This window comes from Malaya genurostris, chromosome 2, assembly GCF_030247185.1.
Source record: "Malaya genurostris strain Urasoe2022 chromosome 2, Malgen_1.1, whole genome shotgun sequence".
In the NCBI taxonomy this organism is placed as follows: domain Eukaryota; kingdom Metazoa; phylum Arthropoda; class Insecta; order Diptera; family Culicidae; genus Malaya; species Malaya genurostris.
Genome location: NC_080571.1, coordinates 338,565,473 through 338,709,651, shown reverse-complemented (window position 1 = coordinate 338,709,651; position 144,179 = coordinate 338,565,473). Strand labels below are relative to the sequence as shown.

The 144,179-nt window shown below is 37.9% G+C and overlaps 2 protein-coding genes across 8 annotated transcripts in view; one reads left to right on the top strand and one right to left on the bottom strand.

Annotated features, from left to right (window-relative positions):
* Nucleotides 1-16,657, bottom strand: part of LOC131431744 (klarsicht protein) — a 627,074-nt gene extending 610,417 nt beyond the window's left edge. For 4 of the 6 annotated variants that reach the window (XM_058597617.1, XM_058597616.1, XM_058597621.1 and 1 more), the window contains exon 1: nt 15,286-16,657. The gene's annotated coding sequence lies outside the window, so the exon portion shown is untranslated. The remainder of the gene's footprint in view (nt 1-15,285) is intronic. The other 2 variants (XM_058597618.1, XM_058597619.1) reach the window with 2 other exon arrangements.
* Nucleotides 16,658-28,046: 11,389 nt separating this feature from the next.
* Nucleotides 28,047-138,244, top strand: LOC131431743 (nuclear hormone receptor FTZ-F1 beta). 2 transcript variants are annotated; one of them, XM_058597615.1, is made up of 9 exons: nt 28,047-29,275; nt 121,183-121,241; nt 132,734-133,894; nt 133,955-134,166; nt 134,315-134,610; nt 134,685-134,921; nt 134,985-135,134; nt 135,220-135,477; nt 135,572-138,244. In XM_058597615.1, exons 3-9 carry the CDS (start codon nt 132,801-132,803, stop codon nt 135,659-135,661), a joined length of 2,337 nt encoding a protein of 778 aa, XP_058453598.1. In that variant the 5' UTR covers nt 28,047-29,275; nt 121,183-121,241; nt 132,734-132,800; the 3' UTR covers nt 135,662-138,244. The 2 variants fall into 2 exon arrangements, with proteins under 2 accessions (XP_058453598.1, XP_058453597.1); XM_058597614.1 differs by having other exon boundaries at nt 135,560-138,244.
* Nucleotides 138,245-144,179: the final 5,935 nt, after the last annotated feature.

Here is a 144,179-nt window from a genome sequence, read left to right as displayed (position 1 = left end):
TATCTGTCTCGTGACATTAGTGACGTTAAATAAAGTGGAATTAAATGCATATTTTTTTTCTTGATCCTATATTCTCCTACTATCTCCTGATTATGTGATAACAGAATTATATTTCATTTGGACTCTTTGTATGTGATCCTTGAAGTATTCACGTCAAAATTTTTTTGCTCAACACAGTTTTAAGGTAAATAATACAATGAGTAGTTTCAAAACTGAATGTGTGATATTAGTAACAAAAATTCTAAATCGCACTATCTGACAAATCGATAAACCACGCGGATTGTGTTATTTTTCAAATTGAAATCGTTTCCTCTGTAATATGAATATTGTAAAATGTTATGAAATTGAATTTACAATTTCTTCTAGCGGAGGTTCTTTTTTAAAAAAAAAGCTAAACCGATCACTTCGTGAGTCAATTGTAGAACATTTTATTTTCAATACATTTTTGACAGCAATATCAGATTGTAATCTTAATTTGATTTCAGCTCATCAATTTCTCAACTGATATCACATTACGTTATTATTTTGCTGTTTGCTTTTGGAAGAAAAACTTACGAGGCAATAGTTTTGTGAAACTCCAAAAATGATAATATTAAATGCAAAAATTTAATGAATGCATTAAAATAGGACTAAGTTAATAAGGCGATACAAAAATGCAAAAGTAAATTTCAATGGAACATCTATTCCTCCAATTTTATGTTGCGTTTTACAAAATGCTTCGACATCCTGTGGCAGTTGGCCGGAACCACAACCGTGATTCTCAATTTAAAAGTCTTAATTTCCTGATCGTAGTACAGTTATTCTAATCGATAATTTGCGTAGATGTATGGTAAAAGATGCTGAATGAGTATTTAGTTAGTAATGACTATTTCTTTGTTAGCCATTCTTCTTAATTGCTTTGATTTTTGCAGAGCAAGCAGTTACATGGCGTCTCAGTAGGTTCAAACGTTGTGGAAAACCCTGCACTCCTATTACTTCTATAAATCAAATCTATGCGAAGAAGCGTTAAATTGTGTTTAATATAATAAAAACATGAGAAAATAAATCATCCCTGGAATTAAAAGATTAGACTTGCCTCTATAATCAATATTCAGAATATATTTTTGTCACTCTATTTGCATTGCATATTGATATTGCGTATTGGACTTGATCATTCATAATCATATGTGATTTTAAAAAATATCACTGTAGATATTTCAGTCCATTTTCAAAATCATAAATAAAATAAATATCAAACCAACCCGAAAGAGAATCAAAAGTGTTGCTACAGTTATATGTGGAAAATAATTCCTTTTATTTTATTTCTTATATAGGCCATATAAACTGCAAAATTTTCACTTTACAAAAGTGATTGCCCTCAGGTGATTCAACTCCAGCTTTTTTAAAATCTATCTGCCATTACTTGCCGCAAAATTTCAACAGCACGGAGTACGAACGTGAGAATAGTATTCGGTGAAATCATTAGTTTTATTGCAGTAGGAAGTACATTATATGTACATTAGTATACGATTTTAAACGACGTTTTGAAGTGGACTATCAGTTTTATTTATCAGTTTAATTTTTATCCAACCCAATCGTTTCGCCATCTTCCAATAATAAGTAATGATATTACGTTTAAAGTTTTCCACGCTAATTTGTGATGTTCAACGCACACTTTTCATCAGGGCAATATCTACGAGACAATTAAACTAAGCAAAATAAAAAATTGCTTCCATCGCATCGCTAATTTTTGTCTTCAATTTTTTTCGCACACTTGCATTCATGATTGCTGGCATTTTGACTCGCAGTGAGTCAAAAATTGACTCAATGTAAGCGCTACTCGTGCCTGATGATACCTGCTCTTGAAATGGTAGAGAATGGCTCACGGCGGAATAGCAACAAGCATGAAAAAGCAAGATCTCTTCTCTCTTGCGAGTCGCTCAGGCAGTCACATATTGAGCATAGCTTTTGCCTCGTCCGGCATTACATGCTTTGCTGTCTCCGTTCTTGAATCGTTCGCAGGCGATGAACGTTAATGAGTTGCGTGAGGCGAATTTCAGCAACCCTGCTAAGATTTATTGTTTTTTCTGTTACTTTTGACTCTGTACGAACTTGTGTGCACACCTTCAGTGACTTAGGCTTATGGCAGTAGAAAATAAATTGCTGTCTGAGTTGCAACGTCGCAGCGGTTTTATTGATTGATTGATGAAGATTTGTTCGATGTGCAGAGAACCGAATTCTCCTTATGTATCGATGTTACGAATCAAGCTCCCATCCAAAAGTATATAGTTATTTTATTGTCTTAAAAAATACAAGCGAATATCCTTTTCGCAATCTTTCGTTTTCCATTACAACGAAATGTTATATCTGATATTATACCACAAAATCGGTGCACAACCCGTGAATTTTGTCACTAGACGCCACTGCATATGACATTTTTTACGATCAATTTTCTTTAAAATAATAAGTAACTAGATTTTCAGTGCAGTTCTGACCCTTGGGCCTCGGGCAAAAACGTGGTTTTCATAGCGAGTACATAACCTCTCTGTAGGAGAAAGGCAAAGAACTAAAAATGAATCAGCAACAAATTCAAAATTACCGTAACTAATTAGCAACAAATTATTCACCTGTTTGCGTTATCATCGGCGATAGATGCTCCGCTAAGTTCATTTTCATGTTTCCATCAGGAACTTATTTAAGCAACAAAGATTAGAATGCAAAACAAAAGGTTTGTTCGAAAGTTTTCTTCCTGTAAAATTCGTCAATTCTGGCACTGCAAATCAGTTAACATCATAGCTGATCATTTCTGAACACTTCGCTGTTGAAAATATATATTTTCAATATTTAAATTTGTGTCTTACAAAAGAATATTTACTGATTTATATTCTGTACTCGTAACTTTTCGTTGAATGGGTAAAAATTGCTATATAGTCGAGTAAAACTAGTTTAAAGTGTACTGTTTACATGTGAAAGATTCCGGCACAATCTGTTTAGTGCACCGGCGTCTCGTGACAAAATTTATGGCTTGGGTACTGGTTATGTGGTATGATATCAGATGTAACAATTAGTTGAAAGTGAAAACTAAACATTGAAGAATGGATATTTGCTTGTGCTTTTCAATACACTAGGAAAACGATATACTTAGGATGGGAATTTGTTATTAAACTTATTTCGTATCATCGATACAGTAGATGAGTTCTGAGCTCTGCAGTTGCTTTAACGTTGCAACTAAGACAGCAATTTATTTTCAACTTCCATAAGCATAAGCCACTGAAGCTTCTACTGAAGGTGTGCATACAAGTTCTTTCGGAGCCAAACGTGATAGAGAGATCAACAAATCTCGGAGCTGAGCTGAGGAATTTATTCTCTTCTTGAATCTGTGCAGCTCCTCATGTACACGGAAAGGACACTAACACAGCGACATATTCGAAATTTTTAGGTGGTTGTATATGAAATGTGTGTAAATACACGCAATTTCGGTGCACAAGACAGTACTCGTGTTCAGTGCGCTACGTACTGTCTACGACAATGCGATATGCAAAGATCGTTTGACTGTCATTGACCAGTAATAGCAAGCAGCTTAGGGTGAATTTGTGCATTATGTGCTGTGGATTTAATCGGTCATTGTTTTATTTTCTGTACCATCCGACCTACTTTCATCTAATAAATAGAGAATCTAAAAAATAATTGATTGCGGATAGGGATGTAGTTAGTCCCTTCAATTTGACCGGTTGTGCAGTGCACATGAGGACGAGGTGGCTTCCGAATATTCTACAAGTTTCACATGAATCATCTGTAGAAGTCCCGAAAGAAGAAGGTCAACAAAAATAGAAATACTTGATGTGGCAGGCAATCTGTAAGTGCGCCAATTCAGCAAGCCGTGTGTGTCTGCTGCCCTACTTCCGGTCCCACGGACGTGATACTCTGATTCGGCGGGATCTGGTATCGTGCCACTACGCCGTGGTGAAGTGGTATGAACCCTACGATGTTGTTTTTGTTGCGAAAGAGATTAATCCGTCAAAGTCATCAAAGATCCAAAGGGTAAGCCTCGGAAAACAGGAAAATTTTTGAAAACAAGGATTTGAAACAGTAGATAGAAATGGGTAAGAAAAAATGGCGCAAGTCTGGCACAATATTTGATGGGTAGCGTTAAGTCTAAGGTGTGGGCAAATGGAGGCTGAAAATGAGGCTGAACAAAACAAATTTTGTCAAAAAACGCAGGCTAATATGAGTTCATTTATTCTCTGATCGTTTGAAAAATATCCGACTGAAAATGGAATTTGATAATCATTTTTGTCTGTTGCATTTTATTCGAGTACAGTCTTTACGTTGAACTGCTAGGTGACATTGGCAATTTCGTACAAACTGCTACGTCTATGACGAAACTTCAAAAATTGAAAGTAAGAAAATACAGTTTCCATTGATTTCAATTACTAATAGTCTTTATCACACGCTCCAACTCAGCTCATACAAAGCAAGACGGGCTTAGCGGCACTGAAAAGGTGACACAAAGGGAAGGACTTTAACCGCAACTAATCGTACCCGTTAATTTGGAAAATCAGGTCAAATCGGTTTTCACCGCATAGAAAATCACGGCCTGTCTTGTGCCGGCCGTCGTACTAAACAGTATACAATCTGCGCGATCATTCATCCATTGGCCACATCCGAATCTGCGATATCATCAGTGTTGTCTCAGTGAATATGTTTGTAATTTTCTGCGCTTATTTGTTTTGATAACAGAGCCCGGCCGCAGCGGGACGTCCGCTCGGGCGGTCATTACATGGTTGTTTGCTTTCCGGTACTTTTCTCGTTACGCCGGGAAATGTTGTTTGATCGGTTAATCGGAAATTTTGTTTCTCGATGGAAATCGATTCATTAAAGAGGCAGTTTGAAAGCTGATTTTCGTATGTCAATATGGTAGTTTGACCAATTAACTCGAGCGCGATGAACGATGGTGTCAGGATCACATTTCGAATCCCCGTAGCTTCGGAATGGCACTTAATTTCAGAGTTCCCATCAGTTCCGTTAGGTAGATTAATGGTCAGCGAAAATTTCGTCCGATCGCGAAACTCAACAAATCAACTTCCCTTCCCTCATCGGCAGACCAATCAATAACAAAACGGGGAGAGCTGATTTGCATCATCATTCATCATCAAGCGCCGTAGCAGAGAAGCAACAGAAGCAACAAAAAAAATGTAAAGACTATACCAACCAGCTTAATTAGACATTTTTCCTACCGATAATACGCACACCGTCGTTGTGAGTGTGTTGAATTTTCCACCTGAAGTGTGGTATAATTATCGGATTGAACGCCTCGGCCGTTGTTGGCCATTGTGTGGAAAGTAACTGGATTGAGTGAGGCTTGTAAAAATGTGCTATCCTTCTGCTATCATCGCCGCTCGATCGCATGTTGGCTTCGACGGTCGAATTCGCGCTGGCGCGCATCTGCTGCTGCCGCACCGCCGTCGCGTCCAATCAGTTTGTGTTTTGTTACCATTAATTAATGGCGCCTCGGCTCTCTGGAGTCCCGCGCGCTTCGTTGGGCATTAAACGTTTCGAATGAATCACCCACCCGATTTTTTCTTATTTTCAAAGCTGGTTGGTCCGGGGTCGAATGAGATCTGATTGCCGAAGGAATTCCGCGGAAGTCATCTGTGGTGTTGTGGCCTAGTTCAAAATCGTAAGGATTTTCGAGGTCATAGACTTACTCAACTCGGCGGCAACGAGTGACACACTCCATTACCTACGGCCGTTGTGGGTTGGCTGTTGTTTGGACGCATTTTATGCATTTTGATCGAGACGAGGGAAGTTGGCGCGGGACGTCTGTTTTGTTCGAAATCAGATTCACTGCTTTATGGTAATGAGTTGTTTTAACCGTGTCTTGCTAATTAATGACTTATGGTGCTATTGTTGTTGAGTTAATGTTGATAATTGTAGAACACTTTAATGGTTGAGTTGTCATTTCAACTTTTCCAAGCGCAAATGGGTTGTCGGATGTTTGTTAGAAACTTTTTCTTATCCGTTCGTTGGATTTCGTGTTCGATCCTTTAAGTTCAAGACAGTTCTGTTGAGAACAACCCGAAACACTCACCAAAATCTCTAAATGGTAGATAAACTACTTTTCTTTCCGTTTCGTCTTCGAATCGTCACAGCAAAGCAGTTCAAATTGAATTACTTGTGCACCATACCAATTCAACTTCTAATGCTAGGCACATCGGTCAACAAGTCTCCAGGCTGACCAACAGATGGCGTCACTAGATAAAAATCCCTGTTCGTTCAATAGCGACATTCCTCAGATGTCATCTGTCAAAATTTCATGACATTTGGTTCATAAATGAGTCAGTTTTTTTTCCTTCCCGTTATGCTACTTTTGGAAAATTAGAAACAATGATATCCACCATATACACCAGTTTTAGCCCCCAGCGACTATTTTCTGTTCTAAGATTTAAGAGGGGAGTAAGGGATAATTTGAATCAAAAAACAATTTTTTTTGGAATTTTTTACGGAGAAACAGCTTGAGTAAATTTATTCAAACTTTTTTTACATTATAGAGCATCATTTAAAGAGTATTTAGTTGAATTTCAGTATATTAATATTGAAAAATAAGGCGATAACAGAACATTCTCCAATACCTCTTTTTTGGTTCACGTTTCGCGGTGAACACGATAATTCGGCGAAGAATTATCTGATATTAAAAGAGCTGTTGAATTTACTTAAAGTACGAATTATCCCCACCCCCCCCACCTCCATCATTTTCAAGTTATTTTAATTTTTAACAGTTCGTGGCATATTTAAACAAAAACACCAGAGCAATTCCAGGAATGAGTAGACGAAAAAGTAACAAAATCAGAATCTCCGATTTGGATGAAACGTTGCACATGGCTTCAGTATGGCAAACCATTAGTTTTGAACCGATTGAGAGGTTAATCCGATGATTTTGCATTTCACCACAATTATCTTATTTAAATCGTTGTAACTCGGAAACCGTTAATTGTACAAAAATGGCGTTCAGGAAGAAGTTGTAGGGAATCAATAAGGCACTCTAAAAAAAAAACACTTGACTTCTCCATCGGTTCAAAACATATGGTTTGCCATATTGAAGCCATGCGCAAAGTTTCATCCAAATCGAAGAAGGTCGAGTCTGATGATCTGCTAAGCATTTCTGGAATTGCTCACCTCTTACAAATAAGCTTGAAAACATATCGAAACCCAGTGGATATTTTGTTGCTAATTAGTTGCTAATTTGCTACGGTAATTTTGAATTTGTTACACATTATTTTTTAGTATTTCACTAAGTTAATTTATTATTAAATCTACTAAGGAATATTATTTGAACCAAACGATTAACTGCTAAAAATTATCAAATAAGCTGTTAATGTAATGTATAATGTATTGTTGATAATCTCTGAGAGAAGTGAGTAATTTGAAATTGGAAACGTCTATAATTGCGGAACCGGAAATCGGATCTAGATTAAATTAAGAAGATTTCTAAAAATCGGTCATGCCGTCTCTGAGAAAAGTTAGTATGCATATTTTCATTTTTTTCTCATTCTACTCCAGAACTCCGGAACCGGAAGTCAGAAACAATATTCAAGAAGTCTAAACAATATTCAGAAATTTTGTATGGGACCATAAGAGCTTTCATTTGAGCGTTTATATAAGAACGACAAATAATGAATCAAAGGCCCCATGTATTCGCGAAGCATTTCACGTGGATTTTTCAATAAATATAAATCATGAAACCAACTTCAATAACATAGAAGCCAAACGTTTGGTGTTTCTCCTCTTGAAGCAACAATACACACTTAAAGACTGTCCCAGAAAGTATGGACGCAACCAAAAACCGCTGCCATTTCGCAATGGTTCAGAATCTGTCAATTTTTATAGGTGCGTTCTGTTGTTTACACTCTTCTCTAACCACTTGTGCAGTGGTTTATTCGTTTTCATTAGTTTGTTTCGAAATGCGTGGACTGTACAGAACGCGAACTGTCACTGAGAAAGATAGCAAATATGGAAGGAGTAAGTGAAAAAGCCGCGCGAAATACAATCTTGAGGATAAACCGAAAACGGGTCGAAAGAAAAGGTCCTGCTAACCCTCAGTTGGATAAACGTATACTGAAGGCGTTCGAGCAAAAGAAGGAGGTTTCAGTTCGGGATGTGGCCAAAAAAGTGGACACTTCGAAGTCAAATGTTCTTCGTGCTAAAGAACGTTTGAATCTTCGAACCTATAAGAAGCAGAAACAAACAAAACATAGTCCGAAACAAGAAGCATCGATCAGGCCGAGGGTTCGAAAGCTGTACAATACGATTCTTGCTGTAAATTTGAACTGCATAATCATGGACGACGAAACCTACGTGAAACTCGATTACAAATCCTTGCCGGGAGCACAATATTATACGGTGCGAGAAGGGCAAGTGTTAAACCAGTCCGAGACATCGATTGAAGTCGAAAATTTTGGTAAGAAAGCTATGGTCTGGCAAGCAATTTGTAGCTGCGGTAAGATTTCGAAACCCTTCATCACCACTGCTTCAATGAACAGCGAAATATACAACAGGGAATGTTTACAAAAACGACTTCTACCCATAATTCGAAGCCACAAGGATCCTGTTGTCTTCTGGCAAGATCTTGCTTCTTGCCACTACTCGAAATCAACGGTAGAATGGTATACTACCAAAAATGTCACTTTCGTCCCAAATGATATGAATTCACCAAATTGCCCACAACTTCGACCAATTGAGGAATTTTGGGCATTAACGAAGCCAAACATGTCTCGGCAGCCGAAAGTGTCAAAATTTGTCGCCAAGAAGTCTGTACGGATTTTAATGAGGAACGTTCGCAAGAAGGTGCGCCAGCTAGTCTACAATGGCTAAGTAGCAAATGTTGAGAATAATATTCTGTTGTTGTAGTCTAATATTATCAGCATAACGAATAAAATTTGAATATCTAACACTTGTGAATTATTTACAGCGAAATCAAAGTGCGTCCATACTTTCTGGGACAGTCTTTAAGTCCCATAAAACTAACTGATGAATTCTTCTAGTTTGCAGAATTCGTGGACATATAAACTGGTCCCCCATTTCCTGTTCCAGAAACACTGAAAGTAGTGAAAACCAACTCCAAAAGTAGAACTCATTTAGATTTCTCAGCGATACTTGAACCGATTTTCACAAATCTTGATTTAAATTAAAGCTAATGTTGTCTCAAAAGCTACTGTAAAATTTCATTTGAACCCGATTTCCGGTTCCGAAAGTTACAGGGTGATGAGTTTCCAAGAAAACAACACGCCTTTACAAATTACTGATATTTTTGAAATACTCTAAAATTAAACTCAGATAGTTCGATTGATGATAATCAAGCGATATCTTGCCAGTATAACGGCTGTCCATTGAAAAACAAAAAAAGTACGGGTGTGTAATGTCAGAGACATAACTGGATGTTGTGAACACGAATAAAACTGACACGATTTCTTTATACTTTCGAATTCGAATTGATAGTTGATCGATTGTTGGAATTGTGAAACTTTACCCCTATTCACTACTAGAATTTTAAACGATGCACCTAGACTATAGAAACAAATTGGTTATATTAAACATTCTGAGACACAATTAAATATTTTGAAGTAACTGAAAATGCCAAACTGAATCAATTTTTCTTAAGAGGCTTCTTTTTACGTTATTTCGTTTGTATCATTTTTACAAATGGGCGGTTCCAACGGCCACACATATAGGAACTTATAGAATTTTGACGTTGATTATCTCATTTCGGATTTGCACATTTCATTGAAAGAAACTATTAAGATACTGTACAGGATTCATTTCTGGCTTTTAGAAGGACCAAATTGTGTAACTCTCTACGATAAAGCTTGCTTCAGATAGAATTGGAACAAAGACAATTGCCTGTATTTCAGTTATTTATTATTGAATTCAAGATATTTTTTTATACAAATGTAGCGTTTTCTTCATACTTTTAAGAAAAAGTACGGATAAAATTATTCGTCACGGTTTCGAAGGATTTCTCGCAGTGGCGTCTCGTCCTCATGTGCACCTCATGCCCTGCACAATTGGCCGAATAGCGTCTGTGAGAACTTTTATGCACACATTCAGGAGAGGCTTCAGAGGTCTATGCTTATGGCAGTTGAAAACAAATTGCTGTCTCAGTTGCAACGTCGAAATGGTTCATATAAGCAGTGCACCACCCGTGAATTTTGTCACGAGACGCCACTGATTTCTCGAATTTTTCCTGTAACACGGCTCATTAGGCGGCGCACAACTTCTTCGTCCATCGTTTTAGCTATCTTATTCCACCAGGTCGTCATTTGATTGATATCTTTGACAACCTTTCCCTTTGTCTTGAGTCTCCTCTTCATGATTGCCCAGTATTTCTCAATAGAGCGGAAGAACTGGGGGCAGTTGGGTGGGTTAAGGTTTTTCGGAACAAACTGGACCACTTTCTCTGCATTCTTGAATGACTTTGCTGTAATGACAGCTTGCCAAATCTGGCCAAAACATTACGGGATGGTCGTGGGATCGAATGAACGGCAAAATTCGTTCTTGGAGACACTCTTTTTGGTATAGTTCCGATGTCATTGTCTTATTTGTAATGAAAACTTTCGTTTTTTTGCCACAGCTGCAAATGCCCTGCCAAATCATAAATTTTCTTGCAACTTTGTCGGCAAAAACAAATTTAAATTTGGCTGGAACATCCCCCCGAGCCGTTGCCAAGTAAAATTTTTGACCTGGAATTTGCCCGAAGTCATAGGTTTCATCGTCCATCAGAAGACACCCGTCGAACTTGGTCAGCACCTGGTCATATAGTTTCCGAGCACGAATTTTGACCACACTATTCTGTTTTATGGTCTGATTTGCCTGTTTGCTAGCACGATACGACTTGATTCCTTCCCGGAGTCGAGTTCTCCTCACGGTACTATGGGCAGCACCGAATTTTCTGGCCAAATCACGGCCCGACAGATTAGGATTCCTCTTAATCGTCTTCAAAATTTTACGTTATTTCTGGGCAATTTCAGCTGTTTAGCTAGCCTAGATGCAGACCACAATGGATTTTCCGAATTACTGTGCACAATTTTATCGTGAATACGACATACTTTACTATGGGGTGCCTTTTCAAAATCAGCCATATGGAAGAATGGGCAGAACTTAATCGTGAATATCTCGAGTTGTATTAAAGGCAGCAACATAATTCTTTCACCATTACATCAAAAATATGATCAGGAATTTAGGATAATATTTTGAACAGTGTGAGATACCCACAAAAAATCAAAAATTAAGTTTTCTCAAAATTTGAGAACAATGCGGAAAACTCTTTACTTTCGCTTGGGTTTTTCGCACAAGGACGATTTTGATTTAGTCAGACACATATCTTCAACTGAATGCGTATAAAAGGGGAACCGTGGTCGAAAATCGATCATTAGTATAAATCAAACTGTCTATCAGTTAAACTGTTAAAAAAAAAATTGAATCAAAATTATTAACTAGTAAATTACCGTAAATCAAAAGATGAAAAGTAACATTACTACATCACTTGACATGTAATATCATACAGAAATGTAACCAAAGAGAAACAATAAATATTTAATGTAAAAAAAAAAAAAAAAAAAAATGAAAATCGATCATTTCTTTTCGTGCGTTCGATGGAAGCAGACATTGTTAAAACCTGAAACGCTCAGGTCGCAATTCTCATTTGCTTTGCGGTAGTCGTAACGAGAAGTTCAAGTTTCAGATTTTAGTTCCGCAATATAGGTTTAGAATTCAGAGATTGCGTGCTGAAACTGGATTCTGGAACTGTATTCCGAAACTGATTTGAGTTTCGAAATTGCAGTTCTAGAATTGAAACTGGATTCTGAGTATGTTATTGGTTCCAAATTTAGTTCTTGAACTCAGGGTCCAGTTCTTTATTCCAGACTTCTTCTATTCGGTTCTTTTTAAAACCATAATAATACTCCTAAAGAATTATGCGGAATTTTACTTTACTGTACTCTATACAACCCATTCTGGTAGTCATGGCGAAAAATCGTCTTCAAGTTTCAGAGCTTAGTTCCGGAATATGGGTTTAGAATTCAGAGTCTGCGTGCTGAACTAACTCAACTCGTCACTCTCCATCACGAACGCTTTCATAAAAAGTTCTTTTCAGAGCCACCATTATTTTATTATAAAGATCTATACTGCTTATTTCATAATATTTAATTGCGTTTCAGAATGTTTAATGTAACTAATCTGTAATTTAGTCTAAGCGCATCGTTTAAATTTATAGTAATGCAAGAGGGGAAAGTTGCACAATTCAAACAATCGATCAACTACCAATTCGAATTCGGAAGCATAAATAAAGCGTGTCATATTCGTATTCACGACATCCAGTTATGGCTCTGACATTACACACCCGTACTTTTTTTCCCTTCTTTCGGCTTCCATGTTGATTGTTTACAAAGTACAGTCGATTTGCGAAATGTCAAAAATCATACGTGAAGCTGAAGAAATTTCCGACACGTGGGTGCCAAGAACTTCGAAATCCGTCCACCAGGAGCGCCACAATATAAGCAAAAATTTGTTCCAATTCTGAATGAATCAAGCTTTATTTAGCACAGTTCGAAACATTTTTCTCGAACGATTTTCGCACAGCAATAAGTGCACGGAGCAAATCAAATTATTTTTGGATTTTCACTAAACTGATGATTTTTACCTTCGATTTGCAAAGAAGTAATCTAAATAGTTCTTTAGATAACAATTAGAGCCATTAGAAGGGCTGATTTCGTTTTTCGTTTTCTTTCTCTCCAATGCAAACGATCAGCAGCTCTGCTGCCTGCCGCAATTGCTCTTGCTTGAATTGTAACTAGCTTTGCGAACAAACCGCAACACATCTACTCGCAGTGCCAAATTATGCTAAACTGGTTTAATGCGTCTTCTCGCGTTGACGACCGGAAGGCAAATGAGAACTACGACCTGAGCGTTTGAGGTTTTTAACCACGCAGAAGGTGCGTTCTCCGAAGCCGCTGTTTGAATGCGTCTTCTGGCCCTGACATCTGCTTCCATCCAACGCACAAGAAGAAATGGTCGATTTTCGACCACGGTTCCCTTTTTATAACGTTCAGTTGTAGATATGTACTTGACTATCTCAAAATCGTCGTCCTTGCGCGAAAAACCCAAGCGAAAGTAAAGAGTTTTCCGCGTGGTTTCCAAATTTTGAGAAAACTTAATTTTTGAGTTGTTTCTGGTTATCTCACACTGTTCAAAATATTATCCTAAATTACTGATCATATGTTTTGATGAAATAGTGAATGAATTATGTTACTGCCATTAATACAAGTCGAGATATTCACGATTAAGTTCTGCCCATATTCTTCCATAACATGTTCCTCGTAACACCATTAAAACCTGTTATCTCCGATTTTTTTCCCGCTAGTTTTATTTAGATAATTAGACGATATCAATAGTTGTTAGCTAGCTTTGTAGTTTAAATAAGGGTAATTTAAGATTTCGTTTTGTATCAGTTGGATAAATGTTATCTGTTGATACAAAGATGAGAAGGTTTTATGCCTGCTGGAGAAGGAGAACAAAAATCTCAGCTCCAGCGGGCTTTTCCCTTGCTCCTAAAAAATAAAATAAAATAAAATAAAATATGGCTAATTTTGAAAAGGCGCCTCATAGTAAAGTAAGTCGCATTCACGACAGAACAAGCGTCTCAAGTGAGTTCTGATCAAGAAAACTGTTTCTTAGTGTGTTTCTTTTTCTCAGTTTTCCATATCATAGTTTCATTCGTCAGTCTGTTTGGCATTAAAAATGCCTTACTCTTCACTATACGGGTGTCAATTAGAAGTCTCGAAAATAGCCGCGTAACCTTTTGCTGTATTAATTTTGATACAATAACTCAGTCATTTATTGATGGATTTATATAATTTAACTACCAGTCGATTCGGGAACATTTAACATGTATGTGGCAACGTCGTTTCAGTATTTCAATAGGATATCATTGAAAAATTGGTTAGAATCGAACTATGTTTTCACGAACCAATCACAGCGGACCAAATTGATGTCATTCTCTTGATTTTTCGTGCACAGCCGATAGTTCCGATCGTTTCATTCAGTAGCAGATCCGCTTCGTTCGGCATAGGGAGGCTTCTTTGCTCAGTAGATGCTTGCCTAAGAACAAAGCAAGTCGTCCAGTGAGGTGATGACTGGATTGTAAAGAAAATGCGTTCGCTCGCTGGATTATCGCTTTTGCATTGTGTGTCGGTGCAATTTTCTGCTATCTGCTGCACACCGTGTTCACTTGAGTATATTTAATATCATCTAGCTATTGAAAAATCAACGTCAACATAATCTTCATCAAGAGTAACGCGTTCATTGCAGCACCGCTCTAACATTTCAATACCACAATACTTTGCCCGGAAATAGGCCTTAGTTTCAGCGATAACCTCTTCATCCGTGCGAAATTTCTCACCGGCGAGCTTTTTTTCAGGTTTGGGAACAACCAGTGAGTGATTTGATTTGTGATTTTCTTTGCAATTTCAGCCTTCAAACGCTCCAATAACGCCAGCCGATTGTTGTGCTTTCGGGCGCTTTGGACGAGGTTCACCAGTTGCTGTCCACTCAGATGACGATCGTTTTGATTCCGGAGTGAAGTGATTAATCCATGTTTCATCCATTGTCACATATCGATGCAAAAATTCCGGTTTGCTACGTTTAAACATGACCAAACACTGCTCAGAATCATCAACATGTTTTCGTTTTTAATCAAAAGTGAGCAAACAAGGCACCCACTTTTAACAGAGCTAGTAAAAGTAAAACTACTAATTTGCTCTAGCAGATAAATACAAACTGATAAGTTCCGAAGAATCGAAGACAAAGCGTGAAATAGACAGAATATTTGATTTCAAATGGCGTTGTATTGATCATATGGAATTTCCCGCATTATACACTCTGAAAAAATGTACTCCTATATCATCAAATTTTTCGCACCGAAATTGACAAATTTTCAAGAATCCAGGAATCCAATAAGAATTAAGAAACAATTTTCTAGTTCGAAATGGACACTGCAAATCAGCTAGCCCTCATGCAGACCGCACACAAGAAACAAGTTTTGCAAGCGCACCTGCACTGACACTCATTTCAGCTCGCTGCGTTCGGTCAGGTCAATATCTGTTAAGTTGAGTGATACGAGCGAAAGAAAAAAAAATATGTCCATCAAGCAGTTATTTGCGTATGCAATCAACTCGCGCGTTGGTACGCCAGCGGGTTGCGCACATGCAGTCAAAAGTGATTGCATACGCACGAAAAAAAAATAAATAAACCTACAGCGACGACGTTGGCGATAATAATATCGATGATCGACGATGATGATGGTCGTCTATTCATTGCCAATTTTAGGGCGCAACATGGGGTCGCAAAACGGTTCGGAATATTGTTCAACGTTTACAATTCCTGTCAATGTTGGTTGCTTTGATCCATGCCAAACATTGCCATACTGTACATGTGTATTATGCAATTTTGGCAGTGCCTGCTGCTGCTGCTGCTGCGGCAACCGATCCACTTACGATCGTCCAGTCCGGTCCAGTCCAGTGGATGGCTGTACTATGTCAGTGTGCGCCGACAGACCCACTGTGCCACTACTCGAGATTGAATTGTTTCGAGGGAGGAACTTGATGGGAGCCAACTTTGACCTCCCGATCTTTCCGACTTGTACACCGTGTGTTCGGGGTACGGAACAACCACTATAGGCACTTGCACACACTCACAATGTAGCACTTCTTTTTCTTCCTCTCGCCGAAGACTGCTTCTGACTAAAAGCCACAGTAGGCTTATTTATTTCTCACTCAGCCAGCAATTCTTTGCCTTCTTCTTCGCGTAGCGTGGAACAAAACAGAAATGCACCAATACGAACACTATTCTTCGCATGAATTATTTAATCCATGGAAACTTTGGACACACCAGTGGGGACAACCGACTACGAAAATAGTATGATGCCTAATTGTTGTAGAACGAGCAAACCCCTGGTCAGGGAACCCGTGCGGTTATCAACTTTTACCGGTCAAGGCCAACCAGACACTTTACGCTCTTATCGGGAAAAGTATGAACTCATTTCATGAAGGATCTTTTATTCAGAATGGCGTGACACTTTTCAGGAGCAAAACTATAACCATCAACTATTGAAAACAATTCTATTACATTTTACGGCTGCTTCCTCGCTAATCGATGATGTCTCCAATCGCCGTAATCCGGATATCTGCACGAAAAAGTCGGCTGTCACTCCACACGGGAGGTAGACCTTTGCGATTCGCAGAATTCTTTCGCGACTTGCAGCCAACAATAATAATAACAGGCCGAGAATATTTCGCGCACACACATCCACATACAAAGAGGTGCTCGTGCGAACGGAAACTCTTTTTCAACACGTCAGGAACTTCGGAAGGCTTCCAACACGATATCCATCTCGTGAGACACAGCAGAATTCATCTATCTTCTTCGGATTAGGTGCATTGAATCGTTGCACTACCAGTAGTTGAAATACGTTAAACTTGATAAAAAAACCTTTACAATACCAAAAAAAAACACACCGTCAAGTGTTCCTCACAGTCCAGCGCGACACGACGAAGAAGCAATAAAAAAAACCGTAACCGCGAGTCCGTTCCAAAAATCCGATTGTTCTTCGACCTGCTGCTTCACCACTCATAACTCAACTAAGCAGACCGTCGTATGTGTACGGATGAGATGAGAAGAGTTCGCTTCGTTGACATGCACACTACGATTTTGCTTTGCACTGGCTGGCTGCCAACAGCGATTGAATGTGTGGGTGTTGTCAAATTCGTTGCACTTAACGAAGGATCGCACGACAGGTAGCACGGTTTAACGCGTATGGGTGGGAACATTCTGCCTGTTTGTACGTGCAGTTGTTGAGTTCTTTTGGCAATTCAAAATAGATCGAAAGTTTCATTTAATACTATATAACCAAAGATGCACGAAATAAAGAGTGATTATTGAGATCTATTCCGACCGATTGTTCGCCAACGCTTATAAGCAACTAAAGTTCATTATTGCTGATTGTACTGACTCTCGCTTATAGATACTAAGTCTTAGTTTATCTTTGATGTTGATATTTTTGGTGTCTAAACAATATTAAGGATTATTTGTGACCATTAATCAAGCCTTACATCCACTTATTTATTGAAATATATTAACATGAATATAAGCGATAATGCTCACTACATAAATTTGGCTCAACATGTATTCCTTCAAATGATTTTTAAACATAACAAATTGGCTCCAATGGTTTTTAAACATAACAGAATGATTCTGAAACTAGTAATCAAAAAATATTAGGATTTGTTAGAACGAAAATTAAAACAAAACAAATACTTTATATTTGATACTTATTGATTTCTTCGTTACTTAACGATATTATACGTTTAGTAATGCATTCAGTATTATTTTCAGTTAAGATTTATATGATGTGAACCCGGCGGACTTACCGAAGCACTTTTATATGGAAAACGTTGTGCCCACCTTTACTAGCAAATTGCGATGATGCGGTATCTTCATGAGTAGCCGAAAGAGGCGCTGTATTTGTTTCGTTAAAAACTACACGCTTATTGAACATTAGTCATGGTTCGAGTTGCTACTACTCACATTGAGAAATAAACTGGAATGGCACACGCAGGATGAGATGAAAATCAAAGGAGCTGCACATGCGAATTGGCACATTGTCGCAAAACTGATTTACCGGTAGCGACACCTGCCAATGAAAAATGGAAACAAGAAAAGGAGGAAATTTTCATATCGGTAGTAGTGATTTGTAACATTTTTATCGTTTATTCAAGAGTACAAATAGATATCAGCAAGAAAAGTACACTCGGAGTAGAAGAAAATCGATTTCAAAGTGATTACTACTACTTTTTTTTGTGTAAACTACGATTAAACATGGAAAATCTTCAGCAATGTGTGAAATTGGGTAAGCTTAGGTTTATTCGGATCAACATTTTTGTCGTGAATACGACTTACTTTACTATGGGGTGCCTTTTCAAAATTTACCCTCTGAGAGAGTGATAAGTTTTTGATCGTGAATATCTCTTGTTGTATCTAACGAATCAACATAATTTTTGCTACACCGCATCGGAAACATGATCACAATTTTATGATAAAATTTTCAGTTGTGTAACATAATCTCAAATAATTCAAAATTAAACTTTTCTGAAATGTTTGGTATAAACGAGTATCAAAGAGGATAATTCATAAGGCGCGTATTTTTAAAGCTCATAGATCAGTGATCTGTGAAAGGATTTATATAATCTAACTACCAATAGAATCGAAATTTTTCAACTTAAACGTGTATAGCAAAAGCATTGAAGTATTTCAATAGTACACTATTGAAAAACCTGTCTCATTTGACCCATGTTAACACCAGCCAATCAGAACGCGTTCTGGTTCTGAGGAAGAGAACAAAATATCTGCTGCTGTAAAACAAATCGTTCGAGAAAAATGTTCCGAAAAGTGTTGAATATCGTAGTGGGTTCCTCAATTTGGTCCTTCTGAATGCTAGAAACGAATCCCCACAGCATATTGATAGTTTCTTTCAATAAATTATGCAAATCCGAAATGAAATAATCGACATTAAAATTCTGTATGCGGCTATTTTTATAGCCGTTAGGACCGCCCATTAGTGAAAAAGCTACAAACGAAATCAGGTAAAAACAAGCCTCTCAACAAAAATTGGATTAGTTTGGATTAGAGCGATTACGTCACAGCTGCCAGTCATTTATATTGGTAAAAAAGCAACGGCGGAGAGCATTACACAAAATCAGCCGTTCTAGTGGCTCTAAAAGTTTTCTAAAGAACTATTAAGATTTGTTGTTCGCAAATCGAAAGGAAATATCCTCAGTTTAGTGCAAATCTAGAACAGTTTGGTTAGATTTTTGCACTTTTCGCTGTGTGAAATTCAAAGTAATCGAGATCAAGTGAAGCCTTCTTTGTTTTTGCGTAAAATGTGGAAAAGGGGAATGCTTGCATAATTCATACAATTGATCAACTAATTGATACTCGGAAGTGTTAAGCAACATGTCGGTTGTTTTCGTATTCACGACATCCAGTTATGTCTCTGACATTACCCACCCGCCTTTTTTTAAACAGAAACCAGTGAAATGTTGATTTCTCGAGTACTAGAATGTATAGCGATCGAGTACTATTTATTTTGGATACTTTGTTTGTTATTTCCAGGCATTCCAAAAATGCTATCAAACCAAGTTTAATGCTCTATTCTGAATAACTGGTAGATTTCGCACAATGATTTAAGATCAACATTACCACCTCAGAGTGAAAACTTTTTCTTCACTTCTACTATGATTTTTCAAATGAATTTGCAGATTTCCCCGCAGATGGCTGGCTATGCCTACCAGCCAATTTTGCCGGAATTCAGCCAGAATTCCCGCAAAAGTCTGGCAACAATTCAACAACCGTTTCCGGCAGAGCATTTCGCCTAGCGGTTTTTAACGGTTCTTTTCTGTCGAATTCTCGCCATACAAGATTGGCAGAACCGTTTTGAATCGGTTCTACATTTTAAGCGTCTTGGTTTCATTTTTTCAATAAAAATGTATGAAAGGCAACAAGTTATTGCTCTTCATATATACTAATCATGGAAACTGTTATTGCCAATAACATTGCATTCTCACTACCAAACACACCCATATTTCAATCTCGTTTACCTCGTCTAAAGATTCGTTTCTTGTATGTACATGCGGGATTGACAAACATCAAATGAAGTCGAAATAAAAAAAAGAAGAAGGAGGGAAATAACCAAGACACGTACGGCGAGATAATGACGCAATTTCGACTGGACAATTTTAACAGCAGCCGAAATGCAGCCAGCCTTCTGACGGTTGCCAGAATTCTTCACAAGCGGGTATTTGCGAGTTCGTATCAGCTGTTTTCCAAAGAAGGGCGAATCTTACAGAAGTAAACAAATCAATTTTTTCTCCCCTATCAATAAATGCTTCAAAATGCTACAATTTTGCCTAAAAATTAGGATTTTACAAAAATCTCAATCTTAGTAATACAAACAACTATAAAAGACGAAACTGTCATTCCATTTGTTTACGTAAGTGTCGTCTTCCATGTTCATGCCAACAAACAGGGTGTTACTTCAATTGCTAGCAAGGAAGGGCGAAACTATTTATTTTCTTTATTGTAGATGGTTTCCGAACCTTTTACTACTGGAAATATTAAATGCGACGATAAAATTACCCGCAGATTTATCCTAGTCGCGAAAACCAGCCAATTTCACGAAAAATGCGCAAGGACGTAACTTCATAGCCCAAGTAACATTTTTAATATTAATAAATACTTGTAGCTGTCTTCAATACTACACAATAAATCTTGCATTAGAACTTTAAACTCCACAAAAACCTACTGAAAACCTCTATAAGAGCATGTTCCTGCCAAGTGGACCATTCTTCATAAGGTTTATAAAGCAAAGTAAAGAATCAGCATAAACCTGCGTTAAAACACCAAATTCAACAAAAATTTTGAAACCAGCTTTACGATCAACATTAAATTTATTCGGATGGAATGAATTCCACTATCAAGAAACTGTCGTTTTGATTTCATGTCTGCTTTGAATGCAATCAGTAAGAATATATTAGATTTTATTTACAAGCTTGAGGCTTTTCCCGAACGTAAAAACTTCATACACTTTTATTTTTATCGTGAATGTGTGGATAAAAATAAGAATTATAACTAATCGCCTTGAAATAAATGCGGTTCATGCTAAAATCTCCATGATTTTTGAAAATTATTTTTTGTTATTCATCATCATTTTAGTATGGAACTATTTCGTGGCGTTCCAAACTGTGCATACGTTCTGAAAATGAATCATGAAAGTCCATCATATCTCCTCGTTTTTGCATTTCAAAGTTTATTTGAAATCAATAAAGGCTACGGCAAAGAACATCATAATGGCGGCCATGAAATTTTCTTTAATACAAATTACACTTAACCTAAGAAGCAATAAATCAAAAAGCCCACAACAAGAGTGTCATAAATGTACGTTAGAAACCTCAAATTTTCTCTAAGTGAAACTGTCGTTCAATGAACACTCAGACACACAAAACTAGATTTATGAAAGAATTTTACTGACAATAATGTTTTAAAGAAAATGTTTGAAAGTAATATTAGGAGCGTTTGCATGGTTTTATTGTAGTACAATTTGTTTTATTTTTAGTCCAGTTGTTAGTCTAGGTAAAGAGTTTTATAGAAGCTTCAAATACTATGATATTACTTGTCAAAAGAGACACTTAATATAGTTGTCATAAAACAGGTAGTGATTGAAAAATCAATTACAAAACTAGAAATTATAATAAAAAACATACGGCATTCGAATTGTTTCTTAGGAGTTCACACGGGAAGCATAAAAGTAAACAAATCGAAAAAGAACGAAACTCTTTTTATGTTGATTTACTCTATAGATAAAGAAGAAAAGTGTTAAAATTTACATGCCTTTTAAAGGTAAACCCACAGTTCATCGACTAATCAAAAATTGATCAGAGAATATACGATTTCTAAATAGGATTTGAAAGCAAAGTCGAATCATTCAACGACGTTTTCCTCCATTTACTGTCATTGTTAGATTCGGCTGATATGTTTTTCAATTGTCTGGTAAAATTAACGCATTGACGCAGGAAATTTAAATTTAAACGTTTTGAATTCAAAGACATTTTATTTTGAATCAGCGTATATTTTTATTTCCCTTTGAATCAAGTACATTTGATAATTAGTTCAAAGCAAATATTTATTGTTTCTACACACACACACAGATATAAATAAATTTTTTTTTTGGATTATAGAGGTTTTAACATTGTTGTCATTCACCTCTTCGGGCCAGAAAAGTTTTCTGACCCTATGTGCGGGGTTGGGAATCGAACCCAGGTGGGCAGCTTGAAAGGCATCGACTCACCCATCACGCTATACCCGTTCCCCCTTATAAATAAATTCATATTCGAATATATTTTATTACAATATGGATATAATTTCGTTTTACTTGGAATCAAATACAAATGTTATCTGATTCAAAGCAAACAAGTTTTGTTTCTACAATCGGGCTTTCGTGCGATTGCGTGTAAATTTAATGACAGATTACTTTAAATTGATTATTGTTATTTAAAGCGAATTTTTAACTGATTAATGTGAATATGTGAAAAAGATCTCATCATCTATCGTATTTAAGAGCAGTTTATGTAAGACACATAGGTAAATCATTCTTGTAAAATTCAGTCAACTTACAAATTACGTTATTATGATTTAAGTCATATGCGGATTTACGTCACCGGTAAGTTTCATAATTTTTTGCTGTGTTATTTTTCCCTTTTAAGTAGCCTATGTTCTCAGTTTGATTTGAATCAAACTTTTTGTCAAGTCAAATGAAAAACATATTTGTTCCGGCCGATTTTATTGTTGAAAAAACTAACTATTTATTACATTTCGTATTTTTCCCGTTTCGTCTTTGGGTCATCAGTACAGAGTAGATCAAATTTCAATAATTCAAGCGTATGTATCGATAAATAATCATATTTTTGAAAATGGCAAATTTATTGCAGAGATCTTGGTCGGACTGATGAAGCACCAAATCATTGGATTATTAATCAAATACCGGAGCTTGATTGTTGAATCAAAAATTGCCTTGCAAATTAGTTTGAAAGAAATCATTTTATTCGCAAAATCAAACAAAAATGTATGATTATAACAAACAAAAGCGTTAGTTGAAATAACTAAATTCAAGTTCATTTATTTCAACAAAAATGTTTGTAAATTCAAAGCGCAACTCTTATTAACTTGATTTAGAGTTAGTTAATTTAAAACCATTTAACCAACTTAGATATGATTTCATTGATCCCTATCGATTTTTGAGGATTTCGTTTTCTAGAGCGTGTTTTTATACATTACACTGAAAAATCGAGCCAAATACTTTCAGTTAGTTGTATGACTCTTTAATTGAACAAGGTTGGTTAGTTGATGACCAAATGTATTGATTTTTGATATACCGGACCCGTGGTTCCTAATTCCGGAAGTAACGGAAAAGTGATCGTGTTCTCCAAATCGGAAATCACTCCAAGTTCTCAGAAACGGCTGAACTGATTTTCACAAACTTAGGTTCAAACGAAAAGTATTATGTTATAACCGAAGTAGCAATTAAAACTCCGTTGCCAAATAAAAAGTGTTCTGTAAATAGCAGAAACGTTACGTCTGCTTAGCGATTCAAATTGAACTACCGAGTTTAGTACTCAGCAGTTCAATTTGAACTGCTCTGCACTGATGAGACGTCAAAGACGAGACGCAAAAATAACGGTTATGTGCCCTAGCACAAAATTTGGCTAACCCCTAAATGAATTAAAACTAGTTAAAATTGACATGTTTTACAATTGCTACAGTACGGTTATTTTTGTTGGATATGTTAGACAAGTGATTCCACGTATTTTTGTTACAAATGTGAAAATTATTCATTACTGCTGTGAAACATATCAAACAAGAAACTTGTTGCACATCATACAAGCAAAGTGCGTTTTTCCAATCACACAATCGTTGCGGAAAGAGTTCAAAACTACAATACAAGAACAATGTTTGCTACTTGGGAATAAGTAGGTGTAAATTTATGTCACGATCCTACTTCCGGTTCCGGAAATTGCAACCCGTCATTTCAAGTTATAATGCAAAACAAAGAAAAATTCTTGGGGACGGGTATAGCGTGATGGGTAAGTCGATGACTTTCACGCAGCCCGGCTGGGTTCGATTCCCAACCCCGCACATAGGGTCAGAAAGTTTTTCTGTCCCGAAGAGGTCAATGACATTAATGTTAAAGCCTCTATAATAGAAACAAAAAAAAATTCTTCTAATTTTTGCTTAAAATTGTTTCAATTTGTATCATGCCAAAAAACATTTTGGTGAGCAAAAAAAGGTCTCGCTGCTTCCAACCGTATATTTATTTTCTCTTAGTTTTGCCTAGCAAATTGAGCACTTTTTGGTGCTCATCTGTGATTGATTTCAGAGAAATGTGAAAATATGGGCAGAAAATTGAAAATCTGTGAAACACAGATTAATTTGTGACCCTGGCATCCCTGGGCTCCAGTATGATGTATTTTCCTTTGGCGCGACTCTTTGATATGGGTGACTCTGATGCGGGTGTGCTTTCGTTGGACACGGAAATTCGCTCCGAGATTTTTTTATAAATGTAATTGCGTTCATTAGGTGTTTTACCGTCACTGCTAACCTCAATCGGATGTACACATATTGACAATTCAGTGGTACTGTTTGTAAAAAGATTTTTTTTGTTTGTTTGTCTGTTGACAAACGAATGAGAACGTTTACGGTCCATATCGCCTAAATGGAGTTTTAAAACATCTGTTAACGATTCGATACGGTTCCTTTTCAAAGATTCATTAAATAAAAGTGGCTAGTTGTGAAGTGTAAAGATGATTGTTTGGGACGTGTTCCTCGATTTTGTTTGTAAACAGTACCGCTGAACTGTCAAGGATGAATTCTTGTTCATTTGTGACGTTACGGTAAAAAATCTAATTGTTGGATCCGGAACGTTTAATTTCTTGGAGTCGTAAATCTTTTCTGTTAGAGTATAGATGCATTCGTGATCTTTTTTAAATTATCAGCGCGTTATCAGCTGCAAGTAACGGAGGCAAAATTTGTACTGCAAAAAGGAGTATTTTACAATGACAAATTTCAATATTATCGGCACATATTATTTCTGTTTTAGTGACCTTTTTGGAATCCAACTCAGGTAGACTGTCCTACCAACCAAGCTGTGCTCGAGTGTTTTAAACACAAGAACGGGCTCATATTATTCAATGAACAGATCGACAGTGCGAGAACTGGAAATACCACAATTATCACATACTAAGGCTGTGTACCATTTCCCGGTTAAATTTAAACTTTTGGTTGAAATCTGGCACTCGAACGATTATTTCGAGTTTGTCAAAAATAATCCTGTTCGAGAGCATGGTTATTTTTGACAGATCGAGGGTTATTTTCCGACACGGAAAAAATATCTTGCATGAAAATTCTAAAAACAATTCTTTAGTTGAAATTATTTCCAGTGGAAAATAAACCCAAATAACTTTCCGTCCGTCAAACTTTGAAATAGGCCGCAGGGTTAGTTAAATTTAACTAGGGTAAGGGCTCCCTATTTCATCTCATTTCTAAGGACGTTACCTTAAAAACCTGATTCTGCCACCAAAAACACTACGATTTTTTCATATTTCTGCTTAATTCGCCTTGCTCCACATTGGGAATTGATTCACATTCCTTGGAAATTAAAATAATAATAAAAAAATCAGCTAAAAACACTGTTATGTGATATGTTCACTGCTGTGCTCCTAATTTCATCTCAAAGGTTTTATATTCATCCTATCGTTGGTCCTTTATTCATCCCATAAATTATCAATGGCGACAGCAATCAAAACCAAAATATTGCACTATTACACTCTCAGGTTCAAAATGTCAGAATTTTCGTTAAGAAGGGCCTAATGCCTAATTTTGAAAAACAGTTAGGAATCATTTCGACGTTTAAAATTTTTTGGATCGTTTTTATTACCTTTCGTTTCAAATTAAAAATTTTACTTTGCAGTTAATTTGAAGAACTTAAAAAAAACAAAAAAAGATTGTTACTATTTAGGCATTAGCCCTTCTTAAAACAAAATTCAGAATCAGAGATGCCATTCATACAGATTTATCTGTATTGTATAGATTTTTGAGTTCGCGTTCGCTAAATCAGATTACAGATTTTCTAAATTTAATACAGATTTGTAAAGATTCATATAAAAGTGTGAAGTGAAACGTTAGACTTTACTCTCTGAGTATCTATTAGTTTTTGATTGCACTTCTTCTTTAAAAGTTTATTAATCAACGGACAAATCACATGTTAAAATGGAAATCTTTCGTGCAAATGTTTGATGATGAACACTGATAAACATTTATATTAAAAATTAAAACCAATTTGAATTTGATTTGAACTTGAATTTGATTCATTTTATTAGTGAAAACTGATAGAGTAGATACATAGTTTCTATGAAAATATCTGGCATCTCTGTGCACAGCCGATGAAACACACACATTTAACAGTGTTATGGTGACGTATAGCGGAAAGAAACCAGTGTTACTAGATTTGCCACAATGGTTATTTGATTAATATTTAACACGCTCTATTTGGTAATATTAGAATCCGAATCAGTTTTATTTATATATAAATATCAATAATATAATCAAACTAATGTCACGGATACCAAAAAATACTTGTTGATGATAATTTAAAGAAAAAAAAATATTTATTTTTATTTAACATTATGAGAAAACTTGGCAACCTTGCGATACAAAATGAGATGAGAACAAAGCGCAATCAAGTGAATTAAGTGCAAATTTTCATCTCATATTTTTCATTGCTTTTATTGCTTATCAGGTAAATTCAGAGGTCTTTAATCGTTGAATAAACAAGTGGAAAGTGAACATTACCAACTATAAAGTCATCCAACATTGAATAGTGGTGTAATTATGTGAAATAGTGATCATGTTTCGAGACGAATCGATTAGTAAATATACAGAAAAATGATGAATTGTAAAACTTCAGACGAAAGTGGTTCCTAAATCAAAAAGTGAGTTTTTCACTAATTTTTTCAATTGGAAAGTGTGGCAAAACCTAGAATAAATGTTTTAAAACGTTCCACAGTTTTGTTCAGGTACGTTTAAAGATATGATTAATGTTCAAAGTTATGAGGTGAAGGAATGAGATGGAAATTGGAGCTGAGATGAAATAGGGAGCCCTTACCCTACTCGACACAAAATAACCACTCAAGTGTCAGATATCAACCAAAAGTTAAAATTAACCACGAAATGCTTCACAGCCTAAATCATTCACCAATTTCTTCCTAGCTTAGTTTTATCATGTTAATGGTTTGAAAATTCAATTGATAGGTTAATTAAGTAACTACGTTTCTTATTGCAGAAGAAATAATTTTTCGGTTGCTCAAATAAAAATACTAGTTTCGACAGAATGCGACATCTACAGTCGAACACCAGATGCAATCATGACTCACACCAACACGCTTAAAAATAGTTACTCAAAAATGAGTAAGATGTCACTCATCTACAGAAAAAGTGGAACAACTCTAATTTAGAGTAACTCCGGAGTTACTCAAATTTGAGTTCTTCCACTGGAAACGATATTTGGGTAAAATCTACTCATTTACTGAGTAATGCTTTATTTGTACATGTACCAAAAATAGAATAACTATCACTCAAATTTTGAGTGAAATTTTTTTTCACATATCCAAATTTACAAAAAAAATGCTCCTTTTCTGAGTGTTCCCCTGTATTAAAATATTAAGTAATTGAACTCAATACTATATCAAGTGGTGGTTGCTTGGAGTAGTGTGTTAATCGCAAATTAACATACATGTCAGTTATGCTCAGGCACCAATCATACACTTATTCCTCATAAATGACATTTGAGCATATTCGGTTTCATTCTAAAGCATAACACGGAGTTTATCATTCCGGTTTTTGCAGACACAACACCGTTTGTGTTGAGCGACTCACCCTCGAAATACGCGATCTCACTAACAAAATATACAACCTGTTGCTACAAATGGTTATTACAACTTTCAGACTGATCTTGCGAATAGTAACAAAAAAACGAGTTATTGTGTTAAACTCAAATTTAGAGTAGGAGTTACTCAATATCATTGATGATAACTACTCAATTTTTGACGTTTCCATCTATCATTAGAAAATGAGTAATTAGTACTCAAACTTTGAGTAACTTTTTCTAAGCGTGAAGAGCGCCACTTGACGTTTACATTCTCCGCCAACGAGACGGATTACGTCTCTTTTGCACTTTCTTTTTTATCCCACTCGGTAGCATGATGAGACATACAAAACACACGGTTTATTCTCATCGCTCCGTTTCGCTCGTTTCCAATATACCGCTCTCGCCCTGTCCCGCGGTACAAAAGCAGCATGTTGCCGAGTAGCGACTCGCGACCACGATTCGAGTGGTCCAGTCCAGTGCTCCCGGTGCGATCGAGACGAGTTCAGTTCGAGTCGGCAGCGAGAGTGAACGCGTTTCTAGGTTTTATCTTCCGTTCTTCTGTTCCCCGTTCGCACAGCATTCTGATACTCACCATTTCTCGTGTGCTGGTTGGAGTGGTATGAAGAACTAGGAGAGTAGGACCTGGTTGGAGATAGTTTTTTTTTCTCTTCTTCTGAAGTTGACTTGCGAAGTAGAACAAAAGTAAGAGACGGGGTGGGAGTTGGTTGTATCTGCACCGTTGTTTTGCTTCGATTCGGTTGCTGTTGTTTTTATTGTGCAATTATGTGCTGACGCGATTAAGAACAATATTTAAAGCTTTGTTTCCGTTCGACCTTGGTGATGATTTTGCGATAAGAAAGGACATGTGGAATAAACGTTTGCTGACGGAATCAGAAAACAAGAGGCTGTTGGGTTTGTGAAAAATATAAATCAGTGGAATGACGTTGTTTGATCGATCAAAGAAACACTCGAAAATAAGATCAGTGAGAAAATTCAAACTTAGAAGTTTCAGTTAGTAACCAGTTCCAATCGATGGTAGACAACAATCATTGAATAAAGTCGTTCAAAAGTGCAGATTTTTCGTCATTCACTTCGATACGGTTTCGATTCCTTTGCCCGCTACTAATACATGAGTGATGTCCGTAGGCGAAGCAGCAACAGTAGGAAGACGAGGTGAAACGTGATGACTTTGGAGAATAACAATAACAACAGAAAGGTGTTGTGGATAGAAGAAACCATCGAATGAGATAGAGACCATCCTGTGGAGGTCGCGGATCGGAGAGAAAGGCGAAAAGAGTGAGTGGCCCCCAAAACAGCCTACTTGGATTGACGGCGCAAACGAGTCCCAGTGTTGTGCAAAATTGCATGGATGTGTGGAAGGAAGCGGCTGAAAAGAGAGTGTGCTGAAAAAAGTGAGAAGGAGGGAGGCAGCATAAACGACGGTTTTCTGTTTTTATTTTCTTTGCTCCGTTTGCACTCTCGTTCCTACCTGTGTGTGCAGTAGTAGTAGCAGCAGCAGCAGCAGCAGCAAGTAGGCTGTGCTGGGGTATTTAGTGGTGTTTGCGGTTGCTGCGATTGTGCGGCTGTAGTGGTATGCGGGTAACAGCTACGGTCGGCTAGTGTCAATAAACTCTGGCGTCGGAATGAGAGGTGGAATACGCGAAGCAATGGAACACGGCAAGCTTGGATAAAAGTTGAAACCTTCGGGACCAAAAAGTAAGTTGTACGAGAGTTGATTCTTATTGGCTTGTGTTTTCTTTCTTCTACCTCGTATGCTCTCGTGGGTTGCAGTAGGCTTTGATTTTAGGCTTCGCTGGAAGACTGTGGGCTGGCTGCTACGATTGAAGCAAACTGATTGGACTGTCCTGTCGTCAGTGTTTAATAGAATTTTTCAGTAGGATTTACTGTTTCAAATATGAATGGTTGATTCGAGACGAACAATGGCGATATAGAAGATACCAGGAGCAGTTGAAAGGTGGAGCTGGAATTGAGTTTTACTGAAACATACATGAATCATCTGTGAGAGGTCATATGCCTCGTGTTAAAAATTGAGCGCAAATCAACGAGTACGATCAATGATGACAAATGAAAAGGGCTTGTCATATGTTATGATTACTAATCGAGAGCAAATCCGTTGATACGATTAATAAAATAAATTACCAGGCAGGAGGAATAAATTTTATGTAGTTCGATCAAAGGATCTGAGACAATATACGAAAACTCTGTTAGTAGGGGAATTTAATATCGAACCCACCCATATTTGATATTCGATGACCCTAGCACCTTCTGAGAGAGGACTAATGCTATTATTGAAAGACCATAAATTGCGTCATATGACTAATTTATTCAAATTCGATCGGAAACTAAGAGATATTACAAACTGTTTTTGGACAGTTTCGTTATTTCGGTACATCAGGAAAGACACTGCACTTCGGTGCAAGTAAATATTTTGCAAAGGGCATTAACTTGAGTCGACGAGACGTAAAAAAAATAGAGAGCAGTTTTTCAAAGCAATTCTAAGATCTCAGGGTGTGATTCTACGAAAAGGAATACAGCACAGCAGTTGAGTACAGAAAAAAAGTACGGGTGTGTAATGTCAGAGACATAACTGGATGTCGTGAATACTAATCTGGCACGCTTTATTTATGCTTCCGAATTTGAAATGGTAGTTGATCGATTGTTTGAATTGTGCAAATTTCCCCTCTTTCATTACTAGAAATTTAAACGATGCGCCTAGACTAAATTACAGATTAGTAACATTAAACATTCTGAAACGCAATTTAATAATATGAAATAAGCAGTATAGTTCATTATAATAAAATAATGGTGGCTCTGAAAAGAACTTTTTATGAAAGCTTTCGTGATGGAGAGTGCCGAGATAAGTTAGTTCAGCACGCAGACTTTGAATTCTAAACCCATATTCCGGAACTAAGCTCTGAAACTTGAAGACGATTTTTCGCCATGACTACCAGAATGAGTTGTAAAACTTTATTTTTGAGTTGTTTGTGGTTATCTCACAATCTTCAAAATATTATCCTAAATTCCTGATCATATTTGTGATGAAATGGTGAAAGAATTATGTTGCTACCATTAATACAAGTCGAAATATTCATGATTAAGTTCTGCCCATTCTTCCATATGGCTAATTTTGAAAAGGCACCCCATAGTAAAGTAAGTCGTATTCACGACAAAAAGCTATTCAACCGCTTGGCACCAGACAAAGCTCCTTGATGGGCGCTGATATTAAACCTAATTACTGGGAATCCTACGAGGAAGTTGAACGAATCAGTTCCGACCAAGTAAAGTGGACGTATGGTGAAGGACGATAAGGCGTCCAATTAAAATGTAAAATTTTACACTATTGAGTGTGAGACTGATGTTTTTATGAGAATTTACTAACTGTAGGAGACTCCAAGAAGCTCTGTGGAACAATTTGGCTTTGAAGATAATCTCAGTAGTTGAAGTATTCGGCAAGATATCATGGCAGAATTTAGTTCCAGGATACAGAGTTGAAAGTTGAAGCTAATCCTCTGGAACTGAATCCTAAGTCTAGTTTCTGGAGCTGAATTTTTGTAACTGGATTTCTGAGTTTCGAACCGGACTTTAATAACTGAACCCAGTTTCTGGAACTACATTCGGAACCTGTAGTGTGAATATAAGTTCAGTAATGGAATTCTAGAACTAAACTTCTCGATCTGGATTGCAACTGAACTCGGACATAGTGCCAGGTTCTGTATTTTGTCTGCAAAATTCAGTTTCACTTCCTGAGTGTCCAGGATTCAGGTGCTGATGTAGATAAATAAATGGTGCCGAAAAGTTCTCCACAGTTTTAAACATCGGATACATTTCACAAATTGTTTCTTTTTAGAACTATATTCCCAAAGAACTATGCAAAACTCTCCTCTACTGAGTATGTATATCTTCAAAGAAAATCACCGGTAACATTGTTTGTTGTATTGTTTTCATACTTTAGTATAGATGCAGTGTTACAGTTCCGAAGCGAAACAGTAAAATTTGCAAAATTCAAAATTGTGAAAGAAGTATGTCAGTCTCCGACATGGATCAGGGTCATTTCGCCGAAAGCCGTTTCGCTGAAAGGGTTATTTCGCCGAATGGGTCACTTCGCCGAATGCCATTTTGCCAAAAGGGTCATTTCGCCGAATCCTGAAATCGTGATTAAAATTGATTTAAATTAAAGACAAACGAAAGATGATAGCGTTAACGCCCGTTTTGTTGGCCTACCATTGTACTTCTTGAATAATGATTGTTTGTTGTACTCTTGAATAACGATTGATTCATGAACCTCAGAAAACAGTTCCCAAGAAAACTTGTTCACTATTAGCTAGTAAGCATCAAAGCAATTGCATAGGTGCATCTACCAGGAAAATGTAGGTGGTATTTTCGGTTTATTAAGTGAAAATGAAAAATATCTAATGCGGCTACGCCACATCGTTTTGGTTCATGTGCTGTCCGACCTCGCTTTCGCTCGTTCGGACCTAACTAAAGCAAAGAAACCTAGCTTTGAGTAGACCGGGCAAACGAGGCGGTTACAGGTTTGTATGCAAGAGGCCGCCGCTTCCGACGGCGGGTCGGCGGCCGACTCAGCTGGCGTCGGCCGACTCAGCTGGCGAGCCATCTTGGCTTCTGTTATATGGCTGTGCCACATCAGTTATACAGGACACATAACATGCAGGAGATATGACCCTTTCGGCGAAATAACCCTCTCGGCGAAATAACCCTTTCGGCGAAATGACCTATTCGGCGAAACGACTTTCGGCGAAATGGCATTCGGCGAAACGACTTTCGGCGAAATGGCACAAAATTCTGCAGACATAAAAAACGTAGCATTGTGCATCACTGGCTCCGTATTAAACAATTTATTGGCAATTTCAAAATGGACAAGAAAAACCATAAACTTGATTTTTTCATTGAACGGCCATCCCCCACTTTCATTACTTAGGTGACCACCCTTAAGTACGATTCACACGGTCCGGCTTCTTCCGTCACCGTCACCGGAACGTCAACGTCCGTCACCGTCATTCTGATTCACACGATCCGGTTTCCTATCCGTGTCCGTCATGTCATTTTCTTACACGTTGAATTTGAAGAACTTAGTTTCGCACAATTTTATTCCACTAATACATAATCTGGGAGCTTTTGAAACCAATCGATCTGTTGTTTTCCTACCTTTTAATCAAATAAATAACTTTCAAAATTAACTAGAAAGAGGAAAAAACAATACAATCAGTTCCACTAAACAACGTAACGTACTTTGTAAATCTACTGATAAGTTTAATTACTTTTATGTGCTATATTTTGTTTAAGAGTGGGATCTTGACACCGAATACATACATAACAAACGTCAGCTCAATCCCGTAATCATATGAATCGTGCATGTATGCGATAATCACAGTCCGTCAAATATTCTTTCGGAGAAATGTTGACGGAGCTTGCCGTTGACGGACGTTGACGTTCCGGATCTCTGCTGGATCGTGTGAATGCGCAAAGGGAAAACTCATTTGACTAATTTTGACGGAGGCTGACGTTCCGGTGACGGTGACGGAAGAAGCCGGATCGTCTGAATCGTACATTAGCCTTCAATATTGTTTCCAGATGACGTTTGAAAAAGTTTTGGCAATCTTTTTGAGGTATTATTGGGCACCTAATAGATTTACCGGTAGATATACGGATTATTGTCATTTCTACGTATGAACCTTTTGAAATCTACGTATTATTCATTATTTCTTCTAAAATCTCCAGATTCCGCATTATTTCTCTGTATATCAACGGGAAATAACAAAATATTGTTACATCATCTTTATAATTTTTTTGCGTGTCCTATTAGAAAAGTTATCATAATCCTATTCGCTACCTGTATTTATGGCTCAAAGTTACAAGCCGTAAATTTTATGTAAATATACGAGTATAAGTACACCTGAAACCAGATCTACGGATTTCACTTATGGAAAAATTTGAATCACTGCGGCCCAAGCTGTTCCGAGAGATTAAAAAAAGAAGTTTTCTTGTTGGTAACTGATATCTCGTCCTTTTCACAATCCTGAAGATTTTGACCAGATTCACATTAAAGGAATTGTATAGCTTATCCGAACATTTCGATTCGGTTTGACCGCAAACAGTATTTTTTTTTCGCGGTGTGGGTCGTTCTCCTAAACTATAGATAGAAGTAAATGATTACCAAGCCAGTTTTCAAATGAGTTTTGATTCCTTTAATATATGCTAAACTTTCCGGAACCTAAATAAGAATAATGTGAGAATTTACTATAACTGGACAAATAGGCAAGCCATTCACAAATTCTGTTGATTTTGTTGATTTTACTATACCCTCGCTTCCAAGCAGCATTCAAAAAATATTCAAACACTTATGGGTATTATTTGACCTATTTATTTCATTGACCAACAAAATGAATGTGGCTAGTATTTCACTAAGTTTGACATGTCAAAAAGTACCCTAATCTTGACGGCTCGTATTGCAGTCGAAAATAAGTATTTGTGTTGCTCATAAATTGGTATTTTATTTAAACCGTGTACAACTGTCAAAAAATGCAGTGCAGTGCAGCCAATTTCTTTTACAAGGCTTCAATAATTCATTACATTTCCGGTAAAACTCAACGGGTGAGCACGTTGCATCGTGTTAGTCCGGAGAAAATTCGAGTATTTCGCAAGAAAGAATTTTCATCCGTACTTTGACGACTCGACGCAGCCAACACAGCGAGATTTTCGCTAGTAGTCCAGTGAAAAGAAAGTTCGTTGAACTATAAACGAAAATTAACTGGCAATATAGTCTTAGTTGCTGTGACATCAAATCGGCGTCATTTCAAGTGAGGTGACGCCAACCAGAATAAGAAGAAAGTTAATTCATTATCAAGAAATCTGATAGTTTAAATATAAAAATGTTTGTTAAATAGAAAATGTAATTTTTAGATTTAAAAAAAGTCTGTCGGTAATGTCACAGACACAGTTCGTGCTCGCATCGCATCCGACGCAGTCCAAAATTTCTTACGGTCGCGACGACAGAAACAAAGACAATACAGTGCAGTGAACAATAGAGTGTACGAAATGGGTAAATACGATTTAACAAAGCCTGCAACTTTTCCTACAAGACCAAATTCAATTTGTATTGATTTCAAGCGCTGCAAAGTTAGACCTGCAGCAACCGAAATTGAAATCTTGCTTAAGGAACGAATGCATCTAAACGTTAATGATGTAAGTGAGATTCAATTCAACAAGGCGTCGAACTGTGTGTACATTATGTTTAAACGTGAAAAAGATGCAATTGCATTTGCTTCGGTTAATAACGGGGTGCACAGTATTGATCATGACAATGTTAAATATAAAATCCCTGTGTACATGGTGGATAATGCCATAGAAGTACGCGTGCATGACCTTCCCCCGCAGACCAGCGAGGGGTATGTTCGGGAATGTATGTCGCAGTACGGTGAAGTTCTTTCCATCGAAAAGGAAGTATGGCGGAATTTTTTCCCGGGTATCCGGAATGGCGTGCGAGTGGTACGTATGCAACTACGTAAAGCAATTCCATCTTACATCATTTGTGGTCAAGACGGGATACATCCGTGTAAAACGTTGATTACGTATGAAAATCAATTGGTTACATGTCAGTTTTGTGAACAACCTGCACACTACGGCAAACCTTGCACTGAAACTGCGAAAACAAACAAAAACAAGGACAACCGCTCAACAACGGAAACTAGTGAATGCAGTGCTCCTGTTTCAAAAACACCTTCACCATCTAACCAACTATCAACTGCAATCAATGTACAAAGCGCATCTACGGCAACTGCAAATGAACCCAAGACGGCGATCAACAACGAAAACAAGGAAACGGAAACCGCTCACAACTCCAACGATATAGCAATGGATGATACGAGCAACGGACAAAATGACCTCCAATCTTCGCTAGAAGGAAATGGAAGCTCCTCTCCCCCTAGAAGAAGGGTGACAACGAGATCCAACAATAAAAAAATAATTTTATGTAACAAAAACATGGGTAAATCGGCCACGTAAAGCTATACGCAAATTGGCCTGAATAAAAATTATTAAAAAAAAAAAAAAATGTCACAGACATAACTGCAAATACGAATAAAGCTGACAAATTCATTTCCCATTTCCGAATATCGATAATCGTTCGTATTTTACTTGATTGATTGTGTGGATTTTGCGACGTTTACTGGTTCGCTATACTATATTTATACTAAAATATGACCTGTTTGGCGTCACATATTCTACCTCTCAAATAAACGTTTAACAAATGAGAGTAAAAGATACATCAATCAATGTTACAGTTGTTTTTTGTAGACTTACTTACATACTCGGCGTAGAAAAATATATGAATGGTACTAAAAAGAACCGAATTATGAAAACTATCCGATGTTTACAACTGTTGAGTACTTTTTGTCGTCATTTAATTATTTACACCAGAAGAAAAATAGTGGTGCAGGATTCAGGAACTGGAACTGAATTCAAAAACTAAATTCGGAACCAGAGACTGGCTCAGAATTCAGGCTCAGAAACCAGATCGAGAATCAAGATCAGTTCATGAATTTAGTTGTAGAAATATGAAACTGAACTCTTGTTCCAAAGCCGAGCAATAATAAAATAAAAACTCATTTTCCGAGTTTAACTCCAGTACTGAATTCAGAATTTGCGTTCCAAACTTAGTTCAGTTCCAAAATCTAGTTTCACAGCCCAAATTTCGAATTCAACTCTAACAAACATTTAATTCCTGAATTCGGTTTCAGCATTCATTTCCAAAATTCAGGTTCATAATTCAGAGCCAAATTATGAACCTGAATTTTGGAAATGAATTCCGAATATGAATTCAGGAATTAAATTCTTGTTAGCTATTTCAGATCTAAAATTTTGTGCTTGAATCCAGATCAAAAGTTCATGTTATGAATTTTTAAATTTAGTTTTAAATTCAGATGGATCAGAATCCAGGTTCTAAAATCAGTTTCAAAACTAAGTTTTAGAATTCTGTTCCAGAATTAGTTTAAATGCGGTTTTATACCACACGGAAGGTCTCTTGTTATTGCTGTTGGTGGAAGGTTTTCACCACGATGTCCCGGACTGTCTAGCGCACAAGAAAAATTGATCGATTTTCGACTATGGTTCATGCATTTGAAAAAATTCTGGAACAGAATTCTAAAACTTAGTTTTGGAACTGATTTTAGAATCTGGATTCTGATCCATCTGAATTCAAAACTAAATTTAAAAATTCATAACATGAACCTTTTCTACTCGTCCAGTTGAACATCGAGACTGATGGTTCTCTGACTACCTCAAAACTGTCGTCCGAGTGCTAACAAGGCTTGTTGTTTCCAGTCGTTTGAAAAATACTAAGTTTTGAGTTATTAATGGTTATCTTATACGGTAGAACATTTAATCATAAATTGCTGATCATATTTCTGGTGATATGGAGAAAGAACTATGTTGTTGCGTTTAGTACAACTCGGGATATTTACGGTTAAGTTCTGCATATTCTTCCACAGAGCGAATTTCGAAAAGGCGCTCAAAAGTAAAGTAAGACGGTATTCACATCAGAACGAATGTACACTCTTACCAGTCGCTACCTAATTTTGGGTCAAAACCAATAGATCTAATACTGAATAACGATTCCCTAAATTTAATGCAGATTTATGCAGATTTCACAGGAAGTAATAAAGAAAAATTCAACTGTTTTCGTCTGAGCTATCTTTTAGTATTTGATTGCAGTGACGAGTTATTTGATGATCATCACAAAAGAAACATTTATATTACAATTTGAAGCTTTATTGATAGGCTAAGGCCGTAGACAGAGTGAGCACGAGAAAGCGGAGCCAAGCTTGGTACTGATCAAAGCGAGTAATGCACTTACAGTAAATTAAAAGGACGTTGTCAGAGGGAAAGCTGAGCAGATTTATCGCTTGCATTCTAACAGGGCCCCTTTGGCATGCTGAAAGTATGCTTCCCTCTTTTGGACTGCTAATGTCTTCCACCAGCTTGGTTCAGCTCCTCGTGTTTATTCTGTCTGCGGCCTGAGAGTTGTATGACCTGACTGTCATATTAGGTCAACTTTTAAATCTAAAAAAGTATATGGAATTGAAGTTTAATTGTGGTTGAAAAAACGTTCATATTAAATTTCGTTTTTGCAAATTTTTGTGAACTACGAAGATAAAAAATAAATGCTTATTGAAACTCTCATTCTATAACCATAATATGTTGAGATAGCGTTCAACATCATTTCATTGTAGAAATTTCATTTTATCAGTGAATACAGATAAATACAGATTTTTTTTATAGGGTAATAAAGCTTTTCTTTGAAAATATCTGGCATCTCTGCTCGATACCAATCCCTCCCGCTTAGAAAAAAACGTTCAACGGTGGTCCTTCATTGGTCCAATACGTTGGATCATTGGTCCAATGAAAGTCCAATCAATCGTTCAACGGGAGGCCAACACGGGACCTTCGTTTGCCGATTTTGAAACAGACCGTTGAACCGAATGCCATTTTTTTCGTTCAACAAACCCGGCAAACAGAGGTCCATTGTTGAGCCATTTTTAACATGAGGAGTTGGAGCCCCGTTGGACTAGTTTTACTGCGAAATTTCTGAAGTTTTTTCCACTTATTTTTTTTAACTAACACTACATACCTGCACAATACTTCTACTTCACGTAGAATAACAACAAATTTTCTTTCTATGTAAAGGTAACACTTCATTTTCACACTATTTTTGCAAGAGAAAAAACAACAACAAACCGTTCCAGCAAATTGAACGAATATTTCGTGCAATATACTGTTCAACAAGCGCTCAAAAACCAACAAAATTGAACGGCCTGCTAAGAGGGATGCTAATATTACCCGCTTGTGAGGAATTCTGGCAACCGTCAGAAGGCTGGCTGCATTCCGGCAGCTGTCAAAATTGTCCAGGCGAAATTGTCATTATCTGGCCGTACGTGTCTTGTTTATTTCTCTCCTCCTTCTTTTTTATTTCTTTTTATTCGACTTCATTTGATATTCGTCAATCCCGCATGTGCATACATGAAACGAATCTTGAGACGAGGTAAATAAGATTTAATTATGGATATGTTTGGTAGTGAGAAAGCAATATTATTGACAATAACATTTTCCATAATTAGTATATATGAAGGGCAATAACTTGTTGCCTTTCATATGTACTTTTTATTGAAAAAATAGAACCACGACGCTAAAAATGTAGAACCGATTCAAAACGGTTCTGCCAATCTTGTATGGCAAGAATCCGACAGAAAAAGAACCGTTAATAACCGCTAGGCGAGATTGTTTGCCGGAAACGGTTGTTGCATTGTTGCCAGACTTTTGCCGGAATTCTGGCAGAATTCCGGCAAAAATGGCTGGCAGACATAGCCAGCCGTCTGGGGGGAAATCTGCCTGCCGCGTGCAAGTGGGTACACTCTAAACTAGTTTTACCCACAATTACAACAATTTTTAAATATTCGCCTCTCGGATCAGAAAAACTTGCTGACCGTATGAATGATGTTGGGAATCAGAGATGCCACACGGAGAACCCGCAGATCACAAAATTTCAATATTGCAATTGTTGTTTCACGTCCTGGTTGTTTCAACTAAAATGTTGTTGATTTAACTAACATATCTGTTGATTTTGACATAACCATTCAGGTAACCGAAATTGTTGTATTCAAATGCTGTCACTCGGTGGAGAACGAAGACAGCAAAACGCAGAACAAAAAACCTCTTCATTTCACCAGAAGCGTTTCATATTGAAAATTTTCAATGGTAAATGAACGTCATTTATGTTAGTTTCGAAGAGGTCGTCTTATGTAAGCGAAAATATGCAGAAGAATATAACAGTTAATTGTAAAACAAGTTTTCCATGTGTTAAATAGATATTCCTACAGTATAAAAGTTTTAATTTCATCTGAGAGTAATGTATTCTAGGACAGTTCATGTCAATGTTATTAAAACCGCTTAATGCTTAAAAATTTGCTGCTAAAGTGAAGTGGTACTATTTGTATTTTCTTGGTTTACCAGCGAGCCATTCTGCAAGTGAAGGAAAAATTTCCTAATTTCCTGTGACCATTTTTCTGGTGAGTTTCCTTTTGAGAATTGTAATCTTTTGGTTCATTTCTATATCCTTTGTGAGTTTAGTGATAAAGATATATGCAGTTAATTGGGTAAAATTTCGTTGTTCAAGCAGTGAACGATTAGCTGCTCCCCGAAGAGGCTAACAGTAAAAAATATTTGTTGCAATTGGCGTTCAAATAACTGAATAATTGGTTGAAACAACTGAGACATTTTTTTGCTTTCATGCATATAAGTAACTTTGCTGGGATTGTGTCTTTGCTCAATTGCACGAGTGACATCTCATTGAAACGTTTCATTGTTCGCTCAGGGTGTTTGGCATTGCTCAATTGAAACGTTTCATTACTTGTTTGTGGTACGTGTTTTTGTTGGGTGTCATTGCTAAGCTGCCAGCACGATAAATAAAAAATGACAGATTAGTTAAAACAACAGTCGTTTAGTTGTACCAAATTTTAACCAATCAATATCAGAAAAACAACTAATATTTTAGTTGTTTTGCGATCGCTGGCTTTTCCGTGCAGATATTTTCATTGAAAATCTGTATTTCTCACTATTAAAAATCTGTATTCATCTGTATTCACTAATCATATGCAATTTCTACAATAAAATGATTATGATTTAAATAGTTGCAATAGTTATAGAATGGTAGATTCAATGAGCATTTACTCTTCATATCTTCGTAAGTCATTGTCGCATTCACAGAAATATTCAACGACGAAATGTAATTGTTATTGCAACACAAACAATTGAATTGTAATTCCAGGCACTTATCTAGTTTGAAAATGTTGTGGAGTTCCAATTCCCACACGCTTAAAAACAGTTACTCAAAAATGAGTAAGATCTCAGTCATCTACAGAAAAAGTGGAACAACTCTAATTTAGAGTAACTCCGAAGTTACTCAAATTTGAGTTCTTCCACTGGAAACGATATTTGGGTAAAATCTACTCATTTACTGAGTAATAAGTAAAAATTTGTAAAAAATGCTCCTTTTCTGAGTGTGTTGTATTAAAATATTAAGTAATTGAACTCAATACTATATCAAGTGGTGGTTGCTTGGAGTAGTGTGTCAATCGCAAATTAACGTACATGTCAGTTATGCTCAGGCACCAATCATACACTTATTTCTCATAAATGACATTTGAGCATATTCGGTTCCATATTATTATTCCATATTCTAAAGCACAACACGGAGTTTATCATTCCGGTTTATGCAGACATAACACCGTTTGTGTTGAGCGACTCACCCTCGAAATACGCGATCTCACTAACAAAATATACAACCTGTTGCTACAAATGGTTATTACAACTTTTAGACTGATCTTGCGAATAGTAAAAAAAAACGAGTTATTGCGTTAAACTCAAATGCAGAGAAGGAGTTACTCAATATCATTGATGATAACTACTCAATTTTTGACGTTTCCATGTATCATTTGAAAATGAGTAACTAGTACTCAAACTCTGAGTAACTTTTTCTAAGCGTGCAATATGCAACGTCAATCAAATACTAATAGATAGCTCAGACGGAAAAGTTTGATTTTTTTCTTTCTTACTTTTTGCGAAATCTGTATAAGATCAAGGAAATCTGTATAAGATCAAGGAAATCTGTATAAAATCTGTACTCTATATTAAGGTCTGTATGCGAATGTGAAAATCTGTATAATACAGATAAATCTGTATAAATGGCATCTCTGTAAGGAATCGAATCCAGGTAGGCTGTGTGAATTGCAATTGTCAAACCCGTCACGCTAATCCCAGTAGGTAGTTCTAGAACCAAAAATCGCGTAATAAATATAAAACGTGGTACCTCACTCCCATTCAGAAATGGAAATCACCCGAACTGCTCGAACAACGTCAGAACGATTTATATTCTAGCAGCGAACAGGAAAAAAAACACCATCCTTCTTCTCACATGAAACCAGCGACCTTCAGCAAACGTTCTCAATTCGCATCAAACAATAATCTTGACTGCTCGCAAAACAAAAAAATAAACAACACAAAACACCTTCGACCGGACGCCACCTGATGATTTCTCCATTGTTGTTGCCTATATGTTCCCGTTCATGTATTTGCGGGTTTGCCGCCTCTGGCTGCCCCCCCTCAGTGAGGGGCGGCCGAAGCTCGGAGCCGTACATTTTGAACTCGTCGTTATAAATTTTTTTGTTCTCTTCTTGTAAGAATCATTAGCCAAAGTCCTTCAAGGTCTTTTGCACTGTGAGCTGTTTGCTTCTGCGTGTGTGTGTGCGTTTTCATTCCGTTTTTTTTTCGCTGTGATGTTTACTTGGAGTGATCGCTGGTTGCTTGATTCTTGATGCCCCGTAATCGCTTTTTTTTTTTTTGTTGCTAAATTATTTGTTTCCGACCGAGCCAGTACATCATCGGCCAGGGAAGAAAAATTACGCCTACTTGTCTAACCGAGGTGATTATTATCGGCAATCGTTGTACCACGAGGAGGTGGAGGAGGCGGTTGCCATGATTCACGGTTTTTTTACTGCTGTCTTCGTTTCGGGTGGGTTGTGTTTTTTTTGTGCTTCCTACCCTTGAGACAGACTGACTGACAGCGCGTGGGTGCAGGGGGGAGAAGGATGAAGAGATCACATCCAACTCATCAAAGTTCAAGGTCATCGGAATGTCGTCAAAGTATAATAGGGTCGTCGCCATCAGTCGGGTGTTTTTTTTTCTGTTGTTGCTAGCTATCACCGACAGGCGATCACCTTGCGGTGACGGGGTCCAGAAGGAGAAGGTGGGAAGCGGTGGAAAAGACAGCGAACAAAAGATCGCACGGCCTCGAATACATTCACTCATACAGGTACGGCTGAAGGACGCGGCAGGGAACGGAACGGAACGGAACCGCTATCGGACACCAGAAAGTGCGGACGGTTTTTGGTGTGTGCAACGAAGGAAACGAAAAGATGACCTTCGCGAGCGTGTGCGTGTGCGTTGTGACACTACTTCAAACATCGAAGTAGTCAACCGCATTGTGACTGCGATGACAGGCCTGCTTGGACCATGCGACTGTGACTGTGTCTGTGGCTTATCCCCCCCCCCCCCCCTCCGTCCGTCGGTGTGCGTGACTCGTTGTGTGTGATTTGTGTTGTTTGTGTGAATCTTCTTTTGTCGCTTGGCACCGTGTTTCCGCCCGCTCGCCATGTTTGCCGTCTTCGTTTTCTTGGCGTTCGTGGTGTTCTTGGTGTTTTTTTTTGGAAAGCTCTGCTGCGTCGATTGGGATGTGATCGTCACCACCTTATTTGATTTCATTAGTTTTTTTTTCTTCTCTCTTCTGTCGAGTTGTGCACCGATTGCTACTTTTCACGGTTCGGCGGTTCCTCTGGGTTTTGTCTTCCGAATGGCCCCAGTGGACAGCGGCCATCGACTCGGAGAGAACACTTTCTGGTTTTCTTTTGAGCCGGTCGGTATCGGTCAAGCTGGGCGGGGGTTTGCTGACTGGCAGGAACTGGAATCGGAATAAATTAATTTGCCGTTTGAATGTTTAACCTTACGAAATTTCTAGAAACAACTTTGCTTGTTCGTTTTTTTTTGTTGGCTGCGACCCGATTAATGAAATTCGATGTTTTATATGAATCCCAAAATTCAATGTTTGTATCTAAGCGGTATGGGAGAAATAACAGATCGGCTGAAAAGTTCGTATCGTTTCTATGAGAGGGCGCCACTAGAATTAAATCCATACCATTTTCAGTTAGTACCAACCTTCAAAAGATACGTGTATAAATTTGACAGCTGTCTGATTATTAGTTTGTGAGATATTGCATTTTGAGTGAAGCTACTTTTGTTATTGTAAAAAAAATGGAAAAAAAGGAATTTCGTGTGTTGATGAAACACTACTTTTTGATGAAAAAAAGTGCCGCCGATACCAAAAAATGGCTTGATGAGTGTTATCCAGACTCTGCACCGGGCGAAGCAACAATTCGTAAGTGGTTTGCAAAATTTCGTACTGGTCATATGAGCACCGAAGACGATGAACGCAGTGGACGTCCAAAAGAGGCTGTTACCGATGAAAACGTGAAAAAAATCCACAAAATGATTTTCAATGACCGTAAAGTGAAGTTGATCGAGATAGCTGACACCCTAAAGATATCAAAGGAACGTGTTGGACATATTATTCACGAATATTTGGATATGAGAAAGCTTTGTGCAAAATGGGTGCCGCGTGAGCTCACAATCGATCAAAAACAACAACGAATTGATGATTCTGAGCAGTGTTTGGAGCTGTTATATCGAAATTAAACCGATTTTTTCGTCGATATATAACAATGGACGAAACATGGCTCCATCACTTCACTCCGGAGTCCAATCGACAGTCAGCTGAGTGGACTGCACGCGATGAACCGAACCCAAAGCGTGGAAAGACTCAACAATCGACCGGTAAGGTTATGGCGTCTGTATTTTGGGATTCGCATGGTATAATTTTCATCGACTACCTTGAAAAGGGAAAAACCATCAACAGTGACTATTATATACCGTTATTAGAGCGTTTGAAGGACGAAATTTAAAAAAAAACGGCCTCATTTGAAGAAGAAAAAAGTTTTGTTTCATCAAGACAATGCACCGTGTCACAAGTCGATGAAAACCATGCTAAAATTGAACGAATTGGGCTTCGAATTGCTCCCTCATCCACCGTATTCTCCAGATTTGGCCCCCAGTGACTTTTTCCTGTTCTCAGACCTCAAGAGAATGCTCGCTGGTAAAAAATTTAGAAGCAATGAAGAGGCAATCGCTGAAACTGAGGCCTATTTTGAGGCAAAGGACAAATCGTACTACAAAAATGGTATCGAAAAGTTGGAAGATCGCTATAATCGCTGTATCGCCTCTGATGGCAATTATGTTGAATAATGAAAACGAATTTTGGCAAAAAAATGTGTGTTTCTATTAAACGATACGAACTTTTCAGCCGAACTGTTAAACTCGAAAGCTGTTGAAATGATAAGTTGCATTAACAGCACAATTTGAACAGCTGTGCATTAGAGTCGAAGGCGCAATGCAAAACATAAATCTTAGCATAGGTAATTGTGAACGAAAACCCACCAATGATCTGAATTTGTTGGATTATTGTGGGAATTAACGATTGTTACAAGCTCTGAGTTGGCGGTTCAACGCTTAAGGCACTGATTTTACAACCCAGTTGTCGTATGTTTGAGCTCTGACCAGGAAGGATGCTTAGTACCAGTAGGTTCGTAGCACCAGCCATTCAATGGTTCTGTACGCTATAAATCGACTGCGAAGTCAGAAGGTCAAAATAAACCAAAGGAATGTAATATCAAGGCGTTGCTTTACAAGCTCCGTTCAGGACTGGATTTATGACCATTTTCAAGGTTATGTGATAAGAATTCGATGCAACATGAGGCTTTATCTTGCGGTCACTTACTAATGACTGTCCCAGAAAGTATGGACGCAACCAAGAACCGCTGCCATTTCGCAATAGTTCAGAATCTGTCAATTTTTATGGCTGCGTCCTGTTGTTTACACTCTTCTCTAGCCACTTGTGCAGTTGTTTATTCGTTTTCATTAGTTTGTTTCGAAATGCGTGGACTTTCAGCAGAACAACGTCGAAAAATGGTGTACAAATGGTGCACAGAGCGCGGACTGTCACTGAGAAAGATAGCAAAAATGGAAGGAGTAAGTGAAAAAGCCGTGCGAAATGCAATCAGGAAGTTCGATGAGGATAACACTGTTGAGGATAAACCGTAAACGGGTCGAAAAAAAGGTCCTGCTAACCCTCAGTTGGATAAACGTATACTGAAGGCGTTCGAGCAAAAGAAGGAGGTTTCAGTTCGGGATGTGGCCAAAAATGTGGCACTTCGAATATTCTTCGTACTAAAGAACGTTTGAATCTTCGAGCCTATAAGAAGCAGAAACAACCAAAACGTGGTCCGAAACAAGAAGCATCGATCAGGCCGAGGGTTCGAAAGCTGTACAATACGATTCTGGCTGGAAATTTGGGCTGCATAATCATGGACGACGAAACCTACGTGAAATTCGATTACAAATCCTTGCCGGGACCACAATATTATACGCTGCGAGAAGGGCAAGTGTTAAACCAGCTCGAGACTTCGATTGAAGTCGAAAAATTTGGTCAGAAAGCTGTGGTCTGGCAATCAGTTTGTAGCTGCGGTAAGATTTCGAAACGCTGCTCCAATGAACAGCGAAATATACATCAAAGAATGTTTACAAAAACGACTTCTACCCATTATTCCAAGCCATAAGGATCCTGTTGTCTTCTGGCGAGATCTTGCTTCTTGCCACTACTCGAAATCAACGGTAGAATGGTATACTACCAAAAATGTCACTTTCATCCCAGAAGACATGAATCCACCAAATTGCCCACAACTTCGAGCAATTGAGGAATTGAGGAAACCATTCAACAGTTCGAAAAAGATTGGAAAAAAGTGTCAAAACTTGTCGCCAAGAAGTCTGTATGGAATTTAATGAGGAACGTTCTCAAGAAGGTTCGCCAGCTAGTTTACAATGGCTAAGTAGCAAATGTTGAGAATAATATTCTGTTGTTGTAGTCTAATATTATCAGTATATCGAATAAAATTTGAATATCTAACACTTGTGAATTATTTACAGCGAAATCAAAGTGCGTCCATACTCTCTGGGACAGTCTTTAGGAACTGTATTTGAATAAACTTCGCAATCGATTCCTATCGACTACAATAACGATAACTGGCTTAAAAGACCAGCACTTTATGCTGTGAACCGTTGATTCAGATTCAAAAGTTTCAATAAAATATAATTTTCGAAAATCATGTAACACCGCGATCAACGAGTTACAGATGTTCAACAGTTCGTATCTCGATCTTCGCCACGAAAAAAGAAACAAACCCACGATAGAGTCATCTAACTCCAATCGATACGAATCTAGCCGGCTGTGAGCCAGCTTTCCAATTCCTAAAACCTGTCCGATCGAAGGCCAGATCTTCGGATTGAGCACATGTAGGCAATTAGCACTCCTCAGCATTGTGGTTTGTGGCCGCATTTCAAACTGCATCTCGTTGACCGTCAAATTGCGATTTCATGCACCGCGAGACACACCTTCGTCGACACACCGACAAACGACACCGATCGAACGCATCGAGAACAAGTCCGCACCCACCCGCTAAGCAGGTCGTTCTCGCTAGCGGACCGAGTTCTCTCACCGAACCGAACCGAACCGGACCGGCGGCGGCGGCGACGGTCGATCGTACAACGAGGTCACGAACAAGAATCAATCAATCCGCCAACGGTCGGGTGCTGTCACTGAGGCGTGGGTTCGACCGGAGCCACTCGAACCGTTATCAAACAGCCGGTCGCAGAATGGTGTGCCATCGTTGATCCACAATTTTTAGGTATATTAAATCTACTGCTTAGAGAACCTTTGCAATCAATCAAATGCGAAATCCTTCGGAAATAAGTAATATTTTCTGGTCGGCCTTACTTCGATAAGATTTTATGATCTTTTCGTCTCCAAAAAAATAAGATCGACTCAATATATTTTCTGTAAGAACTCACAGTCGGGAAAATAAGTCAGCACGTCTCGACGAAGTTACCGTTTTAGGCATCATTTAAGAAAAATCGATACTGTTGCTCGAAAAAACTTCCCTAATAAATTGCTTGACTACCCAAGAAAACTTCTCGAAATACTATTCGAAATGCTGTTCATAAAAGAATAAATTTGCTCAATAAATCTACTCGACAGAATTCATTTGGCAAAAACTGGTCGAAAAACTGCTCGAAGGAACTACTAAAAACACCTCTCGAATAAAATTGAGATAAAGCTACTCGAAAAAACAGCTATAAAAACTACTTTCGAAACGTCACGAAAAAACTGCTCGAAAAAGAAGCTCGGTAAAACTTGACAAATTACTATAAGAATTACTCGAATAAACTATTAACAAAATTGCTCGAGAAAACTGTTCGAAAAACTAATCGTAGATTAGGTTAAGCTACTCGAAAAAAAACTGCTATAAAAACCACTCGAAAACCCTACTCGAAAAGCTGCTCGAACAAACTGTTACTAAAAAAAACTGCAAGAGGAAAACCGCTTGAATAAACTGCAAGAAAAAACTTATCAAAAAAAACTTTTAGGAAACGTTCGAAAAGCTCAGAAAAACTGCTCGAAAAACTAATCCAAGTAATTCGAAATTCCGTTACACAAAAAACTGCTATAAAAACTACTCGAAAAACCTCAAAGAGCAGCTCGAACAAACTGTTCTTCGAAATAAACTGCACAAAAATAGATGCTTGAAAACACTGCTAGATAAAACTTATAAAAAAACCTTTTTAAAACGTTCGAAAAGCTCAGAAAAAACTTGGAAAAGTAATCGAAGTAATTCTAAATTCTGCTCGAAAAATTTACTCGACAAAACTGAGCTAAAGATACACAAAAAACTGCTATAAAACTACTCGAAAAGCTACTCGAACAAACTGTTGCTTGAAAAAAAAACTACGAAAAAAGCAGCTCGAATTACCTACTAGAAAAAACTTTTTGGAAAACACTTGAAAAGCACAGAAAAAACTACTCGATAAACTAATCGAAGTAATTTTAAATTCAATTCAAAAAATCGTTGCTCGAATAAACTCGAATAAAATTATCAAAAAACCGCTCGAAAAATCAATTGATTCAAAAAATTAATCTAAACACTTTTGAAAATACCGCTTCAAAACCGAATTGGAAGAACTGAACGAATGATTCAAAAATCGCTGAAACAAAATTCTTGAAAAACTTCTTGAAGAAACTGCTTTATAATAAACTAAAAAATGTTTCATAATACTAATCGAGAAAATAGCTCGAATAAACTCAAAAAGCTGCTTCATAAAACTGCTTGACAAATTGCTTTTAAAATATTCAAATAATTATTTAACATCACTGTTAAATTTTAAAATCATTATAATATTCTTTGCGAATTGCCATCCGATTTGAAATGCTTCAAAAAGTGATGAAGTCGAATTCATTCGGATGATCATTTGAAAAAGTTGATCTTGTAGGTAGATCATTTTATTTTCCGTTATATCGCCTAAATCGACTTCGTTTAAAGAAGCGAATGGCATTGAAGGAATATTGGTAGGTAGACTACCATTAGAACTGCCATTAGAATAAGATGATTTGACCGATCTACCTGTCAATAAATTGTTTTCGTTTCGTTTCGTTAGATGAACTGCAAGCGTTCCTGTGTTTTGATTATTTACATTAGAAGAATTAAGAGTTAGTTGTCTACCTGTTACCAAAGCGTAACTGTCAATAGAAGAAGATGATGACGAGGTCGTTCCACCTGTCAATAAATTGTTTTCGTTAGAAGACGAATTGGAAGGCGTACCTGTTTTTTGTTTTAAATACGAAGAAATAAGTGCCTTAGAAAAATTAGGCGTGGCATTTGTAACGTTTTTTTGATTTTCAGGTATGTTCTGTAAATTTAAGGTCGTTGGTTTGACTTGTTGTCTAAGCGAACGAGGGTTTAAATCTTTTCCCTGACAGGGCATTTCAAATAATTGGTTTTATGATTTCCATCGAAATTTGATCAGTGGTTTCGTTCATTGGACAAACGTCTTTCGAATGCGATTTACCACAATTCAAGCACCGTATGACAATTTTTGGTCCCATGGCCGAAGCCTTGGCAACGACGACATTGCGTTGAGTTTGCAATACGATTATGCCGTTTATAATGTGGGAAATGAAACGTACTTTTTCTAAAGTTTTCAAATTGTTTACATCACTTCGATTGAAGTGTATTAAGTAAAGTTCATGGGAAATTCCAGAGCGTGGTTTAGAAGTACCATTCGCTCTTTTTTCATAAGTATTACTTGGGAAGGGGCAAAACCAAGCAATTCTTTTATTTCATTTTTAATTTCATCAATACTTTGATCATTTGATAAGCCTTCCAAGACAGCCTTGAAGGGTCTGTCTGATTTTATATCATATGAATAAAATTTATGAAGTTTCTCGGACAAATATCGGATAAGACGTTCGTAATATTCCAATCCATCAACGAAGACTCGACATTCTCCTCTTCGTCCGATTTGAAATGAGTCTTTTACTTCCGGGAGAAAAGTAGAAAGCTCAGTACGGAATACTTTGAAGTCGGAAATCATCATCGTCACTGGTGGCACGGATTGATGTTTCTTCCCAGAACGACAAGCGTCCATTTTGGGATTTTTTGAAGAATTTTCTTCTATGTCGCTACAATCGGATTCAGGAAGAATCTCGTAAATATTGTTAGACGGCATAGAATCGACGGAAGGGAAATCCGTCCGTTGTCTTTTATTTTTACATTCAGATTCTATAAAATCGTGAATGTTATTAGAAAAATGTTGAATAACGGATTGTGATTTATTCCATATTGAATTATTTTTAGCCTTAGGCTTGTTGCCTTCCCGGTTGGACGCAGGCATTTTTGAAATTAATGAAATTTGAAATTAAATTAACTAGGCTAAATTAGTCTTCGATTAGACTCCTAGTTTGGAAAAGTCTTGATAAAGACTGATTTTGTGGTAGTCTTAATAAAGACTGATTAGTTCGAAGAATAGTTTTTTGAATAGCTAGCCTTGAAAAAGGCTGATTGATTTCTTAGTCTTGAAAAAGACTGATTATATAAGAATATCACTCTTTGTATAGCCTTGAGAAAGGCTGACTAATTGTTAGTCTTTAAAAAGACTGTTAGTGATTCAGGTAGTCTTGAAAAAGACTGAAGCCTTGAATCAATGAAACTCTAGGTAGCCAGAAAAAATTTCCAGGAGCCAAGAATCTGTGAACGCTAGCAAAGTGATCAGGTCGATTCTGTTTATTTTTTGTTTCAAAGTTAGAAAACTATCAAAACTTTCACCGTTGATGAACGATTTAAAGCTTGCGATAATTGCGTAAGAAATCACTGAAACTGGTCGAGGAGGTCGGTCGTCGAATTGACGGCGTCCCGATTGGATCGAGTTTCTTTTTTTTCCTTCCAGTCTGTCTCTCTCTCTCTCTCTCTCTCTCTTTCACACACACTCACAGAATGCTGCTACCTATCTCCGTTCAATAAAGATCGACCCGCGAGTGCACCACCATAATGTATGCAGGGAATGTGAGCCCGCTGCACACGACGATGCATAATTTATCTTCCGATGGTCTCCGGCTCTGCAGTCGTCCGTCGGCTCTTCTACGCGGAGACCCAAAGGTCTCTGTGCGCTGCGCCGTTGATTGATCGCTGTCAGTGCTCTTCGAGATACGTGTGTGAAATCACGAAGAAGAAATTTTATTCCGACTCCGGGTCCAACCGACGAGGTCGGTTTCTGTATGTTGTAAGAATTAGTCCGACAGTCTCACTCTACAGAGATATTTCGTAAAATCTCAGGTACAAATTCAACGCTGGACGATAAGAATCGTGCCGCAATCGCATAAATATCTCAGCTGCCACCGGGGAGTGCAACCATTCGACCGCGACCACTTCGGCCTCACTGTGTAGGCATTACTAAGCAGGAAAATATTTCCCCTAGCCTTTTCGGGACCGGAAAAGGTTGGACAAGGTGGTACTGGAGGGGGGAAAGGTGACACAGATCTCCTGTCTTGTCTACGGTCTACGGTCGACGGTGGTGTGGTGCAACCCGATACGGTGTACCTTTGCACATGCCACAGCTGCATTCGAATCGATATAGCACGGGTCCCCTCGCGCGAGACCCCAAAAAACATTAGAAACAGCACGACCCCAGCAGTCAAATGGTTATCTCCGGTCCCGCCTGTACGATTCGTCGTGTCCACTTATTAGTGGTGCTTTTTCATACATGCATATGAATTTCAAGACCTCTAAGCCTTTAAGTCAGTCAGTCAGCCTCCGTTTGTTTGCCAGTTGTGAGATATTTGTGCCACCTCGGCACAGGATGAAGACAGAGACAGAGACAGAGATAGCGAGCTGGAGAACCGATAGGGAGTGCCAATTTTCAATGTAACCGACATTTTTCCACCGCACTTTTCTTGATTGCCTTCTGCAGAGCCGCAGTGTGCTAAGTAGAATAACCAGAAATGGTTGGCCGCGTTCGAGTGGTAGAAGAACAAGCTGTCTTTTTTTTGCTTGGGTTTCGTTCGGTCCACGGTAAACCCGGGGTGCGATGATTTATGCTGCAGTCATCCTACGATTATCCAATTCACATTCGATATGGTTGCAAAATGTACTCAAGACAGACTTGGATATCTAAATTTTTATTCACTCACAATTCCATTCAACAGTCGTTCTGTCAGGTTTGTTATTCAACTTCTCGGAGTAAAGCAATTGGCTTCTTATAGTCAGACATTTGTCTATTGAAAATGGTAATAATAAGGAACTGAAGTAAATTATTCTTTCATTTGTTCTATTTTAAGTAAAAAAAACTGTCCCAATTTTATTTCAAAACTATCACAATACTAACACAAAATTATCATATAACATTAACAGAATTGTAACAAAATTATCACGAAATTATCACAAACCCAGTACACAATTGTACAATTTTGTAACAATTTTATAACAATCTTCTAACAATTTTGTAACAATTTTGTAACAATTTTGTAACAATTTTGTAACAATTTTGTAACAATTTTGTAACAATTTTGTAAAAATTTTATAACAATCTTGTAACAATTTTGTAACAATTTTGTAACAATTTTGTAACAATTTTGTAACAATTTTGTAACAATTTTGTAACAATTTTGTAACAATTTTGTAACAATTTTGTAACAATTTTGTAACAATTTTGTAACAATTTTGTAACAATTTTGTAACAATTTTGTAACAATTTTGTAACAATTTTGTAACAATTTTGTAACAATTTTGTAACAATTTTGTAACAATTCTGTAACAATTTTGTAACAATTTTTTAATAATTTTGTAACAATTTTGTAACAATATTGTAACAATTTTCTAACAATTTTCTCACAATTTGCTAACAATTTTCTAACAATTTTGAAACAATTTTGTAACAATTTTGTAACAAATTTGAAACAATTTTCTAACAATTTTCTAACAAATTTCTAACCACTTTCTAACAATTTTCTAACAATTTTCTAATAATTTTCTAACAATTTTGTAACAATTTTGTAACAATTTTGTAACAATTTTGTAACAATTTTGTAGCAATTTTGTAACAATTTTGTAACAATTTCATAACAATTTTGTAACAATTTTGTATCAATTTTGTAACAATTTTGTAACAATTTTGTAACAATTTTGTAACAATTTTATAACAATTTTCTAACAATTTTGTTACAATTTTTTAACAATTTTTTAACAATTTTTTAACAATTTTTTAACAATTTTTTAACAATTTTTTAACAATTTTGTATCAATTTTGTATCAATTTTGTAACAATTTTGTAATAATTTCATAACAATTTTGTAACAAGTTTGTAACAATCTTGTATCAATTTTCTAACAATTTTCTAACTATTTTGCAACAATTTTGAAACAATTTTCTAACAATTTTGTAACAATTTTGTAACAATTTTGTTCCTATTTTGTAACAATTTTTGTAACAATTCTGTAACAATTTTGTAACAATTTTGTAACAATTTTGTGACAATTTTGTGACAATTTTGTAACAATTTTGTATCAATTTTGTTACATTTTTATAACAATTTTGTATCAATTTTGTAACAATTTTGTAACAATTTTGTAACAATTCTGTGACAATTTTGTAACAATTTTGTAACAATTTTGTAATAATTTTGTAACAATTTTGTAACAATTTCATAACAATTTTGTAACAATTTTGTATCAATTTTGTAACAATTTTGTAACAATTTTGTAACAATTTTGTAACAATTTTGTAACAATTTTGTATCAATTTTGTAACAATTTTGTGACAATTTTGTAACAATTTTGTAACAATTTTGTAATAATTTTGTAACAATTTTGTTATAATTTCGTAACAGTTTTGTAACAATTGTATCAATTTTGTAACAATTTTGTATTAATTTTGTAACAATTTTGTATCAAATTTTGTAACAATTTTGTGACAATTTTGTAACAATTTTGTAACAATTTTGTAACAATTTTGTAACAATTTTGTAACAATTTTGTAATAATTTTGTAACAGTTTTGTAACAATTGTATCAATTTTGTATTAATTTTGTAACAATTTTGTAACAATTTTGTAACAATTTTGTAACAATTTTGTAACAATTTCGTAACAATTTTGTAACAATTTTGTAACAATTTTGTAACAATTTTGTAACAATTTTGTAACAATTTTGTATCGATTTTGTAATAATTTTGTTACAATTTTGTAACAATTTTGTATCAATTTTGTAACAATTTTATAACAATTTTGTAACAATTTTGTAGCAATTTTGTAACAATTCTGTAACAATTTTGTAACAATTTTGTAACAATTTGGTGGCAATTTTGTTACAAATTTTTGACGAGTTATTGACAACTTTCGCAACAATTTATGACAATTTTGTATCGATTTTGTATCAATTTTGTAACAATTTTATAACAATTTTGTAACAATTTTGTAACAATTTTGTAGCAATTTTGTAACAATTTTGTAACAACTCTGTAACAATTTTGTAACAATTTTGTAATAATTTTGTGACAATTTTGTAACATATATGTTACAATTTTGTGACAATTTTGTAACAATTTTGTAACAGTTTTGTAACAATTTTGTAACATTTTTGTAACAATTTGGTGGCAATTTTCTTACAAATTTTTGACGAGTTATCGATAAACTTTCGCAACAATTTTTGACAATTTTGTAACGATTTTGTATCAATTTTGTAACAATTTTATAATAATTTTGCAACAATTTTGTATCAATTTTGTAACAATTTTGTAACATTTTTGTAACAATTTTGTAACAATTTTGTAACAATTTTGTAACAATTTTGTAACAATTTTGTAACAATTTTGTATCAATTTTGTAACAATTTTGTAACAATTTTGTGACAATTTTGTAACAATTTTGTATCAATTTTGTTACATTTTTATAACAATTTTGTATCAATTTTGTAACAATTTTGTAACAATTTTGTAACAATTCTGTGACAATTTTGTAACAATTTTGTAACAATTTTGTAATAATTTTGTAACAATTTTGTAACAATTTCATAACAATTTTGTAACAATTTTGTATCAATTTTGTAACAATTTTGTAACAATTTTGTAACAATTTTGTATCAATTTTGTAACAATTTTGTGACAATTTTGTAACAATTTTGTAACAATTTTGTAATAATTTTGTAACAATTTTGTTATAATTTCGTAACAGTTTTGTAACAATTGTATCAATTTTGTAACAATTTTGTATTAATTTTGTAACAATTTTGTATCAAATTTTGTAACAATTTTGTGACAATTTTGTAACAATTTTGTAACAATTTTGTAACAATTTTGTAACAATTTTGTAACAATTTTGTAATAATTTTGTAACAGTTTTGTAACAATTGTATCAATTTTGTATTAATTTTGTAACAATTTTGTAACAATTTTGTAACAATTTTGTAACAATTTTGTAACAATTTTGTAACAATTTTGTAACAATTTTGTAACAATTTTGTAACAATTTTGTAACAATTTTGTAACAATTTTGTATCGATTTTGTAATAATTTTGTTACAATTTTGTAACAATTTTGTATCAATTTTGTAACAATTTTATAACAATTTTGTAGCAATTTTCTAACAATTCTGTAACAATTTTGTAACAATTTTGTAACAATTTTGTAACAATTTGGTGGCAATTTTGTTACAAATTTTTGACGAGTTATTGACAACTTTCGCAACAATTTATGACAATTTTGTATCGATTTTGTATCAATTTTGTAACAATTTTATAACAATTTTGTAACAATTTTGTAACAATTTTGTAGCAATTTTGTAACAATTTTGTAACAATTTTGTAACAACTCTGTAACAATTTTGTAACAATTTTGTAATAATTTTGTGACAATTTTGTAACATATATGTTACAATTTTGTGACAATTTTGTAACAATTTTGTAACAGTTTTGTAACAATTTTGTAACATTTTTGTAACAATTTGGTGGCAATTTTCTTACAAATTTTTGACGAGTTATCTATAAACTTTCGCAACAATTTTTGACAATTTTGTAACGATTTTGTATCAATTTTGTAACAATTTTATAATAATTTTGCAACAATTTTGTATCAATTTTGTAACAATTTTGTAACATTTTTGTAACAATTTTGTAACAATTTTGTAACAATTTTGTAACAATTTTGTAACAATTTTGTAACAATTTTGTAACAATTTTGTAACAATTTTGTAACAATTTTGTAACAATTTTGTAACAATTTTGTAACAATTTTGTAACAATTTTGTAACAATTTTGTAACAGTTTTGTAACAATTTTGTAACAATTTTGTAACAATTTTGTAACAATTTTGTAAAAATTGTGTGACAATTTTGAAACAATTTGGTGGCAATGTTGTTAAAAATTTTTGACGAGTTATCGACAACTTTCGCAGCAATTTATAACAATTTTGTAACAATTTTGTAACAATTTTGTAACAATTTTGTAACAATTTTGTAACAACTCTGTAATAATTTTGTAACAATTTTGTAACAATTTTGTAACAATTTTCTAACAATTTTCTTACAATTTTTTTTAACAATTTTCTAACAATTTTCTAACAATTTTCTAACAATTTTGTAACAATTTTGTATCAATTTTGTAACAATTTTCTTACAATTTTTTTAACAGTTTTTTAACAATTTTGTAACAATTTTCTAACAATTTTGTAACAATTTTGTATCAATTTTGTAACAATTTTCTTACAATTTTTTTAACAGTTTTCTAACAATTTTGTAACAATTTTCTAACAATTTTGTATCAATTTTGTATCAATTTTGTATCAATTTTGTATCAATTTTGTAACAGTTTTCTAATAATTTTGTATCAATTTTGTAACAACTCTGTAACAATTTTGTAACAATTTTGTAAAAATTTTGTGACAATTTTGAAACAATTTGGTGGCAATTTTGTAACAATTTTGTAACAATTTTGTAACAATTTTGTAACAATTTTGTAACAATTTTGTAAAAATTTTGTAACAATTTTGTAACAATTTGGTGGCAATTTTGTAACAATTTTCTAACAATTTTTCAACAATTTTGTAACAATTTTGTGACAATTTATCAATCAAAAAAATATTTATAACAAACGTATCTAAAACTTGTGTTCAAATTCTCGCAAAATTATTACGAAATGGTTTAAAATTATCACAATATGTATTCCAAAACAGTCATAAAACTTACACAAAATGATCATAAAACTGTCACAATATTTCCACAAAACATCACGACATTGTAGCAACCTTGTCTTGAGTTGTTACCAAAATATCTCAAAAGCATTACTGAATTGTCACGAAACTATTTTAAATTATCACAAAAATATGATAAAAGCATCCCACCAAATTACAACAAAATTATCAAAAAATTATCAGAAAATTGTAAAATTTGTCCCGAAAATATCACAAAATTGTTACAAAATTGTCCTAAAACGGCTACAAAATTATAACAAAGTCTTGGCATTACATTCTTTGGTGTAATTTGGCCTATCTGTTTCAACAGACTTCGCAGCCGATTCTTACGTACAGAATCATTGCATGGCTAGTACTATGGATCCTACTGACACTAAGAATCCTTCTAGGTCGGGGCTCGAACATATGACAACTGGCTTGTAAGACCAGCGCCGTTCGCATTGAACCGCCAACCAACGCGGGCTATCCCAAATTTGTCCTAAAATTGATTGTAACATAAAATTGTCACAAAATTCCTATGAAAATGTAACGAATGTATTTTGAAATTGTCACAAAATTATAACAAAATTATCACAAAAGTAACTTAAAATTGTTTTCATATTTTCGCAGAATTATCAAAAAATCGTTAAAAACTATCACAGAATTGTCTCAGATTTATTTGAAAACTATCACAAAACTATCAAAAAACTGTTGTAAAGTTATTACAAAAGTTTCATAAATTTATCACAACATAGCACAAAATTGTCACAACATTGTTGAGAACGTGTCACAAAATATTTGCAAAAGTATTAGAAAACTATTCACGAAATTTCAATGTTACCAATTATCAAAAAAATTTCTTATTATTTTTACGTTTCGTCTTTGACTCATCAGTGCAGAGCAGTTCAAATTGAACTTTGCACAAGAAATACCAACTTACAAATTTGCACAGGAAATACTAACTCTGAAAATATTTGCTTAGGTTTTTATAAAATTATTGAGCAAAGTCGTGTTTTTGATCGTTTTTTCCCCACTGTGCATTGTCTTAAATAATCTTAATCTCCGTTGCTAATTATTGCTTTAGGTAAACATTGTCACAGAAAAGTAATATATTTAACTTTCATTAGTTTCTAATGAGACAGGTTTATAACTGATTTTTCTAACCATCAACTACTGGAACGATTCTACCCAGACAAAACAATGCGTATTTTCAACACATTGATCTCAAAATGGTGCCTCATAATTTGTGACAATTTGTGACAATTTATCAATCAAAAAAATATTTATAACAAACGTATCTAAAACTTGTGTTCAAATTCTCTCAAAATTATTACGAAATGGTTTAAAATTATCACAATATGTATTCCAAAACAGTCATAAAACTTACACAAAATGATCATAAAACTGTCACAATATTTCCACAAAACATCACGACATTGTAGCAACCTTGTCTTGAGTTGTTACCAAAATATCTCAAAAGCATTACTGAATTGTCACGAAACTATTTTAAATTATCACAAAAATATGATAAAAGCATCCCACCAAATTACCACAAAATTATCAAAAAATTATCAGAAAATTGTAAAATTTGTCCCGAAAATATCACAAAATTGTTACAAAATTGTTACAAAATTGTCCTAAAACGGCTACAAAATTATAACAAAGTCTTGGCATTACATTCTTTGGTGTAATTTGGCCTATCTGTTTCAACAGACTTCGCAGCCGATTCTTACGTACAGAATCATAGCATGGCTAGTACTATGGATCCTACTGACACTAAGAATCCTTCTAGGTCGGGGCTCGAACATATGACAACTGGCTTGTAAGACCAGCGCCGTTCGCATTGAACCGCCAACCAACGCGGGCTATCCCAAATTTGTCCTAAAATTGATTGTAACATAAAATTGTCACAAAATTCCTATGAAAATGTAACAAATGTATTTTGAAATTGTCACAAAATTATAACAAAATTATCACAAAAGTAACTTAAAATTGTTTTCATATTTTCGCAGAATTATCAAAAAATCGTTAAAAACTATCACAGAATTGTCTCAGATTTATTTGAAAACTATCACAAAACTATCAAAAAACTGTTGTAAAGTTATTACAAAAGTTTCATAAATTTATCACAACATAGCACAAAATTGTCACAACATTGTTGAGAACGTGTCACAAAATATTTGCAAAAGTATTAGAAAACTATTCACGAAATTTCAATGTTACAAATTATCAAAAAAATTTCTTATTATTTTTACGTTTCGTCTTTGACTCATCAGTGCAGAGCAGTTCAAATTGAACTTTGCACAAGAAATACCAACTTACAAATTTGCACAGGAAATACTAACTATGAAAATATTTGCTTAGGTTTTTATAAAATTATTGAGCAAAGTCGTGTTTTTGATCGTTTTTTCCCCACTGTGCATTGTCTTAAATAATCTTAATCTCCGTTGCTAATTATTGCTTTAGGTAAAAATTGTCACAGAAAAGTAATATATTTAACTTTCATTAGTTTCTAATGAGACAGGTTTATAACTGATTTTTCTAACCATCAACTACTGGAACGATTCTACCCAGACAAAACAATGCGTATTTTCAACACATTGATCTCAAAATGGTGCCTCATATCTATTAATCAAAATCAAATAGAAATGAATTCAAACGATTGCAAATACATAAGAACCAAATTTATTCTATTGGAAACGTCATACCTAGTTGTGAGATTGATGCACACGGCAATTAATTATGATCGCGCGTGTCCCGTTTGCCACGCTCCGAGCAAAATCGTGCCATCGAGGCAGTAAAAGTTAGCATCAATCTCATCATCACCGTCGTCGTCGTCCATCCGGAGAGCAGTCGAAAGAAGCGGACCAAGGTCGCCAAGCGATCTTTCGCATCAATCGCCTTCTCCATTCACTGCAGTTTCCCGCTCCCAAGGTCGCTGCTACTGCGCTTCGGTTTACCGTAAGATGCGGTTTCTTTTATTTCACCGCGGGTTTTTGGTCGTAGTTGTGTTGGTGCGATCATTATTGTTATTGCTACTATTATTACTATGCTACATGAGTGGACCGTAGCGGATGCCGGCTAGCAAGAAGAAAAGAAAACAAGGTGCCGTACTTTACCGTGGCAGGACGCTTCGGAGATGATGATACGGGCAGCTGAACAGCCAACAGCATTAGCGACGTGAATAATGACTCATCACATCGTGCCATCGAGCGTTTTGTGTGTTGCGCGCCAGGAGGAATACGGTTCCGATTGAATCCGATTTCGAAAGGTCGACTGATTTTTTCCGAAGCGGCAGCTGAAACCGGGTAGTTTAAGTCATTCGAACTTACATAACTGGCATCACTAGATCAATATTTGAGAGACTATTTATTTATGGGCAGATCGTGACAACGCTGAAGTGGTTAGTCACCCTACCAACGATGCCACCCGGCATGCTTTGATCATTGTTTTGGGGCGAAAAATTTCGGCCATTTCCGTTGTCCAAGCGACACCAACATGAGTCAGATGACATTTGCCTGCTATAGTGAATCATATGTCGGTCAGCATAGAGGACAGGTTTTTATTTTTCACGTTACCATTCGACTGCCAAAGCTTAAGATTTTAACAACTATAATTTGCCACCTCTGAATTAAAACGCTTTGGCAGATTGGCAGAACGATCTGTCATGGTGCATTTGTTTTGCTATCTACAATTACCAATCGGTGTGGAACAGAGAATGGGATCCCATCCGACATGTCGGTGCGCGCAGCAAATTTAATAAGTAACAAAAAAAAAATCTCGCGAATGTCAGTTTCAATGGTTTCTAATGGGGGAAGGCAGTGTGAAGAGGGGGGAGGGGTGTCTATCAAGCGCGGGAGTTTATAAATTGGCTCACGAATCCATTCGCGGGGTGTCCTTGAAAGGTTTCGCTGCTACAGCAGAAAAAAAAGAGCTGGTCTGTTGGTGGAAGCGAGAACACGGCTGCGAGAAGAAGCAGTAGTAACGGCACTCGTCATCTAATGGCACTTTTGAGTGGCCACCAACAATGTAAGATTGAGACGACTGTCCGTACCGCACCGTCGCGTCGCCGCAGACAGCTGAGAGCTATCCGCGCACGGCCTGCTGGGATTCGAGTTTTTTTTTGCGAAGAATGTCGCGGATGTCGTTCAAGAGAATATGTAAATATTTTGACAGTTCGCTCATGCTAAATTAATTTCATTGCATTAGATATCTTTGTATGAGCTGCAGATACTGTAAGTAAACGGTACGGCGTTGATCATCTGAAAATGTTGATTCAAACTGTTTGTGACCCTCAGTAAATCTGCGGATGTTTGAAATGCAAACACTATCCTATTGATCGTTCTTCTTGGTTACGGTTCTTGACCGGAGATACGGTATTCATAGTGAACTGTAGTGATGTCCGATACCGAGTCGATACTTTGAATTATCGATACTTTCTTTCGAGGATCGAGTATTTTTAGTATCGATATTACATCAGAGCGATACTGTTAGTATCGATACTTTTGGTCTCGATACTCACAGTATCGCAACAGATTGAAGTCAATTCCCATTACTACGGAATATTTTTTTTCGTTTCAATTATAGAGGTTTTAACCTTAAGGTCATTTGCCAATTCGGGTCAGAAAAGGTTTCTAACCCTATGTGCGGGGTTGAGATTAGACCCCAGGTGGGCTGAGTAAAGGGCATCTAACCCATCACGCTATACCCGTCACCGATGGAACATTTTTTGACGTGATTACGTCTTACTTTACTATGGGGCGCCTTTTCAAAATTTATCCTCTGGAAGAGCGGTTTGTATCGTGAATAACTCTTGTTTTATTCAACGTATTATCCTAATTTTTTTACACGTCATCGGAGATATGATCAGCAATTTGTGATAAAATTTTCTGTAATATAACCACGAATAACTCGAAATTAAATTTCATTTTTGGTAAGTGAAGAAGGTAAACATTTGATGCTTCTTTTATTCTAGCCTGCGTAGTTGTTTCATTCAGTTCAGATCGGAATCCAGGTCAAGAATCCAATTCTAGAGTTCAGTTCTGAAATTTGGTTTCAAAATCCAAGACCAGATTTTAATTTTTCATTTTCATAATCCAGATCTAATATTCAGTTCCTCGTCCGGAATCCAGGGCCAGAATTAAAATCCAGAATTCTGGAACTTGGACTAAATTTAAGAATTTTATTCTAAGCCTGGTTTATGGACCCGAAATCTGGAACATATATCAGGATCTTCGTTCTAGACCTAGACTTTGGAGCTAATATTTGGAAAAGAAATTTTTGGACTTGAATATGAATTTTGAAATATAATTCTGGATTTGTAATTGAGGTTCAGACCAGAATACAATAGCAAAACTCCTATCCAGAATTCAGACTTATAATTCAAGTTCAGAATTCGAAAAGTGAGTTCTGAACCTCAAGTTCTGGAACTGCAGTCCGAAAATCTGGATCAAATTCAGATCTAAAACTCAGCTTTATTTCCAGAATTCTTTTCTAAAATGCTTTCCAGAACCATGTTTAAGTTAGAGAATGATGGTCTATAATTAGGTTCCAAAACTCACTTTTACAATTCTAGAAATGTAACTGAATTCAGAGACTTGATTCTGAAGATTTCTGAACTATATTCCGGATCTGGATTTTACAATTCAGTTTCGAAGCTAAATTCTGGATCCGATTTTGAAAATTGAATCCTGGATCGGACTCTCGAAGAATCCTGGTCTCGAATTCAGTTACAGATCTCAGTTTCAGTGATCAGTTCAACAATCTAGATTCAGAATTCAATTCATGGACTTAGTTTCAGAATTCAGTTCCATAGTCTAGCATCAAATTTGAGTTTCAGAATTTAGGTCCAGAATTCATTTTCTTCGTATTCATGCTATCCGGTTATGTTCCTGACACAATCCACCTCTCTTTTTTTTCTTCGACTTCGATGAAGCGCCAGGCGCCGTGCGCTGTGGGACGACGCGAGATTGTCGAGAACGAATTTCAACGGCGGCTAGTCCACGTCATACCAATCCATGCACGAGCCTGGAGCTTCGGTGCAGTCCGTCCTCGGTGCCGTCGTAATGGCAATAGGAATTGGCTTTTAGTGTAGTATTCATGTATCGACATAAAGGTTTTGACATGAAAATTTTTGAGAAAATATGTGAAATGTGAAATCATCATGGCTCCAACACAAAGTGGCGTGCAGATAATCTTTGACATGGACCAAAAGTCGCGAATTCATTCACTTATTTTATTTTGAAATGATTGCTGTGCAAGTATCAATTGATACTTACAGGTATCGATACTTTATTGCCTTTTGATACCTTGTATCGATTCCCAAAATTTCGGTCTCCCGATACCCTAGGTATCGATACTTTGCCTTCCGAGTACCATCCCTAGTGAACTGTTGGCTACAATGTTTTTCAAAGACTCAAAGTGCAGAAAGCTTCTTTTTCTAGTTTTTTTCCTGGTTTGCTAACAAAACAGTTTTGTTTTGCCTAGACCTGTGATTTCCAAAGTGGTCCCTACAGCCCACTGGTGGGCTCTACACGGAAAACCCTCCAATCAAAAAATTACGAACTCGCAATTTTTGATTTTTGCAGTTGTTGTTTTAACTAATAATTAGTTGATTCAACCAATTTGCTATTTGATTTGCACACATTGAAGTAGTTGAAAAATATGTTGTTTTAAATGCTGTCAAAAAACAGCACAACGCAACACAAAAATCGCAATAAAAAATCAACCATTACTTTAGTTGAAATTCAAACGCGTTTCTTAAACATTTTCATGCAAACGAAATTCGCTTATTATACGTTTGTAAAACTCGTGAAGAGTAACTTTTGAATGATAGTAATTGAATGTTTATCATAACACTAGCTGTCAAAATACTAATGTGATGATAAATTATCTACATCTTTACTGCTCCGGTGTTACAAGAAGAAACGATTGCTATAAAACTTGCACAGAACTGATAGCCGTTAGAGATATTGCAATTGACCAAACGTGTTTAACCTAAACTAGAACCCAGTGAATTGTATGCGTTTGAATTTTGGTCCTTAAATCAACTTGATTCTCCATCGTGAAATGCATGTTAATGAATGAGCATCATGTTATCTTCAAGTCATGTACAAAAATTGTATGAACAAAGTGATTAAATTGAAAATGTTTAATAATCATTCATATAATCTGTTGAAACTGTCAGTTGCAATGGCTCAAAAAATAAAAATCAGTGCATTCGGTTCGACTTTTTGTTCGTAGGTAATATAGTGGTCACAATTAGAAAATTCCGTTGACACCAGCACTACTAAAAGACAGTACATTAAAAACAAAACTAAAAATGGTTTCAATGCATAATTCATTTAATATAAAGCAAGGGTTGAGAAAGGTTTAATCATACCGATAGATGGAAGGTAATATCTTAACATACCGAATTTTCATTTAAAAAATCAAAACGTATATCAAAAAGGAATATTTTATTATCATTCAAAATCAATAATTTTGCTTAAGTTGAAATAACTAATCGTAATATCTAAAACAACTAAAACCGATTTGTTTTTCAACTCACATAACTGTTAAATCAAAAACAAGGTCGGTTGTTGTAACTAAAATCTTTATTAAAATTGAAAGGTGTGTGTCTTGACTAACTGACAGCATCTTTTTTTTTTTTTCAACCAAAAATTTTGTTATTTCAACCATCGTTTCTGTTGATCGAAAAACAAAAATGACAGTTTAGAAAAAAAAACAACAATCGATTAGTTGTACCAAATTTTAACCAATCAAATTCAGAAAAACAACTAATATTTTGGTTGTTTCACGATCGCGAGGGGTTCCGTGTAGCTCATTTTTAGTGGGTAGTAAACTCAAAATTGACTAGAGGAGCGCAATGAGTCGCAAATAGTGGGCTTCGCTAGTTAAAAGAAATCTTTACGAATTTCAATATATCATTGCAAAATAGAATCCAGAATCAAGCTAAGAATGATGTGATTAGTAAATCATTAAATGCTTGTGAGATTTCAGAGTAAGAAAATGAAAGTGAGAAGATGAATGGTTAAGTAGTGTTACGGTCAAAAATCAAATAAGAATGTTTCATTAGAAATTCAAACCATATCTTTTTTTTCTAAACTCAATCCATACAAAATACAGAAAGAAAATTCAGGTCCAAGTTGAGAATTCAGAATTTGAATCCAGGTCTACATTCATGATTCAGGGGTATGAGTCGGATCTCTGTTGAATTTTTCAGAATTCGAGTCCAAAATCTTGTTCAAATACAGAACTAAGGTCCGAAGTCCTGCTTCCCGGATCAAAATTTAGGTTCAGATCCAAAATTTCAGGAATTCAGATCCAGAATCTAAAGACTGTCTCAGAAAGTATGGACGCAACCAAAAACCGCCGTCATTTCGCAATGGTTCAGAATCTGTCAATTTTTATGGCTGCGTCCTGTTGTTTACACTCTTCTCTAACCACTTGTGCAGTTGTTTATTCGTTTTCGTTAGTTTGTTTCGAAATACGCGGACTTTCAGCAGAACAACGTCGAAAAATTGCGTACAAATGGTGCACAGAACGCGGACTGTCACTGAGAAAGATAGCAAAAATGGAGACAGTAATTGAAAAAGCCGTGCAAAATGCAATCAGGAAGTTCGGTGAGGATAACACCTTTGAGGATAAATCGAAAACGGGTCGAAAAAGGTCCTGCTAACCCTCAGTTGGATAAACGTTCGAGCAAAATAAGGAGGTTTCAGTTCGGGATGTGGCCAAAAAAGTGGGCCCTTCGAAGTCAAATGTTCTTCGTGCTAAAGAACGTTTGAAACTTCGAGCCTATAAGAAGCAGAAACCACCAAAAACGTAGTCCGAAACATGAAGCATCGATTAGGCCGAGGGTTCGAAAGCTGTACAATACGATTCTTGCTGGGAATTTGAACTGCATAATCATGGACGACGAAACCTACGTGAAACTCGATTACAAATCCTTGCCGGGACCACAATATTATACGGTGCGAGAAGGGCAAGTGTTAAACCAGTCCGAAACATCGATTGAAGTCGAAAAATTTGGTAAGAAAGCAAGCAATTTGTAGCTGCGGTAAGATTTCGGAACCCTTCATCACCACTGCTTCAATGAACAGCGAAATATACATGAAGGAATGTTTACAAAAACGACTTCTACCCATGATTCGAAGCCACAAGGATCCGGTTGTCTTCTGGCCAGATCTTGCTTCTTGCCACTACTCGAAATCAACGGTAGAATGATGGTCCCAAAAGACATGAATCCACCAAATTGCCCACAACTTCGACCAATTGAGGAATTTTGGACATTAACGAAGGCACATCTTAGGAAACATGTCTCGGCAGCCGAAACCATTCAACAGTTCGAAAAAGATTGGAAAAAAGCGTCAATACTTGTCACCAAGAATTCTGTACGGAATTTAATGAGGAAAGTTCACAAGAAGGTGCGCCAGCTAGTCTACAATGGATAAGTAGCAAATGTTGAGAATAATATTCTGTTGTTGTAGTCTAATACTTTCTGGGACAGTCTTTAGAACAATAATTCATGTCCAAAACTGAAGTCCAGGTCCATGTTGAAGTCTAGAACCCAGGTACAAAACTCAGGCCCAGAATTTGGAACCCGATTTCCGCTCAGGAACCCAGGTCCATGTTCTGAAACTCCAGGTCCAGAATTCTGGTGAAGACTCAAGGTTCAGGATCTAGTTTCAGGTTCCAAAACTCTGTCAGAAGTTCCGGTCCTGAATCCAAATCCAGGATCAGGAATCTTACCCCGAACCAAAGTCTAAGTCCAGGTTGAGAATTATTTTCCAGAATCCAGGTTCAGGTGAAAAATCAGTCAAGAATTTTTTACCAGAATCTGGGTCCAAGTTTAGAATTCATATCCATTGGTCAAGCGTTGAGGTCCAGCATCTCGTTCCAGAATCCAGGTCCAGACTAAGAATTCTGGTCCAGAATCGAAGTTCCGAATTCAGATTCAGAATTCAGATCTCAAATTCATATTCAGAGGTTAGGTCAAGTCACTGCAATCAGGCCCAGGTTCAGAATCCAAACAGAGAATATTGGTTCAGGATCAAAAACTTAGATCCAGAATTCAAGTCCTTAATCGGGTTACAAAATATGGACCTAGAATCTAGAGTTCTGTTCCTGGATTTAGGTTCAGGTTCAGAATCCAAAATCAGGATCAAGTTCCAGGTACACGATTCTGGTGCAAGTCCCGGATCTCTGTCAAATTATCAGAGTAAAAAATCTTGTTTAGAATCCGGATTCTAGGTCCAGAATCCTGCTCCAGATTTAGACTCAAAATCTACGTCAGTAGTTCAAGTCAAGAAACTGCGTTCATTGCCGTTTCAACCTTCCGAGCGAACAGACGTGATTTGGATTTACTGCGAAAGCATTGAAAACCAGTTGTGTGTGTGTCATAAAGTGGTCGGACGATATTGCGTGATAGACAATAGTGCTTTTTCCTCTGAGAGGTTTTTTTTTCGCGTTATATAATAGAACAGTGCCTTATTGTGAGCGGTCGATCGAAACGGTACCGTTAGCCGGTTATTGTTCCGCCGATCAAGGCCAAGTGTGCGGATTATGAACAAGCGGCCATTGTTTCCTGTGTCGATTGTGATCGAACATTGAAGTGAAGTGATACCGTTAGTCCATACAAACTATAAACAGTTTATTTGTGCCTTTTTCTCGGTGAGGTTTTTTGCACCTTCGCACCGAACCGTTAGCTGGTGCTTTGTGCTTTTCCTCGTAGAGGTTTTTTGGCATCAATTGAAGTGGCAATCGACCAAGAGCAGGTCTTGGCGATCGTTCCTTGCATTTGTACAACAAGCTAAGTATTGCCTTTTTCTTTATTCTTATTACTTATTACAGTTTATTGTTGCATCCCTCTTATAATTTACCACTTGCCTAAATATAACCTCGTGCTACAGTAAGCACAATGAGTCCTCCCCCTCCAGACGAAGAAATGAAGACAGATCCTAATCCGCCTGTTGTTGACAGTAATAAAACCCCCCGGATTAAGGAATATTCCGATGAACTCTCGCTATCGACCGGTCCATATGTGGTGTACTTCCGGACCAAATCTAAAGATAAAGCATTGAATTTATTGACATTAAATAAGAACCTGACGTCACATTACCCGACTATCACACAAATAGTAAAAATGCGCTCCGACAAACTCAGGGTCTCGTTGACCAGCTTAAAGCAGGCTAATGAGATCGTTCGAAATGAGCTCTTTACGCGGGATTATCGCGTATATGTACCAGCCCGCGAAGTCGAAATAGACGGCGTGGTCACAGATGCAGGTTTGACTTGCGCAGATATTCTTGAGCACGGGGTTGGCGGTTTCAAAAACCCCTTACTCAAGAATCTGAAGATACTGGATTGCAAACGCTTGCATTCAGTATCGATCGCCGAGGATGGGTCAAAATCTTATCCTCAATCGAACTCGTATCGTGTGACCTTCGCTGGTTCGGCTTTGCCAAATTATGTCCTTCTGGACAGGGTTCGTCTACCCGTACGTCTCTTCGTGCCGCGGGTTATGAACTGTACTAATTGCCAGCAATTAGGACACACAGCCTCCCATTGTGCGAATCGGCCCCGTTGTTCGAAGTGTGGAGAGCGTCATTTGTTTATTTGTTTATTTGTTAAAATAATTCATCTGACAAATAATAGTCTAAATGAAAGGAAAAAGGTACAAACGGTCAATTTATAAAAAAGAAACACTTGATAACTTTTGTGCAAACTTATGCGATGGTTCCCCAAATTCGAACAGATGCTCAACTTTGGAAAATGCACGTATACATTCTGTCATTGGTTCATGTAGTCCGAAAGTAGTACGATGAAATCTTGGTTGAAGTAGACTCGTCGAGCGTAGAGATCGCTGAGAAGCACGGAAGTCAAGGAGAGATAATAATTTTGGTGAATCAATATCGCCATTGATCACTTTAGCCACAAGTAACGCTTGCTGTATTTTTCTACGTCGCTCTAGTGTTTCCAGTCCAATCAGGCGACAACGGTCAGGATACGGTGGGAGATCCAGTGGGTTCCGCCAGGGAAGGTCCCGCAAAGCAAATCGAATAAATCTCTTTTGTACACGTTCTATCCGTAAATTCCAAACCAGTTGGTAAGGACTCCAAATTAAACACGCATTTTCAACTAGTGGACGCACCAATGAGCAATACAACGCTTTCAAACAATACGGATCCTTGAAGTCCCGACTAATTTTTGCAATAAATCCGAGTTGCCGTGTTGCTTTGGAAATTAAAGTTGATCGGTGTAGATTAAAGGTGAGTTTAGCATCCAACAAAACTCCGAGATCATTGACAAATTCGACTCTATCAAGCGTTTGTCCATCAATTTGATAGTCAAATACTATTTTGCGATGAAAAGTTATAACTTGACATTTCACGGTACTGATTATTAAAAAGTTTCGTCGACACCAGTCTACGAAAATATCTAGGAGCTCCTGAAGATGGACACAATCTTCAACAGCACGGACTGCCAGGTACAGCTTTAAGTCATCAGCGTAAACCAATCTGCATCCGACGCCAAGTAGTAAAGCAGCATCGTTGAAGAACAGCACAAACAGTAGTGGACCAAGGTTACTGCCCTGAGGAACACCCGATTTATTCGTGAACGGAGAAGAAGTACAAGAGCCAAGCTGCACACGTAGTACTCTGTCGCATAGATAAGAGCTCAACCATTTTACAAACGTTCTCGAAGCGCCTAATCGAGACAATTTTGCTATTAGTATTCCATGATCTATTCGATCAAATGCAGCTTTTAGATCGGTGTAGATGGCATCAACTTGTGACTTTTCTTCGATCCGCGTAATACATGTCGATGTAAAATCCAGTAGGTTCGTATTCACTGATCGTCCAGGCATAAAACCATGCTGGTCGGTGGATATGTATGTCTTCGTTTGAGATAATATTGAAGCGCTAACTACTAGCTCAAATAATTTCGACGCTGCTGGCAAACTAGTTATACCACGATAGCTTCGAACATTCAGGCGATCACCACTTTTAAAAACTGGAAACATGAAAGACTGTTTCCAGATTGTCGGGAATATACCATGCTCAAACGACTTATTAAAAATTGCACATAAAGGATCGGTCAGGACGTGGGCGCAACGGCTATAAACTACTGCTGGAATACCGTCAGGTCCCACAGAGTATGACTTTTTTAGCTTTTTTGCGGCGGTAATGATCATATCAGGAGTAATTGTAAATGTACTAATATCCACTAAACTGTCAGGAACATCCAGCGCGGCGGTCTCTGCCTGGCTGGCAGATGCGGTGCTATCAGCAAAGACAGAAGCGAAAAATCTCGCGAACAATTCACAAGAATCTGATGTACCCGTTGATTCTACCCCATCAAGACGAACGTTTGGAGGGATTGATGAACATTTTCGTTTCGAATTGATGAAGCTCCAAAACTTTTTAGGATTCCGCCGTAGATCAAACTGGATGCGCATTACATAGGTTTTATATAAACCAGCATTCAATAACCTATATTCATCACTGGATTTCTTGAAGTTTTGCTTAGTTACAGAAGAACGCCATCGACGGTGTTTTCGCTGCCAATGATTGCGCTCTCGTTTCAATGCACGGAGACGAGAATTCGCCCACGGAGGAGAAATGGGACGCTTCACGAAAGGCAAATTAGAATTGAACCACTCCAACAATAGGTTTATAAACTGCACAGCCATATCATCCACATGGTCGAGCACCTTTAAAGGTTCCCAATTCGTATTTAGAAGAAATTCTATCAAGGCATCAAAATCTATTTGCCTATAATTCAACTCTCGAGGTTCATTCAAAACAGCAGTTCGGCAAACCTCTTTACCATGATCAATTGTAAATGATATTGTTAAGGGCGGGTGATGAAGGTCAACGGGTAGTAGTGGAGCGGTGCTATTCTTTACACTTAATGGTGGCTCGAGAGGACCAAACACTAAATCTAGAACACGTCCGTTGTGATTTCTTTGTTGGTTTGCTTGAAAAAGGTTTAAATAATCCATACCGTCGATCAAAGCGGTGCTAGCGGCGGTGAGCTGAGAGGAGCTAGAGTAAATATTTCCATCACTTCCCTCCGTCCACACGATGCGAGGCTGATTGAAATCACCACACACCAGAACAATATCATTGGATGATGATTCACATAATACCTCCGATACGGAACAAATATGTGCATCAATAACACCAACATCTTGGCTTTTGTCAGGAGGAATATAAACAGCGCAGATCTGTACTTTTTGACCACGCACGGTGACACTTGCGCACACTTGCTCTAGGCAGCGTCCATTCATTGTTTCGATTATCGAACAAGTGTGTGCTTGCGAGACGGCAATCAAAACACCACCAAAACTTCTTTTTTCACTATTTTGGGAACTCCGATCACAGCGAAAGACGTTGAAGGCGTTTCCAAATAGTTGTAATGAATTTATACGGTCATCGAGTCCAGTCTCCGTTAGTATAATTGCATCGTAACAGCAATCTTGCGTGGCCAAGAAAATGTCATCAATTTTCGTTCTTAAACCTCGAACGTTCTGGTAGTAGATCCAAATTTTGTTGTCGTTATTGCCGTACTGAAACGTGTGATTCTTTAGCGCAGGAATATCAATATTTTCAAAAAAATACTCGCCTCTGGTGGAAACCCTAGGGTTTCCACCGTCCGCTGTACATCGCAGTGGAATATAACTCCCTACAAGTTGCTTGTGCTGGGGGGAATCATTCGTCGGTCGTAGTTTTTTGGCAGGTTTATAAATTCGCGAAACAGTAGTCCAACCGGCCAACGGGATGGATCCAGTGCCTTTGCTTTCATATCGGTGTTAAGTCCAATTTTATATGATACGAAAGACATGTTAGAGACATCCTTGCCTTTTGGAACGAGCCGTACTAAGTGAATTGGTTCATTTAAATCCAAGCAGCGAGAGACAATTTTTTGTACATCACTATCTGAGACTAATGGGTTGAGCCCAGAAAGGTACAACCAAAACTTTTCTGCGTTGGTGCAAACAGATGGAACGGAGAGGTCACTAAAGTCGATCTGACTGGTTCCATGATCTGAAGGAGCTTGAATGTTTGTTGTATCATCCACCCGGCGACGTTTTGAACTCCTAGATAACGTGAGATTCGGCCATTCGGATTGACTTACTGTTCCCGTTATGTTGGCGATTTTATCAGTTAGGACAGTCACTGCATCGGAAAGCTGCTGTACTTGAGCAGTTAAATCAGGTACCACACTATGTGAATTTAGCGACTCACGGGAACAAGCTTGTCCATTATCATCGATGTATTTGCGAATACTTCGACCGTTAAGCTCTTCCCTGCAAGCGGTGCATACTAGAAAAATTTTGCCGAGAGTGAAGGCTTCCTTCAAGCCTCTAGTGTTAATACCGCAGCAGGCTTGATTGATATGCAGAAAAGCATCACAGAAACCACAACGCATAGGCTCGAGATCGTTGATTTCCTTTTGACACTCGCCGCATTGTTTTTTGTCCATTATGTCTCTCTACAAATTCGTAGTACACGGTCGATGAAAACAAAAGCGAGAACTTGACGAAGTCGATGAGGCAACTGTCAGCGATGATGATGGATGCGTGTGTAAAACCGATAATAGGACACTTTTGAAAGAATTTATTCTAAGTTTCCCGGCTCGTAAAAGCTTAATCGATTGGAACTCCACACGAAAAGGCTTCAGAAACGTCCACCGAAAGTGAGTAACAGATTGCAGCTTCTAGACTAAACGTTTTTACTACACAAACTTGAGAAAACTGAGGCACAGTACAAAAGTATACAAAGTCAAACTTAACGAACTTGTTGAATCATGCGGATGGCTCTTGCGGAAGAGATATTGAAAAGTGTCTCCACTGCAGTGAGGGTCCGCATGATCTCTCAGCATGTCCCACCTACAAATTGCGTGGAGATAAGCTAAAGCACTCTTTGAGGGAACGCTCCAAGCGCACATTTGCAGAAATGCTAAAGAGTGCTACACCACCAAGCCCATCTGCAAATCCCTATGCTTGCTTGTCAACAGACGAGTGCGATTCAGACGACCCTCTCGAAGGCACATCTTCGGCCATCCCTCGTAGCAACAGGAAAAGGAGAAATATTTCCTCTCATAAGCTACCTAGTAAGGGTTCGAAGGTGGCCCTTGAGGGGCCTCCAAAAGTAACAGCTAATGGTAGTGTTAGTAAAACACCGAAGCAAAGAATAGCTCCTGATCTAGAAAAACTGAGATCTGATAAGGAGTTTCCAACACTTCCTAAGACAAACAAAAACTCAATTGCCCCTAAAGACCAGTCAAAGAATCAACCAAATGCTGGATTTATTAAATTCTCTGATATAGTGGACTGGATTTTTAAAACTTTCAATATCTCTGACCCCTTGAAAGGTATTTTGATGACCTTTGTACCCGTAGCTGAGACGTTTTTGAAACAGTTGACTGTAAAATGGCCCCTTCTTTCAGCGATTGTATCCTTCGATGGCTAATTTATCCAATGAGGTCAAGGATTTGATCACTGTTTTACAATGGAATTGCAGAAGTATCATCCCAAAAATTGATTCCTTCAAACATCTATTATATACCACGAATTGCGATGCATTTGCATTGTGCGAAACTTGGTTAACTTCTGAAATATCTCTCAACTTCCACAATTTTAATATTATTCGTTTGGATCGAGAAACCCCCTATGGAGGAGTACTTTTGGGAATCAAAAAGTGCTATTCCTTTTATCGAATTAACCTCCTCTCGATACCAGGTATTGAAGTTGTCGCATGTCATGTTACAATCAAAGGTAAGGACCTTTGTATTGCTTCCATCTACATTCCCCCTAGAGCCTCGGTTGGGCATCAGCGGCTCAGTGATATCATAGAACTCCTTCCCGCACCAACGTTGGTTTTAGGAGACTTTAACTCACACGGTACGGGATGGGGTTGTCTTCATGACGATAACAGATCAGCTATGATCCATGATATTTGTGACAACTTCAATATGACAATATTGAATACGGGAGAAATGACACGGATTCCTGCACCACCAGCAAGACCAAGTGCGCTGGATTTATCCCTTTGCTCGACATCGCTACGGTTGGATTGCAAGTGGAAGGTAATCCCCTATCCTCACGGTAGCGATCATCTACCTATCGTAATTTCAATCGCCAACGGATTAAGACCATCGGAGACAATCAATGTTTCGTATGACCTCACACGAAATATTGATTGGAAATATTACGCAAATGCGATGTCTGAGAAACTGGAAACAACACAAGAACTTCCTCCGGAGGAAGAGTACACGCTTTTGGCTGGCTTGATTCTCGACTCCGCGATTCAAGCTCAGACGAAACGTGTACCCGGCGCGAAAACTAACATCCTTCCTCCCAATCCGTGGTGGGACAAAGAGTGCTCATCACTGAACGCGGAAAGATCTTTAGCATTCAAAAAGTTCAGAAAATATGGAACACCTGATAATTATAGAAATTACGCAGCGCTAGATAAGCAAATGAAGAACTTAGTTAAAGCAAAGAAACTAGGTTACTGGCGACGGTTTGTTGACGGATTAACAAAAGAAACATCGATGAGCACTCTTTGGAACACAGCCCGACGAATGCGAAACCAAAACACCACGAACGGAAGCGACGAATATTCCAACCGTTGGATATTCGATTTCGCTAAAAAAGGATGTCCAGACTCTGTTCCGGAACAGAAGATCTCCCGCGCCGCGACATCAAATACAAACGAAACACCGTTTTCGATGGTAGAGTTCTCACTTGCGCTCTTGTCATGTAACAATAAGGCCCCGGGGTTAGACAGAATCAAATTCAACTTGTTGAAGAATCTGCCTGACACCGCCAAAAGACGCTTGCTGAATTTATTCAACAAGTTCCTCGAGGGTAATATTGTCCCACACGACTGGAGACAAGTGAGAGTTATCGCCATTCAAAAACCTGGGAAACCAGCCTCCGATCACAATTCGTATCGGCCGATTGCTATGCTTTCCTGTATCCGGAAGTTGTTCGAAAAAATGATTCTCTTCCGTCTAGACAATTGGGTCGAAACTAATGGCTTTCTTTCAGATACACAATTTGGTTTCCGCAGGGGTAAAGGAACGAACGATTGTCTTGCGTTGCTCTCAACAGAAATTCAAAAGGCATTTGCTCGTAAAGAACAAATGGCATCAGTATTTCTAGACATCAAGGGGGCTTTTGATTCAGTTTCTATAAATATCCTATGTAAGAAGCTGCACCAGCATGGTCTTTCGCCGGTTTTGAACACCTTTTTATATAATCTATTGTCCGAGAAACACATGTATTTCACACATGGTGATTTGTCGACAATAAGATTTAGCTACATGGGTCTTCCTCAGGGCTCATGCTTAAGCCCCCTTTTATACAATTTTTACGTAAAAGATATCGATGAATATATCAACACATCTTGCACGCTAAGACAACTTGCCGACGACAGCGTTGTGTCCATTATAGGATCCAAAACTGCCGATCTGCAAGGACCATTACAAGATACACTCCACAACTTGTCCACGTGGGCTCTTCAACTTGGTATCGACTTCTCTACGGAGAAAACTGAGCTGGTTGTATTTTCAAGGAAGCGAGAACCAGCACAACTACAGCTTCAACTAAGGGGTGAAACCATAGCTCAGGTCTTCACATTCAAATATCTCGGGGTCTGGTTCGACTCCAAAGGCACCTGGGGATGTCATGTTAGGTATCTGAAACAAAAATGCCAACAGAGAATTAACTTTCTTCGTACAATAACCGGATCATGGTGGGGTGCCCACCCAGGAGACCTGATCAAGCTGTACCAAACAACGATATTGTCCGTGATGGAATATGGATGCTTCTGCTTCCGATCCGCCGCGAACACCCATTTCATTAAACTGGAAAGAATTCAGTATCGTTGTTTGCGTATTGCCTTAGGTTGCATGCAGTCGACTCATACGATGAGTCTCGAAGTGCTTGCGGGCGTCTTACCGTTGAAAAATCGATTCTGGGATCTCTCATATCGATTGCTAATCCGATGCGATATCTTAAATCCGATGGTGATTGAAAACTTCGAAAGGCTTGTCGAGCTCAATTCTCAGACCCGTTTTATGTCCTTGTATTTTGATTACATGGCTCAGAATATTAATCCTTCTTCGTTTGTTTCCAACCGTGCTCATTTGTTGGATACTTCTGATTCTACTGTGTTTTTCGACACATCCATGAGAGAAGAGATTCGTGGAATTCCGGATCACGTGCGCCCTCAAGTGGCCCCAAATATTTTTTATAATAAATTTAGAACAGTCAACTGTGAAAAGATGTTTTACACTGACGGATCAAACATCAACGAGTCCACAGGCTTCGGCATCTTCAATCAGAACATCACCGCTTCGTACAAACTCAGTGATCCGGCTTCAGTTTACGTCGCAGAATTAGCTGCTATTCAGTACACCCTCGAGATCATTGAAACGTTGCCCAAAGACCATTACTTCATTGTCACGGACAGTCTAAGCTCAATAGAAGCTCTCCGGGCAATGAAGCCAGGAAAGTATCCCCCATATTTCCTGGGGAAAATACGGGAACACTTGCGAACTTTATCTGAACGGTCTTATTCAATATCGTTAGTCTGGGTCCCTTCACATTGTTCCATTCCGGGCAATGAAAAGGCAGACTCAAGGTGGGCGCATTAGAAGGTGATATTTATGAAAGACCAATCTGCTTCAATGAATTTTTCAGTATTTCTCGTCGAAGAGCACTTGAAAGTTGGCAAACTTCATGGAGTAATGACGAACTGGGACGATGGCTACATTCCATTATCCCTAGGGTATCGACGAAACCTTGGTTCAGGAGGATGAACGTGAGTCGCGATTTCATTCGTGTTATGTCTCGGCTCATGTCTAATCACTACACATTCAACGCACATCTTCGGCGTATTGGGGTCATGGAGAGCGGTCTCTGCACCTGTGGCAACGGTTATCAGGACATCGAGCATGTCGTATGGTCATGTGTAGGGTATTGTGACGCCAGGTCTGTTTTAAAGGACTCCCTCAGGGCCCGAGGTAGACCACCTGATGTTCCGGTTCGAGATGTGTTGGCGAGTCGGGATATATCATATATGTTACTCATATATAAATTCCTTAAACACATTAATATCCAAGTGTAATCTGTTATACCTCGCTCAGAAAGTATAATCTCCACCTACAGGTTCGACACTAACATCCACCCGATTCTCTCGATCACCGTCCCTGTCCACCATCTTCATTGGAACTAACAAGATCTTTCTGCTGTCACTAAATTTTCTGCTTCCCCCTCCCACGTTTTTTCACCATCTCGATGTCAACTAATTAGATCTTTGTCGTTCTTAGTCATTTTGTTCCCATATCCCCTTTTTACTCTGTTCTCCGTAATATTTACTTCTCTGTATATTTTTTTTTCATTTTCCTCCGTAACATCATCATCATTACCCACGGACGGCCGCTGTAGTCTATGAGATGAATATGGGCCACCCGCCTGGTATTCGTAGCCTGGGGGTGTCCCCCGCGAACCCACACGGACAGAAAAAAGCGGCTAATACCAAGATACTTACCAACGTGTTACATTCAGTACGCCGGCCGGTGCCGATTGCCAGCTGAAGGCGGGATCTGCCAAAGTCATTACATTATCTTAATATACTATCCTAGTTTTAAGTTATTTGTTAATTAAAATTAGAAAAAGCCCTTGGCATCTTAGAGCTTAAGCAGTGTGCCTTAATAAATTATATGATTGAAAAAAAAAAAGAAACTGCGTTCAGGTCTAGACTCCGAATCCATGCTCAGAATCCAAGTGCTGATTTCTGCTTCTGGTTCAGAGTTTTTCTGTCAGAATTCTGGCCTCAAAATCCATGTCCAGATTCAGTGTTAAGATCCAGAAAACTTGTCGGGACCTGGGGTTCAGAATCCTGGTTTAGGTTCAGAATCTCTGTCAATAAGTCAGGTTCAAGTTTAGAATAGATAACTCTGGACCAGAATTCAGTCCAAATTCACAGTCCAAGGTCAAAATACCGGTCAAGAATCCAGGCACAGAACTCACGTCCACGGTCTAGGTTCAAAGTTTAGTTTCAAAAACTCTGTCAAAAGTTCGGAAAACAGAATTCTGGTCCAGAATCCAAATTCATGCTCATATTTCGAAGTCTCTGTCAGGAAATCAGGTTCACTATCTCTTTCCAGGTCTAGAATCCATATCCATAGAATTCAAGTTCATCCATATCCGGATAAAGAACCTCAGTCCAGAATCCAGGTTCAGATTCAGTATTCTGATCCAGAAACCTTGTTCGATAACCAGATCCATTGTTCAGGACCAAAATACAGATCGAGATATCGCTTAATCGCGTTCCTCATTAAATTCCGTACAGGCTTCTTGGCGACAAGTTTTGACACTTTTTTCCGATATTTTTCGAACTGTTGAATGGTTTCGGCGTTCGAGACATGTTTCCTAAGATGTGCCTTCGTTAAGGCCCAAAATTCCTCAATTGGTCGAAGTTGTGGGCAACTTGGTGGATTCATGTCTATTGGGACGAAAGTGACATTTTTGGTAGTATACCATTCTACCGTTGATTTCGAGTAGTGGCAAGAAGCAAGATCTAGCCAGAAGACAACAGAATCCTTGTGGCTTCGAATCATGGGTAGAAGTCATTTTTGTAAACATTCCTTGATGTATATTTCGCTGTTCATTGAAACAGTGGTGATGAAGGGTTTCGAAATCTTACCGCAGCTACAAATTGCTTGCCAGACCATAGCTTTCTTAACAAATTTTTCGACTTCAATCGATGTCTCGGACTGGTTTAACACTTGCCCTTCTCGCACCGTATAATATTGTGGTCCCGGCAAGGATTTGTAATCGAGTTTCACGTAGGTACCGTCGTATTGTACAGCTTTGGAACCCTCGGCCTGATCGATGCTTCTTGTTTCGGACTACGTTTTGTTTGTTTCTGCTTGTTATAGGTTCGAAGATTCAAACGTTCTTTAGCACGAAGAACATTTGACTTCGTAGTGCCCACTTTTTTGGCCACATACCGAACTGAAACCTCCTTCTTTTGCTCGAACTCCTTCAATATACGTTTATCCAACTGGTTTATCCTCAAAGGTGTTATCCTCACCGAACTTCCTGATTGCATTTCGCACGGCTTTTTCACTTACTCCTTCCATTTTTGCTATCTTTCTCAGTGACAGTCCACGTTCTGTGCACCATTTGTGCACAATTTTTCGACGTTGTTCTGCTGAATGTCCACGAATTTCGAAACCAACTAATGAAAACGAATAAACAACTGCACAAGTGGTTGGAGAAGAGTGTAAAAAAACAGGACGCAGCCATAAAAATTGACAGATTCTGAACCATTGCGAAATGGCAGCGGTTTTTGATTGCGTCCATTCTTTCTGGGACAGTTTTTACTAATAAAGTAAAATAAAAACCATAAATGTCTCAAAAAGTTTCTATTTCCCTCCATTCAAAGTGAAGTTCAATGACACCCGACATATTTTTTCACCGTCATTACTCGTTTTATGGGCCGGGTCAATTGTTTTAAATTATACAGTAATTACTGAATTCCGAATTGAATTTGCTCAGTTTCGATGGCAACCGCCCCTACCCAAATATTAGTTGATGAGAAACGTCAATTTACCCGACACTATGCAAATTTTGTTGAAGAATATCTCTTCTTTAATTAGTAGACATGTCATTTTGCCTAATTGGATAGAGCTACTTATTCTTTTTTTTTTGGGTAAAAGTTCTTTTGTCGAAACTGACTAGCAATGAATAAGAGTGTGGGCGATGAGTGATTTAAGACTTTTTTCGCTACCTGCCATCTATTACTGACAGTCGGTGCTCCATTGTACCGAATAAACGTTTTAGGAAGACGAACAAACGAAATTAGATGTATCTCATTAGCGAAAAAAAATTATTTCCCTTCCCACGTATACCTTCGTAAGCGGCAACCACCTTCGGAACGTTGCACAGTGGTCCAAAACTAAAAAAAAAACGGTCAAAAGTCTGTACTGACTTTCACTGACTTTCAAGTGCTAACGTGTTTTCGAAAAAGTTTTACAAGATGATATAAGGCTTCTTTTGAAAATAGCACCTTAATTTTTGTTACGATGAAATAAAAATAATTTCGAATAAAAATAATTTTAATGTGCGTGAAAAATTTGAAAAAAAAAATTGGGACAGTAGTTTTTGAATGACAATTGACACGGACTTTCAGAACCTGCTTTCGAGAGAAACGCGTTTAAAGTTTTTTTTGTCTATAAAATCGAAGGAAACATTTTATTTTTCTAGGGAACGCATGGCTTCAACACTTCAACACTTTCGAAAAAAACATACTTTTTCTTTTGTATTTTATTATCATGCGACATTACAAGAATGTTTTGTCAAGCTGTTAAGTCAATCGAAGCAGAAATCTTGGACCGAGCGCTTACTTCTTCGCAGTATGAGATAAGCAAAGATAAAAATCCATAGCTTGCTGAGTTTCGTTCCGATAGGCTTCAGAATATTGTTGAAATGTTTCACTATAAGAAAATGCAAGGAAAATTTTTTTCAATTTTTCAAAAGTATTAGACCCTACCCGCCCCTTAACCATGGTTTCAGGAATGGCCATAGTGAAAATGAGTCACACGAATAGTACTCCAGATATTCTCATTGGAAAATAAATTGGACTAGGAATATATTTTCCTATGACTATTGTAAAAGTTTGCTGCATTTAGTTGCATATTTCGCTTCGGCACAAGGTTTCCTAGGCAAAAAAACCTGTTTTAATTCGCCTAGTGGTGTAATGATGCCTTTCTCATATTACTAATATTTTCAAAAACATCATCAGAAGATGTTGTGAAAAAAATTTTTTTCAATCTTGAATAAAATAAAAAACTTTCTTTGACTACACTAAATGATTACACACTCTTTACCCTATGGTTTTGGAGCCGGAAATCGGACCCGGATGAAATTAAACAGCAACCTATAAAACTGTACGAACTTTTATTTGAGCCTGTTTGTGGAAATCGATCAAATCGTCTCTGTAAAAATTGAGTGAGTCTCGTTTTAAACTTTTTGACTACTACTTCTGGAACCAGGAACTTGGAACCAGTATAACCAAAGTCGGTTCGTTTAGTAAGTAACTAATATAGCCTACAAATTGAACCAGTTTTAAGCCAAATCTAGAAGAATTTTACCCTTCGTCGCTCTAAATGACGGTGTGAGATTCAATAGCAACCTACAGGACTACGAGATTTTTTTTATGAGTGACATTATTTGACACATACTCACAAATCCACATACATTGCTCAGCTCGATGAACTGTGTCGAATTAAATAGAACACTTAGACTTTCGGGTCAATTTTCACTGGTCAATTTTTCAAGTGATTGTATAAACTTTCTTTATGAGAAAGGCAATAAGTGCACTTTTATTGAAAAGCATCTTTATCATGATCTTGTAATCAGTGCTGGAAACGGTCCCTTCACGTGACAGTTTTAAGTGAAATTCCTATGTTGGTACCTAAAACTGTAGATGTTTACTTTGAATGTCGTGTGCTGGAAACTTTCATGTTGCCTACTATTCGGGCTGTCACACATGAATGTCGCACGAACCATACAGATGAAAGTCGCATGTGACAGTCATGAGCGAGCGTTTCATGAATGTAGTGGCGGCAGTCTTACTCGTGTTGGACGATGAATGTAACGAAAGAATGATAGTCCTCAATAGAATCGGCTGCATTTTGTCTTCGGTGCGAATTTCATTTCTGGCAATAAACTTTCATGAAGAAATCCAAAACGCCGTCATTAGTGATAGTTTGCATCTCGATACTGTTCCATGAAATGGTCAAATTTCATACCATTATTGCAAAAGGAGAACGTCAATGTCAATGAAAAAGCGCGGGTTAGGATTGTCAATCAACGAAAATTCTTAATTTAAAAAAAAAACATGAATTAAATGGAAAAAGAAGTGAATATTAATCGAAAATCACAACATTTAAACATTTACTAGATGCATAGGGTTGTCAACTAGCGCAAATTTTCAATTTATGAAAAAAATGTAAAATAGCAATAAATAAAAAGTAAGTCTTTAGAGTACAAAATTTACTATATTCATGTACTTTAAAAAGGCATAGAGTTGTCAACCAGCAAAAATTTACTACTTTTGAACAGTTTCTAGTTTTGTTTCAATAAAAAGTAAAGTCAATAGTTAAAGAATTTTACCAAGAAAAATTCAAATTACTTTCGTAATAATCGAGGATGTCAACAAAATCAAGAAACGAAAAAAGTTTATGTAATTTAAAATTCATTACGTAGAATAAGTTGACGATATTTCAGATTTTCCACATAATTTTTATCTTATGTACATTATTCGACATAATATAATGGATATTCATATCGACATTTGTAACAAACCATAGCAATATGAGTATTTTTCGAATGGATTTGATAAGTGGATGTAAGAAAACGACGTTAGAAACCGTTTCAAAATCCCAGATGGCGGCTTCCGGCATACCGATGTTCGTTACAAACGATCACAATATGAGTATTTTTCGAATGGATTTGATGAGTGGATGTTAGAAAATGACGTTAGAAGCCGTTTCAAAATTCAAGATGGCGGCTTCCGGCATATCGATGTTCGTTACAAACGATCACAATATGAGTATTTTTCGAATGGATTTGATGAATGGATGTTAGAAAACGACGTTAGAAGCCGTTTCAAAATCCAAGATGGCGGCTTCCGGCATATCGATGTTCGTTACAAACGATTACAATATGAGCATTTTCCGAATGGATTTGATAAATGGATGTTAGAAAACGACGTTAGAAGCCGTTTCTAAATCCAAGATGGCGATTTCCGGCATTTTGATATTCGTTACAAACCATCACAATATGAGTATTATTCGAAAGGATTCGATGAGTAGAAGTTGAAAACGGTACTTACAGTCGTTTCAACATCCAAGATAGCGGGAATGAGAATAAGTTGCATTATATTTTTGGTGCAAATTTCATTTTCGTTATAAACTGTCAAAAAGAAATTAATAACGACGTATTCGTGATTGTTTTCATTTCGATACTCTTATAAATCTTATATTCCTGCTGTGGAGGCGATCAAAAACCGCAGTGGTTTTTCAAAAAGATGTTTTTTTGGCACAAGCACACCAGCATGATGTAATCGCTTGCCTACTGCTGGTTGTCACTAGTATCAAAATTTTCGATCGTTCTGAATTAAATGCTAGCGAGTGATGCTGGTGAAGAAATTCAAGATATCGACAGAATGAAAATCTTGCACTTTTTAACGGAATTCATGATTTGTTCCGATAAATGGAGACAATATAAAAAATTAGGAATACAGATACTAGTTTTATACAGCAATATTAGTATATATTGATACAACAATAAATTTCACAACAAATGCACATCTTGTTTAGAACGATTCAAGTAGGATTTCTTATTGTTTGTAATATGACAAATGCTGATTCAAAAATATTTTTAAGAAGTAATAAGTTTGGAATGATATGTTATTGCGTGCAACGACTCTGTTTTTGAAATCCAAAGATAAATTTTAAGCAAAGTCGAAGTTTGCTGGGACAGATAGAAGAGTATAAATTTAAAAACCCGAAAAAAAGAAAAATTTTTTATTGGTATGACTGTTGACAAGTGTCTTCTTATTAGACTTTATCAAAATATGCGACAATTTTCTTATTTCGCTCTTAAATCGAAATTAGATTATAGCAATAAAAAGTCCATTTGAAAAAGTATGATGTTTTTCTACTACAAATAAAATCAAAAATAAATTCAATCGTATCGTGCAACATTACCTGGAGCGTTGCGATGTATTCTTAATATTACCAATTGAAATCGATTTACTTTCCGATTAGCGTGTACGTGTTTTATAACAGCAATAGAAGACATCATATAATCAAGATATTCAGCTCTCATATTTTCCGAACAAATCATTAGCGACATACTTTTTTGATAGCATGGTGCTGCCAGTCGTGTCCGCATCGTAACTCGTACATACAAGTAGATGAGAAAATGTATAATTCGCGCGTGAAAATAACAGCACTGCATACAGGGCTTGTATTGTGAATCCTCAAACAAACGAAGCAACAAAAAAACACCCGCTGAGAATACTTTGCTTGACATAACTGAATGAGAGTCCTATATTAGAGAGAAACTGGATGCGTGAGAGTATATGCTACTGAGCAGACCAGTTCCCTTGTTTGGTAAATTTCCTGTGCTCTCAGTCTCAATTAACACATGAACTAAGCAATCCATGGCAATGCAATGAAATGAAGGGTTCGCTCTCGTTTGTACTGTACGAGAATGAAGAACTTTGCTTCACGGCGTGCTACAAGATGCGAAGCAAGGTCATACAGGCAATATTTACGGTGTCTTTTTAGTGTAGGTTTGCAGAAATCATTTTTGAACATAACGTTTGTACTCCAAGACCAAATTTGATCACATTTCAAAAATATTTCAGACATTTTATAGCATAAATTTTGCATTTGAGTCCGTTTTCAAACGATCCATTTTTTTCTTGAAAGATTATACTGTGTATATATCCTACAAACACAAGAAGCAATGTTTTTTCAATTAATATTCATTGGAACTAAAAGTTATCAATCTAGTTTTCTCATAGGCATCTTCAATATGCGAACCATTCATCAAAGGCTAACCTCATGAAGCATACTCATCAGCTGGCAGACATGTTCAGGAACTAATGAACGTACGAAGCAGCTCTCCTTGCTTGAGTTGAGCTGTGAGTTCTACCTAACATACGAATGTATGACATACACTTGACATGATATGTCAGCTGTTTTTCAAAGAAGGGCGAATCTTACATAAGTAAACAAATCGAGTTGGCAAGCGTTTAAATTATGCTGGTGTGCTTGTGCCAAAATACTGGCAGCCAACAGAAATGCAAACTGGTCATATCGTAGTCATAGGTCAATATTGGCGTTCTTTTCCATTCAATTCATGTTTAAATTTTTTTTGGATTGTTGTGAATATTCGTTGGTATGAGCAAAATCTAATGATTTTCGATCCCTTAATCCGTAGTTCAAATATTATTACAATGTTATTTCTTCAAAAATTGTTTGCTTTCGAAAAAGTACTACGATTTTCGATCGCCTTCATAACAGCAATATAAGATTTGGAAGAATATCGAGATGAAAACAATTTATGAATTTCTTTATGACAATTTATAACCAAAAACTAAATTCGCATCATTCTGTCCACCATCTAGGATGTTGGAATTACTGTAAGCATCATTTTCAAGCTCTACTCATCGAATCCGCTAGAAAAATACTCATATTGGAATGGTTTCTAACGAATATCGATACGCCGGAAGTCGCCATCTTGTATTTAGAAATGGCTACTAATATTGTGATCGTTTGTAACGAACATTGATATGCCGGAAGCCGCCATCTTGGATTTTGAAAAGGGCTTCTAACGTCGTTTTCTAACATCCATTCATCAAATCCATTCGAAAAATACCCATATTGTGATCAATTGTAACTAACATCGATATGCCGGAAGCCGCCATCTTGGATTTTGAAACGGCTTCTAACGCCGTTTTCTTACATCCATTCATCGAATCTGTTCGAAAAATATTCATATTGTGATAGTTTGTAACGAACATCGATATGCCGGAAACCGCCATCTTGGATTTTGAAACGGCTTCTAACGTCGTTTTCTAACATCCATTCATCAAATCCATTCGAAAAATACCCATATTGTGATGGTTTCTAACGAATATCGATATGCCGGAAGTCGCCATGTTGTATTTAGAAACGGCTTCTAACGTCGTTTTCTAACATCCATTTATCGAATCCGTTCGAAAAATATTCATATTGTGATGGTTTGTAACGAACATCGATATGCCGGAAGCCGCCATCTTGGATTTTGAAACGGCTTCTAACGTCGTTTTCTAACATCCACTCATCAAACCTTTTCATTTTATTATTCAATTATTATTTGATTTTTTTTTTCAAAATATCCCTTTTTGCATTCGTTGATAACCCTACGCATCTTGACAAAGTTAAAAGCTACGGTATTTGATCCCCTCCACAGCAGCAATTTGAAATTCAACCATTTCATGGAACGGTATGGATATGAAACCCGTCACTAATGACGCCGTTTTGAATTTCTTCATGAATGTTTATTGCCAGAAATGAAATTCGTACCGAAGACAAAATGCAGCCGATTCTATTGAGGACTATCATTCTTTCGTTACATTCATCGTCCAACACGAGTAAGACTGCCGCCACTACATTCATGAAACGCTCGCTCATGACTGTCACATGCGACTTTCATCTGTATGGTTCGTGCGACATTCATGTGTGACAGCCCGAATAGTAGGCAACATGAAAGTTTCCAGCACACGACATTCAAAAAAAATGTCAGCAGTTTCCAGCACTGCTTGTAATATCACTAACAAGTAGGTGCAAATTGAATTAAAGGATTAGAAATTTACATATTTTTCACCTGAAAAATATAATTTAATTTTAATGTGGCAACCCTGCACGCTATACGAAGTTGAACAAAGCACGCTGTGAATGGAGCAAAGCCGCACGTACCGTCGCGTACCATCGTTTTGCATCGTCATTTTTTTTCGATTATAGAGGTTATAACATTGTTGTCATCCACCTCTTCGCGCCAGAAAAGTTTTCTGGCCCTATGTGGGCGGGGTTGGGAAGTTTCCGAGAAAATTGATTGCATATTTTTTAATAAATTTTCACATATTTCCTTGTAATTCCGAAACCGGAAGTGGGATCCAAATAAAACTCAAGCAAATTTTATAAGGCTATAAGACCTTTCATTTCAATCTAAGTTTGTGAAAATCGGCTCAGCCATCTTTGAGAAACGTGTGTGACTTTTTTTTTCTCCTTTTTTTTTGTGCATATCACCCTATAATTCCGGATCCATATGAAACTCAGGAACTTTGTATGGGACCTCAAGATCTTTCATTTGAATCCAAGTTTGTGAAAATTAGTTCAGCCATCTCTTAGAAAATTGAGTGACATTATTTGTCACACACACACACATACACACACAAACACTCACACACACACACACACACACACACACACACACACACACACACACACACACACACACACACACACACACACACACACACAGTATATATTGATACAACAATAAATTTCACAACAAATGCACATCTTGTTTAGAACGATTCAAGTAGGATTTCTTATTGTTTGTAATATGACAAATGCTGATTCAAAAATATTTTTAAGAAGTAATAAGTTTGGAATGATATGTTATTGCGTGCAACGACTCTGTTTTTGAAATCCAAAGATAAATTTTAAGCAAAGTCGAAGTTTGCTGGGACAGATAGAAGAGTATAAATTTAAAAACCCGAAAAAAAGAAAAATTTTTTATTGGTATGACTGTTGACAAGTGTCTTCTTATTAGACTTTATCAAAATATGCGACAATTTTCTTATTTCGCTCTTAAATCGAAATTAGATTATAGCAATAAAAAGTCCATTTGAAAAAGTATGATGTTTTTCTACTACAAATAAAATCAAAAATAAATTCAATCGTATCGTGCAACATTACCTGGAGCGTTGCGATGTATTCTTAATATTACCAATTGAAATCGATTTACTTTCCGATTAGCGTGTACGTGTTTTATAACAGCAATAGAAGACATCATATAATCAAGATATTCAGCTCTCATATTTTCCGAACAAATCATTAGCGACATACTTTTTTGATAGCATGGTGCTGCCAGTCGTGTCCGCATCGTAACTCGTACATACAAGTAGATGAGAAAATGTATAATTCGCGCGTGAAAATAACAGCACTGCATACAGGGCTTGTATTGTGAATCCTCAAACAAACGAAGCAACAAAAAAACACCCGCTGAGAATACTTTGCTTGACATAACTGAATGAGAGTCCTATATTAGAGAGAAACTGGATGCGTGAGAGTATATGCTACTGAGCAGACCAGTTCCCTTGTTTGGTAAATTTCCTGTGCTCTCAGTCTCAATTAACACATGAACTAAGCAATCCATGGCAATGCAATGAAATGAAGGGTTCGCTCTCGTTTGTACTGTACGAGAATGAAGAACTTTGCTTCACGGCGTGCTACAAGATGCGAAGCAAGGTCATACAGGCAATATTTACGGTGTCTTTTTAGTGTAGGTTTGCAGAAATCATTTTTGAACATAACGTTTGTACTCCAAGACCAAATTTGATCACATTTCAAAAATATTTCAGACATTTTATAGCATAAATTTTGCATTTGAGTCCGTTTTCAAACGATCCATTTTTTTCTTGAAAGATTATACTGTGTATATATCCTACAAACACAAGAAGCAATGTTTTTTCAATTAATATTCATTGGAACTAAAAGTTATCAATCTAGTTTTCTCATAGGCATCTTCAATATGCGAACCATTCATCAAAGGCTAACCTCATGAAGCATACTCATCAGCTGGCAGACATGTTCAGGAACTAATGAACGTACGAAGCAGCTCTCCTTGCTTGAGTTGAGCTGTGAGTTCTACCTAACATACGAATGTATGACATACACTTGACATGATATGTCAGCTGTTTTTCAAAGAAGGGCGAATCTTACATAAGTAAACAAATCGAGTTGGCAAGCGTTTAAATTATGCTGGTGTGCTTGTGCCAAAATACTGGCAGCCAACAGAAATGCAAACTGGTCATATCGTAGTCATAGGTCAATATTGGCGTTCTTTTCCATTCAATTCATGTTTAAATTTTTTTTGGATTGTTGTGAATATTCGTTGGTATGAGCAAAATCTAATGATTTTCGATCCCTTAATCCGTAGTTCAAATATTATTACAATGTTATTTCTTCAAAAATTGTTTGCTTTCGAAAAAGTACTACGATTTTCGATCGCCTTCATAACAGCAATATAAGATTTGGAAGAATATCGAGATGAAAACAATTTATGAATTTCTTTATGACAATTTATAACCAAAAACTAAATTCGCATCATTCTGTCCACCATCTAGGATGTTGGAATTACTGTAAGCATCATTTTCAAGCTCTACTCATCGAATCCGCTAGAAAAATACTCATATTGGAATGGTTTCTAACGAATATCGATACGCCGGAAGTCGCCATCTTGTATTTAGAAATGGCTACTAATATTGTGATCGTTTGTAACGAACATTGATATGCCGGAAGCCGCCATCTTGGATTTTGAAAAGGGCTTCTAACGTCGTTTTCTAACATCCATTCATCAAATCCATTCGAAAAATACCCATATTGTGATCAATTGTAACTAACATCGATATGCCGGAAGCCGCCATCTTGGATTTTGAAACGGCTTCTAACGCCGTTTTCTTACATCCATTCATCGAATCTGTTCGAAAAATATTCATATTGTGATAGTTTGTAACGAACATCGATATGCCGGAAACCGCCATCTTGGATTTTGAAACGGCTTCTAACGTCGTTTTCTAACATCCATTCATCAAATCCATTCGAAAAATACCCATATTGTGATGGTTTCTAACGAATATCGATATGCCGGAAGTCGCCATGTTGTATTTAGAAACGGCTTCTAACGTCGTTTTCTAACATCCATTTATCGAATCCGTTCGAAAAATATTCATATTGTGATGGTTTGTAACGAACATCGATATGCCGGAAGCCGCCATCTTGGATTTTGAAACGGCTTCTAACGTCGTTTTCTAACATCCACTCATCAAACCTTTTCATTTTATTATTCAATTATTATTTGATTTTTTTTTTCAAAATATCCCTTTTTGCATTCGTTGATAACCCTACGCATCTTGACAAAGTTAAAAGCTACGGTATTTGATCCCCTCCACAGCAGCAATTTGAAATTCAACCATTTCATGGAACGGTATGGATATGAAACCCGTCACTAATGACGCCGTTTTGAATTTCTTCATGAATGTTTATTGCCAGAAATGAAATTCGTACCGAAGACAAAATGCAGCCGATTCTATTGAGGACTATCATTCTTTCGTTACATTCATCGTCCAACACGAGTAAGACTGCCGCCACTACATTCATGAAACGCTCGCTCATGACTGTCACATGCGACTTTCATCTGTATGGTTCGTGCGACATTCATGTGTGACAGCCCGAATAGTAGGCAACATGAAAGTTTCCAGCACACGACATTCAAAAAAAATGTCAGCAGTTTCCAGCACTGCTTGTAATATCACTAACAAGTAGGTGCAAATTGAATTAAAGGATTAGAAATTTACATATTTTTCACCTGAAAAATATAATTTAATTTTAATGTGGCAACCCTGCACGCTATACGAAGTTGAACAAAGCACGCTGTGAATGGAGCAAAGCCGCACGTACCGTCGCGTACCATCGTTTTGCATCGTCATTTTTTTTCGATTATAGAGGTTATAACATTGTTGTCATCCACCTCTTCGCGCCAGAAAAGTTTTCTGGCCCTATGTGGGCGGGGTTGGGAAGTTTCCGAGAAAATTGATTGCATATTTTTTAATAAATTTTCACATATTTCCTTGTAATTCCGAAACCGGAAGTGGGATCCAAATAAAACTCAAGCAAATTTTATAAGGCTATAAGACCTTTCATTTCAATCTAAGTTTGTGAAAATCGGCTCAGCCATCTTTGAGAAACGTGTGTGACTTTTTTTTTCTCCTTTTTTTTTGTGCATATCACCCTATAATTCCGGATCCATATGAAACTCAGGAACTTTGTATGGGACCTCAAGATCTTTCATTTGAATCCAAGTTTGTGAAAATTAGTTCAGCCATCTCTTAGAAAATTGAGTGACATTATTTGTCACACACACACACATACACACACAAACACTCACACACACACACACACACACACACACACACACACACACACACACACACACACACACACACACACACACACACACACACACACACACACACACACACACACATTTTGTGATCTCGACGAACTGAATCGAATTGTATTTAACACTGGGCCCTCCGGTCCTCGGTTCAATAGTCGGTTTTCACAGTGATTGCATAAGCTTTCTATATGAGAAAGGCAAAAAGATAAAATGATGTATAACTTTTCCAGAAAAGAATAAACCTATGCATTACCTTCTACAAAATTATGGGATTGGCAGCTACTGATTTATGTCCACGTTTTGCCTTTTTATTGATTAGAACCGCTGTGCGTTGGTGGAAAAAAATTCTCTAGAGACTAGAGGTTTGGCGTAGTTTAGTATAACTTTACATAACCTCAACTGTGACACAAATTCGCAATCATATTTGTGAATTGTGATTATACTTTTGATATAATAAATGTCTTCAAGAATCAAAATCGTTTCTTTCTTTGTTCATCAGATATTTGAAAATCTCCCATACGTGTTTAGAAATTCTTATGTATTTTGAAAAACGTGTGGTGTGCAAATGAAAATTCGTTTGGATAAGGATTTCCTGTCGAAATTTGCTTCATATTAGAGCTTTATAGTTCGAGAATTTGCATAAAGTAGAGCGTGCCCTCTATTTAAGTTTTTTTTTACCTTCTCCCAAATGAACAGCATTTTTTTCATAAAATGAGTAGAAAAAAAATTAAAGCAAATTACGCTGCCCCGCAAACCCTGATTGCCGCGTGAAAAATCTGCCAGATCAGTTCGCCGTTATCGCCGAGAGCGGTTCGTGAGCACGCCCACCAGCCGGTTCGCGGTATCTCTATGCAAATTCAAGTTGCGATCTCTTAGACACAACAATGCCGCCGCAAATTACAATGTGCATTAGTAGGCTTGGGGATTTCGGATTGACCTTGAACGTTCCTGTCTGCGTCTGTTGAGAGGGGGCGGGGGTGTTCGGTGCGGTAGCCGGAAGCGAACGAGACCTTCAAGTGAACGGTTGTTGTCAATCAGATCGAAGTACGCCATTAGTGAAAACGTGTTGATCATGACGTTTGATTTCTTTGTTCGAACTGGTGAGGGTCCAAGTAGGTTTACATTTTGCGTTGCTCTTTCTACGTGCTCGAAAAGTACATCAACGGCTTGTTCTCTAAGCAAGCGTGTGTCTCGCGATTCGCTTGGTTTTCATCCGTCTAACTGGAACATACTCCCCGCTCTTCTTCGTGATCCGCAGTTCTGTGTCAACGATTGCAATCGGTTATTTTTTTTTCTTTCGCGCGGGTGAGTGGGGGATCGGATGTGGAGTGTTAATTTCCAACTAACACGCTTCTCGCACAGTTTCTAACGATGGTGTGTGGCTTCGCAAAGCAAAGCGAAACGTGAGCTGGTGGCATTCTGCGTTGTGACGAGCGGCAAGGCAAGGCAGTGAATGAACTCTAGTCTCGCTGGTTCACTGGTTTGTGGAGTGCGGTGGGGGTACCGCTTTCAAGGTTACTCTATGTTTGGGGTTTTACCGGTGATGCACAAATCCACATGCTAGTGATGTCGGTTGAGTTTTGGTTTTGCAGAAGCGGAGCTTTCCGAACGGTTGGGTTTGAAAGTTTGTGAGAAACTATGTTTATATTCAAAGTATTGTCTAACTTTTTCCCATTTTTCCGAAATGTTACGAATACCGGATAAAAAAATCTCGACTTTTTATCCCAAAACAGATATGTTAGCATATATTTTATTCCGTCAACTTATATTAACTGTTTTAGAGAAAAAGTGTTTTGCTTTGATTGCAAGTTTTCATCATTTTTTATCTACGCCAGAAGCAAAATTCAGAAACTGAAATTCGATTCAAGAACTAACCTCGAACTATGGAAATAGATAGCTCAAAGTTCAGTTGCAAAATCCTGGTTTGGAAACCTGATCAAGAATGGAATCAGGGCCGGTGAAATAGGTAGTACTATCCACCCGAAAATTTTCAAGGTGGGTAATTACCCCCCTGAAATTTCGAGCGAAAAACTATTGTAATATTGTTATTATTTAAAAAATCAAGCATATTTTTTATTGTAACTAAGAATAAATAAAATCAAAATTATCGAATGCTTGTACTCGAGGTGGAGCAAGGATGTAAAGATATTCAATAGAAAGGTAAGACGTGACAAGAGCCATTTGAGCAACCAGAAATCTTTTAGAAACCTTCAGCCAGAGGAGTTTAGCTTTAGCATCTCATCAATGCAAATCACTCGAGTCTCTTGTATGCCGGAAAGTACCTTTCTAATCATTTACTATCCGGACCGGCAAAAGAAAAGTTACCAGAAGTTGTCACTTTCTGTTTGCGACAGAATTCTTATACACAATGAGTTCTTCACTGTATGGATATTTTTTTATCAATCTCTATATAGCTGTAAGTTTGTCCCTCTGGTAGAATGTGAATGTTAAGTTACTTAAAGAATTCCGCTTGCTCAAATGAACCTTGTAACGTCTCATCTTTCCGATCTATATCTTCGCATAAATAAAATCACTCAACATCTTTTGACGTAGGTCTACGCCGTTGTTTTCGATACACGAAACAAGATTCAGTATCGAATCGACTTACACTCTGTGGGTTCGATCAAAAATCAAAAAGTCCAGATAAACATAATTTTTTTAGCAAAATGCAATTGAATCGTTCTTGTATTTTTCCGATACCATACTTATAGAATGATTTGCCCATGGCTTGTTGATGGTGATTTCCTTTTCCAGGTAGTCGATGTGAATTATACCTCGAGCATCTAAAAACTGACGTCATGATTGTTCTAGCTACATGTTACATTCTCGGCTGGTTCCCCCCGTCTGAATGCTGATATGACTCCGAAAAATGATGGATCCATGTTTCGTCCACTGTTTCATACCAACGCACGAAATTTTTTTCTTTGCGACTAAACAGTGCCGATGTTGCTTTTATTCGATTGTGAACGAACGAGGTATCAATTTGGAGAAGATCTTTGTCATACCCAGATTTTCGCGTGAGATTATTCATCTCAGCACATCTAATCTCACAAATTTTGATTTTGCGTTCATTTATGACGATTTTCAAAACTTGCTTTATTTTTTCCAGATGAATGTTGTATTTCGCCTTGTTCTAAATCAGATTACCACAAATCTTTATTTTTAGTGGATCCTGGTAACATTTCTCAAACCATTTCTGAGCTGGCATGGTTTTCTCATTTTGGAAAGCAATGATTTATCAACACACGGAATTCGTTTTTACCATTTTATTTTTCAAAAATGAATATATAACGTCCCTCATATGTCGGTAGGTGCGATTGACGAGCAAAATTGACATATGTCATCTGAAGGTTGGTACTTTCGAAAAATGAGGTTAGTTTGACATTACAAACGTCATCTCTGGCTCAGTCCCGGAAGTCAGTTTTGAACAATGTGTTATAGATATCAGCGGTTGTTTGTAGATTTGTTTTGTGCGCCGTTCGATTCTCGCGAGACACATTTTGATCGAAAATTCTTAAAGAATAATTTTCGAAAATTCGCAGACACAAATAAGTTTTTGCGGAATACAAAAGACTGCTGCCTTAATATTAAAAACTATTATTGGCAGTGATTTTGAAACTACCTGGGTAGTCCTACGTCAACAGTTCAAACAACCCCACAATAATTTTATGTCGTATTTAGCCCTTAAATACGCAATTTTGTTTCAAAACAAAGTACAGATAACTGTTCAAACTTCTAATTTACGCGATTCATATAAAGTTATGTCGAAAAAAAACATTATTAAAAAAATCGATCGCACGCTTTCAAGGGTAAATATGTATTATTTCAATAATATCGTTCCCCCTGGTACGAAAAATACCCACCTGGGCATAACATGTTTCACCGGCCCTGAATGGAATTCCATGAATTTAGCTCTTTAATTATGAAACTGAACTCATTTTCAAAATCCACCAAGATTCTAACCTGCGTTCTTATGCATTCCGTGCATACGCGCTACCATTTCGCTAACCTGAACCTTGTGCATCATTTTGCACATTTGCGAGAGACCATGGAGAGGAATGTAATACGTAAAGCGAGCCACGTGAGTATACGTGATCTACTGGCCTCAGCCCTTAAACGCTTGCCACCTTCTCTACTGGTGCCAGTCGCTGGCTGGATATCGTCGGCGACAGACTCTATGAAGGTTGTGTTGATAGTCTGCCCTTTCCTAGCAGAAGCAGGTTGTTACGGAAAATCAAACCGCAATTGTGTCATGCCTAACCGTGTTTTAGAGCTGTGTCTATCACAAGGCTTAGGGTGGCGAAATGGTAGCGCGTATGCACGGAATGCATAAGAACGCAGGCTCGAGTCCTGTCTCTGAGAGTATCTTTTCTGTAAGTTTTTCATTCATTTGGCTTCTCCAATAGATGTTGTCAAACAGTCATTGAAAAATCTGAACTTAGTTAGTGCCACTTTACGTCAAACCAACTCTCTTCCAAATATAGCAGTGTGGTTTCGTTAACTTCTGGTCGTACAATTTCCGGGCACGGTTTTTCCTGTTACTCGTCCCGGTTTGGGGGCTTTTGAATCTTAAACGTAGTCAAGCTCAAGTTTAACTAGTGGTATTTTGCCCAAAATTCTTACTCTCATGCAACTTTTTAGTCACATCTCGATCCCGATGCGTTCGGTTTCCGTTTAAAGGCTCCAACCAGGCATCTGTGATCGTTCTCATTGCCTGATCAATGGCTATTTTCGGATATTTGCAGACGTTCTTCGAACCGTTTTTTTTAAGATATCACATACCGTGGTTCACAACTTTTCCCCGATGACGCGATGCGACATATCCTCATTCTTAAAGCACCCTTGCGAAACTGTTCATTCGTCGCCATTTTGAAATCATCATTGTTGTTTAGAAACGATTTCTTGTTAAAATTTGTCGTAAATAATCCTATAGACTATGCTACCAGCCACACTTCCTTGTGGTCTCGAATGGTTACTTGGGATGAGTATTTACTGGCTCCTAGTGACCTAACTCTCACATGTAGTTTTCCTTTCAAAATATTCAATGTGAGCTATCCTCTTCGTGAGGAATATGGTTGCCCTGTTATTTGGAACGACAACTTGATGAACACATAATTTGCTATACGGACGGTTCTTTGTTGAATGGTCGTGCTGGTGCTGGTGTCTACTGTCGTAAAATGAGGGTAGAGCAGTCTTGCTCACTTGGTAAATACTGTACTGTGTTCCAAGCAGGAATCTATGATTATGTGTGGAATATAATCGGCACTTCAGCAGTTTTGTTTTGTTCAGACAGTCAGGCAGCTTTAAAGACGCTCAGCTCGAATGATTCACGGTCGAACGAATCATTGCAGTATTCTGGTCAGAGCTCGGACTGGACATTGCAAACTCAATTATCACATGGCTACTATTCAGCGTGCTGAGTATTATTCGTGTGATTTGTGTGAATGCGATTACGGTACTTCATATCATCTGATATGTAACTGTCCCGCATTGACGCAACTACGCATCCGGGTTTTTGGTTCTCCATACATGGCTTAATCTGTGTATGGGGAGCTAAAATTAAAAGATATTCTATAGTTTCTCACCCAATGTGGTAAGGAGCTATAGTCAGAGGGGTTCATCGGGGTTGAATGAATCCTTTCTGTTTCTACCTTAAAAGGTTTTAGCAGATTGTTTGGCTCGTTATACATTCTGACGGGAATTCAAAATGCTATCGTTTTTTTTAAATCTCAAAATCCTCTCTGGGGTTGAAGGTTTTATTAAATGTACGTTTTGGCTCCTGCAGAACATTCGACATCCTTCCGGGGATACCGAACGATCTCTATCTTTTTGATTTGTGTTTTTTGCTCATTTAAACGATTCCTTGTAGAAGTTGACATCAGACCTGTGTAGAGCGCCTTTAGAAGAGGTCTAGAACAAAGAATAACGTCGAAAAATGTTTGGCCAGTAATCGATAGTGTATTTTTATTGAATATAAAATAATTGATTAGATACTTACCAATAATTCTAACTGACTTTAACAATATAAATTCATAATATATAAATATAAATATAAATTTATATTGAAACTTGAGGATAATTCTACATAAACAAACAGTGTCATAGTTACGACGCATGTAGCGATCAGTATCTATTCAAATGATACCGCTCAAAAATAGCAGACCGCTTTATCCTGAGTTTATATTTGCCTAGAAGATCTTAGCAGATGATTACATAAAGAAACGGATTACTTAAGGCTTGTTCGCGACAAAATCTGGAACACCCTTAAATACGTATATCTCTGGAAATACTTAATCTGTGCATGATATTTTTTGCAGACTGATGAACGTAATCAGTTAGATCGAAGATGGCATCGAAAGAACAGCTAGTGCCGAAAGTAATTGTGTGCGGTTGCAGTAAAAATCCGGATCCGTCAGTAGGAACTTGCCAAGAGGCTATGTTTTTTGGTTTGGCAGACAATATGGTCGATCAAGCAAATGCTTCATCAATAACGGAACGGTAAACAAAGCAAAATACCGTGAAGAATTCCTAAGGGAAGCGATTGTTACCATAACTTCGCTAGATTGACGCTTCCTCGCTAATTTGGTGTGATTTATCATCTTGTCACTACACCAAAGATGTTTTGGAATGGATGTCCACATTGTACCGAAAGAGGCGAATCCATCTAACTGCCCGGAGTTTGCGACCTACCAAGCTACAACTGTAGAAAATATTCGAAAATCTTTAACAAAGGCACCTAAATCGGTTGCAGATACCCTAATGGCTGGAGTAAATTCAAAAGATCTTAGTTTACACATCCAGCATAACTGTAATTAGTTTTAAGATGACTAATGATGCAGAATTAAATCGATGAAAAATACATTTTCGATTGAACTAGCAACAAAATTTTGATTGAACTAATAGATTTTGTGGCGAACAAGCCTCAGAATGATATAACTGGATTCCGAATTTCGAATTCTGCTAAGCATCATCAGACTCGACCTTCTCCGATTTGGATGAAACTTGGCTTCAGTATGGCAAACCATAAGTTTTGAACCGATGGAAAGGTCAATCCGACTCACGACTTATTTTTTGAAAAGGGCGTATGTATTTTTGCATATCACGAAAAATGCCTTTTTCAAATCGTTGTAACTCGGAAACCGTTAATTGTACAAAAATGGCGTTCAGGAAGAAGTTGTAGGGAATCGATTGGGTACTCTAAAAAAATATACACCGAAAAAAATTTTTGATTTTTTTCTCAATAATTTCAACATGTATCGAAAAAATCAAATTAAAAAAAAATCAGGGTTTCGATTTTTTTGATAATTTTTATTTTAACTTCTTCCTGGACGCCATTTTTGTACGATGAACGGTTTCCGATTTACAACGAGACCCGTAAACTGTTTTAGCTGTAACTTCTTTATTTTTCAAAAGGCACGGATGTGATAGCCATCAATCTGTAGGTTTTAATAACAGCTTTAAAATAAAAATGATCAAAAAAAAATCATTCAAATCGGAGAAGGTTAATTCTGATTTTGTCACTTTTTCGTCTACTCATTCCTGGAATTGCTCTAGTATGACACGACCACAAATAACTCGAAAAAAAAATCTCTAATTTATTCGATAAGTAAAGCAGATACAAATTTGATGCTACATTCATTCCTTAGTTGACTCGTTCAGCTCAGACCAGAATCCAAGTCCTGAATTCAATTCTAGAGCTCAGTTCTAATATTTTGTTTTAGAATCCAAGACCATATTTTTTCTGGTTTCCTAAATTCAGCTTCAGAAATTCAATACCTCGTCCAGAATCCAGAGACAGAATCGAGTTCCAGTACTCTGGAACTGAAATCGCTTTTCAGAATTTGATTCTGAGCCAAGGTCTTGACTCTAGATCTAGGAAATTGTTCAGAATTCGGTTCCAAAATTCCTAACCGGAATTTAGATTTAGAATTCTGAAACTGAGTTCTGAACCTGAAGTTGAGGTTCTTAAATGTATTCCGGAATCCAGGTTAATAATTCAGTTCCAGAATGTTGATCTAGAGTTCGGTTCCAAAATTCAGTTTCACAATTCTATAAATTTAACTGAACTCAGGATTCTGAGGATTTTTTAACTAAATTCCGTTTGAGTTTCGAAACTGAATTCTAAATCCTGTACCGGAATTCTGCTGCAGACCAGCAGCCTGATCTAGAGCTCGGTGTTCAGTTCCGAACAATAATCCTTGTCTCGAATTCAGTTCCAGAACACAGATTCATTGATCAGCTGAACAATCCGTATCTAGAATTCAGTTCTAGAATTCTGTTCCCGAGCTCAGTTGCAGAATTCATTTTCAGAATTCAAAACCAGCTTGAGTTTTGAAACTAGATTTTAGAACTGAATTCCGCTCCTTAATTCCGGTACGAAATTCAGTTCTATCATTAAATTTGAAAGTTGTATACTGAAAATGAGTTCAGTTCCAGAATTATAGAACTAAATGAACTGAGAACTAAATTCATGAACATGAATTCCGAACCTGAGTTTCCCCGCTGAATTCAGAGCCAGTCCCAAGTTTCCGAATTTAGTACTTGAATCTAGTTCCAGTTCCTGAATGCCCAGGTGTGGATTATCTATATTTGGAAGTGTAAAAGAAGCATTTTAGTTTTATTCGTATTCACGTCTTCCAGTTATGTCTCTGACATTACCAACCCGTCATTTTTTTGTCGTGAATACGACTTACTTTACTATGGGGCGCCTTTTCAGAATTCACCCTCTGAGAGAGTGATAAGTTTTTAATCGTGAATATCTCTTGTTGTATCTCACGTACCAACATAATTTTTGCTACATTCCTTTGGAAATATGATCAGCAATTTTATGATAAAATTTTCAGTTATGCGACTTAATCTCTAATAATTCAAAACTAAACCTTTCTGAAATGTTTGGTATCAACGAGGAATAAAGAGGAAAACTTTGCCTTTCTCGTATTTTGAAAGCTCATAGCTCAGAGATCTGTAGAAGGATTTATATAATCTAACTATGAATAGATTCGAAAATATTTAACTTGAACGTGTTTTGCAACAACGTTGAAGTGTTTCAATAGTGTACTGATGAAAAACCTGTCTGATTTGACCCATGTCAACACCAGCCAATCAGAACGCGTTCTGAGGAAGAGAACAAAATATCTGTTGTTGTACAACTGGATTGATATAAAAGATGAACATTCCACTTTTTCCCATCATTTTCTGAGCAACGGTTTTCGAAGCAAGACATACGGGAGACCTAACAATTTTGTAATGAAGCGAGTGCCGAACAGCAGAATTGTGCCGAAGAATAGTCGCAGCCGGGCATACACTAAAAGCTTGCCAATGGAAGTCGCCAGTCGTCATGGGAGCGTTGTTTAGTTTTGAGTTAGAATTCATTTTCTCTGGAGTCCAATTGGAAATCACAATGAATTCTGAGTCAAATTTCGAACGAGTTTACCAAGTTTACACGCCAAGAGCCATCTCAAATCTAAATGTAGTCCTGTTGGTCGTGACAATTTCAAGGCACATTTCATTCCCACAGATCGTCATTAAGAATTAATTGAATTTTCTCTATTTCTTACCAAAAGCATCGGTTCTTAATTTCATGTTCACTTTTTAAGGTCTTTGGGACTTCCAATTTGTGAAAAAGCTATAAACGAAATCACGTAATCAATCGACACTTTGAGCAGCTTAGTTGCGGGACGTTCGCAAAGCCAGCTTCCCTTCAAACAAAAGCGATTGCGTCATCCTGCTGCTGGTCGTTTGCATTGGAGCAAAATACAATGAAACAACCATACAAATAAATGTATAATCGTTGAAATCTATCAAACCGTTCGTTTATTATTGCATTTTTAAATCCTTTTTTTTTAGTGGAACACCCTGTACAACGAAAACTGAACAATTTTAAACAACATTATGCAAAATCAGCCCTTCAAATGGCTCCAAATGTTATCTGAAGAACTATTTGAATTACTTATCTGTTAGAATATGCCAATCGGAAGTGAATATAATCAGTTTAGTGAAGTTTCACAGTCTGATAGATTCTAAGTAGTTGGCTTGTTCAGTTCAGACCAGCATCTAGGTCCAGAATCCAATTCTAGAAATCAGTTCTGAAATTCAGTTTTAGGATCCAAGACCAGTTTTTTTTCATTTTTTGAATCCAGATCTAACATTCAGTTCCTTATCCAGAGTCCAAGGTCAGAATCGAGTACCAGAATTCTGGGGCTGAAACCAGAATTTGATTTTAAGCTTAGATCTGGACTGAGAAATAAATTTCAGAAACTGAAATTGACGTTCAGACCAGAACTTAGTTTTAGGTACTTTGGACCTAAATCCAGAATGAGAATTCAGATTCAAAATTTAGTTGTATTTCCAGAATTCGGTTCGAAAATGCAATAAAAAATCCAGGTTCGGAATTCAGTTGCAGCCCTAGAAATTGATTCCATAACTCAGTTCAAAAATTATTGAAGTCTAACTGGAATCAGGAACTAAACTCTATAGATTTTTGATCGATATTCCGAATCTGGTTTCTAGGAACTGAATTTCTGAGCTGAATTCTGGATCCAAATTTGAAAACTGGATTTTGGATCGGAATTCTATAACTAAAATTTAGCTGCAGACCACAATCGAAGTCCACAGCTCAGTGCTAGGATTCAGTTCTCGAGTTTAGGCTCAGAACTCAGTTCCAGAATCTAGCATTGAAATTGAGTTTCAGAGTTTAGGTTACAGTTCTAGCATCCGGCTTCAAAATTCGGTTCCAGAATTTCAGTCTCAGAATTCAGAATGAGGAATTCCGTCAGGACGTCAGATTAGACAGTCAGACGCTTCGGTGCAATATAAAAAAAGTATTTAGCAAATAGCGTTAACTTTACGTCTGCTTGAACTGCCGAGTTTTACTTGAAGAAGTTCAAACGTAAAGAAATATTGAACCTTTCATTTTATTCGTATTCACGTCATTCGGTTATGTCTCTGACAGTACCTACTCGCCTTTTTTTTAATCTCGAAAATCTAAATTTGGTCAAAAGGGGAAAATGTTCTGTACAAATGATTTCAATGGCCTGGAATACCGTTTATTTGTCAAGTCAATTTTGTGAAACTAACAGTAGCGAAGAAACGGTATGCATATCCATATGGTTTAGAAGCTTTCCGGTAACGACTCGCAATTTTGAAATCATCATGGATCCAGTGGGATTGTAAACCAAAACCGGTTGAATGTTTTTTTTTGTTTCAATCAGTCCAGCTTACTTTGCTAAGCAGCTTGTCCCCATAAAGCGAAATCATATATAGTGCAGACCAGAAAGCTTTTGCATCAGGCAGTGAAAGAGGTCAGCAATTTTCGATGTTTCCTCAAATCGTTGTTAACGAGGATCAATTTCATCGGCATTATATAAAAAAATCAAAACACTAAATAGCCATCCACGATTCGAAGGGGGATCAAAAACAGCTGAACCTTTCCGAATCCTGTTTAGCGTGCATCCAAGTGAACGCATGAAACACTGCACGACCTCCATATCACGCAAATCCATCAATCTAGTAATCATTGAATCACGACGACAGCAGTACAGTGCCGGAACGAATAATCGCTCGAAGTGTCCCGAGTAAAGTGCGGCCATTCTCTCGTCAACCGGACGATGACGATGATGCTAATGATGATGACGGTTTGATGTTGGTCGGCTGGATGTGAAACCGGCTTCGGGCCAGCCAGTCAGTGGACCAAACGGCGGACTGTTTGTGGACAAACGAACGGCCGACAGGTGGATCAAGTGCCGTGCGACGAAGGAGATCGAGCAGATTAAATGAATTAACGGTGAAAAAATATTTGCTGTCATGTCTTTCTCTCCTCGTACTCCTCCTCATCCTCTAGCTGGCAACCGATCACGGACTGGTTGGTGGTACCTTGGAGTACCTGTTTTTTGCGGTGTCCTCGTCGTCGCACAATCGCTCACCGCCGGTCACCGGAGCCGTGAGCTCGACGGAGAATGTACTCAGTTTTGCACGGTTTTTTTCTTCTTCTTCTGCCACACATCGGAGCGCAAAAGCCGTTCGCCTCGCGCTGCTGGACTGGAACCGACTGGATTGTGGTTGACCATCACCTCGTCTCGATCGGGTAGTCGATGCAGCCAGCGACGGGATGCTGCGGTTGCAATGCAATTCGTTGCAGAAGCGCCTCTTAAAATGCAATCTAGAAGAACATACCTCCAAGAGCAGCGTTCACTACGAAAAACCGATCTCCCGCTCCATCGGAGGAACCGAATGACAGAACACCTCCCCGAAATCGTAAAGTGGTCAGTCGGGTCCGGGTTGGAATTTGAGGAATTTATCGTCTCATTATTGGCCGCTGTCGTCGTCCTGGAGAAGGAACATTAAACAAACAAAAAGAAAAACAGTTCGCGCAGTGACCCCAAAAAGGTGCCTCTCGAATTTGTGCACTGGCCGGCAGCAATCAGAGCGAAGCTATGCTGGACAGACCAGCAGAATTTGAATAACCGGCTTCGGTGGCGATGGTGATCTGTTCGGTGGGAAGGAAACTGATTTCTATGAGTGTTATCATTGCCTACTCGGCCGCTTTCCTCTACGCCTGCTGCGATCTTGGATGGAATGAAAACATGAGAAAGAGACATTGAACTTTGTTGGATCGATAGGCATTTGGGCCGAGTCTCGGGAAGACACCCAGAGGTTTTTTATTTGCGAACGAATGAATGAAATAGCGATTGATGGAATTATTCCCGGGCCCAGGTGTGATTGATTATGCTGGAATGTAACTTGTTAGAGGAGGAGGTTCCGTTCCTGTTTACTGTGAATAAAATTTGATAACCCGTACGATTTACTGCGACGTATTTCTGCAAAGACTATGTATGGAATTGTGTGGCGAAAAATGTACCCATTCGAGTCAATCGTTCGAACGGAATGCCATTTTTCTTCTTTTTCGTAACAAGGCTGTGCACCGCGAGTTTCCCTCGCAGCTGAGCTAGTTCGGAGCACGACCACCCTCCGAGGTCTGAGCAACTTCATTAACTTCGGGTCGGCTTCTGTGGCTTGATTCGAACCACCGCGCGCAATTCATTGATCCGCATGCGGCAGCGTTACATGAAACCAGCAGCGCTCGGCCCAGTTGGTCGACCTACCCGCCATCGACCTACCCACCAACAGCCGCCCGTCAGCCTGATTGTAGGTTAAAGCAATTTTGAAAGTTAAATTACCTTCGAAACGCGGAGCTCCTCGTATATGGATATGTATGCGATTTCGCAAGAATATTACCTCTCTCCTCACCCACAGACTCTTGGCAGTTGACCTCCTAGCTGGCTACGATGGATCCAAGCTGGGGTCTCCGAACGACTGATCTTGTCCTCACGCAATTGGTCGAAATTGAGCGTTGATCGTGCTCACAAGCTCTGTTGAATAATCCTGCGTTGACCCTTGTGAGACACTTATCTTTTGTTTATACGGATTTTTTTATCGTGCATTTCCTGGAGCGTTGGTCGTCATGAATTGCTTTGAATTTGAGTTGAGAGTTACTCAGAAACTTGGAAGACTTTTCGTAATCATACAAAATGCAATCGTACAAATTCTGAGAATTGAAGTCCAATTGAATGCAAATTCATTTAACTTGTTTCAAAATTAGTAACGACGATTTTCTGAAAGCATTTTCAAGCTGTTCTTACAAAATGAAAGAGTTGGACTCGGTCGAAACGTAATTTTAACAGAACGGTATCACATGCCACACTGTAACACTATCGACTATTGAGGATTGACAATCGACTATCGAAAATCGACAATCGAAGATCGACAATCGACAATCGACAATCGACTATCGACAATCGACAATCGATTATCGACAATCGAAATACAAACGAAAACGAGAACGAGAATTAGAACGAGAACGAGAACGAGAACGAGAACGAGAACGAGAACGAGAATGAGAATGAGAAAGAGATCGAAAATACAAACTACAAACTACTAACTGCAAACTGCAAACTACAAACTACAAAGTACGTAGTACAAAGGACATAGTACAAAGTACGTAGTACAAAGTACGTAGTACAAAGTACGTAGTACAAAGTACGTAGTACAAAGTACGTAGTACAAAGTACGTAGTACAAAGTACGTAGTACAAAGTACGTAGTACAAAGTACGTAGTACAAAGTACGTAGTACAAAGTACGTAGTACAAAGTACGTAGTACAAAGTACGTAGTACAAAGTACGTAGTACAAAGTACGTAGTACAAAGTACGTAGTACAAAGTACGTAGTACAAAGTACGTAGTACAAAGTACGTAGTACAAAGTACGTAGTACAAAGTACGTAGTACAAAGTACGTAGTACAAAGTACGTAGTACAAAGTACGTAGTACAAAGTACGTAGTACAAAGTACGTAGTACAAAGTACGTAGTACAAAGTACGTAGTACAAAGTACGTAGTACAAAGTACGTAGTACAAAGTACGTAGTACAAAGTACGTAGTACAAAGTACGTAGTACAAAGTACGTAGTACAAAGTACGTAGTACAAAGTACGTAGTACAAAGTACGTAGTACAAAGTACGTAGTACAAAGTACGTAGTACAAAGTACGTAGTACAAAGTACGTAGTACAAAGTACGTAGTACAAAGTACGTAGTACAAAGTACGTAGTACAAAGTACGTAGTACAAAGTACGTAGTACAAAGTACGTAGTACAAAGTACGTAGTACAAAGTACGTAGTACAAAGTACGTAGTACAAAGTACGTAGTACAAAGTACGTAGTACAAAGTACGTAGTACAAAGTACGTAGTACAAAGTACGTAGTACAAAGTACGTAGTACAAAGTACGTAGTACAAAGTACGTAGTACAAAGTACGTAGTACAAAGTACGTAGTACAAAGTACGTAGTACAAAGTACGTAGTACAAAGTACGTAGTACAAAGTACCTAGTACAAAGTACGTAGTACGTTACGTTACAATAAAACGAAATTATTTCACTCTACAGATTTTACCAGTTTCGGAGTTCAATCGAGTTCGATAAAATTTTCTACAAATTTGAGCTTATACCAAATTCAATCTACATTAAAGATCATAGATGTTTGTTTTACATTTTTCAATATATTAAATTCGAAAACTTACACGAAAATGAAGATTTTTTGAGATTTTGATGTAAATAAAAGCTTTTACTTGTAAAGTTTTACACGTTGCTAAGTTCATTGAGTTGGTAGGCAAAATTTTCTTAGACGTGCACCTACGTCAAATCCACGTAAGCGCCTACAACTTCTTCAATTTTGAAAACTTCTGTGAAAGTATCGATTTTTTTTTGAGATATTAAAATGCAAAATTTCTTCAGGTTTTTAGTAGATATGATAGAAATTCCTGTTAAAAATTTCAATTGAAGCAATATTCAATCGATTGGTCATCAATTGGTGATCATTTATGCTTGGACTTTTTTTACGTTTTTGATCATAACTTTCATTAACAAAGTGTAATTGAAAAATTTTCTGTTCCATTTATGTTGCGACAGACGTATCTGTCTAATGAGAAACAAATGTTCAAAATCGGACTTCTAACAACTGAGATATGGCCAGCCAAAGTAAGTGTTCCCACTTTTTTCGACAGACTTTTTTAGTTGGAGTTTTTTATAATAACGTGGAATAGAATTTTTGGTTTTGCATCGTTTTAAATGGATTTTATTCCGAATAAATTTATCTTCATGGTACCCTTGGTAGTCCGCGTAACTTTTTGCCCCCTTGGTGTTTGGAGTGTTAAATGATACTTTATAATGTAAAAAAAGTTTGAACAAATTTGCTTAAGCTGTTTCTCCGTACAAAAAAAAATACAAACTTAGTTTTTATACAGTTAATAAATTAGGATAAAGACTGTCCCAGAAAGTATGGACGCAACCAAAAACCGCTGCCATTTCGCAATGGTTCAGAATCTGTCATATTTTATGGCTGCGTCCTGTTGTTTACACTCTTCTCTAACCACTTGTGCAGTTGTTTATTCGTTTTCATTAGTTTGTTTCGAAATGCATGGACTTTCAGCAAAACAAGATTGTGTACAAACGGTGCACAGAACGCGGACTGTCACTGAGAAAGATAGCAAAAATTGAAGGAGTAAGTGCAAAAGCCGTGCGAAATGCCATCAGGAAGTTAGGTGAGGATAACACCTTTGAGGATAAACCAAAAACGGGTCGAATGAAAGGTCCTGGTAAACCTCAGTTGGAAAATCGTATACTGAAGGCGTTCGAGCAAAAGAAGGAGGTTTCAGTTCGGGATGTGGCCAAAAAAGTGGGCACTTTGAAGTCAAATGTTCTCCGTGCTAAAGAACGTTTGAATCTTCGAACCTATAAGAAGCAGAAACAACCAAAACGTAGTCCGAAACTCGAAGCATCGATCAGGCCGAGGGTTCGAAAGCTGTACAATACGATTCTTGCTGGAAATTTGAACTGCATAATCATGGACGACGAAACCTACGAGAAACTCGATTACAAATCCTTGCCGGGACCACAATATTATACGGCGCACGAAGGGCAAGTGTTGAACTAGTCCGAGACATCGATGGAAGTCGAAAAATTTGGTAAGAAAGCTATGGTCTGGCAAGAAATTTGTAGCTGCGGTAAGATGTCGAAACCCTTCATCACCACTGCATCAATGAACAGCGAAATATACATCAAGGAATGTTTACAAATACGACTTCTACCCCTGATTCGAAGCCACAAGGATCCGGTTGTCTTCTAGCCAGATCTTGCTTCTTGCCACTACTCGAAATCAACGGTAGAATGGTATACTACCAAAAATGTCACTTTCGTCCTAAAAGACATGAATCCACCAAATTGCCCACAACTTCGACCAATTGAGGAATTTTGGGCACTAACGAAATTTGCATCTTAGGAAACATGTCTCGGCAGCCGAAACCATTCAACAGTTCGAAAATGATTGGAAAAAAGTGTTAAAACTTGTCGCCAAGAAGTCTGTACGGAATTTATTTTCAATTTGAATTTAATTTATTTATTTATTTATTTAGGTATAATCAACAGACACATTATGGTCCTAATGATAATTTCTAGTAATATATAAAAAATTTCCAAGTATCCTACTGCATGATAGATTGAAGTCAAATCCGGATGAAACGCGGTTGAATGATCTCTGCAAGCCAATAATAGCATTGTTAGCACCGTAGTTAGTTCGTCATAAAGGAAGTCGAAGAAATGCACTGTTGCGAAGAACCCGGGGTCGGACGTTGATATTAAGTTCGCGGAGCAAAGCAGGGCAGTTAATCCTATCGGTCAGAACATCTGCTATCAATAAAGCACGTGCAACATCTCGACGAACTTGTAGTGTATCGAGACCGATTAATAACCCGCGACTTTCGTAGCTTGGTAGTTGGTGAGGATTGTTCCACGGTAAGCGCCGTAGAGCGAAGCGAATGAATCTGCGTTGTATCGATTCGATTCTATGAGCTCCGTTTCTGTAGTGAGGGTTCCAAACGACAGAACAGTACTCCAAGGATGAGCGAACAAGCGAGCAAAACAGAGATTTTAAACAGTGCACGTCTGTAAAATGTTTAGCCATCCTCATTACAAATCCTAGGTTGCGAGAAGCTTTAGAAACGATATAGCTGATGTGTTGCTTGAATGGCAGTTGCTCATCGAGAAAGACACCAAGGTCTTTAACACACGTCGTTCTGACTATCGGGGATCCTTCCAGAAAGTAATCAAAATGAAATGGCTCTTCTTCGAGAACGTGATGATCGAGCATTTGTCAGGATTCAATTTCATACGGTTTACCTGACACCACTCGGCGAAGCTCAACAACTGTCGTTGAAGAAAACCTGCATCTTCTGGGCTTCGAATGTAATAGTAGATCTTAACGTCATCGGCAAACGATAGACGAGGGCCCTCTAGAGTAAAGTTGACGTCGTTGAAATACAGTAAAAATATTAAAGGCCCGAGATGGCTACCCTGCGGAATTCCGGACGAAGCGATAAACTCATTGGAAACGTGATCGCCGATTTTCATTGCTAAACAACGATCTATAAGCTACGACTGCAGCCACCGAAGGATGTTAGAGCCGAAACCAAGTCTTTCCAATTTAGCAATTGTTATATTGTGATTTATTATATCAAAGGCAGCAGAGAGATCGGTGTAAATAGCGTCTGTTTGTAAACCTTTTGACATACCATCAGTCACGTAGCACATGAATGACAACAGGTTGGTAGTTGTGGAGCGCTTAGGCATAAAACCATGTTGAGTGTCAACAATATATTGCTTGCAGTGGTTAAAAATCGGTGCCACAATAACCTTTTCAAACAGTTTAGGAACTGCACTAAGCGATGTGATGCCACGGTAATTGTTCACGTCTTTTATGTCACCTTTCTTATACACTGGGAACATAAAAGAAGATTTCCATAAGTTGGGAAAAACTTCTTTAGAGAGTGAGTGACATCCGAAATAGTCGACAAAGGGGAGCAATTACACCAGTCGAGCAATTTTTCAATATAACTGCCGGTAAGCCGTCAGGGCCAGAGGAGGTAGACGACTTCATGCAAGCGATTGCCGTCCGAATCGAATCCATCCGTCAATATGAATGAGATTTAAAGAATTATTAGATTCTGGAACGTTGAGCGCGGCGAGTGTAATTTGTTGCGGGCTTAAGGTTTCGTTTGTAAAGGCACGAGCAATTTTTTTCCGAAAAAAAGCTGGCAGATTTCCCGCTTACACGAACCAGTAAACTCTCCAAACTTCATTATAGAAGGTAACTCAGACTAGGTAACTCAGACTCCTTCCTTTGCTCGTTCACGTGTTTCCAAAAAGACTTCGGATTGGATTTCAATTTCCGTTCTACATTTTTCAAGTAGTTGACATGACAACGCTTGACAGTTTTCTTGTATAATTGATTGATCTGGACATATTGATTACGCAGTGCGTATCCTCCATGTTTTGAATACCGTTTTAGGGGCCGCCCTAAAACTTTAGTCGTTTTCAGTTGTCTCATTACGGTAGTCTGCCTGCCATGGTGGATGCAGGGACAGCCGTTTGGATCGTTTTGGTACAAAGAAGACAATCGCGTAGCTCATGACGTTAGAGAACGTTTGTACAGCAGCGTTGACATCATCATTGTCGAGAATTTCCTCCCAGTCAATATGTAGTAGAAAGTCGGTCATTTTAGTGTAGTCAGCTTTATTAAAATTATAGCTGATGATGTCGGTCGTGTTGTAGCCATCTGGTGGAAGATTAGAGTTGAGCACAATATGAAGTGGCGGGTGATGTCGAACAGATTTTACCAAAGGAAACGGTGAGGCACTAATTATAGGTGCAACATCTGCTCTGCTCGAGAAGCATAGATCCAGCATTCGGTCGTTTTCGTTGGCAACAGGATTCGATTGGCGAAGTCAGTTGACACTATAACCGTCGAGCAAGGTCGTAATGCCAACATGGAATGTTGAAAGCGTCGGATCAGCGAAAAAGAATCCTCCGGAAGTTCCTTGCCATTTGATTCCGAGAAAATTGAAGTCTCCAACGATTAAAATTTCGTCGATTGGACGCGCGTGAGTTGAAAAAATTTCATGAAGGGACTCTAAGTGAGCATTGATTAGAGCAAGATCACGACATCGATCAGGTGGAAGACAGACTACGCAGAGGAAGAGTGTGTACTCGGCGAGCTTGACACTGATCCACAATTGCTCGACACGACTACCAGGCGTTGATTCGATCAACTGCGCTTCGAAACGTCTATGTACCGCAACGCGCAGTCCACCTCCGATAGATTTGGGACTGTTAATAGTACTGCGATCGGTTCGAAAAACTTCGTAACTGGCACCAAACCCCTGGACAGACAGCGTGTTTTCTCGGAGCCAAGTTTCGGAAAGAGCGAATGTCAAAACAATCGTCTGAACATGCTAACAAATACTCGTCGACACATGAGTTCATACCACCGACGTTTTGGTAGTAAATCTGCAGATTGGAGTTAATGAGGAACGTTCGCAAGAAGGTGCGCCAGCTAGTCTACAATGGCTGAGTAGCAAATGTTCAGAATAATATTCTATTGTTGTAGTCTAATATTATCAGCATATCGAATAAAATTTGAATATTTAACACTTGTGAATTATTTACAGCGAAATTAAAGTGCGTCCATACTTTCTGGGACAGTCTTTAGCAAAGGTATTTTGCCCCACTTTAGGATTTATTTTATTTTGACCCACTTTGTAAAAATATCCACCAAATGCTGTAATATCTTCGACAAAACCCTTCCGCAGTAGGTACTTTAATGTGATTATTTTTAAATTGATGCATCTTGGGCTTCTTAACATCGGTTAAATCCATAAATTTTGTTAGGTGGGCGAAAATACCTCTATCACCCTATTGACACTATGATTGGAGCAAACGTCGACATTTTCGCTTCACTTCATTCCTACGAGCTTGTGGACAAAATTGTGAGAGTAAGCCTCTTACTTTTCAAGCACGCCTTTTGCCTGGTGACATACAGCTAAATCGTCCCAAAAAGATGGGTTGTCTTTGTACGGCATCGTAAATGGCAAACTGCGTTTTTTCTGGATGCATTCAGTCGTGTGAAATGGGCTGTTTCGATGTGACATTTCAGCTCTCTACACCAGAGACGCCAGATAAAGATTTAATATCAAATTCAAATTTTGTACAGAAACACAGATTTATACAGAATTCACAAAAAAGTAAAAAAAAATTGATGACAATTATAAGGATGACTGAACTAGAGGCTATCTGAACTAAGTTGGAAGATTAATTAATCATCTGACAAACAAACGAATGGATAAAGTCTAATGCGAAACAACATCAATAAATTGATTTTCAAAGCAACTAGAAATAAACATTCGATCTTGTTTTACTTGCACTTCACAACGTTGATGCCGTCGCCGGATGCCACGCAGCCTCTAGGCTAATATTTCCCGGAGAAAGATAATTGTGTTTTTAACCTGGGAACAGCCTCGATTCGGGAGGGGGAACCATGGAGACAGACACAGACAGAGAATTTTCACCGAACCCGGAGCGGTCGTTGATTGACTGGGAAGGTTAATCGGAAAAACCGTTGTCTCAGCTGAAGCTGGAATAAGAAAAAAAGTTTAACTCAGTAGACCGAGCATATTGCCGTTGGCAACCATGGAAAGGTCGAATGGGGGGTGGTGGGGGAAGGGGAACGATTAGCGACACGTGCTTGCTTGCCCGGTTGTGCCGTTGCTAATTTCGAAAACGAGCTGCTCCAAATCTGCTGCAGCAAACAGGTAAAAACTTGAAAGTTTGCCAATCAGAGCCAATCGAGCGGACCAGTTTCCACTTGATTATCAACTTCCGAACGCCGAACGCCGAACGCCGCCAGCGAACTATTAATCACCGGACCCCTCAGCCTTATCGCTTGGACCGGGGCGAGTCGCAATTTTTGCTGTTGTTGTTTTATTTTATTATTATTGTTATTTGTTTTTTGTTTCTACCTCGCGAAATACCCCTCGCTCATCATCTATCAATTCACACACATTCACAGCTTGAGTCCGGTTGACCGCGGCGGTCGGTCAGTTTGTGTGGTACGTGCCAAAGAGAAAGTCGCCGTCCGTGTCTTCCTCCGTGAAGTGGCCGGTCGAGCTTGGGCCTGACCTTGAACTTTCCGCTGCTTTGTAAGTGTTGTGTTTATTGTTGTTGTTGCTATTAGAGCATGTGGTTTGCAGCAACGGGCAGTGTTTTGAGTTTTTTTTTTGTTTTGCATACTGACTAGGAGTCGTATTTTTAATGCACTGAGGATTTTTTATTCCACGAAAACACCCCCAGAACAATAAATAATGTGAATTTTATAGTCCCGTTGTCTCGTGTGTTTGGCCACTTCGAGGACGAATTTTAAAGTTTATGTTCACCAGTAGTGAATTGGTGAGTCTTAAGAACCGTGTAAATTTATGAGAAAATAATGGCGTTTGATGATTCTTTGAAACACGTTTCCACATGAGCCGCGCCAATCCTGGCCATCAGGCCGTCAGTGACAGCAATTAAATCCGTTGCTTTTGTGTTGTTTGCTTTTGCAATGGTTAATGCACGGCAATTACTCATCTTCAATGTCAATTACAGCAGTGCAGCAGACAACGTCTCCCACGCTTGAAAGCGACTCGTTCGTCTGAAAGAACCTGTTGGTGACGAACCGGGCCGGCCTTACAGTCAAGACGTTCGTTGTCCTCTGTCTGGCCTGGTCGGGTTGCAGCAAGGTTGCGATTGTTGTTATATAATTTTCTGCTTGTGTCCACCCACTTGTCATCCCAAGACAAATCCGTCAAGTCGCGATGATCCTTCCGAAGAAGATTCAGCTTATGGATTCACGATCTAGAGAGGATTTCTTGGGAAGTAATAACTAACCGATCATTATCTATACGATTTCTTCATGATGAGAAAGCTCTGACTTGAAGCGTGGGCGATGCTTCACTGTGTTAGAATAATAGGAAAAAAAAAAAATGATAGAATCATCAAGCACAGAAACACACATCCACAGTTTGCAAACGCAATCAAAGTAAGCCGGGAGCCTAGTAACCGCTCTTCAGTCAGACCACAAAGGAAAAGTTTTCCACCGAAAATTGATTTGCTATTTTGGTACGTTCATTGCTTTGTCTGGTTGTCATTTTTTTCTTTTCGTTTTCAAGTGACGAAAAGTGACGTTTAGCTGTCCGAGTAGCTTGTAAATACCTAGGACAGGACCTGACAATTGTTAATCCACTTCTAGAACCAGTTTCGGATCAGCTCGTGATTGGTTGAAATTGACATAAGCAAGTACAAGTTGTTGAAATTAATATTACTGCAGGGTGGTAGAAAAAGTCTGCATAAAATGTTCATTTCGACCTGAGTAACAATGAGTGATTCTCTTTGTTTACTTTCTCTTTCGATTATTACGGTACTCTTAGCAATCCTTCTCTCCAATTATTTACCGATAATAATAACTAAAGCTATCATCTTTTAATCTGCACTGAAGAAATGGCCGAAAAAAGCAGGAATATTTCGCAATAATCGAAAGAGAAAGTAAACAAAGAGAATATCTCATTGTTACTTAGGTCGACATGAACATTTTATACAGAAATGTTGTCAGTATCGTCGGTAACAATGTACACTCTCTCATACGATGTAATTCATAAAGACCTAATTTGTCAAATGACGGAAAATTTTATTTGTAATGACTAAATGTTAGATGAGCTTGAATTTTACTGGTTTCGACTGTAACTTGCGTTCTGCTAGCAGGTGTGACTGTATGAATTCAAATGCGCCTTTTACCAACCAAGCAGATGCATGCTTCTGTGGCTCAGTCGATTAACAGACGTACTTGCGATCCAATGATTGTCGGTTCTAGCCACGACGGTTGCTATCAGTATTCTTTCTTTTTTATTTTATGTCATGGAGATTTAGACATAATATTAAATGTTATTACACGTAAATTTGCGTGAACTGCGACGCTAATAAGATGTAAAATCACAGGGTTTTTTTAAGTGTGTAGTTTGATATTGCATATTTTGTTTTTCGGATCATCTTTTCAAAAATATTAATTTTAATCATGGATTTAAGTTCAATTTATTTTTAAGTCCTGTCAATGGGGGAAAATATACGAGTACATTTAACAATCACTGGATGATACAAAGGGAAAACCTGAAATCACGAAGTGTGATATGGACGAGAATATTGATCATGTTAGTTGTACTCAAGAATAGCACCAAATCTTTGGATACTTCTATTTGTTAGTAGTTTTGGCTACTTTAGTTAATAAAGCTGAAAAAATTAACTACCCAAAAATGTGTTTTAGAAATTTTATTAAACTGTTTCAACTAAACGTTTTCTTCAAAACAAGCATCTGATCAAAAAGAATGCGGAGCTATATTTTTTACTGATATAACATTTGTCTAAGTGTTTTCAAATGATAAATAATCGCATGTTATAAGGGGAGAAGCTTTTCAGAATGAATAAATATCTCTACTGGCAACAGTGATCGCGAGGAATGTATTATTTATAACAGGGAGCAACCGAAATATGAAGAGAAACATTTTTCTGGAAAAAGAAGCCAGGTAAACACAAAACCAATACCATCTACACTGATAAAAATCGACACGTTGCTTCGACACTTCAATTGCAAGTGCAAAACACTTCGAATTCAATTCAAGTGAAATTCCATTTCATTCCATCTGCCAAACAGCACATCTATATATATAAAAATGCAGAGATCATTCTTTGTAATCGCATCACGTAGGAACGGATGGACGGATTGAGATGCTTTTTTTTTGTTTGATCAGTTTTTACCCCCACCGGGTTCGTACATCAAAAAAATTAGGAAAACTTACCGGAAAAGTGGGAAAAACCAATAAAGTTATTTTGTATGGACAATGGAATTTTCCACTGAAAAAGTCGCCAATGATTGCTAGATCATCGATAGGTGTTTGGCGCATAACGAGTTGCATAAGTGTTTGGCCGTCGAAGAAAGGAATACTAGATCGTTGAAAGAATCTTTTGACGCGCAACGAGTAGATTTGGGTGGAGATTTTACATGCATGATTGATTCGTCATTCGGAAACACGTGCTTAATAGGGTATCAAAATCATTACTTGCCAAATGACTGTTTTAGCTATACCGTAAACAGAAGCACAAGTTCTAATGTCATTTACCAGTAGATGAAGTTAGATGAATTATGTTGGCCATCCTGGGCGTGAGTTGAACAAATAAAATTATGTAACGATATTTTTACGTATCAATGATAGGATTCTGCTGTTGAAATAATGAGTTCAGATGAAAATATTTTCCTTGCATTTAACATGCTGAAGTTTGTTCAGCCGATTCGGGTGAGTTTTCAAGAGTGGTTTACTTCAAAACAGATGGTATTCATGACATTTGTAAGCTGCTTAAGTAAAATCATTTCATTTTCCGAATTTTGGATTATTTGACGAATTACCATATGGGAATCGTGAATATCATATCTGAAGGAGAAATCGTGGCATGTAAGAACCATTAGTTGTGAGATCTGCTGTTTTATACATTGGCTTTAACGATAAGAAAAATACTGGTATAATCACACCTCATGTTCACTCCGCTAGAACAGAATATTGATTCTCAGGACTGAATACTAAGCAAACCGATGTGGTGGCTCGACGAATGAGAGGCCTTTTGATACAATTCTTGAACGAATCCAGCGTTCATGTCAAAGTTAATGGACACAATAATTAATAAAAGGGTAATTTGAAATTTCGAATGTCCAAGTATTTTTCATTTTATCGCTAATTCGTTAATCTAAAATTGATCCTGTCATTATCCTGCTACGAACATTCATCCAACACGGCTAAGTAATATCACTAGCGGTGAAGTAGGTTATGGACAACCGTTCAAAATTAGTTTATTACTTTCGATAATCCCTAAGGATTTGCTATTAAATTTTAAACGTCTTCAGTACAAATAAGTCTTAATATTCAATGATAAACAACAATCCCCGAGGGCTGCTTTTGGAAATTTGTGGGGTCAATTTAAAGTATTTATCTTGGTCATCTCTTTTTCATCCATCTGTTAATTTATTTATTTGTTTATTTAGGAGCAAGGGAAAAGCCTGCTGGAGCTGAGATTTTGGTTCTCCTTCTCCAGCAGGCATAAAACCTTCTCATCTTTCGTATCGACAAATAACATTTGACCAAATGATACATAACGGAATCTTTAATTACCCTTATTTAAACTACAAAGCTAACTAACAACTATTCATATTGACTAATTATCCTAATAAAACTAGCGGGAAAAGATTTGGAGAATGGCGTTACGAGATAAATTGAAATTAAATCCATCAGAGCAAGTATTGAATACGCGACATATACTTGAAAACGGTTCAATGAACCCTTAGTTAGTTCTAGCACGAGGAATTCTGAGAAAGGGATTAAACCGCAAATTGCGCCGAAGAATGTCAAAACTTTGCTGTTGTAGGAGATCTGCACAATTAATACGAGATTGGATTAGGTCCGCGACGAAAACAGCTTTTTGTGTATCACGGCGGACAGATAGCAAATCGAAGTGTATGTCTACAACGATTTTCGTAGCTTGGAAGATTAAATGGATCTCTCCAGGCGACGCAAAGCAAAACGAATAAACTTGCACTGAACAGTTTCAATGCGTAGCTTATCTGTTTGGTAATATGGTGCCCAAACAACAACAGCATACTCGCGAACTAGAGCGCAATATAACGATTTCAGGCAGTATATGTTATTGAAATTTTTTGAGATGCGAAAGATGAATCCTAGCATCTTTAATGCTTTAGAGAGGGTATATTCTATGTGATCTTTGAAACTAAGTTTTGAATCCAATAACACTCCTAGATCCTTAATTGATGTCTCCCGTTTTAGTGCAGCTTGCGAAATAGTGTAATCATGATCGTGGTTCGTTTGCGAGAGAAGGAGATAACGGAGCATTTAGAGGCATTCATAACCATTCTGTTGACGTTGCACCAGTTAAAAAATACGAAGTTTGAGTCTTTCAGATATTTGATGAGATGAAACAGCTTGAAATCGTAGGCGAATGATAGCTTCATGCATTGCAATGCGAAATTTAGATCATTTAGATATAGCAGAAATATGAATGGTCCTAGATGGCTTCCCTGAGGAATGCCAGAGCTCACGATGAATGATGGAGTAACGCAGTCGCCAATTTTCACGGTCATACTACGACCAGTCAGATATGATTCAATCCAATCCATCATCCCACATGTCAAATCTTTAGTTTGAGAGAGATCTACAATCTCTGTTCAATACACTGACTCGAAGGATGAGATGGCAATTGGTGCATTTGTTTAGTTTTTGCGTAACAAAAGTATTGAACATATCCACAATAATTCTTGATAATATTTCTTCTTCGGGACGTAGTTAATGTGTTGGATATGAATTTGTCGTAATTCGTTTATTGTAAGCCAAGTAATCAGTAAAATAATGGAAAGAAACATTAACGTTTGACAACTATGCTGTCCGAAAACACAAATTTAAAAAAATAATTTCAGGCGAGACGAAGTTCGACGGGCCAGCTAGTTGATTATAAATATATGACACTTCATAATCAAATGGCTTGACTCTTAGAGTCGAACTGTCAGACAGGTACACATAAACTGATTAGAATGCTTCAATTTTAACGGATTTTACATTCAATTCTCATGCAGAATATTTTTCATATTGAATGCATAAAAACTTGTTATTGAAATATCATCATTTGAATAAATAGATTAAAATAATTTTCTAAACATAATTTATCTCATTGAAATTTTATCAGATTTAATTGTGAAAATCTGGTAAAAATTTATCAATGTTCCTCAACGATCCACAATTCCATTACCTGAAAACACACACAATTTGTGAATCATTGGAATATGAACAGAACAAACTCTGATGATTTATTCAGAAGGCTATTTCAGCAAGTGCCAGTACTTCTTTGTTTAACTTCCTCTTCTGATCGCTACGTTGCTATTATAATTCTTTCGCCAATTTTACAATACTCAGTCGGAAAATTAAGATTTCATACAAAGTGTTTGAATGATAGAATATACAAAAGGGAAGTAGTAACTTGCTGAAACCATTTTCATACAAATTCACCAGAAATTAAACAGGTGTACTTACTGTGTAAACAATTACTAGGACACGTGATGGAAATTTAGATTAAATCAATTCTTAATGTTTGTTTCTGTTATTCTGTTTAAAACATTATTATATGTTTGACCCTTCAAATTACCGCAATTGTCTAATTGTACGGAAATATGTGTAGATCTACGAATTTCGAGAAATTTTCCGGATCTGCGGATCCGTGGGTGAAAACAACAATCTACGGATTGGACTATCAAAACAATCAATGAATCAATTAGGAGAGTTTTAGTTCAAATAAAAATTTCAGTTCGTGTAAACTTCTCGAATTATCAATAACCGGAAAATAGTTATATTGAAAGCACAAATTAATTTGGTCTGTTTTTTTTTAGTTCAAAAATGCATTTATTTCAAAATAAAACAGTTTGAAGATCAATCAAAGTGTCGTCCATCGCTAGTTACTACTTTTTACCACCTTTCAGGTAATTTTCGAATACTATCTCGAAAAAATGTTTCGTCTTTTGAGGTGATTCAAGTTTGAAGTCAATTTTCGATTTCTGCGAAAAAGGTAAACCGACGACCTGCCAGATCGAGCTGCATCCGTCGGAACAACCAGTAATCCGAAGGAGCAATGTCAGGAGAATACTGCGGGGTGCGACAAAATGTCCCACTTGAGCGTTTTGGATTTGATGTTAAGGTCGATGGCAACAATTGACCGGAAATAGCGTAGTATTTTTTCCTTTCAATGTCTCTCGGTTTCAGTTTCATAAGGCACCCAACTGCCTTGCCGTTGAATCATTCCCATGGATTTCAATCGTACAGAAACTGCTTGTTGAGTCACTTCCAGTGATTCTGCCAGCTCATCTTACCTTTGACTCGGATCTTCATCGAATAATGCCTCGAACGAGTGCGGTAAAATTTCAGTTTCAATCGAATAATATCAGATGAAAATTAAATTTCTGGCCACTGACCATCAGCATATCGATACAAATTCATTTGACTTGAGCTTCCATTTTCAAGTGAAGCTCCCAGAGTTCACCGTCAGTTGAATAATCGTACCTAGTCATTTGAAGTTTTGCTAGATCAGTTTCAAGTGCCAAGTAGTCTAGCTGCTTCATTGTCTTCGCTGTTGGTAGTGAGCAAGTTCGAATGAATAGAGATACGAATGGAGTAAAGTATTAAACATGAAATCTGAAGACGGAAACTATTAATTTATGTGTATTCTGTAATTGATATTTCAGTTATATGGTTTGCCTTTCATTTATTATCTTGAACCAATTCGAATTATTACACGAACCTCATTTGACGGCCGCTCTCACATTATTGAAAGAGATACTTTGTTACTTTAAGAGATCAGCTGACGGTGGTTAAACTGAGCTTTGTTTTGAAGAGAATCGATTGGAGAATTGAATGCTGCGCGTTCGGTACGTCAGCAGCGAACGTTGTGTGTCTGTCAGAGTGTGAAGTTTACTGAAGTAGAGAGATCGTCTTTATTGCACTGCCTCCAACTGTTTGTTTTCGATTTTTTTTTTGTGAATTGAATTGCAAATTTCCATTCTTGAATCGTCGAAACCATTCCTTACATGATTTATCAGCTGGAGCATTATCACCATAAACATCCGCAAGCATTTGATGTGCTTCAGCTGCACTTTTCTTCCAATTAAAACAGAAAACTAAAACTTGCCGCAAATACTGCTTAGGTAACACAAAATTGATCATAATTAAACACTTTAAAAAAAAACTCGAAGCAATATGAACTGAATATTAATGACAATCGCTAACCTTTTGAAACTATCGGCATCAGCTGTTACGGTTCAATATTCATTTCAGCCAGAGTCATTTTTTGAAAATGGATCGAACTAATTTGTACTCTCAATATTTAAATTCAATCTAAATCTTTTGATTTTAAAGCTTGAGAATTCATTTCCAGGCACCTTACAAGCAAATACTAGATTCCGGAATGATGCGTTTACTGCAAGTTTCCATTAAAGTTGAATGTCTTAAACTTTACTAGTCTTATTAAAATATACACAGAAGAAAAAAAGATTTTTACACGACATGAAAGTATGGTATAGACATCAGTTCAACTAAAATTGTGATTGAAAACCACCGTCGATGTAAAACTGAATTGAAGCGCACTGATTATTCAATGAATAAGACTGTGTTTTTAAGTTAACTCTCAGGTTTTCTCATTGGTATGCGATTTAGGAAGAACCTTCGAATAGCCCAAGCTGTCTAATTTGAACTGCTATGCATAAATGAATCGAGGACAAAAGTGGGTGGGTAATCAGCCCGGCTTGGTGGTTCAATGTATAGGGCGCTGGTCTCACAAGCTAATTGTCGTATGTTCGAGTCCCGACCTGGAAGGGCCTTTTAGTATCAGTAGGATCGAAGTACTAGCCATGCAATGGTTCTGTACGCGCTCAGCTGAATCGACTGCGAAGACTGCTGAAACAGGCAGTCCAAATTTCACAAAAGGAATGTAATGCCAAGACTTTGCTTGGGTGGTGGGTAATGTAAGAGTCATAACTGGATGACGTGAATACGAATAAAACTTCACACTTCTGAATGTCCAAAATCGTTCTCATAAGTTGATATTTTGTGTGAATTTTTCAAGGTTTCATTTCTTTACTTCCAGAATTGTACGACTACGAGTTCACGACACATTTATTCTAGCACACAAATTAATAAAGGACAAAAGAGTTACTCTCTTTTGTCAAATGTTCCTTACGAATTACAATAATTTCAATGGAAAAGCCCTTTTTTATTCCACCTAGTGGTGTAATGATACGTTTCTCATATTACTTATATTTTCAAAAACATCACTAGAACATGCTGTCAAGATTTTTTTTGGGTATAAACTGCCATAAACTTACATTGAACTGAATCATGAATTTAATTATTATAATTGTTTAGAATTTCTTTTCTCCAGAATAAAACGAGAGTGCAACTAACTAATCATGTGTCATTTTTTTTTCTTTTACAGACCTTCACACACACACACACAGAAATGTAGCATTACTGGATATTGTTGAACTTGTTCAGGTGAGATATTTTGAAACATTGTCTACCTGCTAGGTATTTATTTATTTAGGGTTATGTTACTTGAAACTCTCATGAAGTTTTGACTTTTCATCTCTGCAAACGAGAAGCATACCGGAAGGGACAAAATATCGGTGAAATAGCCTTCGGTGAAATAGCCTTCGGCGAAGTAGAGTTCGGCGAAATGGCCTTCGGCGAAATGGCCTTCGGCGAAATGACATTTTCGGCGAAATTGCTTTTTCGGCGATATTGCGTTTTCGGGGAAATGGTGTTTTAAGTGGAATTACGTTTTCGGTAAAATGACATTTTCTCTGGAATGCAGTTCAACGGCGTTTTAGACTGTCAGTGAAATGACTCTTGGTGAATCGACTCTCGATGTAATTGAGCTAGCCTGTTCACGCTATTGAGATGATATTCCGTACATAACCGTATTACCGCTAAGACTTCCTCAAAAATCTCTCCGTTTTAATGCTGTCATGCAATTTTCCAACTAAAAATTTATCAGTAAAAATTCTCAATATAGAATAATTTCTCAATGATGTTTTGCATTCACAAAAATTGCGCATTTGATGTTCAAAAGTCCACTAGCAGAGCCAAAAAAATGGTCACGTATTTGTTTCTTATGGCTGTCTCATTCGTAAATGATCACATCCAAAACAAACGCAGAGAGAGACGAAGCATTGTCGTCTCTCACTGCAACAAAAGAAAGTATCAATGCCACCTTCGCTCGTCTCCCCTTCGACCAGACGAAAACACAATGTCGTCCGCGGGAAGAATCAGTCGAATTCTTTTTTACATATGATGAAAATCTGTGAAGTTTGGTTATAAAATTTATCATATTAAAGTAATTACATCCCAGAACCTCTTTGGAAACGAAGACTACTCTACTATACTAATATAGTAGATATTGTAGTATTTAAGTTGTAGATTAGAGCGCTAACAGGTAAAAATTTTTGTCGTGAATACGACTTACTTTAATTAGGGGGCCTTTTCAAAATTTACCCTTTGAAAGAGTGGAAAGTTTTTGATCGTGAATATTTCTTGTTTTATCTAACGAATCAACATAATTTTTGCTACACGCCATTGGAAATATGATCACAATTTTATGATAAAATTTTCAGTTGTGTGACATAATCTCAAATAATTCAAAATTAAACTTTCTGAAATGTTTGGTATAAACGAGTATCAAAGATGATAATTCATAAGACGCGTTTACCTTTTTCGTATTTTTAAAGTTCATAGCTCAGTGATCTGTGAAAGGATTTATATAATCTAACTACCAATAGAATCGAAATTTTTCAACTTAAACGTGTATAGCAACAGCATTGAAGTATTGAAAAACCAGTCTCATTTGACCCATGTCAACACCAGCCAATCAGAACGCGTTCTGAGGAAGAGAACAAAATATCTGCTGCTGTACAACAAATTGTTCGAGGAAAATGTTCCGAACAGTGTTTAAAATCGTAGTGAGTTCCACAATTTGGTTTTTCTGAAAGGCCGGAATGAATCCCGTACAGCATCCGGATAGTTTCTTTCAACGAAATGCAAATCCGAAATGAAATAATCGAAATTAAAATTCTATATGCTCTATTTTTATAGCCGTTAGGACCGCCCATTAGTGAAAAAGCTACAAACGAAATCAGGTAAAAACAAACCTCTCAACAAAAATTGGATCAGTTTGGATTCTATCGCCACTGCGAGCAGATGTATTGTGTGTCGTTTGCAAAGCTACTTTCGCTTCCGACAAGAGCGATTACATCACAGCTGCTAGTCGTTTGCATTGGTGAAAAAACAACGAAAAGAGGACAACGGTGGAGAGCATCACACAAAATCAGCCGTTCTAATGGCTCTAAGGATTTCTTGCTCACAAATCGAAGGGAAATATCCTCAGTTTAGTGCAAATCTAGAATTGTATGATTTGATTTTTGCACTTTTCGCTGTGTGAAATTCACGACATCCAGTTATGTCTCTGACATTACCCACCCGCCTTTTATGTATCGTTTTCTGTCATTATCGATTCTCGAGACTTCGGTTGAATATTGATATTGCACAGTATACGATTTTCACTGAAAACTGAAAACGACTGAAAGAACTCAATTTTGAAACTACTGTTCTGCTTCAATTTGGAGCCCCTCGGTAGTGGACGCAACTAGTCTCAGCGGAAAACAAAAAAAAACGAATATATACTGGCAAATATTATACTAGAAATACAAATTTAGTTATGATACAAAGTCCGCTGGGATTTATTTTATTCATGTGCATTTTTTATTATTAACATAAAATTAGTGGATCTCGTTCTCATAATTTGCAATCAGAGCTGAGAGTGACATTTATTTCTTGTCATTTTCGTCTATTTCAAGTCAATGAAAATGACTTTCATTAGCTTTGTTCATTAGATTACTTTTCTATACGTAATATCTTGAAATACAGAGGGTAGTATTTGGATTATGTGAATCTCGACTCCAGGATTAGTCCATAAGTTCGTAAAGGAAAATGTGCCGTGATATCAGTCTAGCTTCGAATAAAACTTAAATTTTTATTGTTCTAGTGCCAGTAAATGCGAGATGTGAATGAGGTAGACTTATCAACTGTACCAAAGGTAGTGTAATTTGTTGTTCCATGGCACTAAAGACTGTCCCAGAAAGTATGGACGCACTTTGATTTCGCTGTAAATAATTCACAAGTGTTAGATATTCAAATTTTATTCGATATACTGATAATATTAAACTACAACAACAGAATATTATTCTCAACATTTGCTACTTAGCCATTGTAGACTAGCTGGCGCACCTTCTTGCGAACGTTCCTCATTAAATTCCGTACAGACTTCTTGGCGACAAGTTTTGAACCCTTTTTTCCAATCTTTTTCGAACTGTTGAATGGTTTCGGCTGCCGAGACATGTTTCCTAAGATTGGTCGAAGTTGTGGACAATTTGGTGGTCTTTTGGGACGAAAGTAACATTTTTGGTAGTATACCATTCTACCGTTGATTTCGAGTAGTGGCAAGAAGCAAGATCTCGCCAGAAGACAACAAGATCCTTGTGGCTTCGAATCATGGGTAGAAGTCGTTTTTGTAAACATTCCTTGATGTATATTTCGCTGTTCATTGAAGCAGGGTTTCGAAATCTTACCGCAGCTACAAATTGCTTGCCAGACCATAGCTTTCTTATCAAATTTTTCGACTTCAATCGATGTCTCGGACTGGTTTAACACTTGCCCTTCTCTCACCGTATAATATTGTGGTCACGGCAAGGATTTGTAACCGAGTCTCACGTAGGTTTCGTCATCCATGATTGTGCAGTTCAAATTTTCAGGAAAAATCGTTTTGTACAGCTTTCGAACCCTCGGCCTGATCGATGCTTCTTGTTTCGGACTACGTTTTGGTCGTTTCTGCTTCTTATAGGTTCGAAGATTCAAACGTTCTTTAGCTCGAAGAACATTTGACTTCGAAGTGCCCACTTTTTTGGCACATCCCGAACTGAAACCTCCTTCTTTTGCTCGAACGCCTTCGGTATACGTTTATCCAACTGAGGGTTAGCAGGACCATTTTTTCGATCCGTTTTCGGTTTATCCTCAAAGGTGTTATCCTCACCGAACTTCCTGATTGCATTTCGCACGGCTTTTTTTCTTACTCCTTCCATTTTTGCTATCTTTCTCAGTGACAGTCCGCGTTTTGTGCATCATTTGAACATAATTTTTCGACGTTGTTCTGCCGAAAGTCCACGCATTTCGAAACAAACGAATGAAAACGAATAAACAACTGCACAAGAGGTTAGAGAAGAGTGTAAACAACAGGACGCAGCCATAAAAATTGACAGATTCTGAACCATTGCGAAATGGCAGCGGTTTTTGGTTGCGTCCATACTCTCTGGGACAGTCTTTATTAATATTGTTATGAGACCAGGAAGAGTTCCGTGAGAAATTCTTCCAGAATGGATTTATTTATGCACAGGAAGCGTACACTCAATTTAAAATGTAAATTGTATATCCCAAACTACACACTTAGAATAAATCGTGTGAAAATTATCCAAATCGATTCAATCATCTTCGAGATAATGAAGCTTAGAAAGGTAGCAATGGAGGCGCATAGGTAGCTTGTTTGATTGCAGTATTGAGCGGTACTTTTATTTGTGCAAGCTAAAAATGATCGAAATCATTTGTATTCCAGTTGATGGAAGCGCAAGTTGTTTGTTCATGTGCAGATATATCATAATCTATTTTTCAAGCATATTCCATAAAACCATAAGACTGGGCCCACAGTATCCGCTCAAATCGCCCATGCCTTCCGCTAGTGAACGACCTACCCGGCTTCTTCAGCCCCAAATCGGTCATCATCGGCCGTATCCCCATCGTTCGTCCAATTCTATTTCCTTCTGCCTGTCTGCCGGTTGGTCTCGAACCGCGCGAAAACACTGCGCTATTATAGCGCTCTGTGTTCGGCCGATTAACGGTTTCCAAACTTCGTCATCACCACCGCCACCACCCTCGTTGTCTATCTTCGTTGCCATCATCGCCGCCGTCGCCGTCATCACGACAACAAAAACTAGTTGTTCGTTGGCTAGTAGAAGCGTTGCCCGTCCGCCATCATCATCAGTATGATGTCCGTTCGCGCATCGACGACCTTTCCCCGGTGGGCTCCTCACCGTTTGGTACGCTGACCACGCAAACCAAACCGATAACCGCAACGTGGTTCGCCTGGTGGTCGCTTTTTATATGCGTTACAGCTTTCCACTCTTTCATTTGGTGTTGGCCCTGTAGAACGGCGATGGTGGGTGCATGGGCGGTCAAATCGAGAAAAAAACGCATCATTTCATTATCTAACTGCGGCCTTGTTCCGATTGAGGCAAAATGTCGAAAACGATGAATGTATCAACACCACCGCGTGTATGACGATGAAGTTTTCACACCCCGTCGCAGCAGGCTTGGATCAAAATCGCGGTATTGACGGTTTGTATGGGGGACACCCCACGAGAGTGACACACATGCGTGCTGTTCGGCGAACGCCGCTCACTTGGATTATCGGGTATCGGATGTCAACGTTCGCCATAGTGCGAAACCACATGTTCTTGTGAAAGGTAGTTAACTCTCGTTGCGGTTCGCGTTACGTTCCGCTGGACGGTTCTGCATTTCTGCAGAATATAGTGCACATCGGCAGGTCAGTGGTGCATCATTATGAGCATCTTAGCTCTGAGATTTCATTGTGAATGTTCGTCTGTTTTTCTTTCCGTTGTTTGTTTGTTTGCCGAACGGCAAGAAAGAAACCCTTCAAACAGTTTCAAGGTGGTAGATTTGAGGGGTCTGTTGTTTGTGCTTCGACATTTCCTCAATGCCTTGTTGTCGGCTTCCGATGGTGGTATGAGTGTTTTCGTTGCCTTTTGAAGAGTGTGCGTTCGCTTTGATTTATAACAAGTAATCACAGTGTTGCCAGAAATTGATGCCAATTTTGGGCAAAGTTTTAGTGATAGAATAGTAGAACGTGCTTTGTTGTGTGATATTCAATATAGAAGTTAATTTCGAAACAAAATTACAGCAAAACTGTATAGGAAATTGTGTAACAGTGAAAACAATTTAGTGAATGCTCAGTTCTACAGTAACAAGAATCCAGTGCTTATTGTTTATCTGTTGCGAAAGAACGAGTTGGTGAATAGCAAGAGAATATGTCTCAAAGAGAGAACTTTATCTAAAGGTTATATTTCATTAGTTCATTATTTTATTGTTTAACTATTCATTCTGTTGTTCACTAATACTATATATAGATTAATTAAAATGACCATGTTTTATCAACCGAGTCATGTCATGCTCTGTGAAATTAAATGTGGATATTGCAGTTTATGAATATTTGCAACAAAATTGTACACCCGAACCTCTGTTTACGTAAACTTTTTTTTACGTTACCTCTTTTTACGTAACTCTTTTTACGACAAAAATCCCAAATCTTTTTTTTACGTTGAAAATTCCAAATAACGTAAACTTTTTTTACGAACCTACTTCGTAAAAAGAGGTTTTTTCATACAATGAAAATCGTTTCCGGCTCATATATATTCCATGTAAATTACAAAATCGGAAAACGATGTTCGATGTGGTTCGGAATTCCAAGATGGCGACTTCCGGTTTATTGATATTCCTTGAAAACCCTTACAATATGGGTATTTTCGAAACGGGTTTGATGAGTGGATGTCGGAAAACGATGTTTGAGGTGGTTCTGAATTCTAAGATGGCGACTTCCGGATATTATGTAGATCTTAATCGTAAATATCTCTCGTTGTACTTAATCCAACCACTTAATTTTCTCTACAAGCCATCGAAAATATGATCAAGAATTTGTGATTAGATTTTCAACAGTGTGAGAAGACCAAAAATAACTCAAAAACAGAGTGTTCTAAAACTTTTGAAAACAACGAGGAAAACTCTTCACAAACAACTCAAAAATTAAGTTTTCTGAGAATTTTAAAACAACTCGGAAAACTCTTTACTTTTGCTGCGTGGTTAAAAACCTCAAACGCTCAGGTCGTAGTTCTCATTTACCTTCCGGTCGTCAAGGCTAGGAGACGCATTAAACCAGTTTCGCATCATTTGGCACTACGAGCGGATGTGTCGGTTTGTTTCAGTTCAAGCAAGAACGATTACATCAGCTGCTGGTGCTTTGCATTGAAGAGAAAGAAAACAAGAAACGAAAAGTGGACAACATTATATAAAATCAACCGTTCTAATGGCTCTAAATGTTGTCTAAAGAACTATTAAGATTACTTCTTTGCAAATCGAAGGTAGAAATCAGTTTAGTGAAAATCCAAAATAATTTGATTTGCTTCGTGCACTTTTCGCTGTGCGAAAATCGTTCTAGATAAATGTTCTGAACTGTGCTAAATATCGTAGAGAATTCCACAATTTGGTCCTTCTAAAAAGCAGGAATGACTCCTGATAGTTTCTTTCAATGAAATATGGAAATCCTAAATGAGATAATCGACGTCAAAAATCGTTGAAAATTTTAGTAGTGAAAAAGGGGAAAGTTTCGCAATTCACACAACCGATCAACTATCGATTCGAATTCGAAAGTGTAAAGAAATCGCGTCAGTTTTATTCGCATTCACGACATCCAGTTATGTCTCTGACATTACACACGTACTTTTTTCGCACTCGGACGACGATTTTGATGTAGTCAGCCACATATCAGTTTTTATGTTCAACATGGAATTCATTCAGATTCAGGAATTCAACTTCAGAATTCTGGAACAAAATTGTCTATGAGAACTTATTTCCTGAATTCAGATTCAAAATTTAATTCCTGAAAAAAAACTTCTGCAGAGCTACTGAAATACACAGTTCTATACTGAACCAATTCTAATACAATGTAATCGCAGAAAAAACTTCTCAACTTAATTTCTCACTTAAAAGGTTGTTTTTTTAACATTTAAACTTTCCTTCAATTTCAAATTTAAACTTCTTTAAATACACTGTTATAATGAAGCTGGATGGGTAATGTAAGAGACATAACTGGATGACATGAATACGAATGATCGTTCAAGCTTTTCGATGTGAAACACTGTTGTGGACATTTAACTCGACTTGGATTCAGATCCCGAACCTACTCCTGAATTCTAAATCTGGATTGGAATTCTAGATTTGGATTCTGGGATTAGATTTTGTTCAGAATTTTTGTCCAGAATTCCTGGGCCTGAGTTTTTTTATCTGAATTCTGAACTTGAATTATAGACCTGAATTGTGGAGCTGGATTCTGGACCTCGATTATGAACTTTGATTCCGGGCCTGAATCACGAACTTGAACACTGGATCTGATTCTGAATCTTTGGCCAAAGTTCTGAATCTGATTTAAATGTCTATCTAAATTTTGTTCCTTAATTCTTACTCTTACCCAAATTTCAGGCCCCTGGTCCTTGATACTATACCTGAATTCTGAACCTGTGCCTGAAATATCAACCAGACTCCTGGACGTAGACTTGATTCTGAATTCTGGACCAGAATTGATACTCTAGCCCTGAATTTTATACCTGGGCTCTTGACCTGAACTCGGATCTCCGGTTTAGATTCTGGACTTCTGAACCTGATTTCTAGCTCAGAGTTTTGGAAACTTGAATTGAATTGAATTCAGAACAGGATTCGGAACCTAGACTTGAATCCTGGACCTGGATTGGAATTCTAGACGTGGATTCTGAGTTTGGATTCTGGAGCTGGACCAGGATTATAGATCTAGATTCTAGACCTGAATCACGAACCAGGACTCAGGAGTTCGTTGCTGGATCTGGATCTGACGTTGTGACCTGAATTCTGAATCTCTTTTTTTGGTTCTGAGTTTTTGACCTGAATTTCTAATTCTGATTTCTTGATCTGAATTTTGGTCTCTGACCTAAATTTCAGGCCTAGACTTTGATTCTGAACCTGAATTTTGGGGGACTCAATTTAGAACCTGAACCTGAATTTCGTCGTGAATTCTTAAATTCTAGACCTGAATTTTGAACCTGGATGGACTAGTATACTGGCCCTGAAATTTGAGGACTCAGGACCTGAACCTGCCTCAAATTCTGATCTTGGGCTCGAAATTTTGACCTGGATTTGGTCCGGAATTTTGGTCCTGCAATGGTTGTCCAGCTCAGAATTCTGAGCTTGGCTTCTGAGTCTGAACCTGGTTCAGAGCTCTGGACCGGAGTTATGGACCTGATTTCTTGATTTTGGTCCTTTATTATTGACCTGGATCTTAACCTGCTCCTCTGCTTCTGAATCTGGGTCTGGAATTTAGACCAGGATTCTGGACCTGATCTTGGTTCATGAATTGGAATTGGAATTTAGACCTGGATTCTGAACTTTGATTCTGGGGCTACTTCTGAATTTTTGATCGAAATTTTGAAGCTGATCTCATGATGAAGATTTTTTTTCCTAAACTCTTACTCTGAACTCTGGACCCAAATTTCAGTCCAGGACTTTGATTCTCCATCTGAGTTTTGGGGACTTGAATTAGGACCTTAATCTGAATTCTCAACCTGGACCTGTAACTTGGATCTGGACTCTGGACCTGGATTTGGTTCTTAATTCTGGGGCTGGATTGGAATTCTAGATCTGAATTCTGAACTAAGACTATAGACCTAAATTCTTAACCTGAATCACCAACCTGGATTTTGAACTTGGATGCTGGATCAGCTTCTGATTTTTTTTTCTTAAATTCTGAACCTGATGTCTTGATTTAAATTTTGGTCTATGATTCAGGCTCTGAATTCTGGACCCAAATTTCGGACCAGGATCATGGTACTGGACCTGAATTTTGGAGACTTAAATTCATGACCTCTAGACCATTCTAGACCTGGATTCTGAACTTGAAAGCTCGACCTGGTTCAGGATTCTGGATCTGAATTCTGAACCTAAATTTTTTACTTCGATTACAGACTTCTGAAACTGAATCACGAATCAGGATTCTGGACATTGGCTGGTTCTGGTTCTGAATTTTGAACCGAAATTTTGATCTTGATCTAAATTTTGGTCCTGGATTTTTGACATGAATTATGGACCCAACTTTCAAGCCTAGCTTTCGATTCTGAATTTGATGAATGGACCTGAAATTTTGTTTAAGGTTCGATATTAATTCTGAATCTGAAATGAAATTCTATACCTAAGTTCTGAACTTGAAAACTAAACTTGTATTCTGGACTTGGAGACTTGTATTCTGAAAATGATTCTGAATTTTAATCCTGGCTTTAAGTGCAGGATTCTGGATCCGAATTCTATACCGAACTCTTGACCTGAATTTCTAGGATTTGGATTCTGAAACTAATCCTTGCATGAATTCTTTACTGGATTCTTGAAATGAATTCTGATTCAAGATTCTGAGCCTGGATTGTAGACCTCAATTGTGAACCTGGATTTGATTTCTGGACCTAGATCTGGATTTCTGTTCCTGACCCTGCATTCTGGACTTGGATTCTAGGGGGTTAAATTTAAAGAAATAGACGAGAGATGTCCTCACCAATTGACATAAGTCGAAAGGGGGAAAGTGGAAAGCGGAATTTGTTTTGGAATTGATTTGTAAGCAAGTAAGTTTGTGTGCACAAGCTAGGGCAATTTCAGCTGGTTATGTAGTTCACCTCGGTAGGAAACATTAGCTTCAAATCAAACACAAGGGTCAACTTTTTCTAATACTTTAAATTCATTCAAAGCTTGGGCAAGACTTTTGAATTGAAATTACTTTTCTAGGGAGCACCATGTAAGTGCGAAGCACTGTAAAGTTGAAGTTGTGAAAAGAGTTTCCGACTAATATCACATTTGGTTCTAAACATGCGGCATCGAACAAGTTTTGTTGGATTATATCTGGTTCTTTTAAGATGCAAACTTTGAAATACTGAATGAAGTTCTGGTATATTTTATATATTTATTACCGTAGGAATTTCCATACTTCAACTGAAATATATTTTTAATTTCCATTACAAGATTTGTGCAATTTCAGAAATAACAAAATCAAAACCCCTTCGTCAACCCACCGAACATGGGTGAACGCAAAATCTATAAAAAAAAATATGGCAACTCGTCCGACGGGCCAGTTTGTGTAGGTAATTCAGCGGTGAGCTTTTCTCGCACAAACTCCAAAGGAAACAACAAAAAAAATACGATTTCGAATGCAAATCCGCGTCGCCATCGCCGCCTACTTCGGTTAACTGCTTTGTTTCGTCGCTTGCGGGCAGCCTGTCGCGTTCGTGTTGGTGCTGCTTCGGCGTTTTTTTTTCTTCTTTTGTTATTTGTTCGTTCTTTCTGCTTTGCCCAATACACACCCAACGATTGATGATGCGCTCGCAGCACTCACACTGCGGAAAACCCACCGTGTGCTACACGACGACGTTGACGGTGACGCACATGCAAGGTCGTTGCGTACAAATCCAACATATCTGAAGGTCGTTGTGTCTATTGACGCTACGCTACTTGATTCATTCGCACCAACACCTGCACGGTGTCCGCCGTATAGACAAGTGGTGGGTTTGTGTGTTGAACGATGCTGATCCGTGCATATGTGTGACGGAATGTGAGGTATAGTGTTGGTTTCGGTTCATTTGCAGCCGAAGGAGCGAGCGAGCGAGTCGAAAGTACAGTAATAAGAAGGGTCAACCTGTGTTGGGAAGTGAAGTTGGACGCGGATGGTGAAGTTTTGTGCGACTTGCAACTTGTTTTCTAGCCTTTAATGTTGCTTTGGTTGATAAAAAAAAAAATAAATGCTCGCAGTAGTTGCATAAAACGACTGTAATGTGATAGTTGAGAGGATAAAACATTTGCTGATGTGAGTGTGCCAGAGTTAGAGTTTAGAATCGGTGTAAATTTTGACTGCGAAGAACAAAAGACTGTGGACTCTGTCGCAAGTAGGAGTCAGGTTTTGAGCTTTAAATCTTTTGCTGCTAAGTTGGAAGGTGACTGTCTGATAAGAATATGGATAGAGTTTCTATCTTTCCCGTTGGATTGATTTTTCTTATTTCATTAACCCTGTTTTGATTTGGTTCTCGTTTCAGAAATGATTACTGCATTCATATTATTGTCATAGCGTACGTGAAGAATAACTATTGAAGCAGTAGCAGAATGACATCAACCGAGTCGCGTGGAAACGTATCTGTAACGACGATTAACTGTGGGAATGATACCGGCCTGAGCCCGGCTAACGTGGCCACAATGATGACGGCGGGATCAAGCTCCGGTAGCAGTAGTAGTAGTAATAGCAGCAGTAATACTCCGAATGCCAGTGTCAACAGCAGTACGATTTTCGGGAACGTTGGTATCAGAATAACCGTGCCAAAAATGGAAGAATCCGATGAGTCTGATACAGAACTATCCAACATTGAAAACACAGCTAAGGTAAACATGCGAGAAGATAGTCGAGCTAGCAAGGGATTGCCCCGGCCTATGTCGTGGGAAGGCGAACTGTCCGAACCGGAAGCGATGATGATTGACAACGAAAACAGTTCAAGTGGGATTGGTCCGGAGACGGCAACGATCGAAAAAACAGAGCAACTGTTGGTTACTAAAGAGGAATCATCGGGACCAGGCATCACAGAACCGTTGGCACTGACGGCGGCCAATCACAGCAGCAGTAGTTCTCCTCTGCCAACTAGAATGATCAAACCGGAAACTGGCATTCCATTGATCAATCAAAGCGTTGCTTCGAGCTATGCTAATTCCATTCCAACTAGTAGTAGTATTAATGCTAAGAAACTCTCGGACGTAATCAATTTAAAGTACGAACATGGCCTGGCAGAAAATCAACCTGCAGTCAATTCCCCGCTTTTGGTCCGGTCCAAAACGACACTCCTTCCAGCCAATCCGAGTCCTGATTCGGCCATTCATTCGGTGTACACGCACAGTTCACCAAGCCAGTCGCCGTTGACATCACGCCATGCTGCCTATACTCCATCGCTCAGTCGCAACAACAGTGATGCTTCGTACAGCAGCTGCTATTCGTACAGTTCCGAGTTCAGTCCGACACATTCGCCAATCCAGGGACGGCACAACATGTTTGCCAGCGGGTCCTACAACGGGTCTCCGCTGCATCACTCAGTATTATACAAGCCGATGATCGACAACGAGCAGGCTCTCAAGCTTGCCAACCAGGAGGAACCGGTCTTTGACAGCGAACATCTTCCGTCCCCGGGAATTTCCCGACAGCAGTTGATCAATAGGTAAGCCAATCGTAACAATACCAACTAAAATCGCACTAATTCCGATTCGTTCGTTTTCAGTCCATGTCCAATTTGCGGTGACAAGATCTCCGGGTTCCACTATGGAATCTTCTCGTGCGAATCGTGCAAAGGATTTTTCAAACGCACGGTGCAAAACCGGAAGAACTATGTGTGCCTTAGAGGAGCCGCCTGTCCGGTGACGATTGCGACACGGAAAAAATGTCCTGCCTGTCGTTTCGAAAAGTGCCTTCAAAAAGGAATGAAACTGGAAGGTGAGTGTGAGTTTGAGGGGTAAGATTTGTTATAGGCGGGATGTCCTAACCACTTGACAGTATGGGAGTAATACGGAAGCGACATATTTGTAGCAGCGGCTTAGAGAGCTTTGGAAATGGTTTTGACGGGTTATTATTGTTTTTGCAGCCATACGCGAGGACCGCACTCGAGGCGGTCGTTCCACGTACCAATGTTCGTACACCCTGCCCGGTACGATTTTGAGTCCATCGCTGTCCGGTAATGACAATGGTAATAATTTTCCGTACTCGAAATTCTCAACGAGTGGCCAGTTCCCTACGGGCAACATGGGAGGTCCTGTCGGGCAACAGTTCAAGCTCGAGTCCCAGCAGGATGTCAAAAGTAACTCGAATAGTCCTGCCGGCATGCTTACCGGGAACAATGGAAGCGAGCATGCCCGTCCCGGTGTTCCGCAGTTACTGCAGGTAGGTGGATTCTCGAAATACTAGCGAATACTGAATTCAAAAATTATTGAATGGGATTTTCTTTGGTAACACAGGAAATCATGGATGTCGAACATCTGTGGCAGTACAACGCCGTGGAATTGGCTAGGCTCAACCAACCGCCACCACCGGTCACTCCGGCTGCCATCGCTGCCAGCCCCCTACTCTCCAGTGCCGGTATCACCAGCGAGAGTAATCCGGATCTGATCGCAAACTTGTGCAACATTGCAGACCATCGGCTGTACAAAATTGTAAAGTGGTGCAAAAGTTTGCCCCTGTTTAAGAACATTTCGGTGATTATTTAATTTGTTGAAGGCCCTGGTTTTAGAGCTGATAATATCAAATTTACTTTCAAGATCGATGACCAGATCTGCCTGCTGATCAACTCCTGGTGTGAACTGTTGCTGTTTTCATGCTGCTTCCGGTCGATGCCGACTCCGGGAGAAATCAAGATTTCCCTGGGAAAGTCGATCACGCTGGAACAGGCCAAACATAGTGGACTGCAGGTTAGTGCTGCGGTGTCAAGTTGATCGGATCTGATCAGTTTCGGTAACATGAGTCCTTTTTTTTATTGTTGTTGTTGTTTCGTAGACCTGCATCGAGCGAATGCTCAATCTGACCGATCATCTACGGCGACTTCGCGTTGATCGTTACGAATATGTCGCCATGAAGGTGATTGTACTGATGTCGTCGGACACCTCGGAACTGAAGGAATCGGAAAAGGTACGAGCCAGCCAGGAGAAGGCTCTGCAGGCCCTTCAAGCCTACACGTTAGCTCACTATCCGGAAACTCCGGCCAAGTTTGGCGAACTGCTGCTGCGGATTCCCGAACTGCAGCGGACTTGTCAGGTAGGTTGAAGAAGAAGTCTAGACGTTTACGTTTACGGCCAACTGGCCTGCCTGCCCTCTAACAGTAATCACTGATTTCCAGCTTTCGTTTCAGGTTGGCAAAGAGATGTTAACCATCAAACCCAAGGAAGGCGAGGAACCGTCCTTCAATCTGCTGATGGAACTGCTCCGTGGTGAGCATTAAAAAGGGCGAAACTCTAGGATTTCGACCAGAAAAACGGAACGACGAACGTGCCTCATGAATTCTAGTGCTTAGAAAGGTGCCTCCACGATCGAAGGATGTCAAAGGGGGCACTGCGATCACAGTAGGCGCGGGAACGCCTCACATCACCAATCCCGCACGTGTTTTGTGCGGGCATTCTTCACGCACACAGTTCTCTTGCTCTGTCCGCCACCTTCACGGACGCTGCTTTCCCATTTCTTTCCTGTTCGTTTCGAGTGAATCTTCATGGCGACCGACGGGTGTGGCAGCACAAGCTGTTTGTGTGTTTTTTCTTCTCTCCTGTTTGAATGCTGTAACCCGAAATCAAAACTCTTTCTAGGAATTGTGATTTTTACTTTTAATCTAATAAGTAGAGCGAGTTTATTTTATTCCTTTTTATAAGTAGTTTTATATCAGATATTTAACAGATTTTTATTTTTCCCGGCAGTTTTTTTTCCATATTGTCTTGTAAGAAGTTTTATTTAACTACTCGTATGTAATTTTAAAGATCGTTCAAAACGGTTTTTTCGTGCAACACGTGCACGAAGAAAGAAGAATGCGTCTAAACGCCCCTTTAACAGAGTTGATTTTCATTTTCTCTATAGTCCATCGAACCGATTAAAAGTACCGATTAAGTTTCCTTATAGCACAGTAAGGCAGAGCTCATATAGTAAGTTAAAATTCCTTATGAAAAACACAACAACAACAACAACAATTTTCCCTAGGATAGCAATAGAAATTTCCCTTCTAAGTAAAGAGAAAGCAACAGTTTGAGTTATTAAAAAATAGCATTGTATTGTTGATTGATACAAGTTTTGTTGAGCAGTGCTTTTTTTTAATCGAAATGTTTAAGTTTTTTTTCCAGCGACTCGATTACGTTTACGTAACTCGAAAGTCGACTGAACTTGCAAATATTCTATTCGGTACATAAGTAATAACTGAGATAATTTCGTTCATAAGTTTAGCATAAGAAAACGTGTCATCGAAGGATCTTCAACATTGCAACAACAACAACAAAAATCTTAAACTCAAAATACATACACAAAAACAAAAATACAATAAAAAGTCTGAGCTCCCACCAACCGGAAGAGGGGGGAAACTTCGGGCTGCTCGATTTCACGTTGAAAAAGGTTTCGAGGCAAACGGAGAAGCAAGAGGACAGAAAGGGTTTATAGTCCGTTCTCCTGATCGATATAACGCGCTTATAACGGAATCGGAGACTCGGGAGACTAGAGCCAATATTCCTTGGTTTGGCCATTTGCCTATCCGGCAAAAGCAAGCGACGGGGAAATGTGTGCCTTTTTTGTCTGAGAACCAACCAGATGGAAATATTACAACAATTTTCCAGTAGAGTAGAATATTTTATAATGGAAAATAAGCAAAGTTTTTTTTTTTTGGTGAAAGTGCCACCAGATGCGAAAAATCCGATGATATAAAAGAGAACAACTAGTAAACAGAAATGACTGAACTTTTTAGTCTAGTGTTAATTAATTACGTAATGAACAAAGCAAAAAAAAAAATAAAAACAACACAACACAATACCCAAGCGGTCCCGGGTGACGTTCCGCGGACCCCCAGCAGAATTAGTCTATTATGCTACAATGGAGCAACCGTTTTTTGAATCGTGTTTTTTGCGACCGGTGGAGAATATTTCTTTGATAGCTGCAATATACAACCAACTTTAGAGCCAAGGGAGAACCCAAAGGGGAAGGCGAAGTAGGGATGGAAATAAAGAAATAACAAAAACAAATAACAAAAGAACAATTTTCTAAACATTGTAACGAGGAGTGCAATACCTTTATTTTCTAAACGTGCAACTTCCAAAAGGCCGAAAGAAAAGAGATCAACAGATAGATAAGATTTTTGGAGAACGTTGGCCGGCTTTTGACGCGACGATTTTTGTGAAAATGCGACAAAACAGAAAAAAAAGAATCTATGAAGCTTCTGTTTCATTTGTAAATATCGGACGGAAACTTGAACACAGCGAATACAGAAGAAGATGTCCAAGAAAAATGAAAATATGTGATGATACTTGCGTAAAACCCTAGTACTTTAGAGTAAATAACGAAAAAAAAACAGCGTGAAAGTGAACATCTAGCAAAATATACAGCTACTTAAAATATGATCCTTCTATAGCGAGAAGAGAAAAATCAGCGCATAAAAATCAGAAAAAAATCGCAGTATTTTTTTAGAAACGTACTTTTTACTGAGCCCCTCCTTCTCCTCTCCCTGTTAGAAAGACCGAATGTTGTTTTTTTGTTTCTCTACGTTACAGGATATCGTTTTTATGGCAAGTTTACGAGATACAATCGATCCAAGATTAAATCCAATACTTCAAACAGTAGTTTTTATACACGTATTGTACTTAAACGAATTTTTAGGTTTATTATGTTGTCTCGGAAACGAAAACTTCCCAGAGCGAAGCCGCGGTCCACGGTCCGACCGACCGACCGACCGGTGAAGTCTCGATTAGTAACTAATCGAATTAGGTTGGGCGGAGGCGAAGGAAAAAACGGGAAGCCAAATTGAACATTTTTTAAAATAAATATCAGTTTAAAACTAGAACCACCGCGGGTGTCTCGAGAGTTGTCATATCCGAAATTCCGATCGGCGGGGGTGCTTGCTTTCGCGTCTTGACGTTTACCATGGGTACGAGAAAGTGGGTGGGTAATATGAGCGACATATCTGGTTTAACATGATTGGAAATAATAAGCTTCCTTCACACTTCCGGATGTTTATAATTGTTCTAATTAGTGATAGTGATACTACGCTTCCTATCTTCGTTTTCAAAACTTTAACAACGACTGGAAGAAAACATCAACTGGTTGGTCCTTAAAATTAACTGATTAACTTTGTAAACACATTCAGTAAAAAGCGTTCAAGCAGATAGGTTGTGTTACTGGCTTGTGAGTTAACGGCTATCACCGAGTCAAGGCAACTTTAGCTGCAGGTAAACAAAACCCGCCTGCTCCTATTGCAAACGCAGCAAAAGCTGGTGTACAGCCAATATTCGGGGCGTTCCCGACTTGGAAGCAATCGAAGAAGACCATCCCTCTCATACGCACAGAGGTGAAGAGACACAGAGGTGCGAACGCATAGAAGTGCTCAGACACAGAGGTGCGGAGACGAAGGGGTGTAAAGGCACAGAGGTGCTAAGGCACAGAGGTGCTAGGGCGCATCAGCGCAAAGCCACAGAGACAACCACCAGGTATCAGTCCGTATGGTGTACAGTACCGGTTGCGGTGGACAGAAAGAAGCATTATCGTGTGGTGCTACACAAGAAGCATCACAACTCATCGTCAACAAGAGCTACAACGCTGTATCTAAGGCCAGGTACAGGCAGCGTACAGACCAAGCTCAGCGAAGACCACGACGGCAGAGCAACGGAGATAGAAGACAGCAAATTTAAAATAGTTGGAGCGAGCTTCATGCCGAGTACCTGTGGAAAGCAGAAAGCGACTCACAGGTAGATCTATAACTTTATTTTATTTCACTTTAAAGTATATTCTCGTTTATATCATTCAGTTGAGATCAATTTAAACATATATATGTAATGGATGATCTAATGGATGAGAATCCAGGAGATCCATCTCTGCCACCAGGCGAAAATTTAACGGTTCCTAAGTCGCAGAGAACGAAGTTTTACAATGAAACTTCTGCGGGCCCATGGATAGTATATTTTCGGCGTAAAATGAAGGCATTAAATTTATTTAATATATCTAAAGAATTGACATCACGATTTCCCGCTACCAAAGAGATAGTAAGAGTCCATAAAGACAAGATCCGCGTTGTAGTCGATTCCTTGAAGCAGGCTAATGAGATTGTTGTTTGTGAATTATTTACCCGCGAATATCGCGTATATATCCCTTCGAAAGACGTTGAAATAGACGGTGTTATCACCGAAGCGGGTCTTTCGGTTAAAGAGTTGCTTGAGCATGGAGTTGGACGTTTCAAAAACTCTATGCTTGAGGGAGTAAGGATACTTGAGTGCAAGCAATTGTACTCAGCATCTTTCGAAGAAGGAAACAAAACTTATCGACCTTCAGATTCGTATCGAGTAACATTCGCTGGATCTGCCTTGCCTAGCCATGTCCACATCGATAGAGTTCGCCTTCCTGTTCGGCTTTTCATACCAAATGTTATGAATTGCACGAACTGCAAAAAATTTGGCCACACAGCTACTTACTGTAGCAATAAGTCGAAATGTACAAAATGTCAAGGGCCTCATAAGGATAATCTTTGCGATAAAAATATTGAAAAATGTGTTTATTGTGGGGATAGTCCTCATGATGATCTTTCAGTATGCGCTGCATTTAAATTGCGTAAGGACAAAATGAAGCTTTCTTTAAAAGCACGGTCTAAGCGCACATATGCGGAAATGCTCAAAACTATCATTTATGTCCCACCTTTGGAATTCGAAAACGGTTTTTCAAATCTGGCGGAACCAGAGGAATCTGACTCTGACGGAAATAGTGAAGATACCTCGTTTGTCACTCCTCAAGGGTCTGTTAAGAGGAGATTAACAAACCACAAAATACCAAAAAAGACTCCTAAAATTACACCTTCAAAAAAAGATCCCCGTGTTAAATCTAAAAAGCCAAATTTAAAACCAAAAACTGTGCCTCCTGGTTTGTCAAATCCACAAACTAATTCAGGAACTAGCACAAGAAAAGACAATAATCCAGTGGGCTCCGTTTCACATTCACCAACAGGATTACTAAAGTTTTCGGAAATTGTAGAATGGTTTTTCTCAGCATTCAATATAACTGAACCCTTAAAGACCCTCATAATGGCATTCCTTCCAATAGCTAGAACCTTTTTGAAGCAGTTATCAGCTCAATGGCCAATTGTCTCAGGTTTTGTATCTCATGATGGATAATTTATCACCCGCCGCAAATGATACAATCACTGTCCTGCAGTGGAATTGTCGAAGCATCATGCCAAAACTTGATTCATTTAAAGTTTTGTTGCATAGTAAAAAATGTGATGTATTTGGTTTGTGCGAAACATGGCTTACATCAAATATAGCTTAAAATTTTAATGACTTTAACATTATACGTCTCGATAGAGACTCTCCGTATGGTGGAGTGCTTTTAGGAATTAAGAATTGTATTCCTTTTATAGATTAAACATTCCTTCGACTTCTAGTATAGAAGTTGTTGCTTGTCAAATAAACATTAAAGGAAAGGGCATTTGCATTGCTTCGATATATATTCCTCCAAGAGCTCAAGTTGGACAACGACAGCTTAATGAAATGGTTGAAGCCCTTCCTGCTCCACGTTTGATTTTAGGAGATTTCAATTCGCACGGAATGATGTGGGGTTCCGTTTACAATGATAGCAGATCATCTTTAATATATAATATTTGCGACAATTTCAACATGACAGTATTGAATATGTGTAGCATGACTCGGATTCCAAGACCTCCGGCACGTCCAAGTGCATTAGATTTATCTCTTTGCTCGACTTCAATTCGACTAGATTGCACCTGGAAAGTATTTCCTGATTTACACGGTAGCGATCATTTACCAATCATCATCTCAATTAGCTGTAACAAATGTATTGCTAATTCAGGTAATATTCCATATGATTTGACAAAAAATATTGACTGGATTAAATACCAAAGTAATATCTCAAGTGTCTTAAATTCAATGGAAGAGCTCCCCCCACTTGAAGAATATGACTTCCTCGTTTGTTCGATTCTGGAGGCCGCAGAACAAGCTCAAACCAAACGATTTCTTGGTCCATCGTCCAACAGAAGACCTCCAAATCCTTGGTGGGACAAAGAGTGCTCAGATGCTAAACACGCGAAACAAAATGCTTTCAAGACGTTTTTAAAACGAGGAGGAGGAACTCCTCAGAATTTTGAAAAATTCTTGGTTTTAGAAACCAAGTACAAGAACATACTTCGGGTTAAGAAATGCAGCTATTGGAGACATTCTGTGGAATATTTGTCAAGAGAAACCTCAATGAGCACTCTTTGGAATACGGCCAGACGAATGAGGAATCGTAACGTAGGAAATGTGAGTGAGGAGTACTCGAATCGATGGATATTTGATTTTGCGAGGAAAGTTTGTCCAGATTCCGTTCCTACGCATAGCATTGTTAGGGAGTCTTCTTCAAATGATGATTCCATTGATAGCCCCTTTTCAATGATGGAATTTTCCATAGCACTCATGTCTTGTAACAATAACGCTCCTGGATTGGACAGAATTAAATTCAACTTGGTGAAGAATCTGCCCGACCTCGCAAAAAGACGTTTGTTGGAATTGTTCAACAAGTTTCTTGAGCAAAATATTGTTCCACCTGACTGGAGACAAGTGAAAGTTATCGCCATTCAAAAGCCGGGGAAACCAGCTTCCAATCACAACTCATATAGACCCATTGCGATGTTGTCCTGCATCAGAAAATTGTTCGAAAAAATTATTCTACGACGTCTCGACACTTGGGTCGAGACGAACGGTTTGTTGTCAGATACTCAGTTTGGCTTCCGTAGAAATAAAGGGACGAATGATTGCCTTGCATTACTTTCGTCTGACATCCAAATTGCCTTCGCTCAAAAGCAACAAATGGCATCTGTATTTTTAGACATTAAAGGAGCATTTGATTCAGTTTCCATTGATGTTCTTTCAGACAAGCTCCACCAACATGGACTTCCACCGGTTATAAATAATTATTTGCACAACCTTTTGTCAGAGAAAGGCATGCATTTTTCACATGGCGATTTGGCAACAATCAGAATTAGCTACATGGGTCTCCCGCAAGGCGCATGCTTCAGTCCGCTCCTTTATAATTTTTACGTGAATGACATTGACAGCTGTCTAGTAACCCCATGTACACTAAGACAATTGGCAGATGATGGCGTGGTTTCAGTTACTGGACCCAAAGCTATTGATCTGCAAAAACCATTGCAAGATACCTTAGATAAATTGTCCGTTTGGGCTGTTCATCTTGGTATCGAATTCTCTGCGGAGAAAACAGAGCTGGTCGTCTTTTCAAGAAAGCATGATCCCGCGCAACATCAGCTTCATATGATGGGAAGAATAATCGAACAGGTTTTGACTTTCAAATACCTCGGGGTGTGGTTTGATTCCAAATGCACGTGGGGAGGACACATAAGGTTTCTAATAACAAAATGCCAACAAAGAGTAAATTTTCTTCGAACAATAACAGGGTCTTGGTGGGGTGCTCATCCGCAAGATCTAATAAAATTGTATCAGACAACGATACTTTCAGTGATGGAATATGGATGCGTTTGCCTTAGGCTGCATGCATTCGACACATACAATGAGTTTTGAAGTTCTGGCGGGAGTTCTTCCATTAAAAGATCGATTTTGGGAGCTTTCATCACGCCTGCTAATAAGATGTGAGGTGCTGAATCCCATGGTAATTAAAAATTTCGAACGACTAGTCGAGCTTCGATCTCAAACAAAATTCATGACAGTATATTTTAACCATATGTCACAGGAAATCAACCCTTCAAGATATATTCCTATCCGTGTCAGCCTCCTAAATGTCCCTGACTCAACTTTATTTTTCGATACATCCATGCAGCGCGAAGTGCGTGGAATCCCGGATCATCTACGTTCGACGGAAATCCCAAAAATATTTTCAAGTAAGTTCAGGCATATTGACTCTGAGAAAATGTCTTACACGGACGGATCGCGAATTGAAGAATCGACAGGGTTTGGTATGTTCAACAATAATGTTTCGGCCTCATTCAAGCTTCAAGAACCTGCATCTGTTTATATAGCAGAGTTAGCAGCAGTTCATTATAGCTTGAATGTAATCGTCACATTATCTCCAAACCATTATTTCCTCTTCACAGATAGTCTGAGTGCAATTGAAGCCATTCGCTCAATCGCTGCTGGCAAAAATGAACCGTTTTTCTTGGGTAAAATAAAACAGTGTCTGAACGACATATTGAATAATAATTATCTAATCACTATAGTCTGGGTCCCGGCTCATTGCTATATAGCCAAACGTGGTGCTATTGAGGGTGAAATTTATGAGAGACCAATTGCTTTCAATGAATTCTATAGCGCGTCTCGCCAAAGAACACTTGCCAGCTGGCAAGCTTCTTGGGATAAAGATGATCTGGGTCGGTGGATGCACTCAATTATTCCTAAAATATCGACAAAGGCATGGTTCAAGGGGCTGGATGTGAGTAGGGACTTCATTCGTTTGATGTCCAGACTCATGTCCAATCACTACACGTTAGATGCACATCTCCTTCGAATTGGACTTTCCGAAACTAATCATTGTGCTTGTGGCAAAGGCTATCGCGATATTGATCATGTCGTTTGGACATGCGTGGAGTATCGTGATGTCAGATCTCAACTAATAAATTCTTTGCGTACCCAAGGTAGACTATCCAATGTCCCAGTTCGAGACATTCTTGCTTGTCGTGACCTTTCTTACATGAAACTTCTTTATCATTTCATAAAGAAAATTGAAGTTTCAATTTAATAATTTACCCTTTTGAGGGTTAGTTCTGACTC

Bases quoted from the DNA above. Each gene is read 5' to 3' on its own strand.
- LOC131431743 (XM_058597614.1), top strand. From the start codon at position 132,801: ATGACATCAACCGAGTCGCGTGGAAACGTATCTGTAACGACGATTAAC. The intron at 134,922-134,984 runs GTGATTATTTAA...TTTACTTTCAAG, and splicing joins CCCTGTTTAAGAACATTTCG to ATCGATGACCAGATCTGCCT. The intron at 135,478-135,559 runs GTAGGTTGAAGA...ACTGATTTCCAG, and splicing joins AACTGCAGCGGACTTGTCAG to CTTTCGTTTCAGGTTGGCAA.